The following is a 144,179-nucleotide window of genomic DNA, read 5'->3' on the forward strand; positions in this document are numbered from 1 at the left end:
CAGTTGGACTTAAATTTTAAAAATTGAAAAGTAGAGAGATTAAATTCCTAAAAATAAAAGTAAAAAGTCTAAATTCCAAATTTACGAAGAATACAAAGATGTAACGCTATATGTATTTTCATTCATTCCAAATCCGAGTATATAACATGATTTGTAGAAATGATTTGAGTCAAAGAGTTATGGATCCTCCTATGAAAACAAGTTATGTGTCTATATTTAGGCAAATAGATTGAGCAAATGAGTTCTAATCAAACCCTAAAACTAATTGATTCATAACATCTCTAGTGGGAAGTATTTGGGAGTATGAGATCATAACTAGAATTGAAATGGATTTGAATTTTGATATTATATATATAGTTTCAATATAGCAACTCAAGATACTGATGTAGTTGGAAATGTTGAACACAATCAAAGTTGCACATCAATGAAGAATGAAAGCAATTAAAGTACAAATTTGACAAAGAAAAGTAGATATTTATGAAGCAATATAAAAGTCGGTCTTAAATTCTCACTCAGCCTCTTCCAAAGATGCTTCAATTCGAAGAAGAACAAACCCCACAGCAACACCAACGAGAACAAGTCCATTCATGATTGCCGCAATCCTAAATATCTCACCAATTGCACTGCAGGTTGAAGAGAGGGCACCGCCGCCACTACCTTTCCCCTTGGATGGAGCTCTGAGTGAGCTCACAACCTTTGCAAATGATTGTTCAATGCACACTGGTTGGCCTAGTGAGATCACATTGTTATGAGCTTTTAGCCCACCAAAGGAATTCAATCCTGTAATGTAACTTACATTAACTTTAGTTCTCCTCCTGGGATTGCCAACACTGGCAGCAGCCAATGTGGGTGGAGAGAGTGTAGCTGAGGTTGTTGTTGTCATTGCTATATTTAGGTATGCTTATACAAGCAAGGGAAGGTTTAAAACTTATGAACCAAAAGCTGGAAAATAATGAAAAAAGGCTAAGAATAGATAGTAGTTAAGATGCGGTAAGGATGGATGGTTGGCAAACCGATTGGATGAGCCTATACCAAAAGGGAAAAGATTTTTGCAGCTTTAAATGCTGGCCATAAGAAATTTGAGATCCTGAGGATGCTATTGAGGATTGACCTCTTATTTAAATCATCAATCTGCTCCATTCAATCCAATTAATTTCACCATCTTGCGGTATCTAGTCCAGGATTAGAGCCCCTCCATCAGTCCCAGACTCAAGTGATACTTACGATTCACCCATGCTGGTAAAAATTGATGCATGGTATAAATTTTAACTCATCTAATTCCAGCCATTTTACTGGATTCAAAACCTTTAAATTCTCTGCAATCAAATACAATGATCCAAAACAAAAGGAAACTAGCTCCTTATCCTGATGTTGATCACAACACTAGAACTCACACAGAGAGAACAGATATGCATCCCCAAGGAAAAAGAAATTTACTAAAGCCTATACCTATATATTAAAACTCTCCCCGAGAAAGGAGGCAATCACAGCTGTCCCTTTTTTTTTTTTTTTTTTTGTCTTTGTAAGGTAATGGTTTATTTTCAGTCTTGGTGTCCATTATATTCAAAATTTTTATTTAGTCCTTACACTTTAAGTTGGCATAATTTGTCGCTGACCCAGTTTTAGTCTTTGTAAGGCAATGATTTGTTTTCACTTTTGTGCTTCTATTGTGTTCATATTTTAGTTTTAGCCCCTATACTTTAATTTGGCATAGTTTGATTCCCTTACTTTTATAATGTCATTAGGATTAATTAGTCCAAATAGTTTTTCATTATAAGATAATGGTCAATTTTTGGTTTTGGTTTCTCTATTATGTTTAAACCTGAGATTTAGTTCTACATTTTAATCTGACATAATTTAATTCCTTTGCTTCTATAAGATTATTAATTATTCCAAATAGTTAATATTCATAACAGTTCTGGTTAAAATGCTAAGATCATTTTTTTAAAACACCCTTCCAACACAAAAGAACATATATTTCAACATGATGAGTTAAGAGTTTGTTTTTAAAGAAAAAAATACGCAAGCAATTTAGTCGAATAGTTAAGGATTTTAATTATTTGTATTGGCCAATAATATTATAGAAGTTGAGATATTAAATACTGTTAAATTAAAATAGAGAAATTAAATCCAAAATTTAATCCTACAACAATTTATACTTTTATTTATATAAATATATATAATAAAAATTTAAATATTTAACATCACTCGATCTATTATTTTAAATGTTTATATACATATTTGAATATTATATTTATTGTTTTGTATGTATCTATAGTGCATTTATTTTGATTTTAATTTAAATATTTTATATATGTGAATTTCGAAGAATAAAAATATTTTTACATTCGAACTGAATATCCGTTTTATATATTTAAAGTTGTTTAAACTTAATTTTTCAAACAATTTGATAAATTCTATATTTTAAAGAATTTAATTAATGAAATATCATATTTGTAAATGTAACATTTATTTATTTATTTTTATATATAAAGAAATTGTAAGAATTATATATTTGATAACAGCAATAAAATGAATGAAAGAAATTTATTAAATCATTTAAAATTGATAATGATTTAAAAATTAATTAATAAAAGAGGAATTATATTTATATTTTAAAAATAAAAATTATATAGATTTAATGATTAATATTTTTAAAAGTATTATTATGGTTTATAATATTGTTTAATAATTATTTGTAATGAGAAAATTCCCAAGCGAAGCTGGGAATCATACTTGTATATTAATAAATCATACCCTTCAAACTGAAAAAGGCATAACAGTAACCGCCCTATGAAAGCTGGGAAGAAAAAGGAAGGTGCGCGAATAAATTCCCTTTCCCTAACATCATGCAGAAAAATACATAAAGTCTCCTGTAATAGAAAAAGACCAGTGAGGGAAAGGGATGCCAAATACCCAACACCACATTTGTTGAGTAGTATGTATGTCTTGCTCTAGTCTTCATATTCTGTCTCTTCGTCATCATCTTCATTGTTTTCCCGGTACCTCCATCCATCATCTACATTGTCACGGTCTTCTTCAGTTTCTTCGCTATCCTCTTCCTCAAATACTTGTTCTTTGATTGGCCACTGTTTCTTGGGTATAGGCAAAGTCGCAGGAGATGGACTCGAGCCTTTCTGTCGAGCAACCTTTGCCGGAGGCATCTTCACATTTGGCTTGGCCCTACTTTGTTGTTTCTGACTTTTTCCATTAACTCGCTTTCCAGCATAAGCATCTTGATCACTGGCTTCATCCATCTCATTGTCAGCATTGGCTGTGGCGTTCTCAGCATTCTCATCTGACATATGTCCAGGATGCTCTCTCCTTAAATGGAGTTTTAGTTTGTATTCATGTATGTAAGCTTTCTCACAACCTTCATAAGGGCAAGCATAAGGGCGATCAGATGATGCAGAACCATAGGCGCCACCAGTAGGCTTTGTTGTTTTAACTATCTTCTCTAAAGGTGGGGCATACTTTGCCACTTCTGGTGTCGTGTTCTACCAAATGTGAAGACAAATTTCAGATCAGATTTAATATCTCAAGGTTAATAAGATGGCTTGTATATATCATGTTCTACAAAACAGCAACAAGTTATGACAGTAAATTCCCAAACCTTTTCATGGTGTGATGCAATGTGATTCTTTAGCTTGTACTCATGAGCATATCTCTTTCCACAATCTGGGTATGGACATATATGGTAGTTTTCTTGTGAATGTGTTTTCATGTGTGACCTCAGGTTGAAATCCAAGGAGAATGCCTGCCATTCTCACAATCAAATCCGTCAGAACTCCGAGCATTAAGGGTAAGCATGTTATGTATATACGCCCATGCCCATAAAAGCAAATTTATAAAGTTAGCCTTTGAAGCAAAAACAACAGTTGCTGAGAACCTTATCACCAGACACTATGCAAAACTATGTCTATAAAATCACAAATGTCCCACATAGCAGTTTGACAAAGTTTATATGGTTTGAAATTAAGGTTCAGTGTCCCTTACATCTCCTGCTATATACTAGACCAATTCACAATTTCATATTAGAAGAGAATATACCCGAAATAAGTAATGTAACAAACCATATATTAAAAGAAGAAGATTAACACCATGAGATAGATTTACCACCTTACCACAACCTTCATGTGGGCATATGAAGTCTCTCTCTCCAGTGTGAATGAGGAAGTGTCTTTTCAGTTTTGAACTATCCAAAAATTTCTGCAGTATTAACAAACAGTATTCTGTATTAACAACCGCCAATAAAACACTATATTTATCTGCCAACACATGCACACACATGGTAAGAAACACCAATGAAACACTTTCAAGGTGAAATTAAGCATTTCCATAGCTCCCAAGAAGGCATGAACCAGAACTAACTGGGGTTCTAAGAGAAATTCTCATAAAGTAAATCTGAAAGTATCCTTGTTGTATCAGAAGTAGAAATTTTAAACAAGATACCTTTCCACAACCCTCCCAGTGACAAACATATTGTCTTTCTCCATGAATGTGTGAATGCTTTCTCAAAGCACCAGCATCAATAAAGGTCTTTCCACAGCCTTCATAGCTGCAAAGGAAGAGAACTTCAGTAGTAGGCTCTGGTTCAGGCTCTGGTGCTTCAGGCTCTTTCTCCTTGTCATTCAATGCTTTCAAGGTGTTCTCTAAACAAAACAATTGGGTGAGGAAAGTTAGGTCGGCCTAAACCATAAAGAAGATGACAACAGAAGTCCCCTACAGGATAATTCTTTCACCCCTCCTCTCTATAGCCCAGAAATTATCCACAGAATCTAGTATTAGAAATAAAATAAGATAACCAAGCAAACATTTAAAACCTACAATCTAATGAACACAGTTAAGGGAGTCTCAGGAAAATGGGAAAAAAAAAGGGGGCCAGAAAGCCATTGTGAAAAGGAATATAGACATATTTCTATCACCAAACAAATAGACTGTCAAAAGATTTGGATTTAACTCCTTACAAGTACAATTAGACATAATACAAAAATAAAAATTCTTCTTTTCTGTAAACAAACTCATAGAGCATAATGAAAAGACCTTCCATACAATATATTTGTTTCTATTCCAATGCTAAACAAGTTGTAAGCTTTCTACAGAAAATGCATACTTTTCCATTGCAAAAGAAAAGAATCAGGTCACAGTTAGGAATAAGTAGCAGATAAAAAGAAAAACAAACATAGAAAAAAGAACATTGAACTCACCATTTACCCATTTCAAAATCATGCATTTTCCACCCGTTGCTACAACATCTTGAGGTACCCTAAAAAAATTTGTGATCAGGTCATTGACGTTGTCTATAATACAAAGAAAGAACTTGAGGACTAAATCATGTCAAAATCTTGGTTAAGAAATCCAATTGGCATATATGCTAGACAAAAGGAAAAAAAGTAAAATACAATCGATAAAAAAGAAAGAAAGAAAGAGAGGTTTAATCTACCATCTTTTGAACCATTTAACAGCGGGAGCCTTAGATTTGAGAATGGGGCGTCTCTCGAATAGACCGTGAGCGTACTGCATCTCCATCCGATGTCTTTACGATTACTTTACAGCATGGTTTCAAATACCGGTGTGGGCCGCTATTTCATGGTAACGGCGCCATCCGCAACCGCTAAAGGCCTCAATAGCAGTGGGTCACAGTGTAACGGAAAATAGCGGCGATATTTCTGCTAAACCAATAGTTTCTTTTTTTTATTATTTAAAATTCCTTTCTCAACAAATTAAACAGAGAGGGAGGGAGAGAGTAAGAACCAGTAGGATGGAGAACAGGAAATCAAAGTTAGCAGAGTGAAGCAGATAACTCAAAATCGAAATCAATCTTCAAGTGACGCTTAGGGTTTGAAAATTTACCTTAATTAATTTGCCGAAGGCAAGAGAAGGCTTTGGGTCAGGAGAAGGAGGGGCTTGTTTGGCTGTGGGGGATGTGGAAATAGAGATGAGAGTACGTCTCGAAACTTTAACGAAATTTAACATTTTTTTTTTTTATCATTACAATGTTACAAAACCTTTTCTCACATGTATAATATAAGTTAAATTCAAATAATATCTTTATTAGTTATTAAATCTTGACATTGCATATTAATTTTAAATTTTAAAATTCAAAAAAATATTTTTAAAATTAAGAATTATTTAAAAGTATAAAATTATTTTTAAAATTTTGAAAAATTAATTAAATGTTAATATGTTATCTACTTGGTAATACACATCTATAACTAATTTTCCATTTAGGTAATTTGACAAAAATACAAGTTCAAAAGTTAAAAAAACAAAAAATTCAATGAAGAGCTAAAATATTTTTTTTATAAAATTAGAGGACCAAAATAATCATTATACTTAAAAAGATAAAAATATGCTTTAATTTTTAAACTATATGTAAAAAATAAAATATTTTAAAATTATATTTTATTGTTTTATAAAAATAGTACCTTTTTATAATTATGATCATCTACGCAATTGATTTAATAATACATTTAATTTGTATCTTTCATATTTTTTTATCCATTTGATAATAATTCTATATAAAATAATAATAAAATTAAAATTCTTTTAAAAGATTAGAATTTTGAGAAAATGATAAGCTATCCTACAACAGATACGCAGTAGGATTAGTTGTGAGCTATCCTAACTCTTTAAATTTACAAATTTCACTAAAATTTCACATTCCGATGAACCCAAAACAGTGAGATGAGCAGACATTGCTTGTAATTGCCAGGAAGTCTCAATTAATACAACGTGAAGCCCTACAAACTCTGAAAAGTACAAAGTGGTAATCATCACTCAAGTTTGGGCAGGGTGAGCAAAATTTAATTTCATTTGAAAAAATTAAAAAAAAATTTAAATTTCAAGTTAATATAATCAAGTTATTTGAGTTATTTAAATTAATCGAGTCATTTCGAATAAGTAATTCGAGTTTCGAGTTTTTAGTTTAAATCGAGTTAAATTTTACAACTCGAATAATTCAAATAATATATTAGTGTAAATACACTTTAGTCCTTGTCAAGTTTGAAAACGAACAAATTGGTCTATCTCTCAACAAAATTACAAAAAAATCAAAATATTTATAAAATTTCCAAATTTTATATTTTTAAAAATTTATAAAATTTTTAAAAATTCTAAAATAATATAAAGAAAGTTAAAAAATTAAATTTTTCTAGGATAATAATTTTGGAGACCTAAATAAGCTAATTAATCATTCAAGTTTATCATACTAAAGTATTTTTTATTATTTCACTTTGAAATTTTTTTAAATATATATGGTTTCAAATTTATGTGCTCAAACATAGAGTTAATTATCTTGTAAAATTTTTTGATTTAACATGTTTAATTTTTAATTTAATTCGAATAATTTCACTCGATTCGACTCGATTTAAAAAAATTCAAATCTAATCAAAATGATAAAATAGGATTGATCAACTCGATTAACTCAAAATATTTTCATTCGATCCGAACGCTCACCTCTAGATCTGGGGCATCGTCTCATGAATTTAGAAGGTTCGAATGAAAAATTTGGCGAAGAAAGTCTATAATCAAAGTCTATATAGAGAAAATAAAAAGGTGAGAAACCTTAGAAATTTCCTTTGATTTCATGGATTCAAATGAAAATTTTTGAATAAGTGACAACAAATTTGGGACGAGGAGGTGATGGGCTTCATTTTGGTGTGAAAAGAAGGCTAGTCGGAGATCGGGAATGGTAGTGATGGCGGTGATAATTTAGCTGAGAGGGAAAAAGCTAGGAAAGGTATTTAAATGCTAAATGTTTAATAGTTAATAATATAAATGTTTATTTTGTTATGGATATCATATTAAGTGGATTTCTATCATGATCAAGATAATATTTTAATGGACTTTAAATTCTAATAGTTATTAGAATTAGATCTCTACTTCTTTTATACTTCTTATGCCTAAAAATAGAGACTCTGATGAAGCATTGTAATCATCCCCTTTGATCAATAAAATATATTCTCTATTACTTTCATATTTTCTTTGTTCTTTATTCTCTCCATCTCTCTTTATTTTATAACACGTTATTGGCACGATGATTCTTTAGGATGTTCAAAGTTTCAATCTCATAATGGATCATGGTGGTGACGATGATGTTAAAGATCTTCAGGTATATTTTACTATATTTTATTTATTATATCATGTTTATTATAATTGGAAACTAACCATGACAACATTAATAGATAGATTATGATTTAAAATCCACGCATGTTTGCGATGATGATTATGAAAAAAAAAATCTATTGGGATGTTTATAAGTATGTTCTACTAGATTTGTTGCATTCCCTGAAGTGAATGTAAACATAAAGAAAATAAAAGATATACTCATGAACCACTAAAAGTGGGAGCATAGTAATAAATAAGAGAACAATGAGAGTTCTCAAGATAATTGTTCAAAGGGTAAAGATAACTTATGTTATCAATGTGATATGAAAGATTATTGGTCACATATGTGGTGTATGCTCAAATATTTTATCTCTGTTAATATTCTTTAAGGAAGGATATGATAATGTAGTAATGATGTAGCACCCCAAACCCGGCCCAGAAGTTATGGCTGGATTCGGCATGCCACATCAAAACGTAAAAAAAAAAATTCCATTCTAAGTCCGAAAATCGTACTTGATGTTCAAAAGATTAATTCATTAAGGGTTAAAGTGAAAGGAAGTCATGCACCGGTAGGAAACCGGAAAGAGGTGGTGAGTCCATCGGATCGCTATACCAAGCTCCTTCGGATCCAATCCTAGACATGCATACCGCCATTGCCACACCTTAACGTCATTGATATTTCTAGGAAACCGATTTGATTAAGTCATTTTAGGAAAAGTGATTAATTTTGGAAAATACTTTCATTGCGGAAGCTTTGCTTGTTGTCGTGTTATTTTGAAATCAACTGTTGTTTTTGAAAACGCGCCTAAAGCTATCCAATTTCAACAGTTAAAATAAATATTATCTATCTTAATAAAACATATAAAACCATCAAAAATAAATAAGCGGCCTTATTACATTTAAAAGCCCAAAACCTCAAACGTAATTAAAAGGATGTCCAGTTCACCGAAGAAAATCAAACTTTCGAGCGGGTGGCCACTCAAATTCCCTCACGACTCCAAGCCCACTATGGTTGGGGATTTCTGCGTGGATGAAAATAAAAGGGTGAGTTTGGGGAAACTCGGTGTGTAAGGAAAACCCATTCAAAGTCCAAGTCACTCAAGCCCATTGGGCCTAAGCCCATTCAGTAATAGTGGTATTGGGCGAGCCCTTTTCAGATTATAATAAACCGGGCCTTAGCCCTTATTCAGATAACAATATGGCCCATAGGCCCATTTCAAAATACATGCAACATCAATAACATATGCAAGCCCATTTGGGTAATAAAGGATATTGGGCCAAAGCCCTTTTCAGACATAATAAACCGGGCCTTAGCCCTTATTCAGATAACGATATGGCCCATAGGCCCATTTCAAAATACATGCAACATCAAGAAACATATGCAAGCCCATTTGGGAGACTACTCAACCCACCAACCACTACACTCCACCCGCACCAGCCATACACTCCATGTGGGAATAGCTCAACCCACCCAAATTTAACACTCCACGATTCTGACCTTCTTTGCTTTCGATTATCAATAATTGAGGCAAAGCCTCCAAGACGTGGACAAGCCACTTTCCCAAAGACTTCCTCCGTCAATATCCCATCCCATGCATCGATAATAACAACATGGCATGCAATAAATAACAACATCAAACATGCATTTAGGTCAATTTAACCTAGGGGTATTTCTAATTTATCTACTAGGGTAAAGCGTAAATTTTCCACTTTTAAAGGTATTTCAGAATTTATCTATTTTAGGGTTTTTCATGCATATTCCTACTTTTCACGTACTAACGTAATCACGCATCGAGGGTTCTTACGAATTGGGCCCGATTGGCCCATCATTCCAATTTTGGCCCATTAAGCCCAAAATATCAAGGCACGTAAATTATACACTTTGCAGTCCAAATTTTGCAGCTTACTAAAAATATTAATCGATTTACCTCACGAGCATTCGCACACTCGCAAATCTACAAAATACCGATTTTTTGCATTTCGGCTTTTCGGCTTTTGCCGATCTAGACTAAGAAAGAGAGTGTTAGTTACACACATTTGCTTACGATATCTTGACGAGATCCACACACGAACCGCCTACAATTGGATTACTAACACATTAATCTAACTATTCAAATACGAACTACGTATTAACCCCTTATAATATTCGGCCAACCACACCTACAGATCATAGTAAGCTTATAAGAAAACAATTAGCAACTCATTAACAAATTTTTGTCAATGTTTACCACATAATCATAATTTCACCGCAAGTTGTCTTCCGAGCAACAGTCACTAAATCATTTATAAATGGAGCTACGAAACTCCAAATCAAGTTCCGTTAATTTTTCTTGAAAATAGACTCATATATCTTCTATCCATAAAATTTTCAGAATTTTTGGTTTAGCCAATCAATATCAGATTTTTCTCAAAGTTTCCCATGTTTCACTGTTTGACTAATCTAACCACTCTTCATTATGAATCAAATTTCTCATTGTACAGAATTCAAAATATGTTCTTGTTTATTTCATTAGAAACTAGACTCAATAAGATTTAATTACATAATTTATTCAGCTTCTAATTCTTCTCCCACAATTTATGGTGATTTTCCAAAGTCACGTTATCGCTGCTGTCCCAAGCGATTTATTACCAAATCACTCTTTCACACATACCTTGCATGCATGTTATTTAAACATGTATATCACCAATCAATCATCACATATATATGATTTTACTTAAGTATAATCTCCATTTCATCATTTTAAAGCACAACATGTTAGCCGATTTTTCCCTTTAGCATCTAAGGCACATGCATGCTCATTTGTTTGGCTCAACTTCACCTATCTTCCATTTTTCATCAAAAGAACATGAAACAACAACCATTTCCTTCATTTTAATTCATGAATAAATGCTCACAACACAACTAAAAATCAAAATATACTTCAAGAGTTAAGGTAGAATAAAGAAGAACTCATGAACCTCAAAATAGAAGCAAGGTACCAAGAACTTACCTTCAATTTTCCTCCTCCTAATGACCGAATACTCAAGAGCTTTCTCCTCTCCTTTCTCTTCTCTAACTTTCAGCTATGATGAACAAAGATGGACAAAACTTTGTTCTTTTCACCCCTTTTTCTTTTAATAAAACTTCATATTTCATCCATTTAATTCTTTAATACAAAAGACATGAAATTCTTATCATGAAACATTTACCTAACCCATTATCATGAAACATTTACCTAACCCATTATCATGGAACATTTACCTAACCTATTATCATGGAACATTTACCTAAACTATTATCATGAAACATTTACCTAACCTATTATCAATTTGTATCAATTTGTACCATAAATTATGGATATCAAGTGTACATTTTGTCTACAACAACATGATGGCTAGCCACTTCATGTAAAATGGGAGGTTTGTCATGCAAATCCTCCTATTTTGCACTCCTATTTATTTGGCCACTTCAATTTAGCCTATAGCATTTTCAAACATTTTCACATAGGTCCTATTTCATAATTTCACCCCATTTTTCTTATGGAACAAAAATTAACTAAAATTGCCGGGTTCTATCTTAAGCTTGGGCTTTCTAGAGGCCCACTAACATAATTAAACCTATGCCAACATTCACAGATTCCGAAAATTGGGCGTTACAACTCTACCCTCCTTAAAGAAATTTCGTCCTCGAAATTCACCTAATCCAAACAGATGAGGGTATTGCTGTTGCATCGTCTCTTCTGGCTCCCAAACTCAGAAGTTTCCCCTTCCTTAACTTGTTGAAAACGAGCGACCAAAGACTCATCGTTCAACTATTTTTCTTTAATCTGATCCACCCAGGTTGGCCTCACTTGCAACTCAGCCAACAGACTTCCATTATCATAAAGACTCAAACGAGCAAACATTGCTCTCGGATCGAATCTGACTCTACGACTTAGAGCATCGGCTACCACATTAGCCTTACTTGGGTGATACTCGATCGAGCAGTCATAATCCTTAAGCAACTCAATCCATCTCCTTTGCCTAAGGTTCAGCTCCTTCGAGTCAACAAATACTTAAGACTCTTATGGTCGTGTATATAATACACCTTTCTCCGTACAAGTAATGTCTCCAAATCTTAAGTGCAAATATCATCTGCGCCAACTCTAAATCATGAGTCAAATAGTTTCCCTCATGAGGCTTAAGCTATCGTGATGCATATGCAACCACCTTACCCTCTTGCATTAACACGCAGCCCAAACCCACGTGTGATGCGTCATCGCACACGATAAAATCATTCCCAAACTCCGGTTGAATTAACACAGGTGCTTCAGTCAGAATTTTCTTCAACTTCTCAAAAGCTTCTTACTGCTTCTTAATCCATACAAATGGTACTCCTTTCCTTATGAGTTTTGTTAGAGGTGATGCCATCACAGAAAAACCTTCTACAAACCTTCAGTAGTATCCTGCCACCCTAGGAAACTCCATATTTCCGACACCGCCCTAGGCGGCTTCTACTCCAAAATCGCTTCAATTTTCCGAAGGTTTACCTTAATCCCTCAAAGAGACCACATGTCCTAAGAAGGTTACCTCCTCAACCAAAATTCACACTTGCTGAACTTCGCAAAGAGTTCCTTCTCCTTAATACTTACAAGACTATACGGAGATGCTCATCATGTTTCGTTTCAGTTTGAAATATACCGGATATCGTCAATAAAGGCGACTACTGAACTGATCTAAAATGGTTGGAACACACGATTCATCGGATCCATAAACGCTGCAGGAGCGTTCATTAGTCCAAATGGCATAACCAGAAACTCGTAATGACCATATCGAGTCCTGAATGTCATCTTTTGGATATCTGCCTCCTTGACCCTTAACTGATGATATCCAGATCGAAGGTCGATCTTGGAAAATACAGAAGCTCATCTAAGCTGGTCGAATAGATCGTCAACTCTTGGCAGTGGATACTTATTCTTAATCGTCAGTTTGTTCAACTAGAGATAATCAATGCACATCCGCATCGTACCATCTTTCTTTTTCACGAATAGCACCGGTGCTCCCCATGGAGACACGCTTGGCCTAATAAAGTCCCTATCCAACAACTCTTGAATTTGAGCCTTTAACTCCACTAACTCCTTCGATGCCATCCTATACGGTGCGATGGACACGGCGCCGCTCCGTAACAAATCTATTCCAAACTCAACTTCTGGTTCGAGGCAATCCCGAAGCTCCTCCGAAAAACATCTTGGAACTCCTTTACGGTCCTAACCTTATCCACCGTCGGCCCCTCCTCTTTAACCGACTTACAAATGCCAAATAGACCTCACAACCTTCCGAATCCACTTTTCGGCTCTTAATGCCGACACCACATTGGACAAATAATCCCTTCGCTCACCTATCACCATAACCTCCTCATCCTTTGTGGTCCTTAACACCATTCGTTTAGCAAGACAATCCGAGTCACTTTATGCTTAACAAGCCACCCATTCCCAAAATGAGATCAAACTCTCCGACGGTAACTCTATCGATCTCCGGGAAAATCTTACCTTGAGTTTCTAAGTACATCCCTATACGCTTTGTCTACCCTAACCGAAAGTGACCTAAAGGACTTAGTACAGATACCTCACTCACAATCTCCTCGAGCGGTCCAAGTTGTTCATAATCCGCTCAGGACCTCCAACCAATATTCCGCCACATTCGTGGCTATACCAGACACGCCTTAAAGATCTCCGCTCGTTAGTCCCAAGTCATTCGAAATAGATCCTCGAATTTTGTTGCCCGAACTTGCTCCGGCAACCCCTTCCAGAACACGAAGCATTGCCTGTGACAGGGCATCATCCTCGGCGGCTCTATCATACGGCCCATTCTCATCCGTCGGTGGTGGTCGTGCTACTCCAGTGGGTATGTGTTCGAAGACAAAGATCCGGTTTGAGTACTACCTCGGCCTCGACCACGGCCTTTCCCCGAGTAGCTCTCGTACTCATATCGATTTATCTTGATTACGAATTTTATGCATCAATTCAATATTCCGGTGTTTATTACGATGTTTTATGAATCGACAATAATTTCAAAGTTTGTTTTCGCAGAATCAAGTCTAGCTACGATTTGATCTCTTATCGATTTTCCTATAGTTTCGAATCATCCTATCTAGAGTATCCTAGTAGGGTTTCAAGATGACAGATAATTCAGAAAAATATTCAGAAGAGTTCAGAGTAATACTTACAGGCTTGAGCCGGAGATTCGGAATGCCACTTTCTAAAGATCTAAATTTTGAAAATCGAGTTTTTCGCATTTCTTTATAAAATTTTTATTTTCAAAGATCTAAATTTTGTCAACCCATTCCACAGCCGAGTTGTTGTAACCTAGGCTCTGATACCATTAAATGTAGCACCCCAAACCCGGCCCAGAAGTTATGGCCGGATCCGGCATGGCACATCAAAACGTAAAAAAAAAAATTCCATTTTAAGTCCAGAAAATCGTACTTGATGTTCAAAAGATTAATTCATTAAGGGTTAAAATGAAAGGAAGTCATGCACCGTGTAGGAAACCGAAAAGAGGTGGTGAGTCCATCGGACTGCTTAAGTACCAAGCTCTCTTCGGATCCAATCCTAGACATGCATACCGCCATTGCCACACCTTAACGTCATGGATATTTCTAGGAAACCGATTTGATTAAGTCATTTTTAGGAAAAGTGATTAATTTTGGAAAATACTTTCATTGCGGAAGCTTTGCTTGTTGTCGTGTTATTTTGAAATCAACTGTTGTTTTTGAAAACGCGCCCTAAAGCTATCCAATTTCAACAGTTAAAATAAATATTATCTATCTTAATAAAACATATAAAAACCATCAAAAATAAATAAGCGGCCTTATTATATTTAAAAGCCCAAAACCTCAAACTTAATTAAAAGGATGTCCAGTTCACGAGAAGAAAATCAAACTTTCAGCGGGTGGCCACTCCGAATTCCCTCACACTCCAAGCCTCACTGTGGTTGGGGATTTCTGCGTGGATGAAAATAAAAGGGTGAGTTTGGGAAACTCAGTGTAAGGAAAACCCATTCAAAGTCCAAGTCACTCAAGCCCATTGGGCCTAAGCCCATTCGGTAATAGTGGTATTGGGCGAGCCCTTTTCAGACATAATAAACCGGGCCTTAGCCCTTATTCAGATAACAATATGGCCCATAGGCCCATTTCAAAATACATGCAACATCAATAACATATGCAAGCCCATTTGGGTAACAGTGATCTTGGGCCAAAGCCCTTTTGAGACATAATAAACGGGCCTTAGCCCTTATTCAAATAACAAGATGGCCCATAGGCCCATTTCAAAATACATGCAACATCAAGAAACATATGCAAGCCCATTTGGGAGACTACTCAACCCACCAACCACTACACTCCACCCGTACCAACCATACACTCCATGTGGGAATAGCTCAACCCACCCAAATTTAACACTCCACAGCTTGTACTTGCTCGCTCGATTATCATAGAATTGAGGCAAAGCCTCCAAGACGTGGACAAGCCACTTTCAAGATTTCCTCCGTCAATATCCCATCCCATGCATCGATAATAACAACATGGCATGCAAGAAATAACAACATCAAACATGCATTTAGGTCAATTTAACCCTAGGGGTATTTGGTAATTTATCTACTAGGGGTAAAGCGTAAATTTTCCACTTTTAAAGGTATTTCAAGAATTTATCTATTTTAGGTTTTTTCATGCATATTCCTACTTTTCACGTACTAACGTAATCACGCATCGAGGGTTCTTACCGAATTGGGCCGTTGGCCCATCATTCCAATTTTGGCCCATTAAGCCCAAAAATATCAAGGGCACAGAAATCATACACTTTGCAGTCCAAATTTTGCAGCTTACCAAAAATATTAATCGATTTACCTCACGAGCATTCGCACACTCGCAAATCTACAAAATACTGATTTTTTGCGTTTCGGCTTTTCGGCTTTTGCCGATCTAGACTAAGAAAGAGGGTGTTAGTTACACACCTGTTTGCGACGATATGCTGACGAGATCCACACACGAACCGCCTACAATTGGATTACTAACACATTAATCTAACTATTCAAATACAAACTACGTATTAACCCCTTATAATATTCGGCCAACCACACCTACAGATCATAATAAGCTTATAAGAAAACAATTAGCAACTCATTAACAAATTTTTGTCAATGTTTACCACATAATCATAATTTCACTACAAGCTGTCTTCCTGAGCAACAGTCACTAAATCATTTATAAATGGAGCTACGAAACTCCAAATCAAGTTCCGTTAATTTTCCTTGAAAATAGACTCATATATCTTCTATCCATAAAATTTTCAGAATTTTTGGTTTAGCCAATCAATATCAGATTTTTCTCAAAGTTTCCCATGTTTCACTGTTTGACTAATCTGACCACTCTTCATTACGAATCAAATTTCTCATTGTACAGAATTCAAAATATGTTCTTGTTTATTTCATTAGAAACTAGACTCAATAAGATTTAATTACATAATTTATTCAGCTTCTAATTCTTCTCCCACAATTTATGGTGATTTTCCAAAGTCACGTTACTGCTGCTGTCCCAAGCAGATTTATTACCAAATCACTCTTTCACACATACCTTGCATGCATGTTATTTAAACATGTATATCACCAATCAATCATCACATATCTATGATTTTACTTAAGTATAATCTCCATTTCATCATTTTAAAGCACAACATGTTAGCCGATTTTTCCCTTTAGCATCTAAGGCACATGCATGCTCATTTGTTTGGCTCAACTTCACCTATCTTCCATTTTTCATCAAAAGAACATGAAACAACAACCATTTCCTTCATTTTAATTCATGACTAAATGCTCACAACACAACTAAAAATCAAAATATACTTCAAGAGTTAAGGTAGAATCAAGAAGAACTCATGAACCTCAAAATAGAAGCAAGGTACCAAGAACTTACCTTCAATTTTCCTCCTCCTAATGACCGAATACTCAAGAGCTTTCTCCTCTCCTTTCTCTTCTCTAACTTTCAGCTATGATGAACAAAGATGGACAAAACTTTGTTCTTTTCACCCCTTTTCTTTTAATAAAACTTCATATTTCATCCATTTAATTTTTAATACAAAAGACATGAAATTCTTATCATGAAACATTTACCTAACCCATTATCATGAAACATTTACCTAACCCATTATCATGGAACATTTACCTAACCTATTATCATGGAACATTTACCTAAACTATTATCATGAAACATTTACCTAACCTATTATCAATTTGTATCAATTTGTACCATAAATTATGGATATCAAGTGTACATTTTGTCTACAACAACATGATGGCTAGCCACTTCATGTAAAATGGGAGGTTTGTCATGCAAATCCTCCTATTTTGCACTCCTATTTATTTGGCCACTTCAATTTAGCCTATAGCATTTTCAAACATTTTCACATAGGTCCTATTTCATAATTTCACCCCATTTTTCTTATGGAACAAAATTAACTAAAATTGCGGGTTCTATCTTAAGCTTGGGCTTTCTAGAGGCCCACTAACATAATTAAACCTATGCCAACATTCACGGGATTCCCGAAAATTGGGGCGTTACAAATGAATTTTATCATTATAAATAGAAAACATTTATTTTATCTAGTACTGAAACAAACAAATATTATTCCAATATTTAATAGTACAAAATTAGTTGAAGGCTCCACAAAAGTTAATATATTTGGCCACAAAAGTTACCTTCAATTTTCCTCCTCCTAATAACCGAATACTCAAGAGCTTTCTCCTCTCCTTTCTCTTCTCTAACTTTCAGCTATGATGAACAAAGATGGACAAAACTTTGTTCTTTTCACCCCTTTTTCTTTTAATAAAACTTCATATTTCATCCATTTAATTTTTTAATACAAAAGACATGAAATTCTTATCATGAAACATTTACCTAACCCATTATCATGAAACATTTACCTAACCCATTATCATGGAACATTTACCTAACCTATTATCATGGAACATTTACCTAAACTATTATCATGAAACATTTACCTAACCTATTATCAATTTGTATCAATTTGTACCATAAATTATGGATATCAAGTGTACATTTTGTCTACAACAACATGATGGCTAGCCACTTCATGTAAAATGGGAGGTTTGTCATGCAAATCCTCCTATTTTGCACTCCTATTTATTTGGCCACTTCAATTTAGCCTATAGCATTTTCAAACATTTTCACATAGGTCCTATTTCATAATTTCACCCCATTTTTCTTATGGAACAAAAATTAACTAAAATTGCCGGGTTCTATCTTAAGCTTGGGCTTTCTAGAGGCCCACTAACATAATTAAACCTATGCCAACATTCACAGGATTCCCGAAAATTGGGGCGTTACAAATGAATTTTATCATTATAAATAGAAAACATTTATTTTATCTAGTACTGAAACAAACAAATATTATTCCAATATTTAATAGTACAAAATTAGTTGAAGGCTCCACAAAAGTTAATATATAATATCTAAAAAGCACAAAATTTGTGATGGTTAATGCATTATTTTTAAAAGATATTTGTGATGGATCTCATATTGAGATTGTGAATGAGGAAAATATTGTATTTCATATGAATAAAAAAGAAGGAATTGGTATATTTATTTTATAATATTTGTGATCTTCTTTGTCATCATCCCTATTAAAGGAGTCAAAACAAAATATTTGAATGTGAAAAATCTACTTGAGAGTAATAAAATATGATAATTCTATCTAAAGCTCATTATGGTTAGATGCACCTGAAGTTGCAAAAAACTTTTTTTTAGATATTTGAAGATTTTGGCATATTCCCTGAAGTGAATATTGCATATAACTATTTGGAAATTATATTTATTTTGTTGACTTAGTGACATTATAGTATTCACATTGATTTAGATATTTCCAATAGTAAATGTCACAATAGCACTTATATGTGGATATAAAGTAAAAGGAATGATAGTAAAATTATTAATTTGTTACAATTTAGTATAATTGAAACACATGTTAAAGTAAACCAGAAGTTTACTAATACAAATGCATTTACTATTTGGCATGACTAGTTAGACCATCCTGGATCATATATGATGCGAAAATTAATCAAGAATACATATGGACATTCATTAAAGAACTAGAAAATTCTTTAATTTAAAAGAATTCTTATATGTTGCTTATTCTTAATGAAAATTGATTATTAGAAACTCACTAGCTAAAGTTGGGATTTAATGTCTTACATTTCTGAAACGAATATGGGCCCATTCATCCACTATATAGATGGTTTTGATATTATATGATTGTGGTAGATACATCTACAAAATAATCACATATGTGTTATCAATTTGCAGCCTATCGTTTGCAAGATTGCTTGTTTAAATAATTAATTTCAGATCATGCAATTAAGACAATTCATCTTACTAATACTGATAAGTTTATATCTCAATCTTTTATTGATTGAGTTTGAAGAACTTTTGTAAAAGTTTTCACATAATAGTTTAGAGAAATTATTGATTAAACACTTCTGATTAATGCCTAAACCATTACTTATGATAACTAAACTTTCTATTTCAACATAAGATTATGTTGATTTACGTATTGTACGCATCAAGCTAATAAGTTATAAATACTCCCTATTACAATTGGTTTTTGATCAAGAGATAAATATTTCTCATCTTTGAATTTTTGTATGTGTGTATATATTCCAATTGCTCCACCACAACGCACAAAGATGAGTGAATCTTCAACGAAAGTTAGAATATATATTAATTATAAGTTTTTTTTATATTATTAGATATTTTGAATGTATTGGAGATTCAATTATGACATGATTTGTGAGTACAATTTTGATTCGATAGTTTTCCCGACATTAGAGGGAGAAAAATAATAACTTGTAATGAGTTAGGGGGTGAGTAATTTGAACCAGAAGTTCAATAAGGATAACTCATTACAAGTTAATTGTTAGATATATTGACAAACTTAATGGGAATAACTAATTGTTATATACCATCTAATATTTTAATTTGAATCAAAGTCTCAATAGGACAATCAGTTAGACTAAATAATAGATTGATCGGTTCCAAAGATAAAAATTCTTCTAAATGATCATATATTGGAGGTGGGTGCTCCAGAAGAGACCCAAGACATAACTAATAAGTAAAATTCCAGAAGAGATTCAGGTACTTGAAACTAAAGATTAAAATAGTAAAAATAAGATATCTCGATAAGTTACGCCAATTCGAGAATAATAAGTAAAACTTCAGAAGAGATTTAGGTACTTGAAACTAAAGATTAAAAAGTGAAAATAAGATATCTCGATAAGTTATGTCAATTCGAGAAAATATGGAACCGAATAATAAAAGTGATTGACAATGATTTTGCATGCAATATTATTATTGAAATAATAAAATAAAAGGAAGATCTTGAATAAATCTATTGAGAAATATATATATGAAATAAATTAATCAAAATAGAAAGACGCAACTCGAGTACAACTAAATTTGTGGAATTTTTAGACCAGTAGTTTAAATATCTAAAGGTATAAAGCCAGTGAGGATGCAAATGAAGTAGTTTTGCAAAAAAAAGGAATAAAAATATGAAGTTTTTCACTAAGTACTTGTATTGATTATGAAAAGATATAATATTCTTTTGTTGTAGATGCAATAACCTTTAGACATATTATTTTGACAATTCATAAACGATTTAACTTATGCCTAATGGTGGTTGTTACAACCTTTATAAATCGTCATGTAGTAAAGTTTATATTAAAATCCTTGAAAGATTTAGAATGCTAGAAGCATATTGAAATTCTCGTGAAATTATACATTTATATGAATTGAAATAATTGAACATATATGGTAAATTTGACTTAGTCAATAGTAGTTGAAAAAGGATTATAAAATGATCCAAAATATCTATTTGTATTTTTATAGAAGAATCACGATTAAAGTTTGTTATGATAATTGTTGAATCTACTAAAGAGATCAAAATATATTTCCCCAAATTTCCCCCACTCATGACTTTTAAAAGAATGATAATATAAATGCTTAGCAAATACATTCAAATAGTCATTTGAAAAACTAGTATTCAAGATTGAATATGTAGAATATGATAAAATATGTGATGTTTTCATGAAGGGGAGTAAATACGCATTGTACTTTGGAACACCTCTAACCCTAAACCGTCACCGAAACAGGGTTACGAAGCATTACCAGACTTTTCAAAACAATTACAAAATATTAAACAAATAATTAGCATACATTTCATAATTAAATCATAATTTCTCTTTTTGGGTCCTCGAAGCCTAAAACTCGTATTAGAAGCCAACTGGGACCAATTCCAGTACTCTAGAAATTTTTCATATTTGATTCTCAAATAAATTCAAATCTGTCACATTCAATCCAATTCAAGTTTGTACCAAATTATGCCATATTCATAAGTTTATCATCTTATATTCATAGATGTTGTAGTTAACCATTCAAAGTCATATATTATTACCTAATTTACAACCATTACTCAAGATGACCAACACAAACATCCTAGGTACATGCCATTAACAAAGAAAAGTACTTCATCACAATGAGTTCGGGATTGGCTTTGGATGCTGGACCAGAACTTTTGTCTTCAACTAACCTGCACATGGAAACAAACCGTACGATGAGTATATATATATATACTCAGTGGTATTACTATAATTCAAATTTATAAATAATATAGCAAAATATGCATATTCAATTTATATTTATAATCTTTCAATAATCAATTTATACATTAAACCAATCTATTTCAATAATAATCACTATTTTCAAACTATTTTATTTTTACATTCTTATTTCAATATTTCATTCCATTTATATATAAAATTATTCAATATCAATTCTAATTATCAATTCGTAACATTACAATAAAATTATGCATAATCAATTTATATCTTGAATCTTTCAATAATCAAATTAAATATTTAAGCCAACATGTTTCAATAATAATAACTAATTTATAAGATTGTATTCAATTAAACTCATACACTATTTCTTGATTTCTAATTCATTCCATTTTAACTTCTCGTTTTGATAACTCAATTCATTTCTTATACAGAATCATTCGGTTTATCAATTTATTCAAAACCAATTCTAATGTCCAATTCATTCATTTACCCTGTTAACAAGACTCGGATCTTGGCGGATACACGGATCCAACCAAACACACCAAAATGGCACCTAGTGCCTCATCGGATAGTTCGAAGCAATATTTGACACCTAGTGTCTCATCGGCGAAGCCGAAAAAAGTTGGTACCCAGTACCTCATCAAATCTATCCGAAGTAATAATATGACACCAGTGTCTCATTGACTCAAGTTCGAAGTATCCCTGAAATGGACAAAAATGGGCATGCATGGATAAAATTTGAAAGTTTAATAAAAAAAGGGCATTTTAGTCATTTGGTTAATAAAATAATAAAAGGGAAAAATCAAGAAAAACTTGCTCATCTTCTCCATTCCATAGCCAAAACTCTAAAGCTCTCCATAGCTAGGTTTTTTCAACTTTTCAAGCTTGATTGTAAGTGTTCCCTAGCCCCGTTTTTTTATGTTCTTTGCGTTTTTGAAGTCCTTGAAGCATGATCTATCCATTTCTAGCCATATTTTGAGCTAGGGTTTATGTATGAAATTTGAGCCATGTGTGACATGTTTGTAGTTTGATGTTTTAGGGAAGTTTGATGTGTGTTTAACATCTTTTACTAAGTGATTTTTGATAGAAATGCATGGAAAGGACTTTTTTGTAAAAAGGTATAAAAATGAGTAGTAAAATATGAAATAAAGGAAAATATGAGCTAATATGAGCATGTAATAGGTTCGGCTAGGCTTGGGTAACAAAGAAAATAAACATATTTCATTTTACGAGCCTAGGGACTAATTTGTAAATATGTAAAAGTTTAGGGGCAAAATTATAATTTTGTGTAAATATAGTTTTTGGGCTGATCTGAATAATGTGATGATTAAATAATCTGAATTTGCTATTATAGATCAAGAAAAATGGAGTCTAGACCTAGACGGGAAAAGAACAAGATTTTGGACTAAATCGAATTAATTGTCCATATTTTGTACCGAGGTAAGTTCATGTGTAAGTAATGAAATGTTGTATCATGTTTTAATGCTTAATTAATGTATGAATTTCTATGTTTAATTGTTACAATGAGTGTATGAATGATACTATGGTCAATGAGAATGACACTGTGAACGAGTTCGACAAAGATGAGACGTCTAGAAAATCTCGTTTGAACCTTAGGAATAGTTTAGGATACAAGTGACATGTCACTAGGAAATATGTGATTATGAGCTCATGAGATTATGTGTATATGTGGTTATGTGAATCCGGGTGCTAGTCTTGTACGTTCTACCGGTGGCTTGGGAACCTAACATGTGTTGCGGGTACTTGTCAGCTTGTGTGAGCAGCTCGAGTAGTTACGTCCTGACGGTCAGCTTGTGTGAGTAGGCCTGTGATTAGCTCAAGAGCGAGTAATGTGTGATTGTGATATGTGGTAGCATGTGGCTACGTTTGAAGCATTATGTGCAAGTCTTCTATGTATCTGATAGTATTCTGAGTGTTCAACGGGTAAACCTGTAAGTTATTCGACTAATAAGTCGATGATGAGGAAATGTGATAATAGGTTACGAGTTGGTACAAGTATGTATGAAAAACCTATATGAATGAGCTCGATGTGTGACGAACTTATGGTAAGACTGGAATTGTGTAAGTTAAGCCTATGAATTTATGATAACACATAAGTAAACTATGTTATGTCATTGGTATTTATTTATATGATTATGTTGCTATTTATTTACATTTGAACTTACTAAGCTTTATGCTTACTCCCTTATCTTTTCCATTTTCTTATAGTATCGCCAAGCTAGCTCGAGGATCGAAGGACGTTGGAGGCTCGATCACACTATCAACTGGATATTTGGGTATAGTTAGTCTCAACATTTTGAGTATGGCATGTATAGAGACTTGGTCTTTTTGTTATGTGTCATATTGATTAGCCAAATGTGTTGGCTTATGGTAATATTTGATTTATTTTGTATATGGCCATGTGATATGGTTCATATTGATTATTTGGGTTGTAACCCTAACTATTGGTCCATGCATGCAAATGTGCTTAGGCTTTAACGTAGTTATGGTTGCTTATGTTAACGAGTGTGATGGATGACATGTATGCTTGGTGTATAAAATATGAATTTGTAATGACCCAAAATTCACGGGCACCGGAAAAGTGAGTTATAGGGCTTCCGCCTTAGTGAAATAAGTTCGAAAATACTTATTAGAAATATTTATGAATTTAGTAGCGTGTCTAATTAGGTTTTAATTAAGTGAATTTAGCTTAATTTAAAGAAATTAGTAAAAAGAACTAAATTGAATAAGGGTAAAAGTTTAATTCTAAAGCAATAGAAAATAAAAAGGATTAAAAAGGAATTAAACCATTTACAAAAGATTAGGCGCCATATGCATTAAAAAATCTAAGATTTTATTATTATTATTATTAATTATTAGTATGGTTTTATATTATTATTATTATTATTACTATTAATTTTAAGTTAAAGATATTTATTAATTAAATAATTAATTTATGAAATTTTGTTTGACAAATAAATTGAATAATGACAATTGTAATAAAAATATTGGTACATTTATAATAAATAGATACATGTACACTTGTAATAAAATAATTAAGTTACTTAATATTAAAGTAAAAGATATTTGTTAATTAAAAATTAAATTATTAAATACTTGTGTGAAAAAATAAAATAAAATAAATGGTGACAAATGTATGGTATTGATGGTGTACACTTGTGTGAATATAATTAAATGCTTAATAGATATTTAAAATAAATATATTATAATATATATTAATTAAATAAATAAAGTAAATAAAAGAATAAAAGAATGAAATAAAAAGAAACAAACAGAATAAGAAACAGAGAGCATTCGAAAAACAGGGGAAGAAAAGGGCAAGAAAAAGAAAAGGGGAAAATTGGATTTTGAAGCTTCAAACTTGTTTGGTAAGCTAAATTTAGTCATTTTCTCTTAAATTTGATGTTTTAGAAGTCTTAAAACAAGGTTTTGATGAAATTAATTTGATAGTTTGAAAGTTTAAAAGCTTTTAAACAAAGTTCATGTTGAAGAAAAAGAAGAATTAGGGATTTAATTGAATGAATTTTAAGTTAGAAATTGAAAAAGGGATTAAATTGTAAAAGAAGCTATAAGTTTTGTGTTTTAGGAAATTAAATTGAAAGAAAATTTAAATTAGGGTTTTAAAATGAACATTAAATTGTTAGGGTAAACATGGAAGGAAATTGAGTAGAAATGAAGTATAAATCAAATAAAACAAATAAAAGAGTTAATTAGGATTAAATGAGAATTAGGGAATAAATTGAATAAAAATTCAATTAATTATTAAATTAATGCTGTAATTAATAATTTATATTATTATTATTATTATTATTATTATTATTATTTTGTAGCTAACAAGGAAAACGAGGCATCGGCATCCAAAGGAAAAGAAAAGATCGTTGAGGAGTAAACTCGTGTTTCGGGTTTGTATTACTATAACTCAAACTATTTATTAAATGTATATTGAATTTACAGTTATGGAATAATTAAGGTAAGGTAAGTATTATATTTGAATTTAAATATGAGTATATGTGGAAATTAATTTATATATGAATTAAAATAATAGATGTTTGAATTGATTGTGAATTGAAAATTTGTGTGTAAATGAAATCGAAATTGGAAAAATAAAATAATACCCCATTAACTTGTCGGACTAGATTTGATACAAATGGCATGCCATTGGATTTGTGATGTGACGAGGAGATTTGTAGTTCGGCCGAGAAGAGATTTCTGTTATTATATACTTCGGTTTATCCGAAGAGGCATTAAATGCCTTATTGGTGTGTTATGGAGGATTTATAATATTCCGGGTGTGTTTGGGTTGGACATTCTGGTGTGTTTGGGTGGAATCCGCGTATCTGTCAGAATCCGAGCCTTGTTAATAGGGTAAATAATTGAAATGAAATTTTGAAAATAAGATTATTTGTTTTGGCACTATTGAAAAGTATGAGAAAGAATGTATGAACTAAATTATGAATTGAGTTGGTATGAGAAAAATGAATTATGAATTTAAGATTTATGAAGTAAAATAATTATATATAAAATTAGTTTAAATAATTATAAAATTTATGGTTGATGTTTGTAATTTATTAATGTTAAATAGTCTTAATTTATAGTAATACCACTGAGTATGAAATACTTAGCGTACGGTTGTTTCCGTGCGCAGGTCTTTAGAGTTTCGGATCCAGTCTAGCATCCAAAACAAACCCGACTCCAACAAAAAGATTTTGGTGATGTATTTCTTCCTTTGGTTAAGTGGCATGTACTAGGTAGTTGCATATAAATTATATGTATACATTAAGTTAAATGATTTTGGTTGTATATAAATGATTATAATGTTTTGGATTATGAATATGATATAAAGTTATGAAATGGTAGATTTGGTATTAAATAATTGAAATGAAATAAATATTATTAATTATACATATATACTAACATGTTATATTGTTTAAACTAAGGTATTAAATTATTATTTGATATAAATTGGATGTAATTGAGTATACTTAATCATTGGTTGGAGTATTGATATTGGTTTGTTTTGAGTTTAAAGTTTGCGGGGGTTTTATGTAAAATAAGCGTAAATGTCATTTAAATTTAAAAAAATACAAAAAAAAATTAAAAAATTTAAAACAAGTTCCGTTTCACTTTTAAATTTATGTTTTGGCTTCGAGCGTCTATTATTAGGACTTAACTATCATATTATACTATGAATATTATTATTTATTTGTGAATTATTTTGTAAGTTGTCTGATTTGCCTAGTAATGCCTCGTAACCCTATTCCGGCGACGGTTTGGGGTTAAGGGGATGTTACAGAATTAATGTGCATGACATTAAAGGTGATGCAAGTGTGTAAATTAAAAATAGGTTAGTAGAGATGATAGACAAATATGAAATTGGTGTGAAATGTTATGTGAAAACTTGATGGTTTGGATAGGTGATATGTTGATGTTACAAAGTTATGGATTAATCAAGTTTATGAGAATTTGAGTAAGTAAATATACTATGTTGCATGCCATAAAAAATGTATGAGTGAATGAGCATCTAAGGGTGACAAATGGCTTGGAAAATAGCCTCAAAGTTAGCCACACGGTAGACACACGAGTGTGTGTCTAGGCCATGTGTGACACACAGTCCGCCCTATGGGTGTGTGATCCGGCCGTGTGTCCCCTGCATCCTAATTAATGCAAATAGAATGCCCAGTAGACATGTGTAGTCGTGTGGAGGACAAGGCCTCAGGATATGGGCGTGTGCCCAGGCCGTGTGAAGTCTGCACTTAATTTCGAGAACTTAATTTGCTACACGGCTTAAGTACACGGGCGTGTGACTTGGCCGTATAACCTTATTTTGTTGATGACGTCATAGTCAGAGAGTTACAAGGCTGAGGACAAGGGCGTGTGTGACCACACGGCCTACTCATACGGGCGTGTGACTCCCCAAAAAAAGAAAATTTTCTAAGTTTTCTAAAGTTCTTGGTTTAGTCCCGAACCGCTCCCAACGTATGTTTTGGGCCTCGTAGGCCTTTATAAGGGACAATTTACATGTGACTGAAAAGTTTTAATTTTGGATGAAATTTTATGGTTCGGCATTGTATGTTAGTTTAGGTTTAAGTCCAGTAATGCCTCGAACCCTGTCCTGGCGTCGGATACGGGTAAGGGGTGTTACAATACATTTGTCAACTTTTTGGTTTATTTATAATATAATAATATAATATAATTAATATAATTTACAATATAATAAAATAATAAAATACTTTATAATTAAATAATATATTTATATATATTTAAAACATAAAAATCTAAGATTTTTATCAGGCATATGCGGCCTCAACTTTAAAAAAAAGGCATAATTGCCTATTTGTTCCTTTTAACTTTTCTTTAATCTATAATTAAGCTTTCACCCCTATTGCAATTTAGTCTTTTTTCCTAATTACTCCTAATTCAAGCAAATTTATTTAACTAAAACCTAATTAACTACACAACTAACTTTATAATTAAATAATATATTTATATATATTTAAAACATAAAAATCTAAGATTTTTATCAGGCATATGCGGCCTCAACTTTAAAAAAAAGGCATAATTACCACTGAAAATCGGGCTGTTACATACTCTTTTTCCCTTAACCGAGGTTTTGTCCCATTAGGTTTTTCTAGTAAGGTTTTAGTGAGGCAGCATATTATGCATATTATAGATTGTGTACTTTTTTTCCTTCATTATGTTTTTATCCCATATGGTTTTTCCTAATAAGGTTTTAACAAGGCACATTATCTATCAATGGACATCCAAGGGGGAGTGTTATGAATATCTTATTAAGTGGATGTCCATCATGATCAAGATAAAGTTTTAATGTACTTTAAATTCTAATAGTTATTAGAATTAGACCTCTACTTCTTTTATACTTCTTATGCCTATAAATAGAGACTCTAATAAAGCATTGTAATCATCCCATTTGATAAATAAAGTACATTCTCTATTACTTTCATGTTTTCTTTGTTTTTACTCTCTCAATCTCTCTTTATTTTATAACATTTATATATATTTGTTGAACATTTTAATATTCTTATGAAATTTTAATTTTTTAAAATTTTTAAAAATTGAGTTATTTAAGTATTTAAAAATTTTAGAATTATATATTGTTATATTTTTCTAATTTTTAATATATTTATCATTTTATATTCACCTCTTGGATCTTGGGCTGTCATTGTAAAATAGACTTCATTTTTCTAATTTCTAAACCGTGTGGAGCATACTGATTTGATTTCTAATTACACACCACGGGACACACAGCCGTGTAACCTGACCGTGCTTCACACACGGCTGAGACACATGCCCGTGTGGACAAAAATAAGCTATTCACCAAGCCATCTTGCCACCCAAATTTGCATACACTTATACCAAACCAAATAACACATAATATGGCATACATAGGCATTCAACCAACCTCAAACAAGCATAAATCATACCATTTCAATACCAACATATACAAGGCACACAAATACCACAATATGCTATTCAATTTCATACTAAACCTCACTTTCACAAATCATCAATGTGGACACTTCCAATTATGCATAATTTTGCCTAAACTCATAAGCATACCAATTCTCAAATATCAACCATTTACCACAATCATTTGCATAACAATTATCAACACAAGACAAAGGCCATTTGCATATATATATATATATATATATATATATATACACAACCAAATCAACCAAAATAAGCCAACTCTCATGGCTATATACAAAACCAAACATTAAACATTTACAAGCCAATCCAAATGGCTAAATTCATTACTAACATATACCAAAATGACCAAAGCTCTTATACATGCCATATATCCCCAAAACATAGATTCAAAAGTACCAAAGTGATAGCTTGACAGTATGATGAAGTCTCCGACGATTCCCGAATCCGAGCTAGCTTTGATTTCACTATAAAACACGGTAAAATAAATAATGTAAGCTATAAAGCTTAGTAAGTACATATAAAAGTATAACTCAACTTACCATATATGCCCAATTTAAGTAATTTAAACATAACATATCTCATAATGATTCACCAACTTACCACATTTTCATTCACCAAGTTAATTATGACTTTCATAAACTTTCTCATTTCAATGCTTATACGGTTCATGTAAATACCTGTACCATATCATATCAAATTCATATTCAACTACATCTCTGATATACCTGTTGAACCATTTGGAATACTATCGGATACACGGGAATCTCGCACCCTAAGTGCCACATATATAGTCGAAGCTATCTCGATTTCATATCACATATAATGCTCACTCTCGAGCTATCAACGAGTCTGCTCACACAAGTTGACAAGTATCCGCAACACATGTCGGATAACTCAACCACCGGTAGGACATACGGACCAGCACCCAAATCACATAATCCCTAATGACATGTCATTTGTATCCTAATCTATTCCTACGGTTCAACCGGGATTTCTCATTTGCTGAATTGTCGTCAAACATATTCGCAATGTTGTATACACAATATATTCAAAATTAAAGCATTTAAAACACAATTATAATAATGCTTATTAACATATGAACTTACTTTGATTGTAAAAACAGCGAAATAAGTCGATTAGTTCGATACTTTGTTTTTCCCCCGATCTAAATTTGAATTTTGCTTTTCTTGATCTAAATGTAATCCAAATTAACTTATTTAATTATCATTCTATTCAATTCAGTGCAAAATAAATAGTAAGGCAACTTTACATTTTGCTCCAAATATTTCAACATTTTTACAATTTAGTCCTTATCTTATAAAAATACAAATTCATGTAATTCAACCTATACCCATGCTAGCCAAATTTCAATTAAGTCCCTAGAAGCCTATATTTTTCATTTATTTCACAATTTAACCATAAAATTTTAAGATTTCTCAATTAAATCTCTAAATGATAAATTTTGTCAAAAATCACTTTACAAATGTTGTTTATCTAACAGCAAGCATACATTTTCTATCATCAAACATCAAAATACACCTATATTCATCAATGGAAAACCCTAAACCTTTAAAAATTTTGCAAAATAGTCCATGGGCTAGCTAGATTAAGTTGCAACGATCTCAAAAGCATAGAAATCATTAAAAACGGGACAAAAATCACTCACCAATTGCACAAACAAGCTTGGCCGAATGAAAAGGGTGAAAATGGCTTCTTTTTCCCTAAAAATAGATTGAATAAGATGGTAATGAAACAAATTTTTGTTTTGTTTTATTTAATTAACCTTAAATTACCAAATACCAAAATTAACATTAGAATTTATTATAAATTTCAAAATTACCAAGCCATTATCATCCACTATCCTATTAATGGACTATTTACCACATAAGGACCTCTACTTTAAGGTTCTATAGCTATTACGCACCTTTAATGTAACACCCTGAATTTTGGGCCTAGAAGTTTTGGGTTTTGAGTGTAGGGATAGTGGGAAGGTTACATACATAAGTTAAGTTGTGCAGTTTAGTGGCAGAGTGGGCTTGCTGGTCTAGTGGTTGTGAGTGTGTTGGTTTGTCTCAAGGTTTTGAGTTCGAGTCCCTGTTGGGCGTTTTAGAAAATATTTTAGTTATTTCTGATTTCAGTTAAAATAATTATTTTATTTATTTGTCTTTAGTGTTATTATTAATTATTTTATTTTTATTTGTTTTTACTTGGCACATTATTTTTTTTTGTTCTTTTTGTTCTTGGTTTTTGTTCTCATGTTCTTCTTTTTGCTTTTTGGAATCAGTGGTGTTGTGGGGTCGAAGGACCTTGATTTTCTGCTCCTTTGTCGTCTTCTTCGTCATCAAAATAGGTGTAAGACTCAACTTTGACTAATCTACTTATCTTTTTTTTTTTACAAGTGTTGTTTTGGCTTTTCATGAGAATGCTTTGATTCTCTAGTTTCAGAGCTTTGAAGGCTAAAATGGAGTGCGATACTTTATTTTCTGATGTGGTTTCGATAGTACCAAAGTTGAGGAATAGTTTGGTGGCCAAAGTGGTGTTTTCGGGGCTATTTTAGGGCGGTTTCATGGCTTCAAGGTTTCGACCAATCTTGGTGCCATACAGCCGTGTGGCTGTTTTAGGGATTTTTGTTGGAAATCACACGGCCGTGTCCCTTGGTCCACACGGGCGTATGAGTTTGGGAATTAGGGACTGAGATTTGGGGTCACATGGCCTGGCTACACGACCGTGTGACTGATTTAGGAATTAAGGATTCCATACATGCATGTGTTTTGAAACACACGGCCGTGTTTGGTGGCCACACGGGTGTGTGAGACCTTCACAAGGCCGTGTCTACTCTGCACTTGAGCTTAGTGAAATAGGACAGTGTCTTACACGAGCCTAATCACACGGCCGTGGCTTTGCACCACACAGGAGTGTGCCTCTGTCGCACGGCCGTGTGCAACCCTTCCCACGGGCTTTTTGACCCCCACACGGCCAGAGCATACGGGCATGTGGCCCTATCTCGCCAAACTTTGGGTTTTAGGTCAAATGCAAGTGCAAATGCGACTCTGTGTGTTCCAACCCCCGACTAAGCCTTACTGGGGGTAATTATGACTTTGATTTGGGCTTGATATGTGCGCATTTGTGATTATTTGTTAGATAAGTTGATACTAGATTCGAGATACGAAGGTATACATGTTTGATTCTATAACTGATGACCGGATGTGTGTGTATTCTTTTGATTGACTATCTGAATTTGTATTCTAAATTGTGTACATCTAACTGCATACATACATACATATGCATAAATCTTTTTGGGTGGGATGTTGAAGAGAAGGGAGATTTACGATTTGGCAGTTTGTTTACATTCTGAAAGCCCTTAATAATACTCAGTGGGTCATGGGCGGTCCCAATACCCTGAGGGTCGTGGACATTACTAATAATGGTATAGCAGTTTGCCGCCTTGTACTGTACCGCATGTACGTTAGCTACGCTACGTAACATTATGTGATCTGGCAGTTATACTGCACGTCTGTACCGTGGTTCACTGCATTGCACAGTACAACTTATACGCTAGCCTTGCTGTGTAGCACATCTGATCTGGCAGTTATACTGCATGTCTGTATCGTGGTCTTTCGCATGGCACCTTACAGCTTACTGATAGCCTTAATACCTAGAGGGTCGTGGGCGGTCCCAATTCCCTGAGGGTCGAGGACAATATTGATGATCATCATTGTCGAGCAACCTGGGATGACGTTCTGTGGAGTATAAGGTTGGATGGGCTTTTCGAAGTCCTACTCGAAGTACAGGGATAGGTGGGTTGATTAAATCCCCACAGGATGTGCCGGGTTGGACGGAGATGGTGTGTTGGTTGGATGGGTGAGTTATTTTATAATTCATTTACACTCATATGCGTCTGTGTGATTCTGTGACTGCAATATCTATTTGACTGTCTGATTGACTGAGGAGTCGGATTGTACTATTTGACTGAAAGGCACTCGTGTCTAAAGAAACCTTGTATGATGGGCTAAGACCCAACCAATTCTGATTCTGGAAAAAGGGCTTAGGCCAGTTTGTGACTTCTGAGAATTTCTGATATTGTGTCTAACAGAGCTATATGACTGTAAAGTTACATATAGTCTGTTTTGTTATAGTCGCTCTGTAAGTGTATTCTGCTGTTGAACTGTTTTCAGGTTTACTGTATCTATTTCTATTTTGGTAGCTAGTTAGTTTGATCTCACCTAAGCTTGTATAGCTTACCCCCTCTTTTGTTTCCCCTTTCAGGTACATTTCGGGATTTTGGATGCTGGACTCGGAATGTGGAGGACTCAGACAGTTTTGAGGCTAATAAGTTATTAGTTTGTGGTTTCAAACTTTTATTGGTTATTCAGTTTTGAATATAAGGTTTTTAACACTGTGGTATAATTCTGTTTTACGGTTTAATCATTTTATTATTCTGGTTTTTTTTAATACTCGATATTAATTATTTCAGGAATCGAATTAAGAATGACTAGTTTTGTAAGATTTTCTCATGATCACTTTGGTGGTCAATGTAGCATTCCGAATTCGGTCTAGACTTCTAGGCCGAGTTTGGGGTGTTACATTTAACTAATAGAACACAAGTTTTACACTTTACGCGATTTAGTCTTTTATAACAAATTAAGCATTCAAACAATAAAATTTCCTAACGAAATTTTCACACAATCATACAATCATGCTGTAGACATTAAAATAATAATAAAATAAATATTTTGAACTCAAATTAGTGGTCTCGAAACCACTGTTCTGATTTGACTAAAAATGGGCTGTTACAGACTAAGCTAACGATAGTGGTTTAGCCAATATTTGTCATGCTTTCTTACATAATAGTAGTCTGCATGGCTTACACAGATGACCCCAACTATAGATATGTAGTCTCTTTTTTCTTTCATCATCATCTTCGATTGTTTTTGAAACTTTAACCCGTGAAAATGAATATAAAGGAATATCCGAAATAATAGATCTTGTTAAGGTAAATTGGCCACCCTGGGATATGAAATTAGTTTTCCATCTCGCAAGCTTTCTTAGCATTCTTTCTATTATTGATTGGAAAAACAGAGTTCAGTTATTTAGATATCTTACATTCGAACTGAGAAATTTACTAGGTTGGTCAATTGTTTGAACACCAATATCCAATAATTTCACATTGCCTTTCCAGGTTTAGTGAGATACAGTTCAGACTTCTTATGGTTAATAGCCATACCCAACAATTCACAGTATGTATACAATAAGCATTCTCTAGCTCAATAGGAAAACACTTTTGCATTGAAAAAAGAATATAGCAATCATCACCAAACAGGAGATGGAAATTTTCAAGTTCTTGAAAGGGCTTCCAAAGGTTCTTTCGGCAAGCTTTCTTCTTGTTCAAAAAAGTGTTCATCAATTTGCTTAACGGACTATTTTGGAAACCATGATTTGGTTTAAAAAAGTGTTCATCAATTTTAAAATTTTGAATTTTTAAAATTAAAGAACATGAAAACTTTTTGCTCTTTGTTATTTTACACGGACTTTAAAACCTAAATAATAAACAATTAATTTTACTTATATTATATCACCAACAAAGCTTAATGTTTTTAGACCCAAATCGGTGGGTAAAGATTAAACCACTTATTCCTAGTTCAATTGATTCGACTAGCTCAATTGAATAAATTTTAAAAAAATATATATAGAGATAGAAAACCATTTCGATTGATTCAACCGATTAGACTCCTTATTTTGGACTGGTACTGTGACACCCTTAACCCGTATCCGTCACCGAAATAGGGTTACAGAGCGTTATCATAAAAACGTAACTCAAATCATTCATTTCCAACATTTTTGAAATGATTGCAAAATGCATTCAAACACATGCATAACGTCCCTAATTCGAGCCCTTGAGACCTTAGAAACACTTTTGAAATGATTCGAGACTAAATCAAAAACATTTAGAACTTCATGGAAAAAGATAGAAAAACTCACACTATAGGGGTTATATGGCCGTATGGCCAGTCTGTGTGACTCACACGACTGAGAAACACACCCGTGTCTCAGGTCGTATGGACATTCAAAATAGGGACACATGGCCGTGTCCCAGCTCGTGTATGTGCTTGTGTAACTCTTTGACTTGGGTCACATGGCCAAGCCACACGCCTGTGTGTCAGGCCATGTAACACTCGAAATTCCACCTTTAAAACCTATAGGGGGCACACGGTCGTGTCGCATGGCTGTGCATCACACACGGTTGAGACACACACTCGTGTCTTAGGTCATGTGGACAAGAAATAGGCCAAATTCAAGCCATTTCTTTCACCCAATTCAAGCAGACACCCACAAGCCATTTGCACATTGAATTAAACCTTAAAATATATCTAAAACATGCATAATAAGACCAATTCAAAAGGTCATTTATCCATACAACCAATATGCCAAAAGGCACCTCAAACACAATGTATCAAACATACCTAAACATGTGCATACTTAACCATTCCTCAACTAACTTATTTCTATACCAAATCATATCGCAATTTACACATTTCAACCATACCATACTAGATTCATGCCATGTCAAAGTAACATTTCCATTTGAACCATTTCTCACATGCATCAAAACCATATAAATGACACAAATCTAACCATTTCCAAATGGTACCAACAACCAACATATATGCATACCATATATCAATCATGCACATTTATTCAAAACTTTTCTAAAACATATCATAACTTGACCATGTTGAGATCAATTAATCACCTATCAATTTAACCATGCAAACGTGCATTATCACATTGTCATAACAACACATATCAACAAGGCATAAAAAGTACCAAGGTTATACCAATCACAATGACATATACATTCCAAACTCATCAACTAACTTGAACCACAAGTCCACCTATACATGCCAGTATAACCTTGATCAAGATATCAAAATCTACGGATATAATTGCTGGATAGCGTGATAGATCTACGACAAGCTTTTAAACTGATCGAGCTTCTGATAATCTGTAAAGTAAGAGAAAGATAACTACGTAAGCAATGAATGCTTAGTAAGCTCGTATAAACTTTAAACATAACATTCCATTTCAAATATGGACTTTATAAGTCATGAATAAACCTATACCAATGCCTTAAGATTTATCAAGCTACATAACTATCATCTTACAAATGAATAGGTTCATTATGTAATATCCCGAATTAGGGCCTAAATGGAATAGTGGTTCGTGACCACAAATATGACATAGAAATAACTATTTTATAATTATTTTGATGTTTATGATATGATTGCATGATTGTGTGAAAATTTCGTGATGAAATCCTATGCCTAAAATGCTTAAATTGAAACTAGGGACTAAATCGAATAATTTGCAAAACTTGCATTCTAGGAGATTTTAGTATGAAATTGCTTTGGAATATTAATGAGGAGGTCCTAAATAGAAATTTGACCAATTTATAAGTCTATGGACAAAAATTGGACATGGATGGAATTTTTTTGAAAGTTTAGTAGGAAGGGCATTTTGGTCATTTAGTTATTAAAATGAATTAAAAAAAAATTAAAAGCCAATTTTTGTCCATATTCTTCATTAGGCCGAAATTTATAGGGTTCTCCATATCTAGGGTTTGTTTCAATCTTCCAAGCTCCATAGTAAGTGATTCCAAGCCCCGTTTTTAATGTTCTTTACATTTTTGGAATACCGGTAGCTCGAATTAACTTATGCTAGCAATAATTCAACCTAGGGTTCATATTTGGAAAAAGACCCATAGGTGAAATTTGTGTATTTTGGTGTTTTATGATAGAATATGAGGTTTTAAATTATGTTAGACAACTTGTGCTACTCGGTTTTAAGTGAAAATGAGCAAAAGGACTTAATAAGTAAAAATACCTAATAGTCATAAGTGCATGTTAGAGTGTGAATTTGATGTTTCTATAGAAGGGAAAAATGATCAGAATGTCATAAAACATAAGACTAAGGGATGAAGTTTAATTCCCGAGCCTAGGGGTAAAAGTGTAATTATGCAAAAGTTTAGGGGCAAAAATGTAATTTTGAAAAAGTTTGTATTAAAGACTGTTTTGATGAATGTATGTATTAAATAAGATTAATTTGGCATTATAGATCAAGAGAAATAAGATTTAAGTCGCGATCGAGGGAAAAACAAAGTTTACGAAGAATAGGCTCGATTGCTAATATATTGTATCGAGGTAAGTTCATGTGTAAATGTAGTAACATAATTGTCATTTTAATCAATTTAATGTTGTTTATATGATATGATGCTTATTATTATCATGAATTGTTATGTTTTGTGGTTATGTGAATTATGTGAATTACTTGATGAGTATGAACTATCACCGAGTATCGGTTCCGATATTCCGTGGAAGACAGCAAAGATGTGAGATCGAGGAAAAAGCCCGTTTGAACCTTAGGAATATATTAGAATACAAGTGACATGTCACTAGGATATTTGAGTTCCGAACTCGTTGAGTTGAGCCCGAGTTCATGAGATGTAACTAGGCATCCGAACTCGTTGAGTTGAGTCCGAGTTCACTTATGGATGCGAACGCCCGAGCTCGTTGAGTTGAGTTCGAGTTCACTTATGGGCGGGTTACATGGTAGCTTGGCTACATAAGTTCTGCAGGCTATTGAGTTTGTCTAGCTGCGGGTATGGCACTTACGTTCATGAAATCCGCGTATTCGAATTATATTCCGATATGTTCAACGGGTGAATCTTAAGTGAATGAGAAGAATGCCTAAAACGAAGGTGACATATTGGTAAGTGCGATGAATGAGAAAATTTGACAGGTATGTGCTTAAATCCTCGGGTTGAGAACTTGGTATGATGAAATCGTAGAAAGATATTAAATACAAATGAAACATGAATGTCTTAGTGTTGTTTATGCAAATGATGTTTTATGTGGAATTGCATGATTATGTTACTTGCTATTTTCATGTGAACTTACTAAGCATTTATGCTTACCCCCTCCTTTTCATTCATTGTAGTTGTTGACAAGTCGGCTTGAGAATCGGGATAGGTCGAAGACTCGTTCACACTATCCGAAGGCCTAAATTGGTAAAATGGCTTGTGTGTTTTGAATGTGGCATGTATGGAAAAATACTCACTTTGTGTAAATGATCTTATGATAAGGCTATGGTTTGGCAAGAAAAGGGTTTGTAAATGGTTAGCCATTGGAATGGCCAATCTAAGTCATATTTGATGTTATGTATGTTTAAAATGCTATTTAGTCCATGAAAATCTATAGTAAAGTAAAATTTGCCATAAAACAGAATCTGACAGCAACAGTTATGTAAATTTGAAAAATCACTACAAATAGTAGAAATGGAATTAAATGATGAGTAAGTTATGAAATTGAATCTTGATCAGTCTATTTTCATATGGATGGAACAAAACAGGTATATGAGTTATATTTTGTGAGATATTTAAGTTTTGGTGGAATAGGGTCAGAGTGATCTCTGTATCCCCTATTATGACTTTAAAAATTCACTATAAATTGTACAAAAATAATTAGGAGTTTTATCTTATATTTATGAAATAGTTATTGAGTCTAGTTTTATAAGAAACAAATGGCATAGTCATTGAAAATCTATACAGGGAGATATCTGATTTATAATACACAGGGGTCAGAGTAGTCGAACCCTGAAACAGGGGAGACTTTAACTAATAAATGTACTAATTGGATTGACCAAAAATTCTAAAAAAAAATTATTAGATAGATATATGAGTCTAGTTTCAGGAAAAATTTATGGAGCTTAATTTTGAGTTTTGAAACTCGATATATGAATTTTTAAGCAACTGTGATGCAGTTGGCCAGCTTGTCTAGAAATTTTAAAAATAAATTGTTTGAGCTGTTAAATTAATGAATTAAGTTTAGTAACACCTCAAGCTCGACTCTGGCGACAGTCTCGGGCGTGAGGGTGTTACATTTGGTGGTATCAGAGCAGGTTTAGTCAGTTCTCGGACTAATGTGTTGTATGTACGGGTTTTGCTATACATGCCATATATATATATTGTGATAGTGTGACGACTTCTGACCTTTTAAATGATTTTTTTATGGTAAATGGATCTCGATCCAGTTGCGGCTGATGGTGTAGAGAGTAATGCACCAGCCCTGGCTGAAGGGGCGGTGCCAACTGAAAATCCACCTCCTACTGTTGGTCATGGAGGAGGAGAAAGGGCTCGGGAAGCCTTTCTCCAGATGATGAATGCCTGGTATACTAAGTTCGTTCGTACGAACCTGAATGCACAACCTCCCCCACCTCCCCTGATTCCTCAACCTGTACACCCGATGCCTCAAGGTGTAGATCTGATGAAATTTCACAGAACTCCAGTTGACAAAATTAAGTAAGCAAAGTAGAAGAATTGAGGCAAATATTGATGATGATGCCGAGAAAGCAGAGTTTTGGCTTGAGAATTCTATTCAGGTATTTGATGAATTGTCTTGTACACCTGAGGAATGCTTGAAATGTACTATATCATTGTTGAGGGATTCAGCTTATCATTGGTGGAAGACATTGACTTCAGTAGTACCGAAAGAGAAAATAACTTGGGAGTTCTTTCAAGAAGAATTTTGGAAGAAATACATTAGTGAAAGATTTATTGATCATAAGCGTAAAGAGTTTCTTGAATTAAAGCAGGGGAACATGACAGTTACTGAATACGAAAGGGAGTTCGTCAGGTTGAGTAAATATGCTAGAGAATATATTCCTATAGAGGCTAAAATGTGCAGACGATTTGAAGACGGACTCAATGAAGACATCAAAGTATTTGTTGGGATTCTTGAATTAAAAGAAATGGTAGTACTGGTTGATCGAGATTGCAAGGTTGAAGAACTACTTAAAGAGAAGAAAAAAGTTGAGGCTGAGACTAGAAATTGGAAGAAAAGACCGATGAGCAGTTCATTCTCACAGCAATCCAGAAAATCTAGAAATATGAATCCTCGTTCTCAGGTTTCGGCCGGACAATCATATAGAAATTCTAAGAAGAAAAATGTGGGTCTTAGATCTCAGACTACTTCCGTGGCTAGTGTAAGGAATTTGAGATTTGCTAAGCCCGAGTGCCAGCAGTGTGGTAGAAATCATTTTGGCCCGTGTAGAGCGAATGAATGTTTTCGGTGTGGTTCTCCGGATCATTTTATTAGAGACTGCCCAGAGAGAGTTGAGAAAGAAAAATTTTAGAGTGTAAAAGTTAGTGGTGCAGACTCGAGGGGAAGATATTCGAGAAAAGCTGGAAATGAAGCAAGCAGCAAGAATGTAGCCAGAGATTTAGCAGCTAAATCTGAAGCAAGGGCTCCAGCTAGAACTTATGCTATAAAGGCACGTGAAGATGCTTCATCACCTGACGTGATTAATGGTATATTTTCTCTTTATAATGTTAATGTTCTTGCTTTGATTGATCCCGGTTCTACTCATTCATATGTGTGCATGAAATTGGTGTCTAGTATGAATATACCTATTGAGAACACAGAATTTATGATTAGAGTCTCGAATCCGTTAGGCAAATGTGTGATAGTTGATAAAGTATGCAAGAAATTCCCTTTAATGATTTGGGGTCATTACTTTCCGGCCAAATTGATGTTGTTGTCGTTTGATGAATTTGATGTTATTTTGGGTATGGATTGGTTGACATTGTATGATGCTATAGTAAATTGCAAAGAAAAGGTTATAGAATTAAAGTGTGAAAGTGGTGAAATTTTGCGGGTTGAACCAGATAAATCAGAGGCATTATCTAGTATGATTTCTTCGATGTCAGCTCAGAGATATTTGAAAAAGGGTTATGAAGCTTATTTTGCGTATGTAATTAATACAAAAGAAGTTGAAAAGAAAGTTGAATCAGTGCCGATTGTGTGTGAATTTGCGGAAGTATTTCCAGAAGAGTTGCCGGGTTTGCCTCCAGTCAGGGAAGTAGAATTTGGTATTGATTTGATATCGGGAATAGCTCTGATCTCGATTGCTCCGTATAGAATGGCACCAGCAGAGTTGAAAGAATTAAAGTCGTAGTTGCAAGAGTTGACTGATAAAGGCTTTGTGAGACCGAGTTTTTCACCTTAGGGTGCTCCCGTGTTATTTGTGAAAAAGAAGGATGGTTCTATGAGATTGTGTGTTGACTATCGGCAATTAAACAATGTGACACTCAAAAACAAGTATCCATTGCCAAGAATTGATGATTTGTTCGATCAGCTAAAAGGAGCGACATGGTTTTCAAAGATTGACTTGAGATCTGGGTACTATCAGCTGCGAGTAAAAGAGTCGGATATGCCTAAAACTGCTTTTAGAACAAGGTACGGTCATTATGAATTTTTAGTTATACCATTCGGGTTAACAAATGCTCCTGCTGTGTTTATGGATTTAATGAATCACATATTTCAACCATACTTGGACAAATTCGTTGTGGTGTTTATAAATGACATCTTAATTTATTCAAAAGATGAGACAAAACATGCTAAGCACTTGAGGATAGTTTTGCAAACTTTGAGAGATAAGCAGCTGTATGCTAAGTTCAGTAAAAGTGAATTTTGGCTTCGGGAAGTTGGATTTTTAGGTCATATTGTTTCAGGTGATGGTATACGGGTTGATCCTAGTAAAATTTCAGCCATTGTTGATTGGAAACCACCGAAAAATGTAACAGAGGTTAGAAGTTTCTTGGAGCTAGCTGGGTATTATCGGCCATTTGCAAATGGATTTTCTATAATTGCTACTCATATGACTAGACTACTCCGAAAGGATGTTAAATTTGAATGGACGGAAGAATGTCAACAGAGTTTTAAAGAATTGAAAAAGTTATTAACTGAAGCACCAGTGTTGGTACAATCCGAATCAGGTAAAGAATTTGTGGTGTATAGTGATGCTTCTCAAAATGGCTTAGGATGTGTACTTATGCAAGAAGGAAAAGTGGTGGCTTATGCTTCGAGACAGTTAAAATCTCACGAAAGGAATTATCCGACTCATGATTTGGAATTGGCTGCTATAGTGTTTGCTTTGAAGATTTGGCGACATTATCTGTATGGTGAAAAGTGCCGAGTATATACAGATCACAAAAGTTTTAAGTACTTGATGTCATAGAAAGACTTGAATGTGAGACAGCAAAGATGGTTGGAGTTGTTGAAAGATTACAAGCTTGTTATTGACTATCATCCGGGAAAAATGAATGTGGTTGCCGATGCTTTGAGCAGAAAGTTGTTATTTGCTTTGAAAGCTATGAACACTCAGTTAAAGGTATCAAATGATGGTTCGATTCTAGCAGAGTTAAGAGCAAGACCGATGTTTTTACAAGAGATTTGTGAAGCTCAAAAAAATGATCAAGATTTGCAAGCCAAGAGAAAGCAGTGTGAAGCTGATACGGGATCATATTTTAGAATCGGTTCTGATGGTTGCTTAATGTTTAAAAACTGGATTTGTGTACCAAAAAATGATGAGTTGATTAAAAAGATTTTGCATGAAGCACATAATGGTTGTTTGGCGGTTCATCCGGGCAGTACGAAAATGTATAATGACTTCAAGAAAATGTACTGGTGGAGTGGAATGAAAAGAGATATTTTCGAGTTTGTATCAAAGTGCTTAGTTTGTCAACAAGTGAAAGCTGAACACCAAGTACCTTCGGGATTACTCCAGCCTATCATGGTTCCTGAATGGAAATGGGATCAGATTACTATGGATTTTGTATCAGGGTTGCCGTTAACTCCAGGGAAGAAAAATGTCATCTGGGTAATAGTTGACAGACTGACTAAATCGGCTCATTTTATTCCAGTACGTACGGATTATTCTCTTAATAAGTTGGCTGAATTGTATATCCGTGAGATTGTTAGACATCATGGAATACCTTTGTCAATCATTTCAGATAGAGATCCGAGATTTACTTCACGGTTTTGGCAAAAGTTGTAAGAGGTATTAGGTACGAAGTTAAATTTTAGCACTGCCTTTCATCCACAAACTGATGGACAGTCAGAGAGAGTGATTCAGATTCTTGAAGACATGCTCAGATGTTGTGTATTGGAATTTCAAGGTAGTTGGGAAAAATACTTACCGTTGGTAGAATTTGCTTATAATCATAGTTATCAGACGAGTTTGAAGATGGCACCTTATGAAGCATTGTATGGTCGTAAATGTCGGACGCCATTGTATTGGACTGAACTCAAGGAAAATCAGATTTATGGAGTTGATCTAATAAAAGAAACTGAAGAAAAGGTGAAAGTGATTCGAGATTGTTTGAAAGCTGCATCAGATAGACAGAAATCTTATGCGGATCTGAAACGAAAGGAAATCGAGTTTCAAGTTGGTGATAAGGTATTTTTGAAAGTGTCTCCATGGAAGAATGTCCTTAGATTTGGACGGAAGGGCAAGTTAAGTCCGCGTTTTATTGGACCGTATGAAGTAATTGAAAGAATTGGACCAGTAGCTTATCGGCTAGCATTACCACTTGAATTACAGAAGATGCATGATGTGTTCCACGTATCTATGTTACATCGGTATCGTTCGGATCCTTCAAATATAATTTCACCGACAGAAGTTGAGCTACGACTGGATATGACTTACGAAGAAGAACCGATTAAGATTTTAGCTCGAGAAGTCAAACAACTAAGAAATAAAAGTGTCACTCTCGTGAAAGTATTATGGAAAAAGCACGGGGTAGAAGAGATTATATGGGAACCTGAGTAAACTATGAGAAACCAATACCCACACCTGTTTACTGGTAAGATTTTCGAGGATGAAAATCCTTAAAGGGTGGAGAGTTGTAATATCCCGAATTAGGGCCTAAACGGAATAGAGGTTTCGTGACCACAAATCCGAGATAGAAATAACTATTTTATAATTATTTTGATGTTTATGATATGATTGCATGATTGTGTGAAAATTTCGTGATGAAATCCTATGCCTAAAGTGCTTAAATTGAAACTAGGGACTATATCGAATAATTTGCAAAACTTGCATTCTAGGAGTTTTTAGTATGAAATTGCTTTGGAATATTAATGAGGAGGTCTTAAATAGCAATTTGACCAATTTCTAAGTCTATGGACAAAAATTGGACATGGATGGAATTTTTTTGAAAGTTTAGTAGGAAGGGCATTTTGGTCATTTAGTTATTAAAATGAATTAAAAATAAAATTAAAAGCTAATTTTTGTCCATCTTCTTCATTAGGCCGAAATTTTAAGGGTTCTCCATAGCTATGGTTTGTTTCAAGCTTCAAGCTCCATAGTAAGTGATTCCAAGCCCTGTTTTTAATGTTCTTTACGTTTTTGGAATCCCGGTAGCTCGAATTAACTTATGCTAGCAATAATTCAACCTAGGGTTCATATTTGGAAAAATACCCATAGGTGAAATTTGTGTATTTTGGTGTTTTATGATAGAATATAAGGTTTTAAATTATGTTAGACAACTTGTGCTACTCGATTTTAAGTGAAAACGAGTAAAAGGACTTAATCGGTAAAAATACCTAATAGTCATAAGTGCATGTTAGAGTGTGAATTTGATGTTGCTATAGAAGGGAAAAATGATCAGCATGTCATAAAATATAAGAATAATGGATGAAGTTTAATTCCCGAGCCTAGGGGTAAAAGTGTAATTATGCAAAAGTTTAGGGGCAAAAATGTAATTTTTCCAAAGTTCGTATTAAAGACTGTTTTGATGAATTTATGTATTAAATAAGATTAATTTGGCATTATAGATCAAGAGAAACGAGATTTAAGTCGCGATCGAAGGAAAAACAAAGTTTACGAAGAATAGGCTCGATTGCTAATATTTGTATCGAGGTAAGTTCATGTGTAAATGTAGTAACATAATTGTCATTTTAAGCAATTTAATGTTGTTTATATGATATGATGCTTATTATTATCATGAGTTGTTATGTTTTGTGGTTATTGTTGAATAATATGTAATTATGTGAATTACTTGATGAGTATGAACTATCACCGAGTATCGGTTCCGATATTCCGTGGAAGACGGCAAAGATGTGAGATCGAGGAAAAATCCCGTTTGAACCTAAGGAATAGATTAGAATACAAGTGACATGTCACTAGGATATTTGAGTTTCGAACTCGTTGAGTTGAGTCCGAGTTCGTGCGATGTAACTAGGCATCCGAACTCGTTGAGTTGAGTCCGAGTTCACTTATGGATGCGAACGCCCGAGCTCGTAGAGTTGAGTCTGAGTTCACTTATGGGCGGGTTACATGGTAGCTTGACTACATAAGTTCCGCAGGCTATTGAGTTTGTCTAGCTGCGGGTATGGCACTTACGTTCATGAAATCCGCGTATTCGAATTATATTCCGATGTGTTCAACAGGTGAATCTTAAGTGAATGAGAAGAATGCCTAAAACGAAGGTGACATATTGGTAAGTGTAATGAATGAGAAAATTTGACAGGTATGTGCTTAAATCCTCGGGTTGAGAACTTGGTATGATGAAATCGTAGAAAGATATTAAATGCAAATGAAACATGAATGTCTTGGTGTTGTTTATGCAAATGATGTTTTATGTGGAATTGCATGATTATGTTACTTGCTATTTGCATGTGAACTTACTAAGCATTTATGCTTACCCCTTCCTTTTCATTCATTGTAGTTTTTGACAAGCCAGCTTGAGAATCGGGATAGGTCGAAGACTCGTTCACACTATCCGAAGGCCTAAATTGGTAAAATGGCTTATGTGTTTTGAATGTGGCATGTATGGCAAAATACTCACTGTGTAAATGATCTTATGATATGGCTATGGTTTGGCAAGAAAAGGGTTTGTAAATGATTAGCCATTGGAATGGCCAATCTAAGTCATATTTGATGTTATATATGTTTAAAATGCTATTTAGTCCATGAAAATCTATAGTAAAGTAAAATTTGCCATAAAATGAATCGGCAAAGAAGAGTGATGTAAATTTGAAAAATCACTAAAAATAGTATAAACGGAATTAAATGATGAGTAAGTTATAAAATTGAATCTTTATGAGTCTATTTTCATATGGATGGAATAAAATAGGTATATGAGTTATATTTTATGAGATATTTAAGTTTTGGTGGAACAGGATCAGAGTGATGTCTGTATCCCCTGTTCTGACTTTAAAAATTCACTATAAATTGTAAAAAAACAATTATGAGTTTTATATTACATTTATGAAATATTTATTGAGTCTAGTTTTATAAGAAACAAACGGCATAGTCATTGAAACTCTGTATGGGAGATATCTAATTCGTAATACGAGGGTCGAGTAGTGAACCTCAAAGCAGGGAGACTTTAACTAATAAACTGTACTAATTGGCTCTACCAAAATTTTATAAAAAATTAGTAGATATACATATGTGAGTCTAGTTTCAGGAAAAATTTACAGATCTTAATTTTGAGTTTCAGAACTCGAGATATGAATTTTTAAGCAACTATGATGCAGTTGGCCAGCTTGTCTGGAAATTTTAAAAATAAATTGTTTGAGCTGTTAAATTAATGAATTAAGTTTAGTAACACCTCAAGCTCGACTCTGGCGACGGTCTCGGGTGTGAGGGCGTTACACATTAACATCCTAAATACATTCCATTTAACATAATAGGGTGTTATAGGTTGAATTGCATAATCATCAACCTTTTCTTAAAACAATGAACCATCTTATTTATTTACTTACTGTTCCATTACTTAGCAATAGTTTAATTACATTATCAATTCACGAATTAGTGTACTTATTCATGACATAAGTAAACCATATCTAGCATAAGTAAATTTCTTCCTTACAAGTAAGTCCTTTAACTCAACTATCATTTTATTTCATCATATTACATCTCTACTATGAACTTACCATTTCATTACCTATTCTCACCCATTTCATTTGCATAATACGTAAGACATAAGCATGTACATCAACCATAGCCACAACCTAGTGCATTAAACATAACTCTTTTGAAATCAAATACATGATAAATCATTTTATGAGAAATTAAGTACTTTGATTCTTACCACTCTTTCATGCACATAAGCATCTTTCCATTTGGTCACTTATCATCTTAATGCATATATTTAAAACTAACATAATACAATCCAACCAATAGCTTGGCGCAAGCCTAAGCATCATCAACAACACATGTTAATGCATCAATTCAAAATTCACTTGAATAACATAAGATAAGTCATTAAACATGAATAAACTCACTTGAAATCATTGATTCCATGAACATAGTCATGCGTTCATTTAACATTCCCTTTTCATAGTTTTTATAATATAATTCATTTGAATACTTACCATTCTTTCCCTTTTCATGCCCATTGAACCACTTAGAATAGCATCGGATACGTGGGAAAGCTCACACAAAATGTGCTAAACATATAGTCGTATCTCACACGAGTTAACTGTCGGAATGTAAGCTACATGATGCTGCGCATACAAGCTGTTGAGTATCTGTAACTAATGCTGAACCTCAGTCATCAGTAGGACATTCAGGACCAGCACCCAAAACATGGTAACCTAGGTCTGCTCACACAAGCTGACGGTCGGAATGTAGCTACACGATGCCGCTCACACAAGCTGACGAATCTTCACAACAAATGCCAGAACTCAGCCATCGGTGGGACATTCAAGACCAGCACCCAAAACATGGTAACCCTAATGACATGTCATTTGTATCCTATATATCAAACGGGGCTCAATAACCGTCGAACGCCGTTGGATTCCCATCGTCTCTTTGCTTGATAATTTGTATAATAATATTTATATTGATTCATTTGACATAGAATCACACATTAAACATTCAATTTAATCAACATTTAAGTGATTATAGTTCATACGAACTTACCAGGCTAAATCACAAAAATGTCAAAGTATAGGGTTTTTTGGTAATTTTCTATTCTTCTCGATTTTCCACTCGATCTTGATTTAAATTAATAATTTCATCCAGTTTATTAATTTAAATAGTAAAAAAATGTATTTTATGCAATTTAGTCATTTTTGAATTTTTACTAAATTACCCTTAACTTTTCATTTTTATTCAATTTAGTCCCCAAGCCTAAAACATGCAAATTAATCATTTTCATTGAAAATTCATACCAGTCTATTATTGGTAACAATTTCACATCTATTCCTTGTATTTTTACTATTTCAACAATTTAATCCCTAACCGTTAAATTCATTAAAATCACTTAATAAAATACTTATAAATAACAACTAATACCTCAAATTCATCATTTAACATCTAAAATCACAAATATTCATCAATAGCAACATTCAAAATCTTTAACATTTTTAAAATCAAAGGTACGAGCTAGCTGAACCTAGTTGCAATGATCTCAAAAACATCAAAATTACTAAAAACGAGTAAGAATTACTTACCATGCATGAAGAAATCACTATGGCTGAAACTAGCTAGCTTTCCCATGGATACTCAGTTGTATTGGAGAAGAAAACAAAAAAGATGATGATAATTTAGCATTTTGTTTCTTTTAATATAATTTAATTATAAATTACCATTTTGTCCACTTAAATATCATCCAAATTTCATGCCTTTAGTTGAACAAAACCGTCCACTAAATCCTTAAATGATTTAATTACCATTTAAGTCTTTTTTCCCTTATTCAATAAGCGACTTAATCACTCAAATCAAATAGTGATAAAATTTTACATTTTTACGATTTAGTCCTTTTAATTAATTAACTATCGAAACATTAAAATTTCTTAACAAAAATTAATACAATCTTAATAACACTTCATAAATATTTATAAAATATTTATGACTCGGTTTATAGAAACAAGGTCCCGATACCTCGATTTCTAAAACCACTTGAATTTATGGTCTTACCACTTGAACTTAATTAATCGTTTATATAACATAAATTATCATATCAAAAACCTTTTTAAAATCATATTCGACAATATTTACAAACTTACTGATCAGATTTGTGGCTCTGAAACTACTATTTTCGACACCACTGAAAAATGAGTTGCTATAGGTACCCTAATTGATTCCCAATCCAATCAGTCTGAGGCTGGTCTAGCCCAGTTCTAAAAACAGTGGCGAAGCTTCATATATTTAATTTAATAAAATATAAATATTCAAAAATTTTAGTTATACTATAATTTCCACAATTTTAATTTACAAACCCTAGCTTTTAATTTATACCTAAGTTACTTCACTTATTTAAGTACAAATCAAGTTATATGACTTTATTTAGATGTATACCAAATATAAATGACATATATAAATAATATAATAAAGTTTGAAGTTCTTTTAATATTTTAACCCAAAAATTTATAAAATATAAAATAGAAAGTTACATTCTATTGGCCAATGCATAATTAAAAAAAACCTCTAATATTTAAAAGCAATCAGTTTTATTCTAAATTTTTCATAACAAAGTGGAAAATGCATTTTTTTTAATTCAAAATCAGGGTTTTCAGAATCAAACTGGTGGTCAAACCAGTCATGCCACTAGTTTGTCGATTTGATCAGTCTGTTCAATTCCATTAAATATACCATTAAAAAGTTCATAAAAATATTAAATTCTAGTTCAACCGTTCAATCAACCAATTTTTTCTTTGATTCAACCGGTTTGTACTAGTTTTAGGACTACCAATCTAATGCCTTTTTTCGGCTTGATACTAGCTTGACATCAAACGTAGTAGCTATTTTGGTATATTTCCACAATGCCTTTTTTCGGTTCGATACTAACTTGACATCAAATGAAGTAGCTATTTTGGTATATTTCCACACTAAAGGAGCTTGATTTCTAACACTTTTATTATTAATTATTCCATTTTTAGTACTTAGAAATTTAGTAGTAAATGTTAATAAAATAAGTGTTTTTAACACATTTTGTGAGTATTAATGACCTATTAGGTTGGCACAGGCCTTAGGTAGTTCTAATTTGTGTAATTGAGTATGTAGGATGATGAATTATAGGCCCTATGGACGTAGAAACATGGGACGAGTGATGCACAAGGTTCCCAAGCTGCTAAAGCATGACACAGACTAAAGAATGCACACAATCATTATTGTGTTGTGCCATAGATGGTGTATGGTGCGATATAGGCCTGATAGAGAGACCAAGCATTCCAGGGTTATCTTTTCCGCACAATAACCTTTATACGAAGACCTAAGATGTGCCAAAGATCTAATTTGGGCTGCCAAAACTCTTATAAATAAAACCTTAGGGGTTTGATGTAACTAAGTCATCTTAGACGCATCCAAAAACCCTCGTAGTTTAGGAGTAGGATTTAGATTAGGTTTTCTTTTGTTTTTTGTAAATTCTTTTTTCTTTCCTTTTGGAATCGATTTCAATCTAAGATTTATTTTATAATGTCAAAGTTATTTAGTTTATTTGCCTTTTCAAGTGACAATTCTTGCTATTCCAATCGAGATATTTCCTACTCCACGTTTCAATCGACATCAATAGATTATTTCTACATCTTTTTTCTCTTTAGTTTTAATCATGTTTATTTACATTTTTATTTCAATTGAGATCGAGATTATGAATACCATGAGTGGCTAAATCCTTTAAGGGAAATTAACAAGTGGATGGGGGCGTAATTAATGGAGGAGTAAGGGTTTGTTAATCAGATTAGTTGGTATAGATTACGTGTTCTTAAACCCTGGGCTTGACAACCCTAATAAGTAATCAGATTAAATGAGGTCGAGAGATAAGTTTGCCGAGTAAATTGCACTTTATCTTGGTTAAGAAAGAGAGGTCAAGAGATAAGCGATTATCAACCAATTAATTAATCAGTTAGAGGTCGGAGGTAATAATTGGTAAGTTAATAGCTAATCCACCCTAAAACCCGAATCTGAAATTAATTATAACCCCTGAAATGAGTTAATCTTCTAATTACTTTAATTGATTTAATCATTTGTGTAATGCCCCAATTTTTGGGAATTCTGTGAATGTTGGCATAGGTTTAATTATGTTAGTGGGCCTCTAGAAAGCCCAAACTTAAGATAGAACCCGGCAATTTTAGTTAATTTTTGTTCCATAAGAAAAAGGGGGTGAAATTATGAAATAAAACCTATGTGAAAATGTTTGAAAATGCTATAGGCTAAATTGAAGTGGCCAAATAAATAGGAGTGCAAAATAGGAGGATTTGCATGACAAACCTCCCATTTTACATGAAGTGGCCAGCCATCATGTTGTTGTAGACAAAATGTACTCTTGATATCCATAATTTATGGTACAAATTGATACAAATTCATAATAGGTTAGGTAAATGTTCAATGATAATAGGTTAGGTAAATGTTCCATGATAATGGGTTAGGTAAATGTTTCATGATAATGGGTTAGGTAAATGTTTCATGATAAGAATTTCATGTCTTTTGTATTAAAGAATTAAATGGATGAAATATAAAGTTTTATTAAAAGAAAAAGGGGTGAAAAGAACAAAGTTTTGTCCATATTTGTTCATCATAGCTGAAAGTTAGAGAAGAGAAAGGAGAGGAGAAAGCTCTTGAGTATTTGGTCATTAGGAGGAGGAAAATTGAAGGTAAGTTCTTGGTACATTGCTTCTATTTTGAGGTTCATGAGTTCTTCTTGATTCTACCTTAACTCTTGAAGTATATTTTGATTTTTAGTTGTGTTGTGAGCATTTAGTCATGAATTAAAATGAAGGAAATGGTTGTTGTTTCATGTTCTTTTGATGAAAAATGGAAGATAGGTGAAGTTGAGCCAAACAAATGAGCATGCATGTGCCTTAGATGTTAAAGGAAAAATCAGCTAACATGTTGTGCTTTAAAATGATGAAATGGAGATTATACTTAAGTAAAATCATAGATATGTGATGATTGATTGGTGATATACATGTTTAAATAACATGCATGCAAGGTATGTGTGAAAGAGTGATTTGGTAATAAATCTGCTTGGGACAGCAGCAGTAACGTGACTTTGGAAAATCACCATAAATTGTGGGAGATGAATTAGAAGCTGAATAAATTATGTAATTAAAGCTTATTGAGTCTAGTTTCTAATGAAATAAACAAGAACATATTTTGAATTCTGTACAATGAGAAATTTGATTCGTAATGAAGAGTGGTCAGATTAGTCAAACAGTGAAACATGGGAAACTTTAAGAAAACTCTGGTATTGATTGGCCATACCAAAAATTCTGAAAATTTTATGGATAAAATATATATGAGTCTATTTTCAGGGAAAATTAACGGCACTTGATTTGGAGTTTCGTAGCTCCAGTTATAAATAATTTAGTGACTGTTGCTCAGGAAGACAGCTTGCAGTGAAATTATGATTATGTGGTAAACATTGACAAAAATTTGTTAATGAGTTGCTTATTGATTTCTTATAAGCTTACTATGATCTGTAGGTGTGGTTGGCTGAATATTGTAAGGGGTTAATCGTAGTTTGTATTTGAATAGTTAGATTAACGTGTTAGTAATCCAATTGTAGGCGGTTCGTGTGTGGATCTCAATCGATATCGTGCATAAATGTGTGTAATGACACCCTCTCATAGACTAGATTGGCAAAAGCGAAAAGCGAAATGCCGAAAAGTCAGTATTTTGGGAATTTGCGAGTGTGCGAATGCTCGTAAGATAGTTGGGTTTGTATATTTGGTAATCTAAAGTAATAAACTGCAGTACGCGTGATTTCGTACATTTTGATAATTTGGGTTTAATGGGCCAAAGATAAGGTTCATGGGCCAACGGGCCCAATTCAGTAAGTATGTGCGGTAAGTGTTCTGATAGTACATAAATAGTTAGGATATGCATGAAAACCCTAAAAGTAGCTAAATTACTATAATACCCCTATGTATGGAAATTACTGTTATACCCCTAGATGCAAAATTATCGTTATACCCCTAGGGTTAATTTTGACTGAAAAGCATGACGATTTGATTCTGTATGATGTATGCCATAATTATATATTTGTTGCATGGGGACATGGGTTATATTATGGAGGAAGCGTTTTGGTGGCTATGCCACAAATATCTGATCTGGTGGCTCTGCCACATATATCTGTTCTGGTGGCTCTGCCACGATTATCTGTATCTGGTGACTTCGTCACAATATCTGGTAGCCTCGCTGCGATTTACGTGGTGTGTAGCGGTTGGGTGGGTCGAGTAGTCTCCCACATGGTGTAAGGCTGATGCGGGGTGTTATGGATGAATCTGGGTTGGGTTTACGCATAAACATGTAATATCATTACGTTACATTATGGGCCTATGGGCTTTATTCGAATTATGTTCGGGCTAAGGCCAACTTATTCTATTTCGTGGTTTGAGCTGATATAGGCTATGGTTGGGTTAATTTACACCGAGTTTCCCCAAACTCACCCTTTTATTTTCATCCACGCAGAAATCCCCAACCATAGTGGGCTTGGAGCTATGAGGGAATTCGGAGTGGCCACCCGTTTTGAAAGTTTGATTTTCTTCTGGTGAATTGGACATCCTTTTAATTACGTTTGAGGTTTTGGGCTTTTAAATGTAATAAGGCCGCTTATTTATTTTTGATGGTTTTTAATATGTATTACTAAGATCGGTAATACTTATTTTAACTGTTGAAATTGGATAGCTTTAGGGCGCGTTTTCAAAAACAACAGTTGATTTCAAAATAACACGACAACAAGCAAAGCTTCCGAATGAAAGTATTTTCCAAAATTAATCACTTTTCCTAAAATGACTTAATCAAATCAGTTTCTAGAAATATCCATGACGTTAAGGTGTGGCAATGGCGATGCATGTCTAGGATTGGATCCGAAGGAGCTTGGTACTTAAGCAGTCCGATGGACTCACCACCTCTTTTCCGGTTTCCTACCTGGTGTACAGCTTCCATTCACTTTAACCCTTAATGAATTAATCTTTTGAACATCAAGTACGATTTTCTGAACTTAGAATGGAAATTTTTTTTTTACGTTTTTGATGTGGCATGCCGGATCCGACCATAACTTCTGGGCCGGGTTTGGGGTGCTACAATTTGTTTATTTTATTATTTTTTATTTCAGTTATTTAATTTAAAATATTCATCTTTTTTATGATCTATCGTAATATATAATTTAATTATGACTATTTAGACTTATTATTGAAAAGAGATTTTCCATAGATTTAATCCATCCTCCCTTGGGTACGATCCTCAGAATACTTCCTTGTGTTCCTTTATAACACATATTATATTACAATTTGACCCATCTACCTGTGGACACCATCGATTTATGTAACACCTTAAAATAGGTTAGGAGTTTAGGGGTATTTTAGGAATTTTGGCCTTAAAGTGCTCGAAATTATACGACGTGATATATCGATAATGTTTTCGATTATAATTCTTAGAAAATCAAATCAATTTTTGAAAAAGTGTTTTGAAAACCCTTAATTTTAGAAAAAAAGGATTAATTTGTAACAGAGTCAAAACTATGAGCATTGATGTTGCAGTTTCACCAAATTTTAAAAGTGAACCTAATAAACCATCACTCCTAGCTTAATTCAAGATAGCTTCTTCCCTTCACTTTAATGTTGTCGTCCTTTTCTTTCCCTTACTCCTCCCATTGATTTTTTATTCCCAAGTTATTATACTTTGATTTCCTATCAATCTCAAGTCAATTACCTTCATAAATCTCCAAGAAAAACACTCAAAAACTCTATAGATCTCATCATCTTCTTCAATTGTAGTTTCCTGGACTTACATAAGAACTTATTCATTCTTTCATCAAAGGTAACCATTTATATATCCATTAGTTTTTTTATGATATCTTGACTTTAAAATTGAGTTTTTAGTTACAAAATCGCAAGTTTTGGTTAAAAGTCAAAAATAGAGTCGTTAGTGGTAGATTTTGAGATTTTGAGTAAAAACGTGGTTTCAAAGTAAAAATATGGTTTCAGAGTGTTTTTCAACTTTTTTTATCGTGATTAGAAGGTTTTTAAACTTACTTTAAAGTTTCATTAAGAATTTCTAATGTTTTAATGAATTTTCAAAAAAAATTGATTCCATGAATTAAGTGTTTTATTGTAGTTTAAAGGTTGGGAACTAGTTGTAGGTGAATTAAAAGATGAGCGGAACTAGATTTAAGTGAAAAGACTAAGTATAGATCGACATATTTGAATTCAAATTTTGTTATGTTAAAGGTTTTGGTTACATGAGAACTTAGCTTAGGCTTGTTTTTTGGTTGGTTTAAATGAGTCCTTGGTTGCCATTTGACTGTGTTTATTGTATGATTGTTGTGTGTGAAGCCTCAGATTCATTAGAGCCTACTACGAGTTAAGGAAAAGTTAGTTGAACTTTCAGCTTTCCGGCAAAAGCATAAAGTGGTGAGTGTTTGGAATTGTTGCTCGTAGACACGAGTCATGTGTTGTTTGGGAATTTAGTAGTAGCCTAAAACCCTACTCTAAATTCTGAGCGTAAGCTTTCTCATACCTATGTATCTTGTGAATTATGTGCTTATGTGTTTGTGAACATGTGAATTGAGATAAGATGCTATAACATGTAATATGTGGTTATGATAACTAATGCAAAAAGTGTAAATGTATACATGATGTAAATATGTGAAATGACAGTGATAATGTTTTTCTAAAAACACAAATATGCAGCGATTGCGCACGGACAATCGGTAAGTGATATGTATTTGTTTTTCGATATTTTGGCCTTGTGATCTTGGAACCGTTGGATACAGTTGGCATGCCATAGGATTGTGAGTAGTCATCTATATGTATAGTGATTTTGGGCTTTGAGGCCTTGTGACATGTTGGAGAGATAAGGAAATGTGAGCTAAGCTCTATTCAACGAGACATGTGAAGGGAAATAATGAGAGTGTTAGCTATATGTTTCATTTTTTGGATATGTTCAACTCTCTTTGAGTCAATTGGTATGATTGGAGATTCGTGTATCTAATGAGTGTTGATAAAGCTCACCTTAGGTTTCATACCTCAAGTGTCAATTCATCGTTATATGTGATTGTGTTATGTGATAAATGCTTGATGAGTATGCAAATGCTATGTAGATGGACTACTAGATTATGCATGAGTAAGTATTATATGACATTAGGCATTAGAACACTATATTTGAGTATATGTGTGGTGGTGATGTGGATGCATGATGACGTGTTTGCATTGTGATTATTCTAATCACTCACTGAGCTTGTTAAGCTCACCCACTCCCTTCATTCCTGGAATTTTAATATTTGGCTAGTTAATTAAAGAATAATGAATAAATCGTAAAAGACGTAAAATTTCATCACTATTGATTATTATTAATTAAAGTGCATAATTAAAGTTTATGTAAGGATTCATATGGAAAATATATCACTTATATTAAATTGGTATGGTTAGTGGAGGATATTATTCATATTATACATTAGTTTGAAAGTTAAAATAATTGAAATATGTAAAATCATAAAATAAAAATATCATCATCTTCGTTAATGAGTTTAGCAACGAAAAACAAAACAAAACCTCTATTAGAAATGCTTAAGGTTTGATCGAGTTAAATCTTATGCATATAAGTAATTTTCCTACTCGTTCTTCGTAAATTTTCTATTTTTGAGATCGTTGTAGTTTAATCTAACTAACCCAGGGATTATTTTGTAAAAATGTTGAAGATTTTAGGACATTCCATTAAAGAATTTAAGATTTTCTTGAAGTTAGTTGGAAGATTCATAGCTTTGGTTGTTGTTTAAGACTATTTTGTAAAGAAATTTTTATTATTTTCGAACTTAGGAACTAAAATGAAAGTTTATAAAATTCAGCACATAAATTTTGATAATTTTTCAAATGTTTAAAGGCTAATTTGAGGTGCTGATAGGATCAGTGGATGTTAGGGGTTAAATGTGAAATTTTAAGTAGTTTAGATTTTAGGGACTAAATTGTATAAAATATAAAAGTTTAGAGTAAAAGTGTAAAATATTGTTAAAAGGTCAAAAATGTAAATTTAAATGTTTTATTATATTGAATTGGTTAATTAAATAAAATTATTATATTTAGATAGAAAAAAGGAATCGGTTGGTTGATAAATCGCAAGAAAGAAAAAGTCGTCAAGTAGTCATCGTCGCGTTTTGATAGCTATCGTATTTTGGTATGTTCATAGTGTATTAATAAATATATTTTATACTTGTTACTTGCTGTAAAATCTTGAAATTATGAGATTGCAAATGTTATGCATTAAGATTAATTTATTATAAACGAAAGCTTATGTGAGTATGGACTAAGTCATGAACTATTGAATATTGAGAGATATGAACAGTGTGATTTTTGAATAAATGCAAATTATTACAGTATATGGAATTAATTATGTGGAAGTGCCTCTGATTTATTAATGTGATGAATTCGTTTAAAACAGCTGTTTGAACGTAGTAAACAATTAGGATATGATTGGCATGCCAATAGGGTTAGAACGCGCGCTTGTACAGGATTGTATTTTGGTGCATCTGTTAGCATTTCGATGCTCTCTAGTGTGATATGGGTACCCGAGTATCCAAGTCATTTTACTATAGAAAGTTTGTATTTAATTGTATAGTGATTTTTTATTTTCGGTACGTATCCATTAGAAAGTTTGTATCAGAATATAATCATGTAAGAATGTTCATTTTATTATGTATATGAATGATTTTAATTGAACCATTAACAAGCATGAGGTATATCATGAACTACTTTGGTGCTAACTCCATGTGTTCTCGTAAATAATTGACTTGTTTAGTTAATTTAAGTTATTTTTATTTTCAGATATTTAGTTAAGGTAAGTTGATTTGAATTTTAGCTATGAACTTACTAAGCTACTTAAGCTTACTTTGTTTATTCTTTGTTTTTTGTAGTTAACGTTTTGCAGAACTTGAAGGACAGATCAACTTCAAGGCTCAAACTATCAAGCTTTTGTCTTGGTAAATTTTGATTTATTATTTTGGCTTTGTGGCAAGTATATAGGGTTTTGAAGTTGTTGAATTTAAAGTTTTAGTTGGATTTGTAATGTGGTTAAAGTTGGTTTATAATGTTAAATTTCATGTTTCACGATATACTTGTGTTGAATGTGGCAAATTTTGCTTGGAACATCATTTTGATTTTGTTTTGGAAGATAATGATTTGTGCCACTTGATTTGTAACACCCCCGAGTCCGATCGCCGGTTTAGGCTATGAGGTATTACCGAGCTAAACCTTTAATTTCGATCACATAATTATACAACAAAAGCAGAAATCAAACTGAATACATACCGATTTATAAGTTATAAAATGCCATTTTCATACGGCCAAGATATTTACAATTACAAAACGTATTTTGTCAACAGTCCAAACTATACATGCCATATCGAGACCAAAATATAACTATACCAAAAAGGTCGATAGTATGATGATCCGCTGACGATCCCCGAGTCGGTGGCCAATATCGATAATCTATAAAACAGAGAAAATAAGAAACAGAGTAAGCTTTCGAGGCTTAGTAAGATTTAAGCATTTCATACTATAAAAGCTTATCATTTAAACGAACATTAAGTAATCAAACCTCATATTCCAATTCTTGACCCACTTGGCCGAATATACACAAGAAGATTTCTAGCACATGCTTCATTATCTACATGGCTTAAACAATTACTTTTATTCACATATTTTCCTATAATGACTTACATTGACCGAGTATGTCATTGTCATAACCTCAATTACCGAATTCATCTACACACATTTAAATATATATATACATCATTCTTTGATACTAATAAATTATCTTGAAATCAATTCTCCTATGAGCACATTATACGTACCTTAACATGCAAAGTATATAAATATTACTTTTCTACAATGATTACCACGGATATTCATTATTGTAGTCTTACTTAACTTACTGGCTTCGTTTCGGTCGAGTCTTAGAACTTGAAACACATTTATAACACAAGTTCACGGTTCTTTACCCCGTATACCATTCCAGCATGTGGCTTGCGGACTTCAAGTCTGGATATATTTCCAGCATATAGCCTGTGGACCTCATCTCCGGATATATTCCCAGCATATAGCCTGCGAACTTCATGTCCGAATATATTTCCAGCATATAGCCTGCGGACCTCATGTCCGGATATATTTCCAGCATATAGCCTGCGGACCTCATGTCCGGATATATTTCCAGCATATAGCCAGCGGACCCCATGTCCGGATATATTTCAAATACCATGCATACTTAATCATAATTTAGCACATTTCATTCAACCTATCACTTTAGTAATCATTTAATATGTTCAGATATAAACTCGATATGCACATCATCATTCACATTTCAGCTCAAAAGTTATACTTAATATCACACATTCATTTCACTATTCCAGCTTAAACTCAGAGTGACCATCACTATAAGTCATATACACGTATTATTTAATAAACAGCTTTATTCTAGTGTAAACCAAAGTTTGCGATTCACCTATTATACTCTTATAAGGCATCATCAATTATGTATACTAGAGGAGACTACTCAAAACTTACCTTGGTATATTTGAACGGTTGTAGATTGGCTACTCTATTGCTTTCTCTTTTCCCCTATCCAACTTTGATCCTCCTTGCTCTTGAGCTTAATAAATGCAAATAGATTTGTTTAATATTTTAACCAATATTGTTTACTTATTATTCACATTCGGCAATCACATAACAAATTCAATATGTATTATAATTTATAAACATGCCATGATTCAAGTTTCATACTTATTTATAACCGAAAATGGCAAGAACTTATCAAGCCACGATAGTCATTTATAACTCAACTCAAAATGATCATAAAACCCTAATAACCGATCATTCAACTTATACTAGTTTCGCATACACAAGCAAAACTCACATAGTTTATCTTGTTTTCTTATACACTAGTTTAACCACTACGATTATTACCAAATAAATCACATACAAATAACACTACCCATTTACATATACATCAACTATCAAATTCTCACTCCTAAGCTAATGCCGAATGCTTATATAAGCCCTAAGTCATCTTTACACATTCATCAACTTTCCAATTCAACTTAATACCAAAAATTAATGTCATTTAAATAGCCAACACCAAAACATTTGCTCAAAAGGACCTAGCCGAACACCTCATTTAGTTAAAAGTTCCACACAAAACACTAATAGCCAACTCAATTTCATCCTTAATATCTCTTATAACAAAATTTATCAAAATTCAATAAGAAATACATTAAATTCCATGACCGAATTTGCAATTCACCATAATAACCACTTGCCATAAAACAATTAAGCCACAATCATTTAATTTACCTAGCTTAGACTTAGATTAATAATTATCTAAATTATTTAAAACATTCAACACAAACTCTTCTTTAATTAAGCACATATTCGGCAAGGAAAATGGTAATTTAGCAAACCTTAGTTTAACATATAATTTGTTTATAACACATTTTAAGCATTCTTTTCATTCCATCAACTCAAAACACATACATTACTCAAATATAACCAAGTTCATATTCGGCAATAACATCTAACATGATAGCCGATTCTTCCCACTTAGCATCTAATGCATACATATGATCATTTGTTTGGCTCAAACACCCATCCACCATGATTCATCCAAATTAACATGAAACAACAACCATATTCTTTATTGACTACTATGGTAAAAAGCTCTATTCATTCCCAAAATCAAAAATTTAACATGGGTCAAATAAAGAACTTGGTAACTAACTCAAAATTAACTAAAATTTCAAGAATTAACATAAACTTCTTACCTTAATTTAAGCCTAGGATGACCGAATGGTGTTTCTCCCCTATTCTTCCTTCACATTCGGCTTAGAAGAAACAAAGATGAACACTTTGTTTTCTTCACCCATTTTCCCATTTTTTAATTATTATTATTCTATAATATAAAGCCATTTAATTAAAATAATGCTAATAGAAAATTCTTATATTATATATTAACTAGTAACATGGCCGGCCACTATCTAAAATGGGTAATTTGACATGCAAAACCCTTTTGTTCAATACATGCATTAATAGACCATTATAAAATTAACCTATCACATTTCAAAAGTGTCTCACATGAGTCCTATTTAATAAATTCACATACAAATGACCAAATCAAAGCATGAAACTTTCACACATGCATTTACTCACATCAAAAACATAGAATATAACATTTAATTATTTTATAACTTGGTTTTGTGGTCCGAAACCACTTTCCGACTAGGGTCAAATCAGGGCTGTCACATGATTTATAAACATAATTTGGTATTTGGTATCATGGAAATGGTACCTTGTCATTTGATGTTTTATTTGGTGAATGTTGTTAAAATAGTCTTTTTGGTTTAGTAATTCATGAATTTAGAATGAAATATGTTTGCAATTGACAGTTTGGCATGAATGGATGATTTTTGGTATATGGTATATAGAACTTGGTTGATGATTGAATAAGTTTAATTAGTTGATAATGTTGTGGTTTGAATGATTGTTGTTTATGTTTGAATTGTGGTACCTATGAGGGCATATCAGTTAGGCACATAGGTTGATTATGAATTGGTATAATTTGACATGTTTTGGCACATTTTGAATAGATTTGGATGTTGGTTAATGAATGGCTTGGAACATAAGAAAGGGTGTGTGAAATGGCTTGTGCTTGAAGGAACTTTTGGGTACATCCAGCTTGTGACACAGTCTACCACATAGCCGTGTGCCTTACACAGTTGTATGACACCGTCGTGTGGTTTCTTTGAATATTGGTGCAAGTTGGTCGACACGGGCACATGTTGTTACATGGTTTGGCCACACGACCATGTCTTTAATCCACACGAGCTGAGCCCTGTCACACGGCCTGGCCATATGGCCTTATGACCCATGTTTCCAGTTTTGACCTTATTTTCATATTTTGATTCAATTTAATCCTTTGTTGTTTCTTAACCACTTTCAATGCTTTGTAGGCTCGATTTAAGTCTCGTTTTAGTTTGATTGACATGTTTATTGAATGAAATTATTTTTGAATGATTTAAAAGTAAAATTTTTAATTGAAATAATCTATGTTTGTTTTGTTAATGGGTGTAACTTCCCATAACCCTAATCCGATGACAGACACGGGTAAGGGGTGTTACATTTATAGTAACTTTTTTCAGCTGTTTGTAGTTGATACTCAATCTCATGGTCTAACATTCTTTTTCAAAAATAACATTGGAGTACCCCAAGGTGACACACTCGGTTGAATGAATCCCCGAGCTAACAATTCTTGCTACTGAGCCTTCAATTCTTTCAATTTAGTCAACACCATTCTGTACGGTGCAATAGAAATGGAGTAGTTTCGAGTGCTACTTCAATAACAAATTCAACTTCTCTTTCAGGCGGTAAACTTGGAAATCTTCAAGAAACACATCAGTGAATTCTTAAACTGTCAAAACTTGTTTTATTTTTTATCTTGACACTCTAGTATCCAGAATATAGGTTAGATACAGTGCACAACCTTTTCTGATGAATTCTCAAGCAGATATTGTTAATATAATATTGGATGAATAATCAAATCTATATGCCTCAACATTTATCAATTCACCATCCTAACATCGCAGCAGTATTATTTTCTATCTACAGTTGACTACATCATCATACAAAGTTAACCAATCTATGCCTCATATTTTCAATGGACAATCTTTACATATTTTATTGACAATGACACACTGGCCTAATGGGTTTATATGACATCCTCAAAATTTTCGGGGTTCGAAACAATGGAAAATAAATGATAAATTAATTAGAATATGAAAAAGTTTGAAACTAGAAATCATCTGTGCAAAGAGACAGTGGAAATAGATACTGAAGATGATTAGAGACATTTATATATTGAGAAAAATACATATAGGGTATTGACTAAATTGCAAGGGAGCAAATACACTTGGAGCCAAATGAGAAAAATGGAAGTTGAAAGGATTAAATTGAATTGATGGAAAAAGGAGGAGGGACTAGAGATGAAAATTTACCAAAATGAGAGATAAATCATCCATGGAATTATAGGAAAAGGTGAAGGGCAAAATAATAATTATTGAAATAGATAATTATAGAGTATAATGATTATAGGATTTAATTGTAATAAAATATGAATGGAGGGGCAAAATGGTAAAATAACATTAATAGATATTTTTTAATTAGATATTTCAATATAATTAACTAGAAAAATGAAAAAAAAAAGATGGAGAAATCCATCCATCTTTAAATGGCCTTTACGTCATCCACTATTAATACCATCCCAAGTTTTACTTTTCTTTCAATTAAGTTCTTTTCTCCATAACCAAGCCAATAAAGTTAGTTTCTTTCAAATTTCTTCATAATTATTGAGTGAAATCAATAGAGAGTAGTAGCCACCTTAATTTCAAATAAGCATCCATAGTCGTCTTGGAGGAGAGAGAAAATAAGGATTTGTAGTGAATACAAAAAATTGATATAAAAATCGTAAACTTCTTTTGAAATACTTGTTAAATTTAGTTAAATAATATGAATTATGATATGTAAGTATGAGTTTAGTGTACGAATTTAGTGTATTTTGATATGGAAAATAAAGAAAAGGTGAAGAAAAGTAAGAATTAAGTGGAGAAATAAAGCAAAGAGTGAGTCAAAAGAAGAAGAAAGCTTGATTCCAAACGTTGAATTGTAAGTAAAACTAGAGATTTATTTATTTTTGTAAAAATAGAATGTTAGTAATGACAATATATCACAAAGAAAAGAGAAATAAAAATAAAGAAGACATAGATTTTTACGTGGAAATCCTTTGAGGAAAACACTATGGACAGAAGAGAAGAAACTTCACTATGTCGAATTCGAATGATTATAATAGGAGTAAACGATGTCTATTTATAGGCTTGTAAACTCATATTCTAATAGGAGTGTAGTAAGATTGAAACACCTAATTCTAATCAATATTAAATAGATGGAGTTTAATAAGGTTTAAAAAAATCTTATTCTAAAATAAAATAAAAGAAGTGTAGTTCTATATGGATTTTACTTTTATTTTATTTTACCACTGTATTTTATTTAAATAAAGATTCGGGTCACTGAATTCTAACAATCTCCACCTTGACACGAATTCTCAATGAATAAGTTCTTCACCGCAAACTCTTAACGAATAAGTTCTCCACCTCTTCCATAAAACCCCTTAATGGCTTAACTTCAACAATGAACACCAACCAAGTCTAAGCAATGCTCAAACTTGGTTATAGCAAGTGACTTAATCATCATATCTGAAGGATTTTTATGGGTACTAATTTTTCTCACAACAATATCACCACGAGCAATAATATCACGAACAAAATGATACCGGACATTAATGTGTTTTGTTCTCTCATGAAACATTTGATCTTTTGTAAAATACTGTACTGATTTGAAGGTCTTCATTGAGTTCACTAAAGAGTCTCTTCAACCAAATGGCTTCTTTACAAGCCTCAGTAATTGCCATGTACTCAACTTCAGTGGTAGAGAAAGAGACTGTAGTTTGCAAAATGGTTTTCCAACTAATTTCACAACCTCCAATTGTTAAACATAACCTTTAAGGCATCTTATTCTATCAAGGTCTCCAGCAAAATCAGCATCAACATACCTAGTGACTCTATCTCTAGTTCTTCCAAACTGTAAACAAACATCAGTAGTACCTCGTAAGTATCTTAAAATCCACTAAACTATTTTCCAATGATTTTTACTGGGATTTGTTATGTATCTGCTAACTGTACCGACTGCATATGATAAATCTGGAGATAAACAAACCATAACATACAATAGAGATCCCACTGCACTAGAGTATGGAACATGTGACATGTACTCAATCTCATCATTTGATTATGGAGACAAAGTTGATGAAAATCTGAAATGAGCTGCTAAAGGAGTACTAATAGGCTTAGCACTCTGTATATATAGAACCTGCAAAGAACTTTCTCAATGCACCCCTTCTGACTTAGGTACAATTTACTTGCTTTTCTATCTCTGAGAATCTTCATATCAAGTATCTTCTTTACTGGTCCCAAATCTTTCATCTCAAATTCTTCACTTAGTTGGGCTTTGACCTTTCTTATCTCTCTTTTATATTTTTCTACTATCAACATGTGTTGGTCGCTAAACTAACTGAAAATTCGACTAAGACAAGCGCACCTATCGAATAATAGTATAGCTATGCTGAGACCGGAAATATCGTATCCATAAGGACTAAAAGTACTAGTAATTACTATCTTTTTATTATCTAGCCTAACAATTAAAGGAATGTTTTAACTAAGACTAATTATCTAATTAACTAAGATTACAACAGAGGTAAAAGTTGAAAAATACTGTTTAGAAAATCGATAGAGAAGACAATACCCAAGGAAGAATCCACTTAGACTTCACTTATCACTTCTGAATTAGATGATTTATTCACTTGACTTAATCTGTAGAAATCCCTGATTTAGGTTAATATCTCTCTTGAGACTAAAAACAACTGACTCTAGGTTGATTAATTGAAATCTCTTTCTAATTAAAACCTCTATTGTTGTATTAACTCGATCCATGGATTCCCTTATTAGATTTGACTCCAATCCGGCAGATTTATCTCGTCCTATCTCTAGGATTACATGTAACTCCGCTTAATTATGGAGGATCTACTCTTAAACAGGGACTTTCGCTCCACTGAATAAGCACATTAAAACCTGAATTAATATCCAGAAATATTAAAACAAGAATTAAAACTCACAATTAAGAATAAGAATAAGTATTTATCATATAATTCAACTAGTAATAAGATCTGTCTTAGGTTTCATCTCCCTTAGGTATTTAGGGAGTTTAGTTCATAATAATGGCAAACATCTCCAAATTGGGAAAACAAAAAAACATAAAGAAACCCAAATAACTTCTAAGGAAATTGAATGGAGATCTTCAGTCTTGAAATAGATCCTGTTTTCGAGCTGATTTCGATGGCTGTTCTTGAGTATTTTTTGCCTTTCTACTCTTCATATACCCTTTGGTCCTCTTCTAGGGTGTTTATAGAGACTTTAGAATGCTTCAAAACCCTCAAAATTAACCTTTTCCAAGTAGAATTAGACATGGGCTCGACAGGATGGTGCTCAATCCATGTGTAATTCTGAGTTGGTTTTTAGTCGACACAGCCATGACTCACGAGTGTGTAGCCTGCCCGTGTGTCCCACATGGGCGTGTGGTTTGCCCGTGTGAAAGTGCCTAGGCCGTGTGAGATACTGAGATAAGCCCATTTTGTCCATTTTTAGCCTGTTTCTTGCTCTTTTCACCTTCCTACGCTCACCTAAGTATAAAACAGGAATTTAAAGGATTAGGAGCATCAAATTCACTAAATCTTATGATAAATCATCCAAAAATATGCCAAGCATGGGATAAAAATATGTATATATTATGGTTTATCAACATGTCATCAACATAAATGAGTAGATACACAAAATAACCATCACTATTTTTTTAAAACTAAACACAACTGTCAAAACTACTTCTTTTGAAATCATGAGAAGTCATAAAGGAATCAAACCTCTTATACTACTGTCTTGGTGACTGTTTCAAACCATAAAGGGACTTTTTCAGCAAACAAACATTGTCCTCTTTTTTGGAGACTGTAAAACCCTCTGATTGTTGTATGTAAATATCCTCCTCAAGTTCTCCATGCAAAAATGCAGTTTTTACATCTAACTACTCAAGCTTCAAATCATGTATGGCCACAATACCAAGCAAAGCTCGAATCGAACTATGCTTCACAACTGGGAAGAACACATCTGTGAAGTCCACTCCTAAAATTTGACTGTAACCCTTTGCAACAAACCTTGCTTTATATCTGGGTTCTTCAACTCCTGGAGTTTCTTCTTTTTTTTTATACACCCATTTATAACGAACAACCTTTTACCTTTAAGAAATTTCACAAGATCCCATGTTCTGTTTTTGTGGAGTGATTCCATCTCCTCTTGCATAGCAAACATCCACTTTTCTGAGTCTTTACAGCTAACTGCCTTAGAATAATTAGATGGCTTTTGGTTTGCATCTATATCTTTAGCCACATTTAAAGCATAAGCAACTAGATCAACCTTGGCATATGTCTTTAGGGGTTTAATTTCTCTTCTAGTTCTATTTTTTTTGATAGAGTCTTGTGGTGAAGAAACAACTCTATTTTGAATTTTTGTACTAGCTTGAAGAGTTGACTCTATTGTAGATTCTGGATTAATCTGATGCTCCACCTACTTTTTATTTTTTTTATTATTGGAAGTGTCTTTAAGAGATAAGTTAGGTAGCATAACAGTTTCATCAACAACATCTCTACTAATCACAACTTTTCTATTTTCAGGACACCATAACTTATGCCCTTTTACACTAGTTTTATAGCCAAGAAAAACATATTTAATGGATCTCGATTCCAATTTTCCATTATCAACATGAGCATACGCAAGACACCCAAAGATCTTTAAATCAGAATAGTTAGCAAGATTACTAGACCATACCTCTTGTGGAGTCTTTTTCTCAATGGAAACGGATGGAGATTGGTTGATCAAAAACATGCGATGAGAGGTCATACGTAACACCCAAACCCGGCACGGACGTTATGGCCGGATCGATCGCCACATTGATGCGTTCAAAACACTCAGTATTACTTAGTTTGGAAAAGCTGAGTTGGTGTTGTAAAGACACTTTTAAAGGTAGGTTAAAGTGAATAGAAGCATGTGCACCGGTAGGAAACCGGGAAAAATAGGAGGTGAGTCCGTTGACCGTTTAAGTACCAAGCTCTTCCGGATCCAATCCTAGACATGCACACCACCATTGCCACACTCTAACATCTCGTATAATTTTGAGAAAATCGTTTGATTATGTCCGTCTTAAGAAAATGTTTAAGTTGAAAACGTTTGTTTAAAATATTTATTTCCTTGGAAAAACATTTACTTTGCGGAAACTTTATGCGTCATCGTGATCTTTTAAAAATCAAGTAGTTTTATAAAACGAACCCTAGTGCTAACCAGTTTAATAATCCCCAAAATAAAAATAATTAAAAAGAGCGGCCTTATTACAACTTTAAACATAATAAAAATAAAATAATCCAAATTAAATGCTAAACTTATTTAAAATTGGCAATCCATCTTCATGGCCACTCTGAATCCCGCCACTCCAAGTCCACCAACTAGGGCTCACTGCAAGGAGGGAAGAGGAAGGGGTGAGTTTGGAAAACTCAGGTGTATCTGAAACCCATCCAAAGCCCAATTCAGCTCGAGCCCATTGGGCCTAAGCCCTATTCAGATATCAATACAGAGGTCAAGCCCTTTTCGAATCTGATAGCAAGGCCTTAGCCCCTTTTACATAACAGTGTGGCCCATAGGCCCGTTCGATAACATGAGTAACAACAAGAATAATGAATGCAAGCCCATCCGGGAGACTACTCAACCCACCAACCGCTACACCGCCTGTACCAACCCTACACACCATGTGGGAATATCTCAACCCACCCACCCTACACACCTTTGTTGCGACAGCGCTCAAATTCGATCAATTGAGGCAAAGCCTCCGATGTGGTTGAACCACTTTCAATACTTCCTCCATTAATACCCCAATCCTATGCAGCAGATATTAATAAATGCATATCATGCAAAATACGATAGTAATCAATCATGCGTTCACCAATTTAAACCCTAGGGTATATTGGTAATTTTGGTATTTAGGGGTAATTTGGTAATTTTGCTCTTTAGGGTAATTTAAGTGATCTCGCTCTTGCACAAGCTAATTCAGTAATTTTTATCAGTTTTATGCAATTTGATTCCACCATCTACCTAACAGGCTAATTTGCCCATCTCTTACCCATATTGGTCCGTAAGCCCATTGGGCCCAGTTTTGGCCCATCAAGCCCCTTTTTCCGAAATACGCTAAAGCATCACGAGAACGTGCTTACCACCTTATGATGCGGATCTAACAATTCCTCTATGACTTGAGAGCATTCACATACTTACATGACCATGAAATGCCGGAATTTCGGCATTTCGGCTTTTGCCGAATTGAACTAAGAAAGGGTGTTAATTTTACCGATTCATGACGACCTTACGAGATCCCTTCGATGTCCTACAATTTATTAGCACAGTTCTTATTTACAAACCATAATCACTAAACCCCCAAAACTTACTTATCCATGATCGAACCATATCCCTAAAAACCTTTGAAACCTTACCTTTTTGCCAAAATCGATAGTTAGCTCCGAATCCGATTGCTCCAATGAACCACGCCTTAGATTCAACGCTTAAGAAGACTCTAGTCACCGAAAGAAAACATCGCTTAAAGACTCTTAGAGCCATATGCCCAAATCGACAGACCTCCCAATTTTAGGGACTTGACTTTTCTTAACTTTGCAAAATAAGAACGGATCCGAGATGATACGTACTTACCCCTTACTCCCACTTGATTTCCACGCAATCTAGTGTAGATTTATCTATCAAACGACGGTAGAACTCGATTCCCCAAAGTCTTGAAGTTTCGGCTATAAGCCCCCAAATCTATGGTTTTTCGGCTTTTGTGTGATGAAGAAGATGATAATGTGGGGCTACAACCTTGAAGTAGAATTGCGGTCGAGATCTAGGATTAAGAAAAGGTAATTGCAAATTAATAAAAACAAAAGAACATAGGAGAACACGGCTTTGAAGAAATCGGCACAAGCAATGATCACGAGGATTTCGGCTTTTATGGATTCGACAAAAGTATTGATGAATAGCGGTATGATGAATAGTTTTGAAGAAGAAGAAAGAAAAATAGAAGAAGAGGAATAGGGAGGTGGTAGTTTGGCTAGAGAGGAAAAAGAGAGGAAAAACAACCCTAAGGTGTTAAAGCGGAAGAAAAAGCGGCACCACTCAATACCCTAAGTGCCGAAATACTAACAACATAGCCCCCTGCCGATTTTTCCCTCTTCAATTCCCATAATTGACCAACTCCTAGCCTCATCCAAATCCTTAAATCTCTCCCTTATCCCTCCTTAATCCAAGCATTTAAACCGATCCAACTCTCCTTTAGCGTAATCCACGAACTCCAACACTTACCCCTCACGCACTAAAAAATAAATGCATCTATTTGCCAACACAGGAATCGATCCCTTGCCTTCCCAAAGCTCCACACGCCACTTTTCTAGGAGCCTAGTGGCGTCACCCTTGCCACTTAACCAAGGCTCTTTTGTGATGCAATTTACCCATCACTCCACTTAAGGCCACTTAGCTAGAACCCCTAACTCCTAAGTCTAAAATTCCAAAAATTCAAGCGGGTTTGGCCAACTCATGGGCCTTCTATAAGCCCATTTACCTACTCAAAATACTAATTCCACATCCAAATACAAAATTTTAAAATCTTTACAAAATATTGAAAATCGCGAATAAACCCGAAAATCGGGATGTTACAACTCTACCTCCTTAAAGAAATTTCGACCTCGAAATTTTACCTTATCGAAACAGTTGAGGTATTGTTGTTTGCATAGCCTCCTCGATCTCCCGTAGCTTCCTCCTTGCCATGGTTTCTCCAAAGTACTTTCACTAGTGGAATTGATTTCCTTCTCAACATCTTGACGTCACGATCAAGTATTTGCAGAGTTCCTCTTCAAAGGTTAAATCTGGTGTACTTCAATTTCAAAGAATCGGTATGATATGAGTTGGGTCGATCGATACCACCTCAACATGGATACATGAAAACGTCGTGGATACGATGCGATTCGGTGGCAACTCTAGGTGATAAGCCATTTGGTCCAACCCGCTTAACCAACTCGGTAAGGCCCAATAAACCGTGGGCTCGACTTACCCTTCTTACCAAATCTCAAAATTTTCTTCCAAGGGGATACCTTCAAGAAAACCATATCCCCACAAATAACTCAATCTCTTTGCGCTTCAAATCCGCATCGACTTACGCTCATCGGACGCCTCTTTTAACCGACCCTTATCGACAACCTTGCTTTCGATTATGCGCCACCAATTCGGTCCAAGCACTTGTCGTTCACCCAACTCGTCCAACACGTTGGCGTCGACATCTTCGCCCATAAAGCGCTTAATATGGTGCCATCTGAATACTTGCTTGATAGTCATTATTGTGCATAAACTCCGCCAATGGTAAGTAGTCCTCCCAACTTCCACAAAATCGATGATACAACCTCTCAACATATCTTCCGAACTCGAATAACCCTTTCATTGTCCATCATGCGTGGGTGAAAAGCGGTGCTAAAATCCAATCGTGTTCCCAACGCTTCTTGCAACTTCGCCAAAACCGAGACGTAAACCTAGGGTCTCGATCGAGATTATTGACACTGGCACCCCATGCGGTCGCACTACCTCCGCCACATATAGCTTAGCCAACTTTTGTAGTGAGTAGTCAGTGCGAGCAGTATGAAATGAGCGATTTTGTTAACCTATCCACAACTACCCACACCGAATCTTTCTTGGTGGGTGTCAAAAGTAACCCACTCACAAAGTCCATTGTTACTCTTTCCCACTTCCATAGTGGAATTTTCACTTTGGTTGTAGTAATCCCGACGGCGCTTGGTGCTCGACCTTAACTCTGCTTGCACGTCGGACATTTCCCAACAAATTCAGTCACCTCTCGTTTTAATCCGCCACCACCGACACCTCTCGCAAGTCTCGGTATAACTTATTCCCTCCAGGATGCATGGCACAGAGTCCACCATGAGCCTCTTTTAGAATTAACTGCCTCAATTCAGGATCCTTTGAAATACAAACCCTTCCACGAAAACACAGAACTCCTTCACTGTTCAACCCAAAATCCTCGTTCTCACCACTCTTAACTTGCTGGAACCGAAGAGCTAATGAATCGTCCTTCAACTGTTTTTCCTTAATCTTAGGTCCAAGTAGACCTTACTTGCGATTCGCCAACAAGCTTCTATCATCGAATAGACTTAATCGTGCGAACAAGGCTCTCAAATCCGTAACAACCCTTCGACTCAATGCATCCGCCACCACATTAGCCTTTCTTGGGTGGTACTCTATCGAACAGTCGTAGTCTTTAAGCAACTCCACCCACCTTCGTTGCCTAAGGTTCAACTCCTTCTGAGTGAACAAATACTTTAAGCTCTTATGATCTGTGTATATGATGTACTTCTCCCCATATAAGTAATGTCTCCAAATTTTTAACGCAAAAATCACCGCTGCTAGCTCCAAATCATGCGTAGGGTAATTCACCTCATGAGCCTTAAGCTGTCGTGATGCATAAGAGACCACCTTGCCCTCTTGCATCAGTACGCAACCTAACCCCACATGTGACGCATCCCTATATACGGTGAAGTCCTTCCCGGACACCGGTTGAATCAACACCGGCGCTTGGTCAATACCTTTTCAAGCGATCAAAAGCTTTTCTTTGTTTCTCGGTCGCACAAATGGTACTCCTTTCCTTATGAGTTTTGTCAAGGCGCCGCCATCACCGAAACCCTCCACAAACCTTTTGTAGTAACACGCCAACCCTAGGAAACTACAATTTACGACTTGACCTAGGTGGCTTCCATTCCGAAATAGCTTCAATTTTACGAGGATCCACCTTAATCCCCTCGGCGAGACCACATGCCCTAGGAAGGTTACCTCTTTCAACCGAATTCACACTTGCTAAATTTCGCATAGAGCTCCTTCTCCCTTAACACTTGCGACAATACGGAGATGCTCATCATGCTTCGCCTCCGTTTGAGTATACCAAGATATCGTCGATAAAGACGACTACAAACCGATCCAAGTAAGGTTGGAATACTCGATTCATCGATCCATAAAAGCTGCGATTGCGTTCGTTAGCCCAAACGGCATGACCACAAACTCATAATGTCCATATCGAGTTCAAATCTTTGTCTTATGAATATCCCTTCTTTTACCCTTAGGCGATAGTATCCGAGCGAAGATCGATTTTGGAGAATACCGAAGCTCCCTAAATTGATCGAATAGGTCATCAATCCTTGGTAGTGGATACTTATTCTTAATCGTCGGTTTGTTCAATGGCGATAATCGATCACATGCGCATCGTTCCGTCCTTCTTCTTTACAACAGGGACGGTGCTCCCCAAGGAGACACACTAAGCCTAATGAAGCCTCTATCTAATAGCTCTTGAATTTGAGCCTTGGTTCCACCAACTCCTTGATGCCATCCTATAGGGTGCAATAGAGACCGGAGTCGTCCCGGTAACAAATCGATTCCAAACTCAACTTCCGATTGGGAGGTAATCCAGAAGCTCTTCCGAGAAAACATCCGAATTCCCTAACAGATTCGATGGTCTCCACAATCGATCCTCGATTTCACTTGACTTACCAAAGCCGATATGCCTCGCATCCCTTGCGCATCGGTTTCTCGACCCTCAACGCCGATACTACATTGGATAAGTAATCCTTCGTTCTCCAATGATCATAACCTCTTCATCATTGGCAGTTCTTAACACCATCCTCTTAGTTGCACAATCCAAAGTTACCTTATGCTTGGTCAACCAATCCATCCCTAGGATCGGATCGAATTCTTCAAGCGGTAACTCCATCAAATCCCCACGAAAACCTTGCCTTGAATCTCCAGAGGCACCTCCTTGAAGAGTTTCTCTACCTTAACCGAATGACCTAAAGGACTTATCACGGACACCCCACATACAGTCTCCTCGAAGTGCACGCCCGAAGGCCCTAGAAATGTTATATGCCACATACGAATGGGTTGATCCCACATCAATCGAGCAAAGATATAAGGTACACCATAGATAAAAATGTACCAGTTATGACATCAAAAGTCACCCTCCTCATGACGACGAGCAAAGATATACCAAAGCTAGTGACGAGCATCCGCGTTACCAATACCTACGGGTGCCCCATGTCCACGGCCATTACCTCCGCGACCTTGTCCACGACCTCTTGGCGGTAGTCCATCCCTCACGAGTTGAGCGGTCGCTCACCCCTTGTTCGCCACTTGGTGGAGTGGCCTCCTAGGACAATCCTTAATCCTATGCTCCTTAGACCCACAACGAAAACAAGCCCGAACGCTTCCGGCCTCTCCTTGATGCATTACGCACGCAATCTCCACAAGCTTGCGCCTACCTGTGTTCACGAGCTGCGCCGAACCGGTTCCCCATCCTAGCTCTCTTAACATTTCGATTTATAGCACCACGGTCCAAGATCCCTCTGAACCGATTCCGGTCCTTATCACGATTCCTCCATTCGGTTTGCTTCACTTCCTCGGCTATCTTAGCCTTCTCTACCAGTGCAGCGAAATCTCGCTCCCTCTGCGGAGCTATGAGCACCCTTAACTCATCTCTAAGGCCATCCTCAAAAGCGTCTGCTGCGCTCATATTCAATGGAAGCGATGCCATTAGCATACCGACTCAATCATAGAAACTCCGCCTCATATTCAAAAATGGTCTTATTTCCGAGTCGATTCAGAACTCCTTTCTGCGTGCATCTACATAGCTAGCTCCAACATATTTCGCCTTAAAGGTGCTTTGAGCAGCTCCCATGTTACCCTCTCACCGGGGTACCTTCTCTCACAAATCCACCAGCGATATGCTTCATCCTGCAAAGAACGACATCGCCCCTTTCAACCACGCTCTCTGGCGGTCCGGTCGTCCATGATCCGCTCTGTGGCTTCCAACCAATACTCGGCCACATTTGGGGCCACTCGAGATCGCCCTAAAAATCTCATTCTGTTGGCCAAGTCGTTCGAAATGGACCCCTATTCATGGGCCCGACGTTAGCTCGGCCACCCTTTCCAAAACCCTCAACATGGCACGAGACAAAGCGTCATCCCCTGCAATGGTCATCGGCCCATTTTCATTAATCGGTGGTGGGCGTACCCGCCACCGGTGGCACGTGTTCGGATGACGCCAATCCAGCTTGAGTGCTACCTCGGCCTCGACCACGGCCTCTTCCTCGAGTAGCCCTTGTACTCATAACGATTTATCGATTACGAATTTTATGACATTAGTTTCTTGGTTTCACTTTGTTTATACCGAATGTCTTATGAGCAGATAAAGTTTTAAAGTTATTTCGCATAATCATAATTTAGCTATGGTTCCAGTCTTGTAGTCCTAATATACATCATCAATAGCTCTATCTCTAAGGCTCCAGTACTATCTACAGTATTATTTACAGTACAGTACAGGTATATATATAGAGCGAAAGATACTTACAGACTTGGTGCCGGGGATTCAGTGTGCCACTCATTTATCAGTCTATTTAAAATTTCAAATACCATGTTTTTGTTTACCGAAAATAAAAAGATTTTATTTGAAAACACTTTTATTTTAAAACTATTGATTTAACCCCGTTTAACAAATAGAAAAAAAAACTTGAACATCTTCGAAAAACTTACCATTTCTAAAAAATACCCTTCTTAGGCCCAAGTTTTTGAAAAGATTTTCGGACCCGATCCACAGCCGAGTTGTTGCAACCAGGCTCTGATACCACTAAATGTAACACCCCAAACCCGGCACGGACGTTATGGCCGGATCGATCGCCACATTGATGCGTTCAAAACACTCAGTATTACTTAGTTTGGAAAAATTGAGTTGGTGTTGTAAAGACACTTTTAAAGGTAGGTTAAAGTGAATAGAAGCATGCACCGGTAGGAAACCAGGAAAAAGAGGAGGTGAGTCCGTCGATCGCTTAAGTACCAAGCTCTTCCGGATCCAATCCTAGACATGCACACCACCATTGCCACACTCTAACATCTCGTATAATTTTGAGAAAATCGTTTGATTATGTCCGTCTTAAGAAAATGTTTAAGTTGAAAGCGTTTGTTTAAAATATTTATTTCCTTGGAAAAACATTTACTTTATGGAAACTTTGCGGCGTCATCGTGATCTTTTAAAAATCAAGTAGTTTTTATAAAAGCGAACCTAGTGCTAACCAGTTTAATAATCCCCAAAATAAAAATAATTAAAAAAGCGGCCTTATTACAACTTTAAACATAATAAAAATAAAATAATCCAAATTAAATGCTAAACTTATTTAAAATTGGCAATCCATCTTCATGGCCACTCGAATCCCTTGACTCAAGTCCACCAACTAGGGCTCACTGCAAGGAGGGAAGAGGAAGGGGTGAGTTTGGAAAACTCGATGTATCTGAGAAACCCATCAAAGCCCAATTCAGCTCGAGCCCATTGGGCCTAAGCCTATTCAGATAACGAGACACGATGGTCAAGCCCTTTTGAATCTGATAGCAAGGCCTTAGCCCTTTTACATAACAAAGTGTGGCCCATAGGCCCGATTCGATAATATGAGTAACAACGGTAATAATGAATGCAAGCCCATCCGGGAGACTACTCAACCCACCAACCGCTACTGCGCCTGTACCAACCCTACACACCATGTGGGAATATCTCAACCCACCCACCTACACACCTTTGTTGCGACAGCACACTCAAATTCATCGATTGAGGCAAAGCCTCCATCGTGGTTGAACCACTTTCATTACTTCCTCCATTAATACCCCAATCCCATGCAATGAGATATTAATAAATGCATATCATGCAAAATACAGTAGTAATCAATCATGCGATTCACCAATTTAAACCCTAGGGGTAAATTGGTAATTTTAATATTTAGGGGTAATTTGGTAATTTTGCTCTTTAGGGGTAATTTCGTGATCTACGCTCTTGCACAAGCTAATTCATAATTTTATCGGTTTATGCAATTTGATTCCACCATCTACCTAACAGGCTAATTTGCCCATCTCTTACCCATATTGGTCCGTAAGCCCATTGGGCCCAGTTTTGGCCCATCAAGCCCCTTTTTTCCAAATACGCTAAAGCATCACGCGAACGTGCTTACCACCTTGCGGTGCAGATCTAACAATTCCTCTATGACTTGAGAGCATTCACATACTTACATGACCATGAAATGCGAATTTGACATTTAAACTTTTTTAATTGAACTAAGAAAGGGTGTTGACACACACGATTCATGACAGCCGCTACGAGATCCCTTTCGATGTCCTACAATTTATTAGCACAGTTCTTATTTACAAACCATAATCACTAAACCCCAAAACTTACTTATCCATGATCGAACCATATCCCTAAAACCTTTGAAACCTTACCTTTTGCCAAAATCGATAGTTAGCTCGAATCCGATTGCTCCAATAAACCACGCCTTAGATTCAACGCTTAAGAAGACTCTAGTCACCGAAAGAAAACATCGATTAAAGACTCTTAGAGCCATATGCCCAAATCGACAGACCTCCCTAATTTTGGGACTTGACTTTTCTTAACTTTGCAAAATAAAACGGATCGAGATGATACGTACTTACCCTTACTCCCACTTGATTTCCACGCAATCTAGTGTAGATTTATCTATCAAGCGACGGTAGAACTTCGATTCCCCAAAGTCTTGAAGTTTCGCTATAAGCCCCAAATCTATGGTTTTTGGCTTTTGTGTGATGAAGAAGATGATAATGTGGGGCTACAACCTTGAAGTAGAATTGCGGTCGAGGGTCTAGGATTAAGAAAAGATAATTGCAAATTAATAAAACAAAAGAACATAGGAGAACACGGCTTTGAAGAAATCGGCACAAGCAATGATCACGGATTTGGCTTTTATGGATTCGACAAAAGTATTGATGAATAGCAGGTATGATGAATAGTTTTGAAGAAGAAGAAAGAAAAATAGAAGAAGAGGAATAGGGAGGTGGCGGTTTAGCTAGAGAGGAAAAAGAGAGGAAAAACAACCCTAAGGTGTTAAAGCGAAGAAAAGCGGCACCACTCAATACCCTAAGTGCCGAAATACTAACAACATAGCCCCCTGCCGATTTTTCCCTCTTCAATTCCCATAATTGCCAACTCCTAGCCTCATCCAAATCCTTAAATCTCTCCCTTATCCCTCCTTAATCCAAGCATTTAAACCGATCCAACTCTCCTTTAGCGAGAATCCACGAACTCCAACACTTACCCCTCCTGCACTAAAAAATAAATGCATCTATTTGCCAACACAGGGAATCGATCCCTTGCCTTCCCAAAGCTCCACACGCCACTTTTCTAGGAGCCTAGTGGCGTCACCCTTGCCACTTAACCAAGGCTCTTTTTGTGATGCAATTTACCCATCACTCCACTTAAGGCCACTTAGCTAGAACCCCTAACTCCTAAGTCTAAAATTCCAAAAATTCAACTGGGTTTTGGCCAACTCATGGGCCTTTTATAAGCCCATTTACCTACTCAAAATACTAATTCCACATCCAAATACAAAATTTTAAAAATCTTTACAAAATATTGAAAATCGCGAATAAACCCGAAAATCAGGATGTTACAGCTTCGGCCCAAAATGACTTTGGTAAGTTGGAATTTGACAACATACATCGAACCTTCTCCATGATCATTCTGTTCATTCATTCTGCAACACCGTTTTGCTGTGAAGTATGACAAACTGTCAAGTGTCTCATGATCCCTTCTTACTTGCACAGTTTATTAAACTCATCAGAATAGAACACTAAGCCATTGTCTGTGCAAAGGTATTTTATTTGTTTTCCTATCTATTTTTCAATCATAGTTTTCCAAGACTTAAATGTGCAAAACACATTGCTTTTCTGCTTCAAGAAGAACGCCTAAAATTTTCTGGAAAAATCATCAATAAAAGTTAGCATATAATTAGCTCCACCTCTCGAAGGCACTTTGGATGGCCCTCAAAGATTAGAATGAATATACTCTAATTTTCCCTTCGTGTTATGGACACCTCTGGTGAATCGAACTTTCTTTTGTTTCCCAAAAACACAGTGCTCACAGAACTTCAATTTGCAAATTCTTTGCCCATCAAAAAGTCCTTTTTTTGCTGAATTCTGTCATGCCATTCTCACTCATATGCCCTAGGCACATATGCCAAATTTTATTAAGATCATCATTTGATAAGGAAGAGAAAGCGACAGCCACATCACCAGTAACAGTAGAACCTTGCAGAACATATAAGTTGACAGTCTTTCTCTGCCCTTTCATCACAACTAGGGAACCTTTGAAAATTTTCAAAACCCTACTTTCAGCTGTGTATTTGTACCTTTTTGAATCAAGAGTATTCAATGAAATTAAATTTCTCTTCAATTCTAAAACATGTCCTACATCACTAAGTGTTCTGACAACTCCATCAAATATCTTAACTTTAATTGTTCTAACACTTGCGATTTTTCACGAAGCATTATTTCCCATCAAAAAAATAACTTCAGAAATTATTTTGTAAGTTGTAAACCAATCCCAATTAGGACTAATGTGAAATGTGCATCCCGAATCAAGGATCCACTCCTTGCTCACTTTAGAATTGTTGACAGAAGCGACTAGAAGTTCATCATCGTTGTAGTCTTCTACAACATCAGCTTCACCGAAATTTTCTGGTTGTTTTCCTTTTTGATTCGCAGCCTCGCTTTTGATCTTGTTCTGTAGCTTATAACACTCAGATTTAATGTGCCCTTTCTTCTTGTAGAAGTTACAAGTTTTACCTCTGTTTGAAGACTTTGATCTTCCCTTAGATTTATCGTGAGGATTCCGTTCCTGTGTCCATCCACGATCATCATCAGCATTCCGATCTTGTTTCCCACTAAAAATGAGATCTTCTCATTGAGAGTCGGTTTTAACCATAAAATGCTTCATATTATTATACGAGGTCAAAGAATCATAAACCTCATCAACTGTGAGAGACTCGCGGCTATATAAAATCGTGTCTCTAAAGGTTGAATAAGACGAAGGCAACGAACAAAGTAGAATCAACCCTAGATCTTCCTTATCATACTGAACCTTCATAGCTTCCAAGTTTGAGAGAATTTCTTTAAACACTGTTAAGTGTTAGTGCACAAATTCACCTTCCTCCAAATGATAAGCATAAAGACGCTACTTCATATCCAGCTTGCTGGTTAGATTTTTCAACATACATATTTGTTGCAACCCCTTCCATAATCCAGCGGCGGTCTTCTTATTCATCACCTTGCAAAATTTTGTTAGACAAATTTAGATGTAACTGTGTTAACGCCTTTCGATCCTTGTGATTCTTCTCTTCCTCCATCAATGTCAAAGGCATCTTATCTACTCCTAGCAAGGCTTCCTCTAAGTCCATCTGTGCAAGATCTGCCTGCATCTTTATCTACCACAACGTGAATCTGGTGTGACGATCTAACAGCGAAATTTCATACTTCAAGGATGCAATTGCCGTGATTGAGATGAACAACCTGGCTCGGATACCAATTTTTAAAAATAGAATGTCAGTAATGATAATATATCACAAAGAAAAGAGAAATAAAAATAAAGAACACACAGATATTTACGTGGAAACCTTTCCGAGAAAAAACTATCGGTAGAGGAGAAGAAAATTCACTATGTCAAATTTGAATGATTACAATAGGAGTAGACTATGTCTATTTATAGGCTTGTAAAATCATATTCTAATAGGAGTATAGTAAGATTGAAACATTTTATTCTAATCAGTATCAAATAGATGGAGTTTAATAAGGTTTGAGAAAAACCTTATTCTAAAATAAAATAAAAGAAGTGTAGTTCCATATGGATTTTACTTTTATTTTATTTTACCACTGTATTTTATTTAAATAAGGATTCATGTCACTCAATTCTAACAGTTTTTAATATGTTGATAATTACTATGTTTAATTAGATGAATAAAATATTAATATGATGTTTAAATATAAGATCATAAGTTACATAAGAACTGTTGTAGGCCAATTTTGGCCCGTTTACAAAATACCCAAGCCCATTAAACCATTTAACCCATCCTCAAACCCAAAACCTAAAATTAACCTAGCCCAGCATCCAAGCCCAATCCCAAAACCCTAGACTCCCACTTGCCTCTTCCCACTCTCCCATGCTGTCTGCCACCAGCACCACTCCCATTCTCCCATGCTGTCTGCCACCAACACCATCACACACTCCCACCGCACCTGCAAAGACAGAGGAAGGAAGCAAACATGCAACAATAGTAGAAATAGTAAAAAAATAGTTTGTAAATAAGGCTATAAAAGCCGAATGAAAAAGATTGTAAAGGGGGGGACTCTTCTTCTTTTTTTTCTTTCATTTTTTTGCAGTGAGAAATGAGCACAAAAACAAGAAAGTGAAACATTCAATCTCAGATTCAATATAGTGATTCAATCAGCGTTTAAATACAGAAATAGCATTCAAGCATAAAAAATACCAAGATTAAATGATTGAAAGCTTAAAAAAAAACCTAAGGTGATTTCTTTTTCTTTCTATTTTAAATTCGGTTTTAAGTTTTTTTTTTAACCTATATATATTAAAACATAAAAAAAATATACAAAAAAATATACAAAAAAAAAATTACCTTTTCACGCGGTGGTGGCGCTCTTGCCATGAAGCCTCTCGGTGGTCGTCCGTGGATCGGCCCCGGCCGATTCCTCCTTCTCTCTTCCCTCTCTCTTCTTTTTTTCTTTCCCTCTCCCCAAATGATTTTTTTTGGTTATTTTAGGCCTTATATAGCCCTCCAAAACGACGTCGTTTTGGGGGCTACACTTAAGCCCCAAAACGACGTCGTTTTGGCCATGCCCGACCCATCCGACCCGACCCGCCAGGAGGATCCGCGTGTTTTGTTTGAATGGGTTATTTATGCGCGCGATCCTTCCGCTTTTTCAAGGTTTTGCAATTAAGTCATTTTTTCTATTTTCAATTTGGCCCCATAATTTTTCGCTTTTCGATTTAGTCCCCGCTAATGTCTTTGCGTTTTAATGGGAGGGAATAATTGCTGTTTCGGTCCCCTTTGTTTTGTGCGCTCAAATAAGCCCTTTTCTCTTTATTTCTTTTCACATTTGCCCCGAACTTTGTTATTTGTTCAATTTTAGTCCTTTTTATTTGTTTTGTTTCTTTATTAAATATTACATTTTTTTGCATTTCAATATTATTATTATTATTATTATTATTATTATTGTTATTGAAATACATTAGTGTATATCTTCATGTATGTATATATATATGTAGTAATGTTTCTATTACTTTATTTTAATATTTTTATTATAATGGCTTTTGTGTTTCAATATTATTATTATTATTATTATTATTATTATTATTATTATTATTATTATTATTATTATTATTATTATTATTATTGTTATTGAAGTACATTAGTGTATATCTTCATGTATGTATATATATATATATATATGTAGTAATGTTTCTATTACTTTATTTTAATATTTTTATTATAATGGCTTTTGTGTTTCAATATTATTATTATTATTATTATTATTATTATTATTATTATATATCCTTGTTAGGTGTATACATATGTATATTCTGTTTTAATACCTTTATTTTAATATCATTTTATTATATTTACCTTTTGGTATTGTATTACATGGTTATTATTATTATATTTATTAGTGTATGCCGCTTACCCGTATATATTTTTAGTACGTATTAATAGTCAATTTTAAAATATATATTATATGAATAATTCATATATAATATTATGTATATATTTTAATATTATCAGTTATATATACTATATGATTTCTAATACTATTATTTATATATATATATATATATATATATTTTCTTAGTACCACACTATGTATATATCATGTATATATTTATTTTTACCCATATTGTATTTATTATTAATTTTAATACATTTATTTTATAATCCGTATGTATATACCTTTCTTATTTGTATTATTTGTGTATGTTGCATTATTGATTTTGTATTTATTATTTTCCTATTGCTACTTATTATATTATTATTTGGTGTATATATATCTTTTACTATTATTAGTATAAATGTATTTTCCTTGTCCATAGTATTCCTAATATTATTTTATATGTTGAATTATACTATGTGTATTTGTATCTAATACGTATATATTTAGTAATATTGCATATATGTCTATTAGGCATTATATTTTCATACATCATGTATATATGTCATATATTATATTTTTGCATATTGTCTTATGTATATATTATCTTATATTATTATTACTAAATGTACTTTATATTTGTTTATGTTTGGTTTTATTTATCTTTTAAATATTATTATTGTTTTGCTCTTGCTCTAGTATTATGTTAATATTTTTCATTTGAAAATGTCATTGTTTGCATATTTGATTTATTTCAAATTCTTATTTCATGAATAGTTTTTTATGTTTTAATTACTAGTCGAGGCAATACACCGATTTAACGTTAAGTCGTAAATTTCATCGCTATGTTGGATGGAATTTGTTGGCTCGTGTTAAAACAGTATATCCTTCTCAAAAATCAAAAATTGAAAGTTCTCGTCTTTTAAATTGGATCACGATTGGAATTTAAATTGAACTAGTATTTTTGAAAATTAAGACAACACATGTTTAAAAGATACCAATTTTGGGCGTCACGAGGGTGCTCATACCTTCCTCGCGCGTAACTGACTCCCGAACCCTACTTTTTCTATGATTTTAACGTAGACCTAAACTCGGCCTTCTTTTTTAAAAAAAAAATTATTAGGTGTCCGATCATACCTATAAAAAGGATCGGTGGCGACTCCCATCTTTATTTCTGTTTTTTCAGTTTATGTTTCAAAAAAATCAAACTTTAGTTTTAAAGTTCTCAATAAATTGCCACAATTAGCTGCCCCAAACCAAAAATTTTTTTTTACGTCGCTACAGCTGGCGACTCCACTGGGGACCATACTTGCGAGTCGAGTCGAATTAAACACGTTTTGTCAAAATTTTCAAGTTTCTTTGTTCAAAGTAAATATTTGGTCGTGATCCGCAAATCTCATTTTCAAAATTCATGCATTTGTATCGTGTTGTAAATATTTCTTCTAACTTGTTATTTGGTTATTTTTCAGTTTTCAATTTTTATGGTTTTAATTTTAGTTTAGTTTCTTTAAGTAAAACGTAAAGGTTTATGAGTTTTTCCCCACCCACCGTGCACTTGCATTTTCGCATAACATGAGTTCTCTACCCGGGCTCCGTCCGTTTAAGTGAAAGTAAACGCTACGCCTTCGTGAGTTAAGTTGTCCCTCTGCACAAGCTAGTGAATACTTTTGGGTTACATATGACTTATGCTTTCGTGAGTTAACTTGTCCCTCCGCATAGGCATAAGTAAATGTAATCCCTCGAATTGAACTCGTGAGCCTGTGATAGGTTATGACCGAGGCTTCGTGTTGATCTTAGCGATGATAGTACGAGCAATTCGAAGTACTGTCTAGAACAGAGGCGCATATAACGAACCATCTGAGCTATCCAATTAGAGTCATGCCAAACCTCTGTCCGCTTATAGTCACCAAAATAAGTACACGGGGAAAATGCCTTTTGCCTTTCATTTACGCTGTTTATGCAAAATAATTGGATTGGGTAGTTTAATTTGTTTTTCAAATTATATTTGTTGTGTTTACTAACAAAGTTTGTTTGTTTTTATTTTTATTTTCATCATGCATCATAGGCATCATATTAGGAAGGTGTTGATTAAAGGTTAGTTGCCAAAAAACGGGTTTCTGATGGAGGAGTCAATTACACAAATAACCGAGAAGAATGCCGTGGTTTGGGACTGGTCTCTAAAAACTCAGAGAGAAAAGGGGGATAGTCTAGTGGAAGGGTGTGTTGCCAATTTGCCCGAACATGTAACTGTAAATGTTCGCCAAAATAACCTTGAGGATTTGGTTCGAATTTGGAATCAGTGGGATTCAGACACTAGAGACATTTTCATTGAAAGGTATGGAGATATAGCTCACCTGATCACCATCCGTGTGGACGAGCAGTTGATTCAAGCCATGGTTCGGTTCTGGGACCCAGCTTATCAGTGTTTCACCTTCAATCAAGAAGACATGACTCCAACCATAGAAGAGTATGTTGTTTTACTCCGCATCGACAATGTACAATTCGGCAAAATATATGTGAAGGAGCCTAAGCCGATGACCTTCAAGAAAAAGTTAGTGAGACTGACAGACATGACCGATGCATGGGCTGAAAAACAGATAAAGAAGAAGAATGAAACCATTTGCATTCCATGGTCCTCCCTACGAGATTTGGCTCTGAACCATCCCGACATGCTGAAAAGGGTAAATTTATTCGCTTTAGCCATTTATGGTTTGGTCATTTTCCCAAAAGTTCTCGGACATCTCGAAGTTGCAGTAGTTGATTTCTTTGAAAGGTTAAAACAAGGAGTCAACCCTGTCCCAACCATCCTAGCCGAGACCTTCAGGTCCTTGAGTAGTTGTCGAAGAAAAGGGGAGGGACGATTTATCGGATGCGCCCAGTTGCTCAATGTTTGGATTTTGAGTCACTTTTGGAAGGTAGAGCGCACTCCGTTCCATATGTTTTCTAAAACATTCTCCCCACTAGAAGCTTACCTCAAGAAAGAATGGCCGAAGGAAGTCACCGAGCAACATTGGGTATCAGTTTTTCAAAATCTTCGCGCCGAGGATATAACATGGAGAGCACCCTGGATCCGTCCTTCAATTCTACTATACAAATGTGGAAGCCAAGATTGGGTACCTTTACTTGGGTTATGGGGAGGAGTTGGATATGCTCCGCTATTGGTCCAAAGGCAATTTTCTTCGCGACAATTCCTCCCATAACCGGAGGATTAGCACGATTCGAGTTAGCTTTCATGGTGAAGGATATATGAAGAGAGTCGAGACAACGCAAAGTCTTGGAAAGAAATTCATTTCATGGAATTAGCTTTGTATGCTGATACCCTTACCCAAGATTACGACATATGGAGGAAGCAACGGGTAAATAGTCAGCAAATCTCGTCAACAAACTACACCATCCAGAATCCTTTCTCGGAGGAAACGCCGTCTGAGCTAGAAATGGCAAGACAAGAATTCGAACGAGAAAAGGCCAAGATGTCTCGGGACCTTAGTGCCCTTCAAGAAGAAAACTATCAACTGAAGATTGAAGTTCAGGTTGAAAGATCCAGAACTGAAAAAGTACAAAGAGAAGCCGAGATTGTGAGAAACGACTTAAGGGACCTTCATTTGGAAAACAAGAAATTAAGAAACACTATAAAGAATAGCGGGTTGGGCAAGTCGACAGCAGAATGGAAGGAAGAAATTAGCAATATCAAGGGAGGAATGGAATTTTGGAAGGGAAAAGCAAAGAAAGAGGAGGAAAAGGTCATACTGTGATAGAGTTAAGAAGGAAGAACGCAGAGTATGAAATAGTGACTGCAGAATTGGCGAATAGTCGATCGAACATCAAGAATTAAAAGGAAAACACGAGATCTAGAAAATATGCGCAATCTCGTCAACAACAATTAGATAACCTCTGAAGGCTCTAGAAGAAAAGAGTGAGCGATACGATAGGGACATTCACGCATGAAGGAACTCTCAAAGGAAAAGAAATGCAACTCGACTTCTTGATCAATGAAATTCGCAAAGCGGCTATGCAAGTTGTTCAATTATCAGATGAAGCCGAAGTTCTCAGTTGCCAATTCCCTCCGAGCCAAAGATCGAGCATATCAGAGGTTTTAGAGCAAGTGAAGAAACAAGGCAATGTTGCTAGGAAATTTGTGTAATCGTTGGAAAAATGGAAACTTTGTGTAATAGACTATGTTGATAAATGAAATGCCTAAATATGGGGCTATCTTGAAATTAACACCAATTTTTTGTATTCCTTGCATAACTAACATTTTGACATTTGTGCATTCATTCATGCATTCATCCATACATTGCATATTCCATACTCGATCGCTGAAGACAAAATATATAATTCGCAGTTGTAATACCACAAGACTGGAACCACGTCACCAGTATAAAACGCGCCGACAAGCTAGAGTGATAGAGGCTGAATTCAATGAGAAAATTGAAAGGTTAGAAATGGCTCAAAAGGAATTACAAGAGCAACTAGCCAAATCGCAACAAGAAATGAGAGACCTAATGGTGAGATCTCAAGAGGAATCACTCGAGCAAAGAGATCAAATGGCCAAGATGATGGAGATGATGTCAGCTTTAGTTAAAGGAAAGGGACCCATACAGATCCCTGACATTGTGGAATCTCGATCAAGAGTTAATCACAATCAAGACCCGCTCTATCCCCCTGGATTCACCCCACCACATGCCCGCGCAGCACAAAGAGGGTACACCCAAGGAGAACCCACAGACCCAGAGCAACGGCCAGTGCCACATACTCATTTAGGGCAAGGAATATTCATATCAAATTCTGGGGCTAATCCTGCCAATCCAATTGTTCCAGATTTGGACGATCCAGCGGAAATAGCCAAGTTGAGAACGGACGATCATGAGGCTCAAGAGAAGTATAGGAGTTTAGAAGAAAGACTCAAAGTAATAGAGGTCTGAAGCCTTCTCCGCACTAAGTGCCAAAGAGCTCGATTTGGTGCACGATCTAGTTACGCCTCCAAAGTTCAAGGTGCGATTTGAAAAATACGATGGCACGAGATGTCCAAAGGCGCATTTGGTCATGTTTTGCCGAAAAATGACAGGTTATGTGAACGAGGATAAACTACTCATACATTGCTTTCAAGATAGTCTAACAGGTCACTCTTGGTGGTACAATCAACGTAGTAGAAAAGATTCGATCTGGAAGGACTTGGCGTCAGCATTTTGCGAGCAATACAAGCATGTATCGGATATGGTGCCAGACCGTATGACCTTGCAAATGATGGAGAAGAAACCAACAGAATCCTTTAGACAGTATGCACAAAGATGGAGAGATATCTCGGCCCAAGTGGAGCCTCCACTGACTAAGACTGAGATAACAGTCCTTTTCATCAATACTCTGAAAGCACCATTCTATGACAAGCTGGTGGGAAGTGCTACGAAGGATTTTTCGGATATCGTAATATCCGGTGAACTCATAGAGAATGCCGTCAAGAGCGGTAAAATGGAAGGATCAGAAGGCTCAAGAAAAGCAGCACCCGTAAGGAAGAAAGAGCCAGAAGCCCACATGGTGGGAACTGGGAGTCGTTACATTCCCAATTCGTATCCTAACCAACCCCGACCTCAAAATTATCCACCCCCGAATTTCTATTATCCCCCTCAAGCCCCTTACTACCAAGCACCACATCCGTCCTACCCAGTATCGCCACGAACAACCAAAGACCGTTACCACTTTCCCACAAAACACGGTACCCCCAAAGCCAACCCGAAACGAACCAAGACCAAAGAAGGCATAATCACGAGAGACGCAATTTACCCCATCCACGTGTCGTATGGGGAATTGTACCCAAAACTTTTGGAGAAACAATTGATATCTCCCCATTACATGGCCCCTTAAACCTCCATACCCAAATGGTACGATCCGAACGCTAGTTGTGCATACCATCGGGGAACCAGAAGCATTCTCGAGAAGCTGCTTGTTTTCAAAAGGAGAGTTCAAGGGCTCATCGATGCGGGCATTTTGCGATTTGATGGTATCTGGCGATCGACCGAATTTATTCCCAAACCACACCAAGGGAATGTGGCCTTGATGGGAGAGGAGGATAAACAACAAAGTAGAAGATGGGTTTTGAAGTAAGAACACCTCTGCAGAGAATCGGGAGATCTTGAGTGAGAAAGGGTTGCTCTATCGTTTTAACGGAGTATCCAAAGGAAAAGATGCAAAAGGTCACAGTTTTTGCGAGCTCCATGGTATTGGGGAGCATAACATTCAGTCCTGCGAGGAATTCAGAAGTTTACTGCAAAGTATGATGGACAATAAGGAGATTGGGATTTTTTGTAAAGCCAAAGAGGCCGATAGTGGAGAAATATGTGCCTCTGACAATCAATCATCGGGTTTCCCATATAAGCGCCGAATCGAATAGTTAATAATCTATTATGACACGAAGAAGGAGCCGGTGAAACCAAAAATGATAATTGAAGTACCATCTCCTTTCCCTTATAAGGACAATAAAACAGTACCGTGGAAGTACGATGTCAACATCGTTACACCTGAAGGTGAAAAGCTTGAAGCCACAACTGAAAACATTGGGGAAGTAGGTCATTTTACCGCGAAGTGGGCGGTGCTATTCTAAAGAAGTTGAACCGGTAAAGAAAAGTAGCGACTTGAAGCAAAAAGAAAGCGATGATGCACGAAGTCGAAGTCGAGCAAGAAATTCCACCGTGCAAGAAACTAAAAGCACGTGAATGAGGAAGAAGCTCAAGAATTCTTGAAATTTATTAAGCAATGAGATACGAGGTGGTGGAACAATTGAGCAAGCAACAAAGACGAATCTCGATTCTATCTCTCTTCATTAAATTTAGAGCCACACCGAATGCTTTATTGAAGGTGTTAAATTAAACTTACGTGGCCAACAACATATCTGTCGAAAAGCTTGATAGGTGGGTAAACAATCTGAATGCGGACAACTTCATCTCTTTTAGTGATGGTGAGATACGCTAAATGGCAGAGGTTCGGTGAAAGCGCTGCATATCACGACCCACTACAAGGGCTACATAATACCGAACGTACTCATCGATAATGGATCAGTGTTAAATGTTATGCCACCGCCACGCTTTCGAATCTGATAGATTTGTCCTACTTAAGGCCTGTCATTCCACGGTAAGGGCATTCGACGGACGAGCACGAAGTCATGGGAAAGATCGAAATCCTTTGGAAGTGGGCCTTACATTTATGATGTCAAGTTCCAAGTCATGGACATTACACCTCTTATAAGCGCCTTTTGGGAAGACCTTGGATCCATTCTGCTGGAGCAGTCCCATCATCCCTCCATCAAAAGGTGAAATTTATCATGGATGGCTGTTTGGTCACAGTCGAGGGCGAAGAAGACATTGTCGCATCTATTTCTGCTGATGCGCCATACACGGAAGTAAGCAAGAACGCGATGGAATGTTCCTTCGATCCCTTGAATTCGTCAATGCCACTTTCATCGCTGAATGAAGCAGGATTCCAATGCCAAAACTGTCGAGAAATACCAGAATGGGTGTCAAGTTGGCCATAGGAAGGGGAGCTCGTGCGAGAAGAGGTTTAGGGAGACATCTGCAAGGAATAGTTAGGGCTTTAAAGCCAGTGCACCACAAGGCCCGAAACAGTTTGGGGTTCCAGCCTGACATGCGTCAAAGAAGAAGACAGTGGAAGAAGGATCAAGAGAGAAGAGTTGCAAGAACTTTGGGTCGAGAACCAGAATAGGAACCAATAGAGTACCCTCATTTGTTAAAAACATTTACATCTACGGGAATGATGTACCCTGGACAAGATGATCCACGAAACATGCTGGGTTTAATTGAAAGGGGTTTTCAGAATATCAGTATAAATGTCATTGACAAAGGGGCTGGTACAAGTAAAGATGTCTCGAGGATACGCCCTTGCCCTCCTGGTTTCGTGTTGAACAATTGGACTGCCAAGGAGCTTCTTGTAGTTTATAAGTCTTCAGAGTAATGCTAAACATTAACCTTCTATTGTGTCCTTAGATATAATAGAATTCTTTTGTAAGAGCTTGCATTCACTCTTTATCATATCAATGAAGATGCATTTTGTCACGATTTTTCGTATTATCACTAATTTCATAATCATTTTTCATTTTATAGCCTATCCTTACATTTGCCTCATTGCCACGACATAATATTTTGTTTGTTGTTTCCAATACTTAGATGTTCCTCTATAGCTTCCTTTTCCATTCAACTTTCAGGTGCTCAGATATTGACGACATGAATAAGCCCGTTACGAATCTTGAAATCGATTTTGAGAAGGTTGTTTGTTTAAGAGAATTCGAAGCCGAAGAAAATGCTGAAGACTATGTCTCGTCTCCTGATTTGCTAAGAATGGTGGAACAAGAGGATAAACAGATTTTGCCTCATCAAGAATCTGTTGAAACAATAAATCTGGGAACTGAATAAAGAAAACAAGAAGTGAAGATTGGGACTTCTATTTCAGAGAGTACCAGGCATGGTTTGATCACTTTACTCCGCGAATACAAAGATGTTTTCGCATGGTCATACCAGGACATGCCGGGCTAGATGAAGATTTAGTGGTCCATAAGCTCCCATTAAAGCTAGAATGCAAGCCCATCCAAAGCAAAAATTAAGGCGGATGAGACCGAAATCTTGTTGAAAATAAAAGAGGAAGTCAAGAAGCAATTTGATCTTTGGCTTCCTACAAGCCTCAAATATCCGAATGGGTGGCTAACATAGTCCGGTACCAAAGAAAGATGGCAAAGTACGAATGTGCGTGGATTACCGGGACCTGAATCGAGCAAGCCCAAAAGATAATTTTCCCTTGCCACATATTGACACGTTGGTGGACAATACAGCAAAAGATTCATTGTTTTCTTTCATGGATAGATTCTCGGGGTATAATCAGATCAAGATGGCCCCTGAGGATATGGAGAAAACTACCTTCATAACAATGTGGGGAACGTTCTGCTACAAGGTGATGCCATTCGGGTTAAAGAATCTTTGGGGCAACATATCGAGGGCTATGGTAACGTTATTCAATGACATGATGCATAAAGAAATAGAGGTCTCGTCGGCGACATGATTGCTAAATCCTGAGGGGAAGAAGAGCATGTAGTGAACCTCAAAAAGTTGTTCGAAAGGTTGAGAAAGTTTCAACTAAAACTTAATCCAGCCAAATGTACATTTGGGGCTACCTCGGGAAAGTTGCTAGGCTTCATTGTCAGTGAAAGAGGTATCGAAGTGGATCCAGATAAAATAAAAGCCATCCAAGAATTACCACCTCAAGCGCGCAAAAGGAAGTTAGAGGATTTTAGGAGATTAAACTACATCGCCCGATTTATCGCTCAACTTACCAACTAATGCGACCCAATCTTTCGGCTTCTTCAAAAACATGACCCGGGAGAATGGAACGAGGAATGCCAGGTGACCTTTGATAAGATAAAACAATATTTGTCCAGTCCTCCAGTGCTAGTACCGCCAACTCTGGGAAGACCATTAATTTTGTATCTGACAGTGTTCGAAAATTCAATGGGTTGCGTCTTTGGGACAACATGACGAGTCAGGAAAGAAAGAAAAGGCGATCTACTACCTCGGCAAAAGTTCACTTGAATATGAGGCAAAATATTCGTCCATTGAGAAATATTGTTGCGCTCTGGTTTGGGTAGCTCGGAGACTCGAGACGGATATGTTGTATCACACGACATGGCTAATTTCAAAGTGGACCCAATAAAATACATGATGGAATCGCCGGCACTATCAGGAAGAATGGCACGATGGCAGATCCTCCTTTCGGAATATGACATTGCCTATGTAAGTCAGAAGTCGATAAAAGGGAGCGCAATAGCTAACTTCTTAGCAACTCGAACGACAAAGGAATATGAGCCTTTAAGATTTGATTTCCCAGACAAAGACTTAATGTGCCTCACAGAAATAAAATCCGAGTCATCAAAAGAGAAGTCATGGAAGATGTGCTTTGATGGTGCGTCAAATGCTCTAGGGCATGGAATTGGCGCAATCCTGGTATCACCAGACGGGAATCATTATCCGTTCACTACAAGACTGAACTTCTTCTGTACCAATAATATCGCAGAATATGAGGCCTGTATCATGGGGCTTCGTGCAACTATCAAACGAAACATCGAGATCTTGGAGGTGTACGGGGACTCAGCCCTAGTAATTTACCAAATCCGTGGAGAGTGGGAAGTGAGGGACTCAAAATTGATTAAGTACAGCGATTTAGTGGCTGGATTGATCAAGGAATTCAAAGAAATAACTTTTCATTACTTCCCACGAGAAGAGAACCAACTGGCTGATGCCCTGGCCACTTTAGCTTCAATGTTCAAAGCAAGTAGAGAAGCAGAAATAATGCCCCTCAAAATGAGCATATACGAGGTCCCTGCACACTGTTGTAGCATTGAGAAAGAAGTAGATAGACGGCCTTGGTTCCATGATATCTTAAAATATATCAAGAATCAAAGGTATCCCAAACAAGCGAATGAGAACGATAAAAGAACAATTAGAAGAATGGCAGCGGGATTTGTTCTTGATGGGGATATCCTGTACAAAAGAGGAAAGGATCAGATGCTTTTGAGATGTGTGGATGATGTTGAAGCGAGAAAAATACTTGAAGAGGTCCATGAGGGAATTTATGAATGCATGCCAATGGTTTCAATATGGCGGAAAGATCATGAGACTTCGGTTATTATTGGTGACAATGGAAAGTGACTGCATCAATTTTACCAGAAAATGCCACAAATGTCAAATCTACGGCGATAAAATTCATGTAACCCCTTTACCCCTTCATGTCATGACTTCTCCGTGGCCTTTTTCTATGTGGGGCATGGATGTTATAGGGCCAATTTCTCCAAAAGCATCAAATGGACATCGATTCATTTTTGTGGTTATCGATTACTTCACAAAATGGATAGAAGCCGCTTCGTTTGCCAATGTGACGAGGACTGCAGTTTGCAAGTTTTTGAAAAAGAAATCATTTGCCGATATGGTTTGCTGAAGAATCATTTGAGATAACGCCATACGAATCTGAACAATAAGAGGATGAAAGAAGTGTGCGGCGGTTCCAAATAAAGCATCATAACTCCTCGCCCTATCGCCCAAAGATGAACGGAGCTGTTGAAGCAGCCAACAAAAATATCAAGAGGATCATTGGGAAAATGACTGAGACATATAAAGATTGGCACGAGAAGCTACCATTTGCTTTGTATGCATATCGTACATCTGTGCGAACATCTACGGGAGCAACTCCTTTCTCTCTGGTCTATGGAATGGAAGCTGTGCTACCTATTGAGGTTGAAATCCCCTCGCTGAGAGTCTTAATGGAATCAAAGTTAAAAGAAGCAGAATGGGTTCGAGCTCGATATGATCAGTTGAACCTCATCGAAGAAAAACGTCTAAGGGCAATTTGTCATGGGCAGATGTACCAGAAGAGAATGATCGCGGCTCATGATAAGAAGGTACGGCCAAGAGAATTCCACGAAGGAGAACTCGTGTTGAGAAAGATTCTCCCAATACAAAGAGACCTGCGAGGAAAATGGACACCGAATTGGGAAGGACCATACGTCGTAAAGAAGGCATTCTCGGGTGGAGCTTTGATTCTCACTGAGATGGATGGGAAAGAGTTACCGAATCCAGTGAACTCAGATGCAGTGAAGAAATATTATGCTTGATATGAAAACCCGAAAAGGGCATCTAAAAAAAAAAAAAGGGATCAGAGCGAAAACCTGAAAAGGGCGCTTTGGTTAAACACAAAATATTAGGATAGAAACCCGAGAGGGCGTTCTAATGAAGCAAATATTCGGCTTACAAGGCAAGGCGTTTTAAACTGTACGACAAACAGTGAGACTACAGTATTTGAAGCATCTCTGAAAGCTCGAAATCTTCTACGCAAGGAGCCAGACTCTAAAAGATTCTTGATTGAGGAACGTGAAGAGTTCATGTGTCGAATATCTAAAGCATTTGTATCCGTTGAATACGATCTCTTCTTTGCACATTTGTACTATCATTGGTTAACTTTCTTTGTTTGCCACATTTGAAATAAAGGAATATGAGATATCCCTTTGTCCTTACCTGACCATTTTCGTGCATCTCATTATGTCGTTTATTTTCATGATAAATAGTGATTGACATACTCTAAACAAAAGAAATGTTAATCATTACCTGGATAAGAACTCGATAAGTACAAGAGCCTCAAAGCAAGGACGAATTTCAACCAGGGGCAAGAGAGCGATAATTGAGAAACACAGATTATTCGTGAAGTTTGAGGACGGGTACAGGTACTGAAGAGAAAGTCAAGAGCCGAAGTAATGAATATAGTCGAAAAAAAAATCATGACAAAGAAGGACATACGACAAACATGCCTAAAGCTCATAACATAATCATATAGGCATAAAGGCATTTAAGACAAACATGTGCATATCATGATAACGTCATGCATGACATATCTGAGATACTCGATGAGAGCGAGAGGAGGTGATGATAACTGTACTAAATCAAAGGAAAAGACACCTGAGTTCCACCAGAAAACAGGTTTTGGTATTTTGATGCTGTTACTTCCGTTTTCAAAATTCAACTCATATTGCGAGAAATGGGTTGAGCCTCAGGACACGCTGAGGTAATTTCAATTTCTATTTTTTAAAAAAAACCAACTCATATTGCGAGAAATGAGTTGAGCTTCAGGACACGCTGAGGTAATTTTAATTTCTATTTTCAAAAAAATCAACTCATATTGCGAGAGGTGAGTTGAGCCTCGGGACACGCTGAGGTAATTTCAATTTCTATTTTAAAAAAATCAACTCATATTAGAGAATGAGTTGAGCCTCGAGACACTGTTGAGGTAATTTTAGTTTCTATTTTCAAAAAAATCAACTCATATTGCGAGAGGTGAGTTGAGCTTCGGGACACACTGAGGTAATTTTAGTTTCTATTTTCAAAAAAATCAACTCATATTGCGAGAGGTGAGCTGAGCCTCGGGACACACTGAGGTAATTTTAATTTCTATTTTCAAAAAATCAACTCATATTGCGAGAGGTGAGTTGAGCCTCGGGACACGCTGAGGTAATTTCAATTTCTATTTTTAAAAAAAATCAACTCATATTGCGAGAAATGAGTTGAGCCTCAGGACACGCTGAGGTAATTTTAATTTCTATTTTCAAAAAAATCAACTCATATTGCGAGAGGTGAGTTGAGCCTCGGGACACACTGAGGTAATTTTAATTTCTATTTTCAAAAAAATCAACTCATATTGCAAGAGGTGAATTGAGCCTCGGGACACGCTGAGGTAATTTTAATTTCTGTTTTCAAAATCAACTCATATTGAGAGAAATGAGTTGAGCCTCAAGACACGTTGAGGTATTTTCAATTTCTATTTTCAAAAAAAATCAACTCATATTATGAGAGGCGGGTTGAGCCTCAAGACATGCTGAGGTATTGTCAATTTTTTGTATGTTTCAAAAATCAACTCATATTGCGAGAGGTGAGTTGAGCTCAGGATCACATATCGAGTAAAGAAAAAGATTGGGGCTGATTGAAGATATTAGATTTTGTTTCCTTGAAGTTGCAGTGGAGCTGATCAAGGATATTAGATGATGTCCTTCTAAAGTTACAGAAGAGAATACCACAAGCCTTATCTGATTAAAGCAACAGAAGAGCAAATTAAAGCTGTTAATCTTATATTTCTGAAGTCACAGTAAAGCAGAGCGAAGTTACAAATCTTATATCCTTGAAGTTACATTGAAGTAGATTGAAGCCACAAAGCATATATCAGAAGATGCAATGGATTGAACCAAAGCTACAAGATACGGGGGACTAAAAAGAGACTACCTGGATGAGAAGATCACCAAAAGAAGTTAAAACTTAGCGAAACCGGGCAAAATTGGCCTTTCTTTGTATCTTTGCTCTATTCTCGTTACACGACAATAAACAAAGAGGGGCAGCTGTTGTAGGCCAATTTTGGCCCGTTTACAAAATACCCAGGCCCATTAAACCATTTAACCCATCCTCAAACCCAAAACCTAAAATTAACCTAGCCCAGCATCCAAGCCCAATCCCAAAACCCTAGACTCCCACTTGCCTCTTCCCACTCTCCCATGCTGTCTGCCACCAGCACCACTCCCATTCTCCCATGCTGTCTGCCACCAACACCATCACACACTCCCACCGCACCTACAAAGACAGAGGAAGGAAGCAAACATGCAACAATAGTAGAAATAGTAAAAAAAATAGTTTGTAAATAAGGCTATAAAAGCAGAATGAAAAAGATTGTAAAGGGGGGGACTCTTCTTCTTTTTTTTCTTTCATTTTTTTGCTGTGAGAAATGAGCACAAAACAAGAAAGTGAAACATTCAATCTCAGATTCAATATAGTGATTCAATCAGCTTAAATACGAAAATAGCATTCAAGCATAAAAATACCAAGATTAAAGGATTGAAAGCTTAAAAAAACCTAAGGTGATTTCTTTTCTTTCTATTTTAAATTCGGTTTCAAGTTTTTTTAACCTATATATATTAAAACATAAAAAAATATACAAAAAATATACAAAAAAAAAAATTATATGGTAGGCGGCAGTTATGATGAGCCTCCGTGGTCGTCAGATGATTTAGCCCCGGATTCCCTCCTTCTCTCTCCTTCTCTCTTCCTCTCTCTTCTTTTTTTCTTTCCCTCTCCCAAATGATTTTTTTAGTTATTTTAGGCCTTATATAGCCCTCCAAACGACGTCGCTTTGGGGCTACACTTAAGCCCCAAAACGACGTCGTTTTGGCCATGCCCACCCATCCGACCCGACCCGCCAGGAGGATCCGCATGTTTTGTTTGAATGGGTTATTTATGCTGCCATCCTTCCGCTTTTCAAGGTTTTGCAATTAAGTCATTTTTTCTATTTTCAATTTGGCCCCATAATTTTTCGCTTTTCGATTTAGTCCCCGCTAATGTGCTGCGTTTTAATGGGAGGAATAATTGCTGTTTTGGTCCCCTTTGTTTTGTGCGCTCAAATAAGCCCTTTTCTCTTTATTTCTTTTCACATTTGCCCCGAACTTTGTTATTTGTTCAATTTTAGTCCTTTTTATTTGTTTTGTTTCTTTATTAAATATTACATTTTTTTGCATTTCAATATTATTATTATTATTATTATTATTATTATTATTATTATTATTATTATTATTATTATTGTTATTGAAATACATTAGTTTATATCTTCATGTATGTATATATATATGTAGTAATGTTTCTATTACTTTATTTTAATATTTTTATTATAATGGCTTTTGTGTTTCAATATTATTATTATTATTATTATTATTATTATTATTATTATTATTATTGTTATTGAAATACATTAGTGTATATCTTCATGTATGTATATATATATATGTAGTAATGTTTCTATTACTTTATTTTAATATTTTTATTATAATGGCTTTTGTGTTTGAATATTATTATTATTATTATTATTATTATATATCCTTGTTAGGTGTATACATATGTATATTACTGCTTTTAATACCTTTATTTTAATATCATTTTATTATATTTACCTTTTGGTATTGTATTACATGGTTATTATTATTATATTTATTAGTGTATGCCGCTTACCCCGTATATATTTTTAGTACGTATTAATAGTCAATTTTAAAATATATATTATATGAATAATTCATATATAATATTATGTATATATTTTAATATTATCATTATATATACTATATGATTTCTAATACTATTATTTATATATATATATATATATATATATATATATTTTTCTTCGCCACACTATGTATATATCATGTATATATTTATTTTTACCCATATTGTATTTATTATTAATTTTAATACATTTATTTTATAATCCGTATGTATATACCTTTCTTATTTGTATTATTTGTGTATGTTGCATTATTGATTTTGTATTTATTATTTTCCTATTGCTACTTATTATATTATTATTTGGTGTATATATATCTTTTACTATTATTAGTATAAATGTATTTTCCTTGTCTATAGTATTCCTAATATTATTTTATATGTTGAATTATACTATGTGTATTTGTATCTAGTACGTATATATTTAGTAATATTGCATATATATGTCTATTAGGCATTATATTTTCATACATCATGTATATATGTCATATATTATATTTTTGCATATTATCTTATGTATATATTATCTTATATTATTATTACTAAATGTACTTTATATTTGTTTATGTTTGGTTTTATTTATCTTTTAAATATTATTATTGTTTTGCTCTTGCTCTAGTATTATGTTAATATTTTTCATTTGAAAATGTCATTGTTTGCATATTTGATTTATTTCAAATTCTTATTTCATGAATAGTTTTTTATGTTTTAATTACTAGTCGAGGCAATACACCGATTTAACGTTAAGTCGTAAATTTCATCGCTATGTTGGATGGAATTTGTCGGCTCGTGTTAAAACGGTATATCCTTCTCAAAAATCAAAAATTGAAAGTTCTCGTCTTTTAAATTGGATCACGATTGGAATTTAAATTGAACTAGCATTTTTGAAAATTAAGACAACACATGTTTAAAAGATACCAATTTTGGGCGTCACGAGGGTGCTCATACCTTCCTCGCGCGTAACTGCTCATACCTTCCTCGCACGTAACTGACTCCCGAACCCTACTTTTTCTATGATTTTAACGTAGACCTAAACTTGGCCTTCTTTTTTAAAAAAAAAAAATTTATTAGGTGTCCGATCATACCTATAAAAAGGATCGGTGGCGACTCCCATCTTTATTTCTGTTTTTTCAGTTTATGTTTCAAAAAAATCAAACTTCAGTTTTAAAGTTCTCAATAAATTGCCACAATTAGCTACCCCAAACCAAAAAAATTTTTTTTACGTCGCTACAAGAACAAAGCATGATAATGACTAAGTATAATAAAATAATGAATTGGTTGTGTTTATTGAGTAATATGTAGTAAAGAATATGAAAGAGAAATGAGAAAGATAAATAGCATGTAAAAGGACTAAAGTAAAGGATATAAAAGTTGATGGAATTATATTTATACATATGTTACATGTAAGGTACATGAAGAGAAATATGTGAAAGAATTATATGTGAAATGATATGGTAATATTGTGAATGTGTTTGATGAAACACGAGAAAGACAATGACTAAATTGTAAGATAAGTAAAACTGATATGTGAATGCGAAAAGAAGAATTTGTGATGAAATATGGAAATTATACTAGGAAATAAAATATGTTACATATGTTATTGAAAGTGAAAGATATTGTTACATGAATTATTGTTATGAGGACTAAATTGTAAAGTATGCAAAAGTGACGCGTGAATGATATGATTTACTCAAGTAGACGATATAAGAACTATTGAGATATTAGTGGCATGCCATTAAGGAACCTCAATGCGCGCTCTAACTATTAGCATGTCAGTGCTCTTTGTTTAGCATATTAGTGCTTTCTGATCAGTCATTAGTGTTTTCTGTTTGCTTGCTTCAGTGGTGTTCCGTTACTAGCTTTGGCGGTATCTCGTTTAGTTTCATATATCCTAAGTGATCTATTAAGTCTATTGAGCCTCTGTTAAAAGGTAAATGACTTCTTCTGTTATAAGATAAAATAATGAAATATTATATTTGTAAAATGAAGATAAAAGTAAATTAAATATATTATATTCAGATTAAATTGTACTTGAAAAATAATAGTAATGGATGAAAAGAGACAATAATTTGATGATAAGTTATGAGATTATCAATGAATACAAATTCTAAATGAAATGTCGTAGTGTTAAACTCAAATGTAAAAAGATTCAATTTGTTTAAAGGGATCTAATTGTAAATTCGATAAATATATTGTAATAGATGAAATAAAGTGACAATAAAGTGGAGAATTACACGATAACAATAAAAAAACAGGTCATTTAATGACTTTGTGTAAATGTTAATTAATAATTAAGTTTTATGATAACTAAAATGGAAATTAAGTTTCTAGTTGTACTTACTAAGCTTGTAAAAGTTTAACGCGTGTTTTATACGCGTAGGTAAAGAGAAGCAAGTAAAAGACCCTGTGGATAAGCCACACTCATTAAATCAGTACATTAGTGGACCTAAGGAAAGGGTAAAGTTTTACTTTCTATTAATTTGATAAATGGCATGTACCTAGGTATGTGTAATGGTTAACATGTAACAACCTAATTTTCAGTGGTATCGGGAATAGAGATTTGAGATCACTAAATTCGACGGGTGAGTTGAAAATTTAATGAATTAATACCTATGAGTCAAATGTGAATATAAAAGCATTTTTGAATTAGTGAATTTGGTGATTTAAAAAAATTAATTAGGTAAATTGGGTCGAGAATGAGGTATCGAGACCTCGACTTCATAAATCGTGCCATAAATATTTTTAGAAATATTTATGGAGTGTTGGTGAGGTAGTAATAAAATTTAGTCAGAAAATTTTGACGTTTGGGTAGTTAATTAAATAAAAAGGACTAAATTGAAAAGGGTGTAAAAGTTGCTAAAAGAATTAAATAGCTCAATTGTCAAATGAGGAAGGACCTAAAGTGAAAATAATCCCAAAGGAGATATTTTGGGCAGCAACAGCTAAGAAAAATCAGGAAATGGGTGAAATAAGGGCAAAATTGGAAAATTGACAAAATTAGCTAAATAAAAATGGGACTAAATTGGAAGATCTAGAATTCTCTTCATTTCTCTTCATATTCATCAGCTGAAAAACAGCCATGGAGGAGGGTTCAAGCTGGTTTTCATACTCTAGCTTCATGTAAGTTTAATTCTTGCTTTCTCCTTGACATTTTTATGTTTTTGGACTTTTACAATTGGGTCCAACTTACTATTTCATTAGTTTGTGATTCCATGTCTAATTTTTGAAGTTGTTATGAATGAGTGCTGGAAGTATATGATTATTTGGCATGGAATTAGAGCTTTAAATTGTTTATATTCTGATTTTATTGAAAGAATTGAATAGAAAGTGAATGTTTGGGACCTAATTGTAAAAGAGTTTGAAGTTAGAGTTTTATGTGGAAATTCTGAATCTCAATAGTTATGAAATAACTTATAATGTCTATAAAAAGTATTAATTGAGAAAATTATCTTAATTGAGGGGTTAATTGAGCAAGGACTGAATTGTATGAATTGTGAAATTTGGGGTAAAATGGAAATCAACATTTTGCACTAAAACTGTTTTGGGCAGCAACAGTAGTTTAAATTTGAAAAATCACAAAAAATTGTAGAAATCAAATTAGAGGATGAATAAAATATGAAATTAAAGCTTATTGAGTCTAGTTTCTTATAAAAGAAATTATGTAAGTAATGGAATTGTAAATCATGAGATACAATAACTTTTGTGAGACAATGTCAGAATGATTTCGGGTTAGCCTGTTCTGAATTTAGAAAATCATAAAAAATTGGATAAAAATAATTAGAGGCTTAAATTTATATATTTAGAATCCTTAATGAGTCTATTTTCAAGATAAATAAATGAGGACATCATTCGAATCTTATACGAGAAGATAATTAATTTTTAGTGAAGAAGGGTCGAAACTGTCAGACAGCAGAACAGGGGAGACTTCAATGAATAAACTGTATTAATTGGCCCAACCAAAAATTATGAAATTTTTATGGTAAGAATACATATGAGTCTAGTTTCTGGGAAAATTTATGGATCTTAATTTGGAGTTCTGTGGCTCAAGATAAAAATAATTTAGTGACTATGACACAGATGGACAGCTTGAATATTCGCATAAGTAGATAGTGAAAATTAAGGATAATGTTACCTACAAGTGTGTTGTTTATACTAAGGATGTGGATGGAGAGGAGGAGGAGGAAAATATAAAAAAAATATATGAATGACTCGTGTATAAATTGATCACATGCCCGATTATAATTGATAAGTGTTGGATTAGAAATGATATAATGTTTTGTTTGGTATATTTATTATGAAATTATGATTATCGTTATAATACAAAAATTGAACTTATGAGTTTATATGGCTAAATTTTAGTGATTATTTTTTAATTTTATGAATTTCATGATGTGTTATTTCATATGTGTTGATGATAAAATCATGAATAATGTAAAAGCATGAAAATTGAATAAATGATCAAATTGAGCATTTCAGTTCAGTGACAAGATGAATTGAAGGAAAAGACCATGGTTGGACCATGGCAACATGTGATAAGTGATAGCTTCGGCTACACTTATCTGATCAAGGAAAAGTGAAAGTGATAAGTGATAGCTTCGGCTACACTTATCTGATCAATTACAAATGACAAGTGAAAAGTGGTAGCTTCAGCTACCTGATCAGTGAAAAGTGGTAGCTTGGATCAGTGAAAAGTGGTAGTTCCGGCTACCTGATCAGTGAAAAGTGGTAGCTCGGCTACGATCGATGAAAATGGTAGCTCCGGCTACCTGATCAGTGAATAGTGGTAGCTTCGGCTACAAGTGACAAGTGACAAGTGATTTCCGTATAAGACCATATCTGGGATATGGCATCGGTGTGATATATGCTACTGTATACGACCATATTTGGGATATGGCATCAGTGAGATATGTGATTCTTGTAAGACCATAGCTGGGCTATGGCATCATTATGTGAAGATGTGTAAGACCATAGTTGAACTATGGCATCGAGAAAACGAAGTACTCAATTTCGTAAGACGTTCACTAATTTGACAAAGTTTGGTAAGTGTTACATGGAATTATGTGATACAAGGAAGTACGAGTTGATAAGATACGAGTATAGAACTTGGTTGATAAATGAATTCATTTGTGATTATATAATTGTTCATCTTGAATGTACTGTCCATATGTATTGATAATTCAGATGTTTTAATGAATAAAATTTTGATATGGAATAAATTGAACATGAGACAAATAATTATGAAATTAAACTCGGAATTCATGAAAATGACGGTTATTGATATATGGAGACATGAGACATTGATATATGAATATGGAAAATGTTTGATAAATGTGTTTATTCATAATTATAGAATTATATACCTCATGTGTACTATTTGCATAAAGATGATATATCAAATACTTTGGTTATTTAAGCTTAAATAGGAAATAGTCTAAAATCAAGATAAGTTGTTATGAAAATATGTTTAGATTACAGAGATATGGCTGATATATGTTGTATGATTACATAACGTGAAATTGTGTATATATATATATGAGAAATTGAATGAGAATTAAGCCCATACACGTTTGTTGTTATTTATATGAAGTGTACGACTGACAAGGGTGATGAAGTTATAAACAGAGAGTAACACGGGTTGAAAACATGAGCGTGTGACTCTCCAAAGTGTGAAAATTTTCTAAGTGTTGCAAAAGTTTCATATATTTACGATTTGGTCCCGAACCACCCTGAATGTATGTTTTGGGCCCCGTAGGCCCATATAAGGGACGTTAAACATATGTATGAAAGTTTTTAATTTAGAAAAAAATTTATGGCTGATTTTTTTTTTACATGTGATCATATTAAGTTTGGTAATGCCTCGTACCCTATTCTAGGCTCAAAATACGGGTAGGGGGTGTTACATGACAAGTTTGAGGGACTAAAGTGTAAAATTTGTATTTGTTCAAAATTAGTGGTAAAGCTTATAAGTTTATGAGTAGCATGCTAGCTGATGAGTAATTGTGATTGAAAGGTATAATTAATATGTGAATTAAATTGGATTTGTAACGACCTAAAATTTACAGGTATCAAAAAATTGCATTTTTGGGTTACTGTTTTCGTAAAACGGATTCGTAAATATTTATTATAAATATTTACGAATTTAGTTGTGTAGTTAATTAGGTTTTGATTAGGTGAGTTAGTTTGAATTAAGGTTAATTAGGTATAAGGATTAAATTGAATAAAGTGTAAAAGCTTAATATAGAATAGAGAAAAGTCAAGGGACTAAATTAACAATTAAACCATAATTGCCAAGTGTGTGATATTAATGAAATACATGTGGTGAAATAAAATACATAAGTTAATAATCATTACTTATTTACTTATTATATAAGTAAATATTGTTTTATTATTATATTATATTAATATAATGACATAAAATAAAAGAAATAAAACAAATGTATGGTAAATATAATTCCATGTGTATTTATAATATACATATATTTATTTATATTAAATACATATTTAATATTTAAGTATATGAATAAAATATTATTATTTTATTATAATTAAACAAATAAATAAAGGAAACAAAAAGAAAGAACAAACAGAATTGAAACGAAAACAGTGGAACAAAGAGAGAAAGAAAAGAGAAATTAGGGTTCTAAGGATTCAAAGTTAATTTAGTAAGTCAATTTAGTCATTTTTCTTGTAATTTTGATGTTTTTAGAGTCCTAGAATAAAATACTACTTGATTTATGTTAAAATTTTGAAAGTTAGTGAATTTTTAGATATTGTTCATGTTAAATAAATTGATGAATTAGAGGTTAAATTGATAGAATTTCAAGTTAGAAGTGAAAAAAGGATTAAATTGTAAAACAAATCATAAGTTTTGAGTAATAGGGACTAAATTGAAAAAATTTTGAAATTAGGGTTTTATGGTGTAATTAAAGTGTTGAAATTAGTTTAAAGTGGGAATTAAAATGAAAATATGAAATTAGTTTTGGGAAAAATTAAGTTAGTCTCGGTTTAGGGACTAAATTAGAATTTAGGTAAAATTTGAGTATAAATTGAAATAATTGATATGAAATTGTGTTGTATTGATAATTTTTAATTGTTTTAATTTCCGTAGCTAACGTTGTAACACCCCAAAACTGAATTAGACGCTATGGCCAAAATCTGGCTTGTCACATTGAAGTGTTTTTCGAAAACCATGTTCTCATTGAAAACCCCTCTTGCTATTTAGAACCTCTGGCCATTTTAAAACTTTGTGAAAACCTCAGTTTCCGTTGGTTTATTAAAAGTCATTCTCTTGTAAAACATTATTACCTTTAAAACTTTATTTGCTACGGAAGCTTAATTTAAAGTTTTGCGGAAACGTGATATTTTGAAAAACAGTTATTGTTTCGGAAAAGAAAACCGTGTTCTACTCCAGCAGTTATAAAATAATTTATAGAATTCCAAATTTAGAACCAAAAATTAAAAGAGGCCTTGTTACAACCCAGATCAAATATAAGTACTTGTAAATAGATAACTTAAAAGAAAGTCGGAAACAATAGCAGTTGTGTGGCTACCTCCGAGTCCCTCGCAGCACCGATCCTTCTAATGCTGGGGATTACCTGCATAGTTAATAAACGGGGTGAGTTTATGAAAACTCAGTGTGTAATCCCCTCCTAAACTAAAACAGTTAGTAAACAGACAGAATTCAGAATCAGTCTGGGCTGGAGCCCATTATAGTAACAGAACAATGTGTGTGGGCCAAAGCCCAGTACAATTTCACATCGGTCTCAACCCTCATCAGAATCAATTGGGCCTAGCCCATTCTCAAAATCAGTAACAGTTGAGCCTAGCCCATTAACAGAATCAGGTGGGCCTAAGCCTAGTACAGAATCAGTATTAGATGCAGATATGCAAAAAAATTCCCAGCCTAGTCCAATTGGTAAGTCGTAATTTATACATATTTTTATCCCATGCTTAGTACATTTTTGGCTAAATTATCATTAGATTTGTGGAATTTGATTCTCCTAATCCTTTAAATTTCATGTTCTATACTTAAGTGAACATAAGAGAGTAAAAAGAGCAAGAAATAGGCCCAAAAATGAAGAAAATGGGTCAACGTGGGAAATCAACAAGGCCTGGACTTCCTCACACGGGTAGACCATACGCCCGTGTCTATTTAGCAGACTCTAACACGGCCTAAGCCACCCCACACGGGCGTGTCACACGGGCATGTCCCTGTCAAGCCCAAGTCTAGTTCTACTCGGAAAAGGCCACTTTTGAGGATTTTGAAGCATTCCAAAGCCTATATAAACACCCTAGGAGGCACCTAGAGAACACACGGAGTAAGGGGCAAGAAATTACTCGAAGAAAGCCGATTGAAATGTTTTGGGGATTCTTTATCTTTTGTTATTATTATTCTTCTGAGATGTTTTCTTTTACATATATGAACTAAATCCCCTAAAATACCTAATGGGGATGAAACCTAAGACGGATCTTGTTACTATTTTCTGAATTATATGATAAATACTTGATTTGTTTTTAATTATGTGTTCTTAATTCTTGCTTTAATATTCCAGGATATTGATTCAAGTATTGATGTGCTTATTCAGAGGAGCAAAAGTCCTTGTCTAAGAGTAGATCTAGCATAATTAAGCAGAGTTGATTGCACCCCTAGACATAAGGCGACATAAATCTGCCGGATTAGGGTCAAACCTAATAAAGGAATCCATAGATCGAGTTAATACAACACTACGAGTTTTAATTAGAAAGAGATTTCAATTAATCAACCTAGGGTTAGACGTTGTTAGTCTCGAGAGAGATAATAATATAAATTAGGGATTTCTATGGATCGAGTTAAGTGAATAAATCGTCCAATTCAGAGTCAAATAACAAGTGAAGTCTAGGTGGATTCTTCCTTAGGTATTGTCCAAATCAATCAGTTTTCCCAAAAGTATTTCCCCAATTTTCTTCCTGTGCATTCTTAGTTTAGTTAATTAGTTTAGATAAAGTAAATCCCCTTATTTTTAGGCTAGATAATAAAAAGAAAGTTAATACTAGTACTTTTAGTTCCTATGGGTTCGACATTCCAGTCTTGCTATAAACTATACTACTGTTCGATAGGTGTGTTTGCCTTCATCGTGATAATAGTTAGTTTTCAAGTACGATCAATCATAAATATAAAACTTATCACGCATGCATCAAGTTTTTGGGGCCGTTGCTGGGGAATTAAGATATTAGGAACGTTTATTTTTTATTAATTTAGCCATTTATTTTATTGCAATTTAACTTTTATCACTAAATTTTCTTTTCTTTACTTCTGGCAGGTTTTTACAGTTTATGTCTAGAAGAAACCCGTCAGGACCTCTACTTTTTGATAGTGAGATCGAAAGCACAACACGCAGAAATTGAAGAGAGATAAGGCGAAGCCTACAATACATAGAGGAAGGGCAAGAGGACGATATTCAAACCACAACCGAGGAGATGGCTGATAATCATAATAATAATCCGCTACCTCTTGTGGCTGTTGTGAACCCAGTAAATCAAGATCCTGCTCCTCTTACTATGTATTGTTACGCTATACCTAGTTTAACAGGAGCTGAATCGAGTATAGTTAGACCTGCTATTGCTGCAAATAATTTTGAACTGAAACCTAACACGATTCAAATGATTCAACAGTTTTTTCAGCTTGATGGTTTGCAGGACAAGGATCCAAACACTCATTTGGCAAATTTTCTGGAGTTCTGTGACACTTTTAAGATCAATGGCATTTCTGACAATGCCATACGCCTTTGGTTGTTTCCATTTTTGTTGAGGAATAAGGCTAAACAGTGGTTGAACTAGTTACCACGAGGGTCAATCACTACTTGGGAACAAATGACCGAAAAATTCTTAGTTAAGTATTTTTTACCGGCTAAAACGGCTAAATTGAGGAATGATATCTCTTCTTTTGTGCAGATGGATCTAGAAACTCTTTATGATGCATGGGAGAGATACAAGAACCTATTGAGAAGGTGCCCTCACGATGGGTTACCTTTATGGTTACAGGTTCAGACTTTTTACAACAGTGTGAACCCCTCAACACAACAACTTATCGACGCAGCCGCTGGTGGAACTTTGAACAAAAAAACATCTGAAGAGGTTTATGAATTTATTGAAGAGATGTCATTAAATAACTATCAGTGGCAAGTCATGAGAACAAAGCCGATAAAAGTAGCCGGTGTTTTCAACCTTGACGCGGTTACTATGCTATCTAACCAGGTAGAACTATTAAATAAAAAGATTGACAGTTTGTATGGTTCTACTCAGGTACATCCAGTGATGAGGTGCGATTCAAATGGAGAAGGAGTACACACAGAATATCAATCCTTCAACCCTAGCACTAAGGAGGAACAAGTTCAATAAATGGGTAATAATAATTCTAGACTTCAAAATAACCCATACAATAACACTTATAATGCAGGTTGGAGGAACCATCCCAACTTCTCATGGGGTGGCCAAGGAAATCAAAGGCCACAACCTCCCCCAGGTTTTCAACAACTACCTTACCAGCAGGAAAAGAAGCCGAACCTTAAAGAGATGCTAACAAAATTCATCTCAGTGTCAGAAACTCGTTTTCAAAATATCGAAATAGCACTTAAGAATCAAAAAGCGTCGATCCAAGGGCTCGAAACTCAGATAGGCCAGCTTGCTAAACTGATTTCTGAACGACCACAAAGTAATTTGCCGAGTAATATTGAAACTAACCCAAAGGAGCAGCTTAATGCGATTACCATTCAAGATGAGGAAGGGTTAGTTAAACCTGAACCAGAACCGAGGTAAGGAATTGTGGTAAGTAAAGGTAAGGATAAGGTGGACCATAGTGAGAAAAAACAAGTAAGTAGAGAATATAAACCTCGAGTGCCATACCCCAGTGCAACAAGGAAAGACCACACGGACGAACAATTTGGTAAATTCCTTAAATTATTAAAGAAATTACATATTAACTTACCGTTTATTGAAGCTCTTTCCCAAATGCTGAATGTAGTTAAATTTTTAAAGGAGCTCTTAGTAAATAAACGAAAGTTGGATGAGACGTCGCATGTGGAGTTAAGCGCAGTTTGTTCAGCCATTCTACAGAATAAGCTACCCAACAAATTGAAAGATCATGGGAGTTTTACGATTCTTTATTTAATTGGTAGCCTAGATGTAAATAATGCATTGGCTAATTTAGGGACAAGCATTAACGTCATGCCCTATAAAATGTTTAAACAACTAGGTCTTGGGAAACCCAAACAAACTAGGATGAGCATTCAGTTAGCAGATAAAACCATTAGATTTCCTAGGGGTATCATTGAAGACGTTCTTGTCAAAATCGATAAATTTATATTCCCAATTGATGTTGTTGTTCTAGACATGGAAGAGGATAGTGACGTGCCTTTGATTTTATGACGACCTTTTTTAGCAACTACTAGAACTATTATTGATGTTGGTATAGGTGAACTCACACTTCGTGTGGGTGATGAAACAATTACTCTTCAAGCTCATAATTCGAGTAACACATTGAATATTGAAGGTGGTATAAATCATGCTACTAATACTGATCATGTGGTGCAACCTTCTTTACAGGAAACACGTTTGAAGAGCATACATGAGCCATGTTCAAGTAACAACAAATGACCCATCTATAAAAAACGAAGACTTCAAATCGATGAACTAGATGAATGGCAGACACAGAAGTCGAGAACACACGACAAACCAAATCACACCATGACGGACTTAATGTTTTATCAAATTAACTTAAGGTTGGAGAAAAAGTAGTATTAGATGTGGTAGACCCTCATATTACTACTTTTGAACCTAATGGAGCAATCCCTTTTACGGTACTTAACATTTTCCCACACGGTACAATCGAGGTAACCCATTCTAAATTCAGCACTTTTAAGGTAAATAGTACTCGTCTAAAACATTATTTTGATAAAATTGATAGTAAGAATGAGGAGTGTAAACTCCTCGCACCACTATGACCACGCAACAAAGAGGTAAGTTGAGCTTAGACTATAAATAAGTGCTTCTCGGGAGGCAATCCGATCACTAACAGTGTTGATCTCTTTAAATTTTAGTTTTTAACATCTAACTCATTAATTGAGTCCTTAAACACAGGTTTTCCAAATCCACACGACCAAGCACACGAGCGTACCTTAGGCTGTGCTCATACCACGGGCGGTGACACGGCCGTGTGAAAACAGAGCAAAACTTTTCCCAAAACACAGGATTCGATACAGTGCCATGACCGTGCGACATGGCCGTAGGCAATCCCACCAAATCAATATGGGCTGCAACACGTCCGTGTCTATAAGCCGTGGTAGAAACTGAGAAATTAACACGGACGTGCGACACGCCTGTGCCTACCACCCGTGGTCGAAACTATCAAGATAACACGAGCGTGCGTATATATTGATAAACCGTAATTTATACATATTTTTACCTCATGTTAAACACATTTTATGGATGATTTCCTATTAGAATTGGTGAATTCGATGCTCCTAATGCTTTAATTTCATGTTTTATACTTAGGAGAGCATAAGACATCGAAAGGAACGAGAAACGGGCCAAAAACGGAAAAAATGGGCCAAAGTACGAAATCAACACGGCCTGGACTTCCTCACACTAGTAGCCCACACGGCCGTGTCAATTTGGAAGAATCGAAGCACGACTCACACAGGTAGAACACACGCCCGTGTCATTCTAACAGGCTCGAACACGGTCTGAAATAATAGCACACGGGCATGTCCCTGCCGAGCCCAAGTTGAGTCCAACTCGGAAAAGGCCACTTTTGAGGGCTCTTAGGCATCCTAAAGCCTACAAATACACCCTAGAGGAGGAAGAAAGAGGACACACAGAATAGGGAGTAAGGAATTACTCCAAGGAAGCCGATTGATCCATCTCAAAAGTCGGATTCATCATCAAGACTGAAGATCTCTCTTCAATTTCCCCTTCAGGAGTTTTGGGTTTTCTTTATGTTTTGTATTCTTTATTATTTTGAGATTTTTCTTATTTAGTTATGAACTAAATCCCCTAAATACCTAAGGGGAATGAAACCTAAGACGAATCTTGTTATTATTTTCTGAATTGTATGATAAATATTTAACTTGTTCTTAATTATGTGTTCTTAATTCTTGTTTTGATATTCCAAGATACTAATTCAAGACAAGCTCTTATTCAGAGGAGGAATAAACCTATCTAAGAGTACATTTGTCATAATTAAGCAGGGTTGTTTGCGTGCCTAGACATAGGGTGACAAGATTTTGTCGGATTAGGGTGAAACCTAATAAGGGGATCCATAAATCGAGTTAATGCAACCCTAGGGTGTTAATTAGAGAAATGTCTCAATTATTCAATCTAGGGATTAGACGTTATTAGTCTTGAATAGGGATAATAACATAACTTAGGGATCTCTACGAAACAAGTTAAATGAATAAATCGTCTGATTCGGAGCCAAAATAACAAGTGCAACCTAAGTGGATTTTTCCTTAGGTATTGTCCTAATTCAATCCTTTTTCCTAAAAGCAATTCCCCAATTCTATTCTCTGTGAGTTCTTAGCTTAGATAATTAGTTAGTTAAAACAAAACGTCTTTATTCCTAGGCTAGATAATAAAAAGACAGTCATTACTAGTACTTTTAGTTCCTTTAGGTTCGACAATCCGGTCTTGCTAAAACTATACTACAGTTCGATAGGTACACTTGCCTATATCGCGATAATAGTTAGTTTCAAGAACGATTAATTATAAATATTTAAAACCTATCATGAAATCACGTGATCAAGTTTTTGGCGCCGTTGCCGAGGACTAAAATATTAGGAACACTCAATTTTTATTACTTTAGCCATTTATTTTTCTTGCAATCTAATTTTATTTTTAATTTTATTCTAATTTATTAGTTTTCTTTTTCTTTCTTCTGGCAGGTTTTTTTTATAGTTTATGACTAGAAGAAACCCGTCAGGACCACTACTTTTTGACGAAGAAATCGATCGCACAGTTCGAAGAAACCGAAGAGAAATAAGGCGAAGCCTAAGATACACGGAGAACGAGTAAGAAGATGATACTCAACCCCCAACCGAAGAGATAGCTGAAAACCAAGACAATTAGCTACCACCTGTAATTGCGGCTAATCAAAATCCTGCTCCACGCACTATGTATGATTATACTAAACCTTCTTTAACAGGAACTGAATTAAGCATAATTAGACCTGTTGTAGCTGCAAATACTTTTGAACTGAAACCTAACACAATTTAAATGATACAATAGTTTGTTCAGTTTGATGGTTTGCAGGATGAAGATCCCAACGTTCACTTAGCAAACTTTTGGAACTATGCGATACATTTAAAATTAATGGCGTTTCTGATGATGCCATTCGTCTTCAGTTATTCCCTTTCTCATTGAGGAACAACGCTAAACAGTGGTTAAACTCGTTACCACGAGGGTCAATTACTACTTGGGAACAAATGACCGAAAAATTTTTACTAAAATATTTTTCGCCGGCTAAAACGGCTAAATTACGTAATGATATCTCTTCTTTTGTGCAGATGGATTTAGAAACACTCTACGATACATGGGAGAGATACAAGGATTTTTTGAGAAGGTGCCCTCACCATGGGTTACCGCTTTGGCTTCAGGTTCAAACATTCCATAATTGCCTGAATCCTTCGACTCGGAAAATGGTTGACGCAGCTGTTAGCGGAACCATCAATAATAAAACACCTGAAGATGCTTATGAGTTCATAGAGGAGATGTCATTGAATAACTATCAGTGGCAAGTCATGAGGACGAAGCCAACAAAAACAGCCGGTGTTTATAACGTCGGTTCGGTCACCATGCTCTCTAATCAGGTAGATCTCTTGAATAAGAAAATTGATGGTTTTCTTAGTTCTTCACAGGTTCACCTAATAATGCAATGTGAAGCAAGTGGAGGTGGAACAAGCCATTCAGAATACCAATCTTATGGCCACAACATGGATAACGAGTAATTAAATTACATGGGTAATAATCCTCGACTTCAAAACAATCCATATAGTAACACTTACAATGCAGGTTGGAGGAACCACCCCAATTTCTCGTGGGGCGGTCAAGGAAATCAAAGACCACAACATCCTCCATACCAACAGGAAAAGAAGCCGAACCTTGAAGAGATGCTCTCAAAGTTTATATCAGTGTCAGAAACTCATTTCTAGAATACCGAGACAGCACTAAGAATCAACAAGCGTCAATCCAAGGGCTCAAAACTTAGATAGGCTAGCTTTCTAAACTAATCTCCGAACGACAACAAGGTAGCTTGCCAAGTAATACTGAACCTAACCCAAGGGAACAACTCAACGTGATTAATGTTCAAAATAAAGAAGGATTTGTTGAGCCTAAGCCAGAACCGAGGCAAGAAATGGTGATAAGCAAAGGTAAAGGTGAGGTAGATTATAATAAAAACAAACCAGTGACTATCGAATATAAACCTCGTATGCCATACCCTAACGCGACAAGGAAATACTGCTCAGATGAACAATTAGGTAAATACCTTAAACTTTTAAAAAAAAATTACATATTAACTTACCATTTGTTGAAGCTCTATCGCAGATGCCAAATGGAATGAAATTTTTAAAGGAGCATTTAGCAAATAATCGGAAGTTGGATGAGGCGTTGCATGTGGAGCTACACACAGTATGCTCAGCTATTCTGCAAAATAAGCTATCAAACAAATTAAAAGATCCAGGAAGTTTTACAATTCCTTGCTTAATTGGTAGTTTAGATGCGAATAATGCATTAGCTGATTTAGGGGCTAGTATTAACGTCATGCCCTACAAAATGTTTAAGCAATTAGGTCTCAGGAAACCAAAACAGACTAGGATGATCATTCAATTAGTAGATAAAACTATAAGATTCCCTAAGGGTATTATTGAAGATGTGCTAGTTAAAATCGATAAATTTATATTTCCCATTGACTTCATTGTTCTAGATATAGAGGAGGATAGAAACACTCCTTTAATTCTAGGAAGGCCCTTTTTAGCAACTGCTAAAACAATTATTGATGTTGGCACAGGTGAACTCACACTCCATGTGGGAGATGAAACAATCACCCTTCAAGCTCACAGCTCTGGCAACACATCGAAAATTGAAGGTGATCGTTTAACCCATTCTACTAACATTGACAATATGGTACAATCTACTTTGCAGGAAATGAGTATGAAAGAAGCACATGAGTCATTCTCAAGCAGTAGCAGAGGACCTATTCATGAAGATCGAAGGCTACAAATCGAGGAATTAGATGAATGGCGATCACATAAACCGAGACACATGATAAACCAAAACTACGCCAGAACGAGCTCAACACCTTTCCACATCAACTTAAGGTTGGAGATAAAGTTGTATTAGATGTCGCAGATCCTCACATTGTCACTACCACACCGAATGAAGAAATCCCTCTTACGGCACTTAGCATTTTCCCATTCGGTACAGTCGAGGTAAGTCATCCCAAGTTCGGCACTTTTAAGGTAAACAACACTTGTCTGAAACCTTATTTTGATGAGAATGATAGTTGGAATGAGGAGTATAAACTCCTCGAACCACCACGACCATTCAATGGAGAGGTAAGTCGAGCTTAGACTATAAATAAGCACTTCTCGGGAGGTAACTCAAGCACTAACAATATTAATTTCTTTAAATTTTAATATTTAACACCTAACTTACTAATAAAGATCTTGAATATAGGTTTTTCCACAAAGACACGGCCAAGAACACAGGCGTGCTTAGGGCCGTGTGAAAACAAGGCAAAAAATTTCCCCAACACGGGCTACGATAAAACGCCATGGTCATGCGACATGGCTGTGGTCGAACTGCCAAAACAACATGGGCGTGCGACACGCCCGTGTGGAAGAACCATGGCTGAACCTACTAAAATAGCACGGGCGTGTGACACGCCCATGTCTAGTACCCATGGTCGAACCTGTTAAATTAACATGGGCATGGACCTTGCAGACACAGGCGTGGGAGAAGCAAACGAAGCTAGACACGGTCATTCGACAAAGCCGTGTGCACCCACACGCCCAAGGTATACGGGCGTGGGGCAAATTTCAGACGCACTCCAATAGGAAAAACGCAAAACAAACGGGCAAAAATTGGGGAACACAGGTGTGTACCCTTGCCGTGTGGCCCAAAATCTATAAATACCCTGCACTATTCACTTTCTTCCCCATTCAAAAACCCTAACCCTAGCCGCTGCAAGTCCACACGGCCTCCTTGCCACGCCTGTGCGCCGCCTCTAACTCCATTTTTGACGTCTAATTTCTCTCCCTTAGTGTTTGTTTACTCTTTTCACCTCTATTCTACTTACTTTTAATGTTTATTTTTAAAATAATATTTATTTTTCTCTTACTATTTCCATTTTGTTCATTATATCTGCATTATTAGATTATTTATCATACATTTCATGTTAAATCGAGTTGTTAAAGCCTCACTCTTTTGTCACACACATGCCATTACTATGCCCATTCTCATGCCATTACAATGATAATGTCACGAAATTATGCTATCAAAATAATTATGTTGGTTATGTTTGGTTAATATTAGTAGTTGTGGCTAAAATTCTGATTTTTATTTGAAATTTGTCTTCATTTTACTTTGATCATCCCTCACGATGAATTAATGGTTTTGATAGCAGGTACCATGTCGTCTTCACGAGGAAAGAAAATCGTCGTACCTACTTCGAAGAAGAGGAAGGGAGCGTCATCATCCACGAGCCCAACCACGAAAATTCGTCACCCTCTCCTGCAGTTCCCCCGAGGGCCCCAAGAAGAACTTTTCCAAATACTTCGGGCCCGAGCATTAATTGCGGGCCACTGCATCGACTAGGTTGCCTTAGAACAAGTTCAGTTGGCTGATACGATTCGGGCCCTCCTAACCACTGACCCTTGAGAGCTGTTCTTTCGGATCATCGAGCCAACTTACCTCGAGCTCACGATGAAACTATGCTCAACGTTTCATCTTCAGACCGTAATGACGAACTACGATGATCCCGACACGGCCCAATTTCGCCTAGGTGGATTAGTCCGCAGCTCAGCGTCCCAGAGTTCAGTACGACGCTAGGCTTATATACGGAGGAGTTCAAGGAGGAGAATAAACTACATGCTCTCACTCCCCACATACACTTCTCTCCCTTGAAGTGTTTGCACACTTTGGCCCCTGGCGCTGCCTCCTACAATCCTAGCCACTCCAAGGCATCAGTTCTCCCACCATCCCTAAGGTACTTACGCCCCATTTTGGCTCACACGATTACAAGAAGGCGAGAGAGCACCGGCATCGTCAACACTCACGACGCCTACTTTTTATGGTGTATGTCGCACAGGCACGTCATTGACCTTGCCTATTTCATCGCTCACGCGATTCAGCACCAGACGGAGCGGCATGGAAGGGGGTCATCTCCATTGGCCCCTATGTTACTCGGTTGGCTCGACACTTCGGGCTCCTCAGCACCGCAGCCCAAGAATCATCCTTAACCCTCATTGGTCAGATGTCTCCACAAGGCATCTCGAGCATGCTTAGCATGAGGATGATCAAAAAGCGCCGAGAAACCTACCCTCCTCAATATCGTCTCGCCCAATCTACAGAGGAGGAGGCCTACGAGGACATTCCTGATGATGTCCCTCCACAGCACGAGGACCTACTGTCTCAGCCACCACTACCCTCTCATCCAGTTCATGTGGCGGCTTCATATGCTGACATCTCTAAGCGCCTCACTCAGTTCGAGCAGTAATGTTTTCAATGATTTGACAACATTGATGCCACTCTATAGCAGATTTGTCAAGCACCTCCACATCTCATCGCCAATCCCACCTCGCGAACCATCCAGCAATGAAGATGTTTAAAAATATTTATTTATTATTTTATGTTTTGAATTTTTATTAAAACTACTTTTTATTTTTATTAGATTTTGGAATTTTATTTTTAATTATCAATTTCGGTTATTTCTTTATGAGTAATTATTCTTCCTAATATCCCCTAAAAAGTTCCTGATTTCATCACAGTTATATAGAGCTCTTAAGCTCATCATCGCATAGGAACTAAAAACTCCACCGGGAAAGGTTCTCCACAACTGCCATGTCTTGATCGACCACGACCATAGCTACCACTAGATATAATATTCTTTTGGCGCAAGACTTATAGACTAATGAACCTCTACCATCGCCGGAGTATCCTCCTCTACTCTCGCACCGATTACTCTCCAAAACTCCAGTTCGAGGAATTCATCATACAGGAAGTTTCACTTCTCTCCCTATCTTATTTTTATATTCTAATATCTAGCTTTGTACATTGAGGGCAATGTACATCTTAAGTGTGGGGGGTATTTATTTCATTATTAGAAAAATCCCTAAATGACTGCCTTGTTCTCTTGGAAAGCTCTCATATCGTATTTAGGATAAATTTTGATTGATTCATGATTTTGATTGATATATCTTGAACTAAAACATAGGGATTTATGCATTGATTGTTTAAACTTTAAGACATTAGAGAATCAAGCATGATAAGTTGATTTTTAAGAATTTAAAATCTTAGGTTGTTTCCCTAAAGTTAAGTATTACTTTGAGTTAGAATTCACAAGTTTTAAACATTAAAAAGCCATAATTTTTGTGAAATTTTTTAGCCTTTTGAGCATCTATTAATTCTTTCATGCTCACTTTTATTATTACTTTGAATGCGTCAATATCGAACTGTTATTCTAGAACTTAGGATTAACCCACTCATGCCATGAAAAGCCTACCTCCACGATTAACCCCTAGTAAACCCCCTTGAGCCTAACAAGCCATTTCTTGTATTACCCTTAATATTAACCCTTAACCCATTATTGTTGAAATCCCCTAAATTAATCCCTATTTTTGTCGATATTTAAGTTGAAGAAATTGCTTAGCTATGTCTTGTTCTTAATAGTTGGTCTATGTTATTTAACTTGTTCTTAAAAAAAATGTATACACATTAGTAATTCCATATTCTGAGAAAAAGCCCTGTTGTACGCAAGTGATGATTAACCCTTTTTCTACTTAGGCAATTTTTCAATTAAATCTCGATTCTAACACTTTCTTTTAGCTTGTGACCACACCCCCTAACCAAGCCTCGTTACAACCTTCTAAAGACCTTTTGATTGATGTTTCATCTCAATTTATAGTGGTGAAGATTTGATTTTCATGCAAGCCTATGGTAATGACTTTTCATTATTGACTATTGAGTGCTTCATTTATTGTCCTTAAACACCTCGAGTGATTTGAGTGAATCTGTAGTGAGGATGTGAAACTCTGTGATATTTTGAATCAATGGTAATTACTTAGATGAGGGGAGACACCTATGTTTGCATGATTAAAATACTCAACTTGGAATGTTTCAAACTTTTATGTTCTTTTAGTTGAATTCTCAATGTATGATTACCTATAGATTATTTTGAGATATTATCGATAGAAATTATAAATTGAGAAGAATTTATTTTGATTATGAGTTGAGAATTTTGCTTGAGGACAAGCAAATGCTTAAGTGTGGGGGTATTTGATAAACCGTAATTTATACATATTTTTACCCCATGTTAAACGCATTTTATGGATGATTTCCCATTAGAATTGGTGAATTTGATGCTCCTAATGCTTTAATTTCATGTTTTATACTTAGGAGAGCGAAAGGAACTAGAAACAGGCCAAAAATGGAGAACATGGGCCAAAGTACGAAATCAACACGGCCTGGACTTCCTTATACGGGTAGCCCACACGGCCGTGTCAATTTGGCAGAATTGAAGCACAACTCACACGGGTAGAACACACGCCCGTTCCATTCTAACAGGCTCGAACATAGCCTGAAGTAATCGCACACGGGCGTGTCCCTACTGAGCCCAAGTTGAGTCTAATTCAGAAAATGCTACTTTTGAGGTCTCTTAGGCATCCTAAATCCTATAAATACACCCTAGAGGAGGAAGAAAGAGGACACACAGAATAAGGAGTAAGAAATTACTCCAAGGAAGCCAATTGATCCATCTCAGAAGCCGGATTCATCATCAAACTGAAGATCTCTCTTCAATTTCCCCTTCAGGAGTTTTGGGTTTTCTTTATGTTTTGTATTCTTTATTATTCTGAGATGTTTTCTTATTTAGTTATGAACTAAATCCCCTAAATACCAACGGGGAATGAAACCTAAGACGAATCTTGTTATTATTTTCTGAATTGTGTGATAAATATTTAACTTGTTCTTAATTATGTGTTCTTAATTCTTGTTTTGATATCCCAGGATACTGATTCAAGACAAGCTCTTATTCAAAGGAGGAATAAACCCTGTCTAAGAGTACATTTGTCATAATTAAGCGGAGTTGTTTGCGCGCCTAGACATAGGGTGACAAGATTTTTCCGGATTAGGGTGAAACCTAATAAGGGGATCCATAGATCGAGTTAATGCAACCCTAGGGTGTTAATTAGAGAAATGTCTCAAATATTCAATCTAGGGATTAGACGTTATTAGTCTTGAATAGGGATAATAACATAATTTAAGGATCTTTAAGGAACAAGTTGAATGAATAAATCGTCCGATTTGGAGCCAGAATAACAAGTGCAGTCTAGGTGGATTTTTCCTTAGGTATTGTCTTAATTCAATCGATTTTCCCAAAAGCAATTCCCTAATTCTATTCTCTATGAGTTCTTAGTTTAGATAATTAGTTAGTTAAAACAAAACCTCTTTATTCCTAGGCTGGATAATAAAAAGACAGTAATTACTAGTACTTTTAGTTCCTTTGGGTTCGACAATCTGGTCTTGCTAAAACTTTACTACTGTTCGATAGGTACACTTGCCTACATCGCGATAATAGTTAGTTTCAAGAACGATAAATTATAAATATTTAAAACCTATCATGAAATCATGCGATCATATATACACGGGCGTGGGAGAAGCAAACGAAGTAGGACACGACTGTGCGACATGGCCGTGTGCACCAACACGCCCAAAGAACACGGGTGTGGGCTGAATTCCAGGCGCGCCCAAATTTGAAAAACACAAAACACACCGGCTGAAATAAGGGCACACGGGCGTGCCCCACGGCCATGTGCCCTACGGCCGTGTGCCCCAATTTCTATATAAACCCCCACTATTCATCATCCTCTTCCCCAATACCCTAACCCTAGTCGCAGCTCTCACCACCGCTGTCGCCATCTAAGCCCTGACCATTACCCCAAAATCCACATATCATCGCCACCCCCACCTCGTGAACCATCTGGCCAAGAGGATTTTTGAAGACTTTTATTTATTATTTTTACTTTTTTTTTTACTTTTATCTTTATTTATCTTTTTACTTTTTATTTTTTTAGTACTATTTTTACTTCATCTTTAGATTTTATAATTTATATTAAACAATTTATATTTTCGGCCATTTCTTTACAAGTAATCTTGCTACTTTATATTACCTAAAGAGTTATTGATTCTATCACAGATATAAAGAGCTTTACAGCTCACTATTACTTAGGAATTTGCAACTCCACTAGAAAAGGTCCTCCACGACTGCCATGCCCTACTCGACCATGACCATAGCTACCACTAATTATAATATTCTTTTGGCACAACACTTGTGGACTAACAACCTCTACCACCACCTGAGTATCCTCCTTCAATCTCACCCTTGTCTTAGCCAATTACTTTCCATGACTCCTATTCAAGGATTCCATTTAACATTTAGGAAGTTTGATTTCTCTCCCTATCTTATGATCTTATATCTATATTTTTCAGTAAATCTATCTTTATACATTGAGGGCAATGTACATCTTAAGTGTGTGGGGGTTATTTATATCATTATCAGAAAAATCCCTGAATTTTGTCTTATTCTCACGTGACTCACTTATATCACTATTAGAATGAATTTTGATTAATTTATGATTTTTATTGATATGTCTTGAATTAAAACATAGGAATTTATGCATTGGTTGTTTAAACTTTAAGGAATTAAAGAATCAAGCATGATAAGTTGATTTTTTTTTTAGAATTAAAAAGTTTTAGGTTATTTCCCCAAGTTTAGGTATTATCTTGAAGTTGAAATTTACATGATTAACATAAAAAAGCCATAATTTTTGTGAGATCTTGAGGATTTAGAGCATATATTATTTCTTTCATGCTCACTTTTATTGTTGCTATGAGTGCATCAATATTGATTTGTTATTCTAGAACTTGCTTCGATTATGCATGCCAAGACCACACCATTTGATTTGATATGTCGAGATGATGAAGGCACTTAGGTTTAACCCACTCACTCCATAAAAGTCTACCTTCATAATTAACCCTGTAACACCCCTTACCCGAACCCGAGGCCGGGATAAGGTACGAGGCATTATCGGACAAACATACAAACATTAAACTAAAATACGGGCCATAAAATTTCATTCATATTTCAAAACGTTCATTCACTTACACATAGTCCTTTATTTGAGTCTACGAAGCCCAAAACATATTTTAGAAAGGGTTCGGGACTAAACCGAGAACTTACGAAAATCTTGGAAATTTCATGCTTTAAGGCTCCACACGCCCGTGTCCCAAAGTCATGTTCCATACACGGCTAAGACACATGGTCGTGTCTCTGCCTGTGTGGAATATACCTAAGCTATTTTCCAAGCTTTGGTCAACCTTAATCTCTTACACACTTATACAAAATCAAAAGCATATAACATGGTATTCATTTAATGATTAAATATTCTCAATTAAACCACAAACATAGCATTTGTCTCTCATACTCATTTTACCTTGTTTATTATAGTACCACTTATACATTTATACCAAGATTATCATCTTACCAAATATCTTCAGCTTAATCATCAAGCATTCATATTTAAAACTAGATCATATCTTTATAAAATACCACAATTCAGATGCGCAAATAACATGTTTACCTAAAACATTTTAATTCAACTCCATACCCTACAAGCATTACATTGAGACTAGTCACATATATATATATACATGTCATGATACATATCATTCTCTTCTGCTTTTCTTATAAACACATATCATTTATTTCATTATATCAATATTTCATATACCATAGTTTCCATGTATTCCACATATATTTATTTTCCTCCTCCTCTCCATTCCATATCCTTAATGTATATAGCATTCTTGTAAGTACGATTTCATAATTTACTAATAAATGCTCACATCAAACTGTCCGCACGAGTCATAGTCACTTACTTATTTATAATTTGAGCTACAGAGCTCCAAATTAAGATACGTAAATTTCCCCTGAAACTAGACTCACATATCTTTGCACCATAAAATTTTCATAATTTTTGGTTTAGCCAATTAGTACAGTTTATTCATTAAAATTTCCCCTATTTCACATTCTGACAGTTTTGACCTCTCTTCACTAAAAATTAATTATCTCAAAGTAAAGAAATCGGATAATGTTCTTGTTGATTTATATTGAAAATAGACTCATTATGGATTTTAAAAATATAAAGCCTCTAATTATTTTTATCCAATTTTTTGTGATTTTCTAAAGTTAGAACAGGGGATCACGTAATCATTCTGAACTAGTCTCACAAAAACATAAATATATCAAAATATAGAACTCCTTTTCTTGATCTGTTTCTTTTATATGAAAATATACTCATTAAGCTTTAATTTAATATCTCATTTAGTCTCTGATTCAATTTCTACTATTTTTGGTGATTTTTCAAAATCACGTCATCTTTATCTTGTCCAAAAACAGTTTTATTGCTAACTCACTCTTTCACACTTTCTTTGTATTAACCTCATTTTAACATACATATCACAAATCATTTTCACCCCATTTCATACATCACAAGTATAGGCCCATGATCACAAGGTCACCATAAAATCATCCTCATGTATAACTTACTTGTTTATAACCTTACCACATCCTGGTCACTTAATGAACACATCATTCACATAACCAAGTTCATGCACTTATTCATCACAAAACTCACAAAGCAATACATAGAGAATCTCCCGTTGAACACTTCAGATCAATCCTCGATACTTGGTGGTTTTAGCACATAGCTCCACCCATCATAGAGTTCGGATCTCTTGTACACATGGTTGAACACTCAGTACCACCCATGTGACCTAGCCAATTTATCTCGTAGCTCTCTTGTCTACATGGTGTCCTTCACCTGGAGCCACGCATGCGACCTAGCTACATATATCCCGTAGCTCTCTTGTCTACATGATGTACACATAGTATCACCCATGCGACCTAGCTACATCATAATATCTTGTAGCTCTTTTGTACACATGATGTGCACTCAGCACCATACATGTAACCTAGCTACATACTATCTGTATCATCCAATCTTTCCAAAGGTTCAACCGGGATTTCTCTATCTTTTCCAACAATTTCACCAATCAAGTAATTATCCACAAACATATTTCCAATATTATTATAAAATATCATAATACAAGTAATATTGATGTATTACTTACATATAAACTTACATCTCATTTAATATCAAGGCAATAACATTAAATTATACATTGCCTTATTAAAAATCATATGAACTTACAATTTCCCATAATATCCATAATCATAGAAATCACATTTATGTATGATAATTCAATGCACTTCATGTACCATAGACATATTTTTAAATCAATTCATAAACTTGGCACCATAATCATTTAATTTAACATAATTCAATTAATTCACTAAATTTAACTTTCAAATATAAATTACAAGATTTTTGTATTATTATCATACCAACTTACATACTTTCAACACCTCGGAAATTATAATAAATATATCAATTTTACATTGAAACATGCATAAATTAATGCTTATTATACATATGAACTTACCTCGATACTAAAATGATCATTTTACCAACTTTCCCAATTTTCGATTTTTCTCTCATTCTAGGTTCAAATATCATTTTTCGGGATCTAAAACATCATATTTTACTTATTTAATTAATGTACTATTCAAAACAGTCCTTAACTCAAACTTTGGAAAAATTACAATTTTGCTCCTAAACTTTTTCATATTTACACTTTTGCCCCTAGGCTCGAGAATTAAACTTCATCCCTTATTCTTATGTTTTATGACATGCTGATCACTTTTCCCTTCTATGGCAACATCAAATTCTCACTCTAACATATACTTATGACTATTAGGTATTTTTATCGATTAAGCCCTTTTACTCGTTTTCACTCAAAACCGAGTAGCACAAGTTGTCTAACATAATTTAAAACCTCATATTCTATCATAAAACAGCAAAATAAACACATTTAACCTATGGGTATTTTTCCAAATATGAAACCTAGCTTAAATTATTGCTAGAATAAGCTTAATCAAATTACTGGGATTCCAAAAACATAAAGAACTTGAAAAACGGGGTTAGAACGGACTTACTATTGAGCTTGGAAAGCTTGAAAACCCTAGCCATGGTTTCCCCATGCTAATTTCGGCCTCCATGAAAAAGATGAGTAAATTTTGGCTTTATTTTCCCTTTTTATTTCTTTTAATTACCAAATGACCAAAATGCCCTTCCTTACTAAACTTTCAAAAATTCCATCCATGTCCAATTTTTTTCCATCACTTAGAAATTAGCCAAATTGATATTTAAGACCTCCTAATTAATATTTCAAAGCAATTTCATACTAGAAACTTCTAGAATGCAAGTTTTGCAACTTATTCAATTTAGTCCCTAACTTCAAATTGAGCACTTTATGCATAGAATTTCTTCACGAAATTTTCACACAATCATGAAATCATACCATAGACCTCAAAATAATCATAAAATAATTATTTTTATCTCAGATTTTGTGGTCCCGAAACCTCTATTCCAACTAGACCCAATTTTGGGCTATTACAAACCCTTAGTGAACCCCCTTGAACCTAATAAGCCATTCATTGATTTACCCTCAATATTTACCCATAACCCATTTTTATTGAAATCCCCTCAATTAATTTGATCCCTATTTTTGTCGAGATTTGATTTGAATAAATTAATTAATTATGTTTTATTTTTGATAGTTAGCAAAGTTCTATGTAACTTGATTTGCTCTTAAAAAAAGCGAAGTTGATGCAATTTATCATCTAGCATATTACGAAATTATGTAATGCTTGGATTAAAACAATGTTATCCATGAAGAAAAGCTCAACTCTAGGATCATCTAATTAGGAATGTAATTTGTCAGTTTTAGTATTTTTTTAGTTAGGTAATTTTTCAATTCAATCTCGATTCTAACCTTCTCTTTCAGCTTGTGACCACACCCCCTAACCAAAGCCACATTACAACCCTCTAAAGACCTTTTGATTGATGTATCATCTCAATATATAGTGGTGGAGATTTGATTTTCACGCAAGCCTATGGTAATAACTTTTCATATTGACTGTTGAGTGCTAAATTGTTGTCCTTAAACACCTCGTGTGATTTGAGTGAACTTTTGGTAAGGATGTTGAATTCTGTGATATTTTGAATCAAAGGTGATTACTTAGATGAGGGAAGACACCTATGTTTTCATGATAAAATGCCCAACTTGGAATGTTTGAAACTTTAATGTTCTTCTAGTTGAATTCTCAATGTATGATTACTTATGGATTATTTTCATATATTGTTGATAGGAATTATAAGCTGAGAAAAATAAATTCTCAATTGTGAATTGAGGATTTTGCTTGCGGACAAACAAACGCTTAAGTGTGAGGGTATTTCATAAGTCGTAATTTATACATATTTTTATCCCATGCTTAGTACATTTTTGGATGAATTATCATTAGATTTGTGGAATTCGATGCTCCTAATCCTTTAAATTTCATGTTCTATACTTAGGTGAGCATAAGAGAGTAAAAAGAGCGAGAAATAGGCCCAAAAACGGAGAAAATAGGTCAACTTGGGAAATTAACAAGGCCTAGACTTCCTCACACGGGTAGACCATACGCCTGTGTCTATTTAGTAGACTCTAACACGGCCTAAGCCACCCTACACGAGTGTGTCCCTGTCGAGCCCAAGTCTAGTTCTACTCGAAAAAGGCCACTTTTGAGGGTTTTGAAGCATTCTAAAGCCTATATAAACACCCTAGGAGGCACCTAGAGAACACACGGAGTAGGGGGCAAGGAATTACTCGAAGAAAGTCGATTGATCCATCTCAGAAGCCAGATTCTCCTTCAAGACTGAAGATCCCCCTTCAATTTCCTTTAGGGGTTTTGGGGATTCTTTATCTTTTGTTATTATTATTCTTCTGAGATGTTTTCTTTTACACATATGAACTAAATCCCCTAAATACCTAAGGGGGATGAAACCTAAGACAGATCTTGTTACTATTTTCTGAATTATATGATAAATACTTGATTTATTTTTAATTATGTGTTCTTAATTCTTGCTTTAATATTCCAGGATATTGATTCAAGTATTGATGTGCTTATTCAGAGGAGCAAAAGTCCCTGTCTAAGAGTAGATCTAGCATAATTAAGCGGAGTTGATTGCACCCCTAGACATAGGGCGACATAAATCTGTTGGATTAGGGTCAAACCTAATAAATGAATCCATAGATCGAGTTAATGGTTGAATATGCCTGAAATGGCTAAGCCATTTTGTTGAACCAAACATGACATTAGTATCTTTATTTTTATATGAAATTTTTAGTTAAAAAAAAGTAAAAAGAAGAAGGAATTGTTAAGACTATTCATGAGAAAGATTAAAACAAATTGAGAAAAGAAATTAAGTGAATGCACAAGAAGCCAATAAAGAGCATAAACAAAGCTGTTCAAGCTTTGATGTTAGGTGTGGGTGCATAGGAGGAAGGAGAGGTTTCCTTATACAAAAAAATTAGAACATGATGTTAGAGGAGGTGGTCCTTTCAAAGTTTAGGAAAAGATCAACGACAACTTTTACAAGATTGAGTGGCTAGGTGAGCATGGAGTTCGTGTTATTTTTAATGATTTTTTTTTATTTTATTTTTCTCCTTTCGGCATAGATGCATATTTGAGGAAATACATTTTAAAAGAAGGGAGAACGAGACGAACTCCTTCGATTACGATATCCAAACAAAGTAGTTGAAGTTGCAAGCTTTATGCAAGAATTTATCTCTAAATAACTTGAAAAAGCTTGTGGAACATCAAAAGAGGTCAAGTAAAATAATTTCATTAAAGAAAGCCAAGTGATAAGAGTAGATAGTAGGTAGAATTTGAAGCTGAGATAATAGAATGGGATGAGGTGAGAGTTTCCTCTAATGAATATAAAACAAATTAAATGGCAAGCATTTCTGCCAATTGGCCTGTTGCACAAACTTTAACGTGCCCAAAGATTTCTCATCTTCACTATCCAAATTAATGTAATCTTTAAAGACATGGAGTAATAAAATATTTTAATACCCATCACCATTAGTTTCATATTTCACGTGTCCACTTTATTGATTCTCATGCATTTGTATTTAATTTCTTAGGTATTATAATATTTGCTATCTTTACTTTTAAACCTCCCTCCTCTCCCTTGTACTATTCATCGATAATGTTAATAGAAATAATCAAAAGCAATAGAAAAGAAAAATAAAAATAAAAAACATAAATTTTATTTGAAAACTTTTATAAAGAAATAGATTCACCGATACTAAAAACATAATAATATAAGAGGTTTTCTGTTACACTTATTTTAAGGGTTAAATAATCCTTTTATAATCAACATCTAATAGAAGGAGTATAGTTCTATATAAATTTAACTTGTACGGCAAGATCCGTATCATGAGACCTCCACCCCACACCTCAATCGAGTTTAATGGTGAATAGAGATCTATAAAGACGAAAGACCAAGATCGAATTTTACCTCTCTATTTGATTTCTTTTATAAATGAGTTACAATTTAAAATTTTCACAACATGATTCATGACACAGAATTCTAACAAATATGTTTCATTGGATGTAATGTGCTTCTTCCAAAATTTTAAACCTCCCCCCATTTTACTCATTTGCTTCTTATTGTATGGTTTTGCGGTTTTGGGATATACATTAATTTTATAGTAGAATAGGAAGTTAATATTCCCTAGACGTATTAATATCATACCAATATATATATATATGAAATTAAAAAAAAACCAGTATATTTTAGATATATAGGAAAAGATAAATACAGTACAGACATGAACAGGGAATGACAGGGCATCAAACGAAGCTTTCTTATATTCTTTGGCTACCAACTTTTCGGGAATCTTCTGTTTGGAATGCATGTTGTTTTGATTAAAACCAGCATTATATATTGGCAAATAAAGGCAACCAAACCAAACCCATTGACCCACACGAGTTCATTTTTGACTCATCTCCCACTCACAACCGAGTCAACTCAGCTTCAACAAAACTCATTTCAATCTAACATCTGCTAACATCTCCTTCAGCAGCACTACTTTCCCCGTCGAAACATGGCTATTAACATCTTCATCTTGTCGGGTTGAATAAACGGCTGACCTTCTGCAATATTCCCCACTCAGCTTTCGCCGCCTCTTGAGTTGAACCAAGTACTGTATGACGCTATTCCAGGCTGTTATACTTCTGACCCGTTCAATGGAACAAGTCTCCATTGCCACAATGATTTCTCCGATTGAAGGACGGTGCTCTTCCTTGTCAGATGAACAACGTGATGCCACGCTTAATATTCTCCTTATTCTGCTTTCCATGTACATCGGAAATGGAATCCTGGAGTCGCAGATTTCCACCACCCTTTGCTTTTTCACTAAAGGAATTGCCCATTCAACAATGGAAGCCGGTGCTTTAGTGACATCAATTACCTTTCTGCAACTAATGATCTCTAACAAAACTACCCCAAAACTAAACACGTCGTTTTTAGTGCTTAGTTTATTAGGGGCTGTGTACGAAGGGTCCAAGTACCCGATCGTACCTGCTGGTTGAGTGGCCTGACTCAGCGAGTCTGCCGGCGAGATGGCGAGTCCGAAATCACACAACTTAGCAGTCCAGTTTGAATCAAACAAAATATTAGCAGATTTAATATCCCTATGGATAACCAAAGGATTGCTTTCGTGAAGGAACTGAACCGCCCTTGCAATTTGCAGAGCGATCTCTAGACGTTGAGGCCAAGAAGGAGGGGTAGCTGCAACGTGTAGTAAATCATGCAAAGAACCATTAGGCATCAACTCCATCACCAAAAGCTTGTCGTTCTGGACCGAGTCATGACTCGCTCCGAGAAAGCTGATGACATTACAACTTTGACGTAAAGATGAAAGTACAGATATTTCATTTTCTAGCTTCTTCAAGTTGTCACGTTGTGCCTCAACACCATTGATAGATGACCTCTTCACCGCTACTACTCGGTTGTCCTGAAGAACACCTTGATACACCGCTCCATGGCTGCCTTTGCCAATCAGTCTTGACGGACAGAAACTTTGGGTCGCTTTCACAAGCTGTTCATAACCAAACTCCATTTTTTTTCTTGCACCCTTTTGATTAGTTTATATCCAAAGAATAAGGTTTAATTAGAGGTGAGAAGACTGCAAATGGTATTGGATGAATAAGTAAAGAAAAAGGAGATGGATAAAGAGGCTTTGGAGGAGGCATCAAAGGCAGAAAAAATATAATGGATGAATTATTGAGAGAAGAAAAAGGTAAAGGTCATCAAGGAAAGAGAAAGAAGAAACGGAACAGTCCTAGTTAAAAGAGAAGTGGTCTGACATGGAGGGATGAGTTGCTCATCCATTATAGCTCCCTTCTTGGGTCCCTTTCTCCCCCCCTTTTTTTTCCAAATCTAAATCAACATATATGATGAATGACATTGCCAAAACATTTTCAATGATTTTTTTTATATATATGAGTTGAGTTGGAATAAGAAGCTAGCGTGACTGAGTTGAAAAACCTGAATTTTCATTGAATTGACCCTAACGTATCAACCAAAGCTATTGACTTTCTAAACCACATAATCACAAATTTTATCCGTATATATATCGTGTTGTGTATTCAAGGAATCTAAACACACACTATATATAAAGATATCTTTAATGAAAAGAAAGAAAGTATATAATGAAAAGAAAGAAAGTATATAGGTGAAAATAAAGTGTTTTTATAAACAAAATAAAACATGCAAGTGTGTTCATGTATGATTCGAATTTTATGTATGAAATAGTTAACGATTAAATTTTAACTCAGTTAATATGATATTATTTAAAATATAGAAAGATATAGATTTGAATGCATTAAAATACATTATCTTTTATTTATTTATTTATAATCAAAATTTATAATGAGATTATTTAATAAAAATAGAGCAATAATTACTTTTAAAAATAATTTTAACAAATAAAATTTACAATATGACCATTTTAGAGTATAATAAAAATATTACATTTAAAGAATAATTAGGGTTATAAATCATGTTTTTATTTCATATAGCTTAGGTCAGGTGCCTGCCTTGGGTGCCCCATCTCTCTTTTACCTTTTGGAACCCCCGAGATTATCCCACATATACACGAGATAATAAAATAACCCCTAATAAAAAAAGTAAAAGAACAAAAAGAGATCGACAATATTCGAATTGAAGCATGGCAAAGAATCTAAAAAGAGACAAGGTAAAAATCAACTATCTGATTTTATTTTTTTAAATTTTTGGTAAGATTTCAACAAAGTATTTTTTTTTGGAATATATATGGAAGAAAAAAATTTTATGAAACTGGAATATTATGTCATTTGTATTCCTTTTGAAGAATTTAATGTTATTCCAATATTTTCATATTAAATTTTAGCTCATCATGTTGGATTTAATTTTTTAAGAATAAAATGTTAAAATTTAAGATGAAAATGTTAAAATGACATTAAATTATTGAAAAAATGATATTATTTTCAAGATATTTCAGTTTTATACAATCCTTTCTCATATATTCAAGCGAAAATGAACTAAATCTAGATAGTTTATGCATTAATTTTTTCAAAAAATAATATAGATAGCTTGATTTTATTTTTGCAATGATATTATTTATTAGCATAAAATGTATAATTTTTTACTTACTACTAAAAATCATGTATTTAAGATACAAATGTACATTTAGAAATAACATATAATAAATATTTATGAAAAAGAGGCATTTAAAATTTTAAAGTTAATATTATTAATGCTCGATCACCAAGAGTGCTCTGTGAGAGTCCTAGAGAAAACAGTATCTACTGTGGCTTGGGATAGCAGAAAGCGGTGGTGACGGCAGGCAAGAGAGGGATGAGATTTCTCTCCTGGCAGAGGAACTCGTGCAATTATCTGTAAAAGGATCGCTAGTGACTCCAAGTGAAAAACCAGCTCTGATCTCTACCGTCTGGACAGAGAAGCTTTACAACCCAGAAAGTTTCAGGGCACAGTTGAAAAGCATATGGAAGACAAAAAAGAAGTTTGAGATTCAAATGGCTAGGCAGAATCTGTTTTTAATTGAGTTTGATTCTGAAAAAAATTTGGAGTTGATCTTGGAAAGAAGGCCTTGGTTAATCCAGAAAAACCTAATTTTATTCAGTAGAATATCACAACCAATGGCAAGAGGCCAAATTCAACTTACATCTTCACCATATTAGATCAGAATAGGTTTATGCCCACCAGAAGTAGATAAAAAAGACCTACTACACGCCATTGGGGTTACTTTGGGGGGTTATCAGATCTGAAATTAATGAAGAATTATGTCGTCTTAAAGTAAATCTAGATGCGCAGAAACCCCTTAGACGAGGCATCTTTGTCTCAACTAATAGTATAACTAAATCATGGATTTCTTTTAAATATGAAAAACTGTCGGTATTTTATTTTGGATGTGGAAGAATGGGGCACGGGTTAACAGATTGCCGTGAGCTTAGCCCCTCAAAAAAAACTAAAGCTAGAGATGACCCACCATACACATCGGCACTAAAAGCAGAATCAAACTTACTTCGGGAAGGAAAGTATTAAAATCAATGGTTATTCTAATAAGGGAAGGACCCAGTGCTCCTACACAGGAGGCTCAAAGGCATTGACAGTGGTTGAGAAAGTAAATGGAGCGGGAAACAGCATGAATAGAATACAAATAAAGAAATTAAAGTCAGTGCAAAGGAGGAAAGCGCGAAGCAAAAGGAGGAAGTTGGTAAACTTTTGCAAGATGTGCAGATGGCTGATAGCACGGACAGACATAGTCATAATCCAAATATAGCGAAGAAGGCAAGTTGGAAAAGAGTAGCTCCAGCATCAGCAATGGGTGAAAAGAAGGAGGATTGGGGTAGAAAGAAGAGAAAATCTCCGGAAAACAAAATTGAGACTCGTGACAAAGAAATTGAACGTGAAGCTGAAACAAAAAGACTGAAAAAAGAAGCCAAGGTAGGGGGTGAACTCTCAACAGAAGCTATGTTTGAAATTTAGGGGCAAAATGTTATTTTAAACTCTATAGGATCGGCGGCTGGCAAAAGGCAAGCCGACCGGGAGCAATGAAAAGCATAAGCTGGAATGTCCGTGGATTGGGGAGTCCATGGGCTATTAGAAGGTTGCGGTATTTCTTAAAGCAGTATATTCCCATATGGTCTTCTTAATGGAGATAAAAATTGACAGACAACGTATGGAGAAGGTTAGAAGGAGTTGCAATTTTCTGAATGGGATTGATATTGGAGTAGAGGGCACGCGTGAAGGTCTATGTTTAGCATGGAAGGAAGATGTAAAAGTTACGTTACGGAGTTAAAAATCACATTGGTGCAATGATAAAGGAGGAAGGTACGAATGAAGAGTGAGATATACGGGTTTCTACAGGTCACCTTATGTTAGTAGCAAAATTGAACCATAGAATCTGTTAAGGAAATTAAGCGAAGATCAACGTCATCCATGGTTAGTGAGTGGGGACTTCAATGAAATAATGTATTCTTTTGAAAAATATGGAGGGATACCAAGAGATGAGAGGAAAATTGAGGCTTTTCGTAAGACTCTAGAAGAATGTCAATTGGAAGATATAGGATTTTCAGGGGCCTGGTTTACTTGGGAAATAGGAAATTTTGCAGAAACAAATATAAAAGAGAGGCTTGATAGGGAAGTCGCTAATGAAAAATGGAAGGCCCTTTTCCAGCAGGCACTATTCATCATTTAACTCACTCGATGTTTGACCACTGTCCACTACTCCTGAATACTAAGAGTGAACATAATTATTATAGAAAATCTTAATTTAAATTTGAGGCATGGTGGATTACGGAGGAATCCTTGGAGGAAGTTATTAAGGAATTGTGGGACTCAAGTACAGGCACAATTGTGGAGAAACTGGAACAATTACAGGAGAAGCTTAAGCAGTGGGAGGGAACAATCTAGAAGGGGAGAGAAGGGCTAAAGAAAAAGTTAACAAAGGAATTTAAAATGCTGCTGGTCAAAGATAGGGATGACAACACGTTAGCAAAGATCATTGATACGAAAATCCATTTAAATATGAAAATCGATAAAGATGAAATTTACTGGGAACAGAGGGCAAAAGCGAATTGGCTTAAAGTAGGGGACAAGAATTTAGCTTTTTACCATAAGTATGCGTCATTTCGAAGGAAAATAAATACAATATCTAGGCTGGAGCTCGATGGAGGAAAAGAGGCTACAGAAGAAGATCAAATTAGTGAAGCTGCTACCTCATATTTTCAGAAGTTATTTATGTCAAATGGAGTGGGGGATTTTTCTCACATCTTAATAGGTATCGAGGAGATTATTTCGTCAGATATCAATGTAAAACTATTGTTAACTTATACAGAAGATGAAGTGTTTTCAGCCTTAAAATGAATGGGGCCAACTAAAGCACCAGGATCAGATGGCTTTCCAGCAGTCTTTTTTCAACGATTTTGGCACATTGTTGGTAAAGAAGTCGTAACTTTCTATTTAGGAATTCTTAATGAGGGTCAAAATTTTGGCCCACTCAATTCAACAGATATAGTACTGATCCCGAAAACACAAAATCCTTCCAATCTGGCTACTTTCAGACCTATTAGTCTGTGTTCGGTCCTATATAAAATTGTGGCAAAGACAATTGCCAACAGATTTCAAACAGTAATCGGGAGATGTATTGATGCCGCCCAAAGTGCGTTTGTACCAGGACGATTAATTTCTGATAATGTTATTCTAGCTTATGAAATCCTACACACATTTCGGAACAAACGTATAGGGACAAAAGGATACATGGCAGTCAAATTTGATATGAGCAAGGCCTATGATAGGGTTGAGTGGAGCTTTCTAAAGGCAGTTATGTTAAAGATGGGTTTTGCAAAAGACTAGGTGGAAGTTATTCTGAGATGTATTACTACAGCATCCTATGCTATTAACATCAATGGCAAAAGAGGAAGAACTTTTCAAGCTTCTAGAGGCTTGCGTCAGGGTGATCCCCTTAGCCTATTTCTTTTCCTTTTATGCAGTGAGGGGCTTTCGACACTAATGATATTGGCTATGAAAGAAGGTATGATAAAAGGAGCAAAAGCAAGCAGGAGAGGACCGGTGATCTCCTATTTACTCTTTGCAGATGACTGCATACTATTTGGGGAAACAACAGATAAGAGAGCGAGGTTGCTAAAAGGAATCTTAAAGGAGTATGAGGACAGCTCTGGCCAATGCGTTAATTTCAATAAATCCACAATTTTTTACAGCTTCAATACACTGGAAGGAATTAAACGCGAAATCACTGCAATCCTAGGGGTGCAACGTTCAACAGATATGGAAAAATACTTGGGTCTTCCTAATGTGGTTGGTAGACGGAGGAAAGAGGCTTTTCAAAATCTAAAGGAGAAGGCTCTCTTAAGAATCAAAGGCTGGAGTACTAGATTTTGGTCCTAAGGAGGCAAGGAAGTTTTCATCAAATCAATGCTGCAAGCAATACTGACCTACGCTATGTCATGCTTCCTGCTAACTAATTCTCTCTGTAGTGAATTCAAAAAGATCATCGCTAATTTTTGGTAGCAAAAGGCACATGGGACGAAAGGCATTCACTGGTGTCAGTGGAAGCATTTGTGTCAACATAAAGACGAAGGAGGAATGGGATTTAGGCGCATGGCTAAATTTAATATAGCTCTTCTATCCAAATAGCGTTGGAGAATTCTAAACAATCCCAATACATTAGTTGCACAAGTTTTAAAAGCCAAGTATTTTCCAGGAGAGGATTTTTTAAATTCAAACCTGGGAAATAACAGTTCTTTCACATGGAAAAGTATATGGGCTATGAAAGGCGTTTTAGCAGAGGACCTTTGCTGGAAAGTAGGCAAGGGATAAAAAAGTTCAATTTTGAATGATGTTTGGGTACCAGATTTACAAAATTCCAAACTATCATCGTATGTTAATAATTTAAGTTACTTTAATGTTGCTGAGTTAATTGATTATAGCAGCAGAACATGGAAAAAAGAGTGGATAGAATCTACCTTCCCGGAAGATATAACTGTGAAGATTTTGCGTATTCCGATAACAAGAGAGCCCCACGAGACATTCTAGCCTGGAGGGGGAAGCCATCGGGAGAATTTGCGGTACGCAGTGCCTATAAACTATTACAGGGCATTTTAAGTATTCCTAGAGCTTATGCTTTACAAAATGACTACAAAAAATTCTACAAAAAACTTTGGCTACTCAATCTACCATCTAAGATAAAAATTACAACTTGGAAAATATCGTGGAATTATCTTCCCACATGAATTAACATGCAGCTTCGTAAGCTTTCAAATGACACACATTGCCCTCGCTGTGGAGAAGTAGCAGAAACCATGAACCACATTTTTCGTAAATGCCCTATTACAAAAGCCGTATGGGAAGATTTATCTTTTGCGGAGTTGCTTAAGATCACACATCTGGAGTTCAAAGAGTGGCTTACTTGGGTTTTCGAACAAATATCTTCACTCCAGTGTAAGACTTTCTATTGCGCTTTGTGGGCCATTTGGGAGGACAGGAACAAGAGAATACATGAAAAAACTAGTAGATCTGGCAAAGAGATAGCAGATTATGTAAACAGATATATTTCAGAATTAGATGGAGCCAAAAACAAAATACCATCGTCTCTTCAGGTCGCCAAGCGCTGGGAACATCCACCAAGTCAATTCGTGAAGGTTAACTTTGATGCAGCATATGATGGTACTACTTGTCAATCGGCAGTGAGGATCGTAGCAAGGGATAGCGAAGGCACAGTTCTTTTATCATTTTCTAAGATCTATCACCAAGTTGTATCGGCTTATGCTGCTGAAGCAATTGCTTATAGGGCAGCAACTCGAATCGGCATCAACATGCAATGGCCAAAAATCATCATCGAAAGAGATGCATTAGTAGTAATAAAGAAATGCAAGGGAAGAAATAGAGACAGATCTATGATCGGGGCATATATCCATGATATCCAGCAATTACTGGCAAAAAATGAAAAGTACTGGGTCAGACACATTCCACGCACAGCAAATAAACTAGCACATATTCTTGCAATGGAAACGTTAAAGAAAAAGAAAGAATTTTACCTGATCAGCAGTGTTCCTGAGTATGCTGAGAGGTTGAAGGTTATGGAAAAGGAAAGGGAACCAGACTGAAAATGAAATGGAAATATGAAGAGACCGAAACGAAAATATCAAAAAAAGGCTAGATAATCGGTCTCATTGGAATTCTGGAAGCGTCCAGCAGAAGTAAAGGCAGATGATGGGACAGGACGATGACCAGATCTTTTCTGATTGGGCAATACAGAGTTGCCATTATGACGGCTCCAGATCCTTCTGATATTTATTTTACTTTATTTTTGAATTCTTAGGCCGATTGCTTTGTACCTTGGGTTTTTGTTTGTCTATTTTTCTATTGTTGGGTTCCTAACCCGTCTTTGATTTGTGCATCATGGGTCAAAGCTCACTTATAGGCCTTTTTATGTTGCTAATTAGGTTATGTCTTAAAGTTTGTGTTTTGAATTTAGCTCAATAAAGCCCAATCTGAATTCGGTTTCAAAAAAAAACATATAATAAATAATGAAATATAATGTTTGAAATTAGTAATAATAATAATAACACATGCAATATGTACAGAATTAAAATAAAAAAAAGATAAAAATAGTTTAAATTGTAAGTAAAAGGAATTTAAATAGGTACATACATCAGATCAAAAATATTAAAAGGATTCCAATTGTTTATCATGATATTGTCATTTTTCTTGAGTTGGTGTCGAGTTGACTTATGACACTAAACTCAAGTTACATTTGACTCATAGGTAAAGTTGAGATGTTATTGATATTAATGGCATGAGTTCAAACATCATCATTTGTAATATTTTTATTGATTTTATTTAAAATGTACAAAAACAAATGTACCATTGTAAGAATATAACTTATTCCAAATGTGTAACAATAGTTTAGTAATTTTTCCAACAAAGTTGGTGTCCAATTTAAATTATAGTATTGCAACCCCCTTTACGAGAGTCTAATTTCTAGATTGAGCAAGAGATATCACACTTAAGCTTAGTTTGGATCGGCGGTGTGTTTACCTTCGGTGAGGTTAAAAATAGCAGCAGTGGTGAGATTAGTTACTGTAGCGGTGAGATTGGATACTGTAGCAGTGAGATTAGAAACAATGGTGGAGTGTGTGTTTGGATTCAAACGTAGCTGTAGCAATGAGGTGAGAATAAAAATGACTATTAAGGACACAGATTAGAATTGATATATAATAGAAGTTTTTAAATTATTTTACTTTTAAAAATTATTAAAATATGTGAATTTATAAATTCATTTAATAAAATATTAAAATGCATCTTCCAATATTTTATTATAAATATTTTAATAAATTATATAATCAATTTAAATTATTTATTAGATAAAATGATAATTATTTTTATTTTTTATAGATAAATATTCTTTTATAACAATGATAAATATTATTTTCACAAATAGTAACATTATACTTGGATCAAATTTTGAAGTATCTAAACGGATGATTTTAATAAAAAATATAGTAACATAAGACATAACAAGTTTCATTATTACTAGAAATTAGGTTATGATACAAAATGTTTTTACAAATATGGATTCATTAAACTAGTTGCAATAGTTTCCCTTAACATCGCGATTTCAAGGTGACTTTCACAGTTAGAAGAACTCGATTCACCTCTATCAAAATGGCCAAAAGAGACTGACATGTTGGGTATATTCTCAAATTGTTGAAAATCCTCATCATTTGGTCAAGCATGTCTTCGAATGTAATTATGCAAAACCATTGTTGCAATAACTATTAAAACTTGTTTGTTGAATGAATAACTTGGAATATCTCTTAATATTGGCTTTTTTTTTCCACACTCCAAATGTTTGTTCAATCACAGAGCGTAACGAAGAATGGGTATGATTAAAGATTTCTTCTTTTCCAGATACTTGATGATTACCTCGACTAAAATCAGGTAAATGATATGGTTCCCCCTATATGGACCTAGAAAACTTGCCATTTTTGGATATCTTGAATCCACAAGATAATATTTTCCTTCCCAACCAGGAAATGCAAAAATAAAGCACATGTTGAAGTCACAAACTGTCATAATATTTTGATTTGGTTCACCTTTCCGTCCGATATAATATATTTGACAAGAATGCGAAATGCATGCTTTTGTGTGTGTTCCATCTATGGCCCCAATACAATCCTTTAAAATAAATACAAGTAATGAAATAAAAGTTAGAAATAATTTATATTTTAAAAATATAAAGATTGTGTAAATTTTACCTTAAAGTGAGGCCAATATCTTGTATCATGTTGAATATGGTTCGGTACTTCCTCGAATGGACCTTCAGTGGGTTTAATAGTGTCTATAACCATTCGAGCAAATATATGCAACATATCAGTAAAAATTCGACTAACAGTTTCCCCAGATCACTAAAATCGCTCTGTTGCATTTGAATTTGATTCTCTATTTCCAAGAATGTACAATGATAATACTAATTTCTCAATCACTGATACTTTCCCATGCTTTAAGCCATAATTTGTTTGCAAATCATGTAACAAGCTGTGAAATATATTTTTTGGCATCCTAAAACTATTCATGCAACGATCATCATGCCCATTTAATACTTCGTCCAACCACATTTGACCTGTACAATTTGAATCCATACGCGGTTGCATAGTGAAATAAGTTTCATGGTGTACCGTGACACTGCTTAACACATATTCTTCCTCTTCATGATAATTGTCGTGCTCAACTGGGTAATAATTGTGGCTATCTTTCGTTGAGCTTCTTCACTTAATTCAAGGGTATCATAATTCATATAAAAACTATTATACATATAGTTAAATTCATCCATAACCAGAAAAAGTAATCAAATGAAAATAACTTAATATTTTGGGACATTCTATACAACACAAAAACTTGAATAAAATCATGGCATAAAAATACCAAACATAAAAAATATCATACATTAGTTTTACATATAAAAAAGTAGTATAGTTATATTACAATAATAATTCTAAAGAGCTTATGGTGGAGGTGCTTGATGGTATGGTTGGAAGGGAAATGAGGATGTTGCTACTGAGGATGAAAATGATACAATTGGATTTTGTTTAGCATACTCACGTCGAAGCCACCAAACCCTAACATCTAGATCTAAGTTAAACACTTCCCGTTTCATCGGTATTTGGAACATTTTGATGGCAAAATAGTATAATTCATATTTTTTTTGGAATTTCATCTCACAAAGCACGCAAAGCATCCATTGCATTTGAAATAGTATATTGAGAGTGAGGGAAAATAATTTCATTCACTGACTTTCTTGGACTAGCCATACTCTCACACAATTTCTCAATCGAGTAGTTAATGTATTTCTTGATGATTTTCTACTTGAACTTGATTTTTTTCCTTTACCGTGTACAACCCCAAGTGTTTGCTTTCTTCGATTAGAAGTTTCATGAGAAGGGTTTGATGGTACCTCATTAGGAGGAATACCTTCATTCTCATTACTCTGTCATCTGAATCACCAAATCCCTCATTAGGTTTATCATCTCCCATAGGAACCCCACTTGGAAGAACACCAGACGAAGGTGCCCATGCATCCTCTCCAGTGGCTACAATGCCACCAAACATTTGCCACATTAACTCATTCAATCGTGGTTCAATTCATTTCTTCTTAAATCCTTTAAAATTAAGATTTCCCTATATAACATGTTAAATGTTAAATGTTATACTAAGATTTTTATAATTCTAAATTATTAATTTCAATGAACTTTATGCATTAAAATAATGATAAAGTTAACACTAACCTGTATTTTTTTAGCCCACCATTCTTCGGTAGCATCGACCATCTTTTTAGATGAACACCAACCAATACCTGTAGATTCCTTAAGCAACTCCCTCCATAACCTCCATTCCTTTTTTAACGTATCTCACTTATTTTTCAATTGAGGTTTTCAATAATTTTTGTGTGTTTTCTTGAAAAAGAGCAATGACATTTTCCCATCCTTTTGATTTTAGACGAGTTTTCGGTCTATTACCAGTATTGACTTCATTCACGCAAAGTTCACAAAATATTAACGTCAGCTCATCATCCTAAACAGCTTTTGTAATGGCCCAAATTTTTAGGTTATCGAAAAAAGTAAATTTTCGGGTCTTTGATTCTGAAAATTAGATTCATAAATATTTATTAGAAATATTTACGAAGTTAAGTGAAAGATTAATTAGATTTTAGTTAAGTAAATCTAGTTTAATTAAGGTTAATTTAGTGAAAGGACTAAATTGAATAAAGTGTGAAGGTTTAATTATAAACTATAGGAAAGCCAAGGGACTAAATTAGCAACTAGACCATAAGGTGACATATGTGTTATTTTAATTGGTACAAATGTATCGTATAAATATGTATTTACTTATTATATAAGTAAATAATAATATAAAGTAAATTGTATTATATTATATAATTTTAATATATTAATAAAATAAAGAATGAATAAAGAAAATAAAAGAAATAAAACATAAAGAAAAAAAAGGCACGAATAGCAGGGAAAGAAAAAAGGAAAAAGGGAAAGAAAAAGAAAAGGAAAATTTAGGGTTTTGAGATTTCAAGCTTGATTGGTAAGTTAATTTAATCTATTTTCTTGTAATTTTGGTGTCTATGGAATCCTAGGAAGAAATACTATTTGAGTTATGTTGAAATTAGAAAGTTATTGAATTTTAAATGTTTATTAAGTTGAATAAATGAAAGAAATTAAGTGTATTTTGATGGAAATTTAAGTTATAAGTGGTTAAAGGATTAAATTGTAGAGAGATAAAAGTTTGGTTATAGTAGGGATTAAATTGTTTAAATTGTAGAATTTATGTTTTATATTAAATATTAAGAGTTGAAACTTGTTTAAAGTAGGTATAAAATGAAAACTATAAGGTTATTTGAAGAAAAAGAATGGTTATGGTGGAAGGACCTAATTGGAAATATAGTAAAAGTTATATGGAAATAAAAGAGTGTGTTATTAAATAACATACATTGATAATTTTAAATGTTAAATTTTATGTAGCCAACGTAGCACCGGAAACGTCATTGAAAAAGGGGAAGGAAAAAGTGAACGAGGATATCGAATAAACTCGAGAATTTCTGTTTGTATTTCTATAAACTATGCTTAATGTTTTAATACAATGTAATTATTATTTTTAATAATTAGAATGTATAATGAATGGTATGACGGAAACTGTTACTACTTCTGTATGGAAATGAAACGATTGGAATACCTTATTAATAGTGTCGGGCTAGTCGGATACAATTGGCATGCTATAGGATTGGAAGTGTTCAGGGATATTCCGACTGTGTGTCGACGAGACACTATATGTTTCGACTACTATGACCATTCTGGATTTGTTCCAAAGAGGTACTTTCTACCTAAATATGACTGTTACTGTTACTGTTACTGTTACCCTACGGTGTATTTCGGTTTCGACCGATGAAACACTGTATATTATCCCCGGTGTCTGGGTTGGATCCGCGTATCTGTTTAGGTCCGAGTTATGTTAATAGGGGTAAATGAAAGTACTGAAGATTGTCTGATATCGATTAAGTGGTGTGGTGATTCATTTAATTTTAAGTTATTGAATGATATGGAATATAAATATTTATATATGAATTGCTTAACTACAAGAAAGAGATGTAAAATGAATGTAAGGGGTGAAGCTATTAAGGTTATGAAAGTAAAGTTTAAGTTACAATATATATACATAGCTTATTATTGTTTAAGTATTAGTTTATAGAAATTCCACTGAGTTCCTACTCAGCGTACGGTTTGTTTCCGTGCGCAGGTTAGGTACGAAAGAAAGTTAAGGACTTAGCATCTGAGCCAATCCCGGACTCAAAATGGTGAATACTTTTCTTTTGGTAAAATGGCATGAATCTAGGTTGTTAAGGTGTTACTTTGTACATAGTAGTGAATAAGTATGAAATTTGTTGAAGCATGGTATGAAATATGCATATTTTGGAAGTTAAACTTACATGAGTTTGATTAGTATGATAATGTAGTATAATTTTGATGAATTGTGGTATAATCCTTAAGAGGTGCTGAAGTGAATGAATGAATATTTGCTAAGTTTGAATGTCATAACGAATGATATTTGATTTAAGAACTATTAGTAAATGTTTGGGTATGAATTAGATGTGTTTAGCATGTGAAAATATCTTAAAATGGTAAAAAATCATGTTTTTTTCACACGGCCAAGTCACATGGGCGTGTGTTTAGACCGTGTGGCTCTCTGTTTATGTCACACGGGCTATTCCCATGGCCGTGTGTACAAGTCAGATCTACCCACGGCCTGGCCCCACGGCCAAGGGAGCCCCACGGACAGGCCATATGGGCATGTCCCAGGCCATACTGGCGTGTGCCCCTATCTTCAAGGAAAAAATTTCCAAAGTTTCCAGTTTAGTTCTGAACCACTTCTAAAACATGTAATGGGCCCTATAGGCCCATATTAGGGACTTTACGATGCAATTTGATAAAAATTGATCTAGAATGTAAAGTTTATGACTCGGTTTTGTATAAATGTAAAGTGTATAAGTCTGGTAATGCCCCATAACCCTATTCCGGTAATGGCTTGTGGTTATGGGGTGCAACATTTAGTGGTATCAGAGTTACTCAAGTTTAGTCGATTCTAGGACTAAATAGAGTTTGGAATTGAGTTTAGAGGTACATGACATTTCTATGTTAAACTTGAGTCGGGATTGGATGCTAATTTATATATATATTGATAAATTAACTCCGTTTTATAGTGAGTAAAAGATGTCCGACGAAAGTATCGAGGGTACCAATCAAGAAATGTACAGTAGAGATGAATCAAGTGATGTAAATGAATCTGAATCTGCAACCCCAAGTGTAAATCTGGTAGGTAACCAACCACCGAATACTGGAAGGGATAATACCGAAATATTTAGAATGATTGCCGAAGCTCTTCAAAGAGCGGTAGGAAGTATGCCTGCTACTACTTCTACCCCTGCTACCCGAAGAGCCCCTATTAAAGAATTGCGAAAGTATAGAGCTACAGAATTTATGGGATCAAAGGGAACTGATTCAACAACAGCTGAAAATTGGTTAGAGACTACAAAGAGAATTTTGAAGCAATTAGAATAAACCCCACAGGAAAGTTTAATATGTGTTGTTTCTTTGATACAAGAGGAGGCATATATATGGTGGGAATCAGTGATTCAGAATATACCAGAAGAACAGGTAAACTGGGAATTCTTTCAACGGGAATTTCAGAAGAAGTATTTTGGAGAGACATATATGGAAGACCGGAAATAGGAGTTTTTGATGCTGAAACAGAGAGATATGTCCGTAGTGTATTATGAACAGGAATTTCTGAGATTGAGTAGATATGCAACTGAATTTGTACCGACTGAAGCTGACAGATGCAAGCGATTTCTAGGAAGACTGCAAGATGAGTTTCAACTGCAATTGATACAGATTACAGAGTTTGCAGATTTAGTAGAAAGAGCTAAAATGATTGAGTAAGTACTGGGGAAGAGTAAAAAGTCTGAAACTGTCCGTTCAGTTGGAAAACGTCCTGGAATTGCTAGTTCAAGTCTACAATTCAAACGATCGAGAAAATCTCGTGTTAGTGGAAGATTCAGTTCAAGATCAGAAAGAGGAGACAGAATTCGAAAGAGACAAACTATTGTATCTACTGGCAGTATCAGAAGCCCAACTCAGAACGTTGAAATTTCAGAATGTGAATATTGTGGAAACAGACATAGGGAAAAATGTAGAAAGTTAATTGGCGGTTGTTTCCGATGTGGATCCACTGATCATTTTGTTAAGGGTTGTCCGAAGATTGGTAAGACAACACCAATGGTATCACAAAGATCTGAATCTG

At 34.8% G+C, this 144,179-nt stretch overlaps 3 protein-coding genes, 2 long non-coding RNA genes and 2 other non-coding genes across 10 annotated transcripts; 2 read left to right on the plus strand and 5 right to left on the minus strand.

Moving 5' to 3' along the window:
• Positions 1-327: 327 nt before the first annotated feature.
• On the minus strand, positions 328-1,052 carry LOC108488825 (uncharacterized). The gene has a single exon (XM_017793110.2). It carries the CDS (start codon positions 881-883, stop codon positions 509-511), a length of 375 nt encoding a protein of 124 aa, XP_017648599.1. The 5' UTR covers positions 884-1,052; the 3' UTR covers positions 328-508.
• Positions 1,053-2,637: 1,585 nt separating this feature from the next.
• Positions 2,638-6,007, minus strand: LOC108476709 (zinc finger transcription factor YY1). 4 transcript variants are annotated; one of them, XM_017778991.2, is made up of 7 exons: positions 5,854-6,007; positions 5,444-5,669; positions 5,208-5,266; positions 4,453-4,652; positions 4,120-4,209; positions 3,614-3,757; positions 2,638-3,497 (listed from the first exon to the last, which is right to left on the minus strand). In XM_017778991.2, exons 2-7 carry the CDS (start codon positions 5,527-5,529, stop codon positions 2,955-2,957), a joined length of 1,122 nt encoding a protein of 373 aa, XP_017634480.1. In that variant the 5' UTR covers positions 5,530-5,669; positions 5,854-6,007; the 3' UTR covers positions 2,638-2,954. The 4 variants fall into 4 exon arrangements, with proteins under 4 accessions (XP_017634480.1, XP_017627392.1, XP_017634479.1 ...); XM_017771903.2 differs by having other exon boundaries at positions 5,444-5,710; XM_017778990.2 differs by having other exon boundaries at positions 5,444-5,714.
• A 19,001-nt stretch (positions 6,008-25,008) lies between these two features.
• LOC128284172 (uncharacterized) lies at positions 25,009-26,647 on the plus strand. The gene is made up of 3 exons (XR_008274522.1): positions 25,009-25,142; positions 25,605-25,676; positions 26,420-26,647. It is a non-coding gene; the product is annotated as an uncharacterized LOC128284172 (long non-coding RNA).
• A 26,840-nt stretch (positions 26,648-53,487) lies between these two features.
• On the plus strand, positions 53,488-58,118 carry LOC128284142 (uncharacterized). Its single transcript, XR_008274470.1, has 3 exons — positions 53,488-53,563; positions 55,350-55,427; positions 57,923-58,118. It is a non-coding gene; the product is annotated as an uncharacterized LOC128284142 (long non-coding RNA).
• A 49,753-nt stretch (positions 58,119-107,871) lies between these two features.
• LOC128289763 (small nucleolar RNA R71) lies at positions 107,872-107,978 on the minus strand. The gene has a single exon (XR_008279408.1). It is a non-coding gene; the product is annotated as a small nucleolar RNA R71 (small nucleolar RNA).
• Positions 107,979-112,478: 4,500 nt separating this feature from the next.
• Positions 112,479-112,585, minus strand: LOC128289779 (small nucleolar RNA R71). Its single transcript, XR_008279423.1, has one exon. It is a non-coding gene; the product is annotated as a small nucleolar RNA R71 (small nucleolar RNA).
• Positions 112,586-128,005: 15,420 nt separating this feature from the next.
• On the minus strand, positions 128,006-129,654 carry LOC108466563 (serine/threonine-protein kinase-like protein At5g23170). Its single transcript, XM_017766933.2, has one exon. It carries the CDS (start codon positions 129,352-129,354, stop codon positions 128,278-128,280), a length of 1,077 nt encoding a protein of 358 aa, XP_017622422.1. The 5' UTR covers positions 129,355-129,654; the 3' UTR covers positions 128,006-128,277.
• Positions 129,655-144,179: the final 14,525 nt, after the last annotated feature.

This window comes from Gossypium arboreum, chromosome 2 (assembly GCF_025698485.1).
Source record: "Gossypium arboreum isolate Shixiya-1 chromosome 2, ASM2569848v2, whole genome shotgun sequence".
In the NCBI taxonomy this organism is placed as follows: domain Eukaryota; kingdom Viridiplantae; phylum Streptophyta; class Magnoliopsida; order Malvales; family Malvaceae; genus Gossypium; species Gossypium arboreum.

What these genes read in the sequence shown, in the direction of transcription:
- LOC108488825 (XM_017793110.2), bottom strand. Translation starts at nt 883, where the DNA reads ATGACAACAACAACCTCAGCTACACTCTCTCCACCCACATTGGCTGCT.
- LOC108476709 (XM_017778991.2), bottom strand. Translation starts at nt 5,529, where the DNA reads ATGGAGATGCAGTACGCTCACGGTCTATTCGAGAGACGCCCCATTCTC. An exon ending in ACTGGGAGGGTTGTGGAAAG is followed by an intron (nt 4,210 to 4,452) that starts GTATCTTGTTTA and finishes TTAATACTGCAG; the next exon opens with AAATTTTTGGATAGTTCAAA. An exon ending in TTGCATCACACCATGAAAAG is followed by an intron (nt 3,498 to 3,613) that starts GTTTGGGAATTT and finishes CACATTTGGTAG; the next exon opens with AACACGACACCAGAAGTGGC.
- LOC108466563 (XM_017766933.2), bottom strand. Translation starts at nt 129,354, where the DNA reads ATGGAGTTTGGTTATGAACAGCTTGTGAAAGCGACCCAAAGTTTCTGT.